This window comes from Lytechinus pictus, chromosome 2 (assembly GCF_037042905.1).
Source record: "Lytechinus pictus isolate F3 Inbred chromosome 2, Lp3.0, whole genome shotgun sequence".
Taxonomy (NCBI): domain Eukaryota; kingdom Metazoa; phylum Echinodermata; class Echinoidea; order Temnopleuroida; family Toxopneustidae; genus Lytechinus; species Lytechinus pictus.
Window position 1 is genome coordinate 13,483,434 of NC_087246.1, and position 144,179 is coordinate 13,627,612.

General features: G+C 36.2%; 8 protein-coding genes across 8 annotated transcripts; 4 read left to right on the forward strand and 4 right to left on the reverse strand.

Moving 5' to 3' along the window:
* Positions 1-8,306: 8,306 nt before the first annotated feature.
* LOC129284295 (G-protein coupled receptor GRL101-like) lies at positions 8,307-28,512 on the forward strand. The gene is made up of 11 exons (XM_054919717.2): positions 8,307-8,633; positions 10,077-10,124; positions 17,663-17,713; positions 18,160-18,211; positions 18,568-18,636; positions 19,966-20,040; positions 20,393-20,464; positions 21,074-21,145; positions 25,327-25,398; positions 25,969-26,040; positions 26,426-28,512. Exons 1-11 carry the CDS (start codon positions 8,336-8,338, stop codon positions 27,558-27,560), a joined length of 2,016 nt encoding a protein of 671 aa, XP_054775692.2. The 5' UTR covers positions 8,307-8,335; the 3' UTR covers positions 27,561-28,512.
* Positions 28,513-33,726: 5,214 nt separating this feature from the next.
* Positions 33,727-39,592, forward strand: LOC129275221 (E3 ubiquitin-protein ligase TRIM56-like). Its single transcript, XM_054912018.2, has one exon. The coding sequence runs from the start codon at positions 35,913-35,915 to the stop codon at positions 37,800-37,802; it is 1,890 nt and encodes a 629-aa protein (XP_054767993.2). The 5' UTR covers positions 33,727-35,912; the 3' UTR covers positions 37,803-39,592.
* Positions 39,593-45,436: 5,844 nt separating this feature from the next.
* LOC129275202 (E3 ubiquitin-protein ligase TRIM56-like) lies at positions 45,437-49,393 on the forward strand. The gene has a single exon (XM_064095765.1). The coding sequence runs from the start codon at positions 45,437-45,439 to the stop codon at positions 47,312-47,314; it is 1,878 nt and encodes a 625-aa protein (XP_063951835.1). The 3' UTR covers positions 47,315-49,393.
* Positions 49,394-52,848: 3,455 nt separating this feature from the next.
* LOC129284294 (G-protein coupled receptor GRL101-like) lies at positions 52,849-56,662 on the reverse strand. Its single transcript, XM_054919716.2, has 2 exons — positions 56,597-56,662; positions 52,849-54,945 (listed from the first exon to the last, which is right to left on the reverse strand). The coding sequence occupies exon 2, from the start codon at positions 54,894-54,896 to the stop codon at positions 53,787-53,789; it is 1,110 nt and encodes a 369-aa protein (XP_054775691.2). The 5' UTR covers positions 54,897-54,945; positions 56,597-56,662; the 3' UTR covers positions 52,849-53,786.
* Positions 56,663-88,648: 31,986 nt separating this feature from the next.
* Positions 88,649-102,025, reverse strand: LOC129284293 (G-protein coupled receptor GRL101-like). Its single transcript, XM_064095767.1, has 17 exons — positions 101,758-102,025; positions 101,017-101,064; positions 100,553-100,600; positions 100,244-100,304; positions 99,823-99,897; positions 98,417-98,488; positions 97,251-97,322; positions 97,059-97,130; positions 96,520-96,591; positions 95,287-95,352; positions 94,538-94,609; positions 93,723-93,791; positions 92,105-92,173; positions 91,423-91,494; positions 90,749-90,820; positions 90,389-90,460; positions 88,649-89,880 (listed from the first exon to the last, which is right to left on the reverse strand). The coding sequence occupies exons 1-17, from the start codon at positions 102,023-102,025 to the stop codon at positions 88,659-88,661; spliced, it is 2,502 nt and encodes an 833-aa protein (XP_063951837.1). The 3' UTR covers positions 88,649-88,658.
* Positions 102,026-104,295: 2,270 nt separating this feature from the next.
* Positions 104,296-105,684, reverse strand: LOC135155899 (lysyl oxidase homolog 2-like). The gene is made up of 3 exons (XM_064106270.1): positions 105,570-105,684; positions 105,088-105,417; positions 104,296-104,615 (listed from the first exon to the last, which is right to left on the reverse strand). Exons 1-3 carry the CDS (start codon positions 105,682-105,684, stop codon positions 104,296-104,298), a joined length of 765 nt encoding a protein of 254 aa, XP_063962340.1.
* Positions 105,685-110,430: 4,746 nt separating this feature from the next.
* LOC129271135 (uncharacterized) lies at positions 110,431-111,444 on the forward strand. The gene has a single exon (XM_054908498.2). The coding sequence runs from the start codon at positions 110,431-110,433 to the stop codon at positions 111,442-111,444; it is 1,014 nt and encodes a 337-aa protein (XP_054764473.2).
* A 10,301-nt stretch (positions 111,445-121,745) lies between these two features.
* LOC129284291 (G-protein coupled receptor GRL101-like) lies at positions 121,746-135,615 on the reverse strand. The gene is made up of 8 exons (XM_064106275.1): positions 135,348-135,615; positions 134,422-134,463; positions 133,852-133,884; positions 133,572-133,692; positions 124,549-124,620; positions 123,767-123,838; positions 123,243-123,314; positions 121,746-122,932 (listed from the first exon to the last, which is right to left on the reverse strand). The coding sequence occupies exons 1-8, from the start codon at positions 135,613-135,615 to the stop codon at positions 121,783-121,785; spliced, it is 1,830 nt and encodes a 609-aa protein (XP_063962345.1). The 3' UTR covers positions 121,746-121,782.
* Positions 135,616-144,179: the final 8,564 nt, after the last annotated feature.

Sequence of the window (144,179 nt, forward strand, 5' to 3'; positions counted from 1 at the left end):
AGTTCATTTTATTATGAAAAATATGTGTATCTAACTAAAGAATTAACGCCAGCGCGAAGCGCGAGCTGATGTTTTTTATATACTGACCAGGAATGGAAGCTAAAAATTTATGATATTCCAAACTGAAAACTGGACATTCTAAGCATTTTTATAGCCAGAAACAGCATGAATACCTTACTACATAATAACTAAGGCAAGCGCGAAGCGCGAAAAAATGGTTTCCTAACATAAAGTGTATTATGTTGTACTTCAGAAAGGTTATCTAATTTCAAAAAGGGCACATTTCATTTTTTTAAAAGGCATTGCATAATATCCTATTATTTTTGGATTACAACACCGTTTTTGTTACTAAAATAAATAAATTTCATTTTCAGAGAAAACGCACCTTATTCATTTTCGGACTATCGACCCTTATTTCGTTTTTGGACTAACAAACCTTCAGATTAAAGAACCTTTATTTCGTTTTCGGACTAACGAACCTTTGGATTAATTAACCTTATTTCGTTTTCAGACTAACGAACTTTCCGAGTAACGAACCTTATTTCGTTTTCGGATTAACGAACCTTTAGAATTACGAATGTAACCCAAGACAACACCAACATGCGTCATGCATGTCATGTGTATGAAGGTTATTGATCATAGAACAATTAACAGAAAATATTTTTAAAAACAATTCAAGTCATAGTAGCACTTTGATCAATATTGGCCCCAATTCTGAAATCAAACGTATTACATGTTATCTCAAGTTTACTGATTGGCCTGTTGCTATCATTTAATACACCAGCGATTTTCCAGACTCATCCTCTACTTTAATTTCTCCGTTTTTGCAGATGATTCTCCATGAAATGGATGCGGAAAAAGGTAATTGCTACGACACTTCTCGATCTGTTTTCCGTCTTTGATACGGTGAACCACAAAATTTTGTTCAACACTCTAATGTCTCTTGGTAAAGGGTAAAGCTATCGATTGGTTTACATCATACCTGTCATGTTACTCACAAGCTGTTTTGGTAAATGACTGTCCTTCTGATTTCCTACCGTTTACCCGCGGGGTTCCGCGGGGATACGCATCCTGTTCATAATTACCAAAAAGTGCTGAATATAAATATATTCTAGCTCGCGCTACGCGCTACCAAAATTTGATCAATAGCAGGCCCACATCAAATATTTTCAACGCTTTCTTTTCACATTGATTGTTTGTTTAGATACTCATCCAATTTAAAAAGGGTTCCTTTTTAAATTGTACAAAGAACATGAAGAATGTTCTGTTTGCAGGTCATTATCAAAAAAGGTTCAGCTTGCGCTTCGCGCTCGCACCATGCCATTCATATCGTCTTCGTGATAATCCTACATGTTTACAGAAATTGCTCAGAATTTTAGATTTTCAGGTCTGAATGCTTGAAATAACCCAAAATTTGAGCTTGCCCATTTGCGCTCGCATTATTGATTTGGGCTTCATTAAAAAAACTTATCCCCTAAAAAAACAAAAGGCCGATGAAGTTTGTCAGCAAATCTAGTTCTGTAATAGCATTAAACCTAATCAAACTAAAACGACCGCCCTTTTTTTTTTTATATACATATCGGATAAAGAAAATCTGCTCATAATTTATTGCCTCCGACATTACTGTAATTAATTTAAAGGGTCTGGCGCTCTGACAAAGTAAAATAATTATGAGATGCCTGCATGTTTCATTTATTAATCTATAAAAATGAGTAAAATGAAAATGCCTTCGATTGGTGATCAGGAATTCTTCCCCATTACTATGGGCACTATGAATTTACACAAGACACAAATCTGCTCATAGTTTATTGCCCCCGACATTACTGTAATTAATTTAAAGGGTCTGGCGCTCTGACAAAGTAAAATAATTATGAGATGCCTGCATGTTTCATTTATTAATCTATAAAAATGAGTAAAATGAAAATGCCTTCGATTGGTGATCAGGAATTCTTCCCCATTACTATGGGCACTATGAATTTACACAAGACATCCAAAAAATTACGTTTTTTGTAATTAGTAATATAGTAATGTAATATATTTTTTGTAATCAGTAATATTGAAACAGACTGACTAATACTTTGGAAGTTTTGTAACTTCCGTTTACCACAACGTGGCAACTCTATTTTCAACCCAACTTTCAAGTAAGATGTCCAAGCACTAGCGTACCTACGGGGGGGGGGGGGGGACAGAGGGGGCAGACTGCCCCCCCCTGACGAGTCACAACCCATGCAAGGGACATATCCCTGCCCCCTTGACGACCTTGACTTTTTTTTTTTTTTTGCTTGTCAAATTTTTTCTGGTACGAAATCCTTTATTTGTGGTTGAAGACTTTTTTTTTTGCTTGTCAAATTTTTGGGCGGATGAATTTGCCACCCCCTGTGGAAAATCATAGGTACGCCACTGTGTCCAAGTATAGGTCTCTATTTTTTTCTTATTCATTAACCGCTTTTATCATCAGCACTCGTAAAGAGACCTTGAAAAGATATCACTTAATACTTTATATGATTGGTAATGTAAGGCCATTTTCATAGAAAACAATTTAGTGCGCTCTTCCATTTTTTCATTTAAAAGGCCGGAACGGCAGTATATACGTGAGGCAGGCTTTTTTTTAAATCTTCAAATGAGATTGCTTACCGATACAATCATAGATCAAGGTTCTAAATAGTTTTCAGCGCTAAAAAAATCCTTAAAGGTGAGAAACAAAATTGCATTGTGTAGTGCGCCTTTTTGTAGGACAGTTCATTATGCTAGTGATTTTATTGCAATGTCTTGTAATGAAAAATGCAAAAGGTTTGTTGCTATCTAGTACCTTCATAGCCCCCCCCCCCTGTATTTCGTGCAAGCGACAAAGTCGACCATCCCGTGTTGGTCTTCAGCATGCCGAACGTATGCGAGTACTTTGCAGGGGCAATTTAATTGCTTATCAATATTTATTTGAAGTCATAATGGCACAAGGCGTTCAAGGCCTAATGTTTATCAATGAAGAATATTTCTTTTCTATCATGGTGACCATAATTTTTGTTTCGGGTGGAAAGCAGTAATGGAAATTAAAAAAAGGCAAGGCTGAAATGGGAGAAACATTCTGACTGAAATTACAAAGTATAACCTTGCTGGATACAATTAAATTGCTTAGTGTACTGTTGTCATGGCCAAGTATGATGTGGTAACTGTGAATCAGGTGATCAGTGTTTCGTATATCCATTTGCCTTTTCGAGGAATACATAATATACATGTGGTTATCTCATGATGTTCCATTTACGAAATAAGAAAGGCAAACACTCTCTTATGGATAGGCATGTTTGGCAGCCCTGATATTTCGATTAAAATCACGACGAATGATATGGATATTTATTATTCATGCAAGATTTGAGGCAGTTTAAACATGTTAAAAGAGGATACACACTCTAGACACGGAAATGTTCGAACTGGTTTGAAAAGGTTGAGGAGTGACAGCGTTTTCCACCTTTTTAAAGCTCGCTGTCAATCTCGCGACCCTTTTAAGGGACTATTTACCCTTTCCACTGCTTCATTTTTAGAATGTGAAATACATTGAATTGATTGCAATTAAGAGTCTATAGCAAACAAAAAATAACAGGGACGATTGAATGTATCTCTGTACATCAATAACTGCCCTTATTTTGAAACAACATAAAATTTAATTTGTAAGAAATATATAAATTTGCAATAAAAGTTAACAAATACCCGCAATTATATCTAGAGATGTAATGAAAGTGTACATCTTGCATGGGCTATCAACCTGGGGGTCTAAGATCATTGTTTCTGGTACGGATCTTGTCCCAATTGGAGATATCTCTGTAGCAATCATAGCCGCAGCCGTAATGATTTGCTTTGTTTTTTTTTTATTGCACCTGTGTCATGACTTGTATGTGAACAAATGGGCAAATTTGAACTGTAAAATAATAAATGAAGAATAAAATCGTGTCACGGGACTTGTCATTTTAGCCGTTTTTCGCAATTTTAGGAAGTTATATATCATTACGGGAATTTCCGTCTGAATAGAATTAAAATATCGTAAAGAGATGTGTTTCTTTTGATTGTTAATAGCTTTCGACCGCTAATCGTTCCCCATATCTCATGCCCCGGCATCAACTATTGATTGCTTTATATGTCGTTATAAAAGTCGCGATAGTTAACTACAGATAAAGCAATCACTAAGTAATGCCCGAGGTATGGTTCATTACATCATGGAACTATTAGCAGTCGTAACCTTTTAACAATTTTTAAACGCATTTTAATCTCTATCTTCCCATCTTCTTGCTTTTATGTAACCGTTTTGTTTATGTAATGAATTTGTACACCATGTGATCCATTTCAGTTCATCGCTAGCGAAGTCGTCCTATTAACAATGTTATTAAACTCAACTTGCTTGCAATATGAAGTACACGCCTGAAAAATAGAAATATGCATTCTTACACGATAACACACACCTGATTCCTATGTGCAATTGAAATTTCGTTCCAAAAACACCGACCTACAATGTAAACACAAAAATCTTACGACTTCAACAAATTAATGCTAATAAAGCCTGATATGTGAATGACTTCATCTGCCCCGATGCAATGAGTTTAGAGCTACTAGCTCTCCGATGATAGGGGAGGGGGGGGGGTGTCTTGAAAGAATCACCAAAATATTAGGTTGATATCGTGATAAACGTAAACATAATAACTAAAATGCAACATCAAATTAATATAAAAACAACTACAGGTGAACTAAAGAATGAAGTGAAATAGGATATAAAAACATTGTATAAAAACATTGAAAGTAAAACTAAAAAAAGGAAATGGAAAACATGTGATGCAATACAATAAGATGAAAATGAATTAAAAGTCACGAAATATAATAATAGTCGAAGAATTAAAAGAGAAATAGGGTGTGTCACCATCGCGATAGAGATTACAAAAGTTGCTTGTCCTACGATGGATCTATTATCAAATTCACATAATACATCCATGGTCATATCCAGTGGCGTAACTACGGTGCCCCCCACCTCAATCGGCTGGCAAAAAAAAGGGGAAAGGAGAAAAATAGGGAGGAAGAAAGAGAAACGTGTGGGGGAAGAAGAAATTATATTATATTTTATCATATTATACTATATTACATTACATGAGAATTTTTTTTAAATACTTTAGGAAGCATATTATTCTTAGTACCTATGTGTTTATCATTCCTGGTGCTCGCATTGTCTGCTTAATGAGATATATAACCCTGTTGTACTAAACATCCCGTTTTCAAGTCAATATATACCAAATATATTTTCTCGCACTTCGAATTAGTATTGTTTTGTGTAGCGACATAATATGTTTCTTTTTCATGACTAATTAAAGTTATTACCCCTTTTTAAGGTCTGAATATAAACAAATTTCCAGATCGTGCTTACGTTCGCCTTAGTAGATTGGTGAGATGTGTCTGCTTTTCATGAATTCCTAAAAACTGTTCCTAAAATGTCCCTTTTCTGGCCTGATCGCCTGAATATAAAAAAATTTCAGCTCGCGCTTCGCGCACGCAATATTTGATTAGTGAGATACGTATCATGTTCATGATTACAATGACTGCAAACAGTGCTTCATGTGTTTAGGTTTAATTCTAACATAATGTCTCTATTAGGTCAGTATACCTGGCAATTGAGCGCGCTTCGAGCGCCCACTAAGTGACTCAAAATTTTCGCTGGTGACCCACGGTACGCCACTGGTCATATCATTTAAAATTTAACGAATTCTTGCACTCACTGAACGTGTTATAATCATTCGAACCATATCTTTATACTGTAAATGTTGTAAAGTAGTACTTACTGTCAGAGATTACTAGTATTAGGCGCATATAGGAAAGAGAATCGTTAGAAGAATAAAGACTTTCTTTTGTTAAAGATAATTACAATGATTTTCACCAGTTCAAGGGGAAGTCTACCATGACTGAATATTTCAAATGAAACAGAATAATGAGAGAAACACTGTCGGATCAGTGATTATATATATTTGTTTGACGTCATTCGCAAAGTGCCACACTCTCCCATCTTTCTCTCTCTCTCTCATACCTTTTTTATTTCTATTTTTTTAACACGTGCATATACGTTGGTATCAATAATGCATTCATCATTTCTCAATTATCTAATGAAAGATGAAAGAGCAATGGAGAAAAAATGCCTTGTTCAAGGGCCGTGCCGTGAATTGAATCCCGGGCTTCTACACTGTAAAAAATGAAGTGCCAATTTAGCACTTACAGTGCATGTATATATAGTGACTGCACTACGAGTGCTGATTTTCTAGTTCAAATTTAAACTAGAAAATCAGCACTCGTAGTGCAGTCACTATACAAGCACTGTAAGTGCTAAATAAGCTTTTCATTTTTTACAGTGTATGGCGCCTTTGACCCCCCGGCCACGGCACCTCACACACACCCACACGCCAACACTTTAGAGTAATTGTAATAATAACCCACACTTTACACACTATACAGTGCGTCCCAGAAAAAACGAAACAGAGATTAAGCGATGATTTATCATCACAAATACAATAGACAAGTGACCTACCAATGTAAAGCTTAGAATCTCCTCTTTCATCTGATATTACTTAGATTATTCCTCATTCACGCATGAGTGAGCAAAAACAATTTGAAGAAAGGATACCAAAAACTCATTTGGCGGGGGGTATCTGAATTTCAAAAAGAAAATCACATGCCTAAAAAGTTCAATATCTGCTCTTTTATTTGATACCTTAATCACAAAAAATGGTCTACAAGTAAAACAGTCGGTATCCCTCTTCAAATTGTTTTTGCTCACTCTATTGTATTTGTGATTAAGTTATGATAAATCATCGATAAATCTCGGTTTCGTTTTTTGTGGGACGCACTGTACACTTAATTTTCCTATCTTCCCATTTCTCTCCATCTCGTCCACTGATCATTTCAGTTCAATGATTGATATACAGAATTCAGTGGTCTCGCACCCTCTCTCTCTCTCTTTCTCTCCCCCTCTTCCTTCATTCTCTATCATAGATCTACATACTGTATGCTTTCATAAACTTCTATGCCATGAATACCGCGCGAACTGTTCTCTAACAATAAACCTCGAAATTAAAGTAGGCCCATTTAATATAGGAATCAACGTTCAAACACATTGATACTATTCCTATCATGTACTGTATATTAGGTAATTGAGATTGACAGTTTATTGAAGTTATGGTACGCAATATTTGAAAGAGAAGCTCGTTACCTTGGATCATATTGATGGATTTGTTTCAAGCGTTGTTGACGCCTTTCCATAATTTTCTTATTTTTATTAAAACAAAGTGCGTCAGGTTTGACTGTCATTTCCATTAAAAAAACTAATAACTGTTGGGATTCGGAAAAATGATAACTGGAGACCGTTTCATAAAGCTGTTCGTAAGTTAAGAGCGACTTTCAGAACGACTGGTGATCCTTTCTTGTGGTTAGTGACGGTTCATCATTATGTTCATTAGTGATTATTCAGCGCGTAAGAAAGGTTCACCAGTCGTTCTTAAAGTCGCTCTTAACTTACGAACAGCTTTATGAAACACCCACCAGGTCATTAAAGGCTTCTCATCTGTCAGAGGATTATCAATATCAGTTCATTAAATTGCCTTTTATCACAAAATAACTAGGTCAGTGATCGTCAGTATAGAGAGTTGGTAAATGACGTGACATGATCATCGAGTAATATTATCTTATTACTAGAAGTGCCAGTCATCCATATCAGTGACTCTAAAATGTCAACAATTTAAGAAAAATCTATAAATTTTTGGATGATTCGTTGACAGGCAACGGCAAAAAATGCCTGCAAAATGCACTTGCCCTATATGGAAAATATATGTTTAGGTATATCAGGTTTTATCAGATTCAGTAAAATGACATATGAAAACAATTGTGTCATTATGTATATTTACTGTCCCGGAAGAAGCAAACACTTGTTTTCATCATAAAAGTCTTCAATTCTTTTACGAGAAGGGCAATTCAGAGGAGTCTAAAAACAAGATATGGTAAATGGTGGTGATGTTTTACCTGATTTCTAAGAAAGCATGAATGCTTGTAAGCAAGCAACCCGAGGACCGACCGCTTAGGGTCCTCTCCGACGGACCGATATTTCTCATTTCCTTCAGATCTTACATAACTTACTTGACACTGGTTATTTACCCTTCACCCTACATTTTAAACACTATATCATTGACTTTGCATTTCGTGTATTCATTTTTTTCATGTTTTCTTTATAAATCTAACTTAATTCCTGACATCTTGAGAACTTAATCACGGACGGTGTTTTCCTTGAACAGGTCTGAATGTGCGATTATCAACCGGCAACAATATGCGTGAAGGGATCGTAGAGGTTTGTGTAAACGGGACCCGTGGACACATTTGCGGTGCATCCTGGGAGAAAGCTGATGCTGATGTAGTCTGCTCAAGTCTTGGTTTTACCAGGGCGCGAAGAGCATTTAGCTTTTATAGAGACGCGCCGACTGAACCAGTCAGCGACGAGATGGTTCTTTATGACGTGACATGCACCGGAGATGAATCCACTTTGTTTGAATGCTCGTATGGAGTAAATCTCACAGGAGGTTGCCACTTGGGAGAAATAGCTGGAATCGAGTGTTTACAAGATAATGGTAATTCGAACTCAGTCATCTTCAATAAGAATTAAAAATTGATGCATTTGTATACAAATTTTCATGTAGCATTAAAATGCAAATGAAAAAATAAAAAAACCCAGAAAAACATATACGATCTAAGCGCATTGCCTATTTCTCAGACTTTGTGTGAGTAAAATTTATATTCATGAATGATGCATTTAATCATCGAACGAGGAGCCTTCCGCTATAAATGTTGAATAAATCAATCGATAAATCATCGTGGCAACATCAGTCTATTGTGGCTGTTTCCCATTTCTTTTTCTCCTTTCCCCTTCCATCATGTTCATAGAATACGATTTTAGCCATTGATGTCAAAGGCAAGTGTCCATAACAAATTTTATGTCGTATTAATAAACAAATGAAAATTGAAAAAAAAACAGAAAAACTTATACGATCTCAGTGCATTGCCTATTCATCAGACTTTCTTTGACTCAAATAAAACATTCCTGATTGATGCATTTAATCATCGAACGAGCCTTCCGCTATAAATGTTGAATAAATCAATCGATAAACTATCGTGGCAACATCAGTCTATCATGGCTGTTTTCCATTTCTTTTTCTCCTTTCCCCTTTCATCATGTTCATAGAATACGATTTTAGCCACTGATTGATGCATTTAATCATCGAACGAGGAGCCTTCCGCTATAAATGTTGATCAGTTGGTAAATTGCCAATTCGTCCACTGCCAACTCGTCCACTCACTACATGGTCCACCTTCATTTAGTTTAATGCCATTCCGTCCACAAACATTTAGGCTAACAACAATTTGGTCCAATAACCATTTGGACCAATCATCATTTCGTCTAATCATAAGTTGGTCTATTACCATTTCGTATCATAACCAGTTGGTCTAATACTCGTTTTATTTTCATTCATTTTGCCCAATTAACACTTAGTCCAATCAGACCAAATGGTATATGGACTAAATAGCTATTGGACCAACTAGTTATTATACGAAATGCTGAGTGTACGAAATGGCAATGAGACCATGTGGATATTGGACGAACTGTAGACAAGTTGTCAATTGGACGAATTGGCATTTGACCACATGAAAATAAACCGATTAGTTGATAAATGATCGTGGTAATAGCAGGCTTTGATGTTGTCAATGTCTGTTTCTCCTTTTTCCTATCATCATGTTCATGGAATACAGTTTTAGCCAATGATGGCAAAGGCAAGTGTCCATTAAGAGGTTATTAATTTAATCAAATGACTGACGACGGCAGTTATGAGACGATTATAGGTAAATAATTCGAATAATGAAAAAAAATTGATCGAGAAAATGAGCTACATGTATATTATTCCCTTAATGGCAAAATAACAACATTGAGGCAGTGGCTTGAGATATAAATAGTAATTTAGTTATCATTAAAGAAGTTAATTATAAATCTGATTTTCGTTTCACCTCTTTTTTTATAGGAGATGTGTGTATTCCTGGCTTGTGTCATGGGGACAAAGATATGGAAGGTAAGATTTACGTTTCTTCAAGTTTATATAGTGAGGTTTTATTTTCATTTTCCTTCATATTTCAAATCAGGTTTATTTTATTTTTATTTTTACTTTATTTTATTTCATTTCCAGGTACACATACTCATAACAATAGTCAAATTCATTACATTGAAAATAATCATCATACAACATCCAATATACAATATCAAATAAAAATAAACACTCAAGAAAACATCAGCGAATGCCTGGTGATTATCAAAAGAAATCAAGTTTCTGTTAAAAGACTCTCCTCATTAGCTGGTACTAAAAAAAGAACATTAACATTAAAATACAGTTCAACAAATAACAAATAAAAATGACATTTGAATACATAATTTGTTAATGCAGGTTTAGAAGGAAAGAAAGAAAGAAAGAAAGAAAAAAAAGAAGGAAGGAAGGAAAGAAGGAAGGAAGGAAAGAAAGAAAGAAAGAAGGAAGGAAGGAAGGAAGGAAGGAAGGAAGGAAGGAAGGAAGGAAGGAAGGAAGGAAGGAAGGAAAGAAAGAAAGAAAGAAAGAAAGAAAGAAAGAAAGAAAGAAAGAAAGAAAGAAAGAAAGAAAGAAAGAAAGAAAGAAAGAAAGAAAGAAAGAAAGAAAGAAAGAAAGAAAGAAAGAAAGAAAGAAAGAAAGAAAGAAAGAAAGAAAGAAAGAAAGAAAGAAAGAAAGAAAGAAAGAAAGAAAGAAAGAAAGAAAGAAAGAAAGAAAGAAAGAAAGAAAGAAAGAAAGAAAGAAAGAAAGAAAGAAAGAAAGAAAGAAAGAAAGAAAGAAAGAAAGAAAGAAAGAAAAGAAAAGAAAGAAAGAAAGAAAGAAAGAAAGAAAGAAAGAAAGAAAGAAAGAAAGAAAGAAAGAAAGAAAGACTTTTTTTTTGACTTTTCAAATGAAAACTTTATTTACAAATTATAATCACAAAAGTCAGGTATATAATAAAAGAATAGTTTGACATAAACATTCAAATGAGATCAGGTTGATTACAAGCACAGAGTTATAAAACCAAATGTTAAATGAGCCATGCAATGCTGCCCTCGTTAATTGTAAAAAGTAATCTATTCATACACCATTTACGTAAAAAGGCATCAATATTAGAACATAATTTGTAATAAGTAAATTCATAGAGTATTCTGTTTTTGAGACGATGTAACCAAATAATAAGTGGATCGGTGAAATTTGAGGTACGGTACATAAAATAAATGGTACTTTTTAAACTAATAATAAGAAAATTAGCAAGCCGGATAACCTTTCTGTCACGCCCTCTGGCATGCGGAATGAGTGCCCAGTATAGGTCAAAATTAAGTTTGAGAGAGGGGAGGAGATTGTTCAACAGTCTATGAAGAAGATTGAGAGAAGGTTGGATTCCTTTACATTCGATGAACAGATGTTGAATGGTTCCTAGTTCTCCGCACCATCCGCAAAAAGAAGAAATGTCTGTATTAAGATGATGGAGTATAGTGAGCGACGGTAAAATATTGTGAAGGAGTCTGTATTGAATATCAGCCTCTTTTTTAGGTGTTGGTAATTGATAGATAGATAGCCAGTTCACTTTTGTAGATGGATCGAGAAATCCAGTATCATGCCAATGTGAGCTTGATAAGATTGTCGTATTATCTAGTTCTTTCCTGTAGATTCTGTAGATAGCTTTAGAAGAAGCAATAAGTCCATTTTCGGAAGAAGCCAGAGTGAAGTTGATCGGAGTAACTGGAGCAGACAATAGATCAGAGTATTTGTGTTGACAGCCTGAGTCATTAAAATATGTAGGGAAAACTTTAGAGAGTGCAGTTCGAATGAGTAATGTTTCACGTTCGATGAGACGCGATGATGGTTGTCGAAGTCCTCTTGGAAAGTTCTTTTGAAGACAGCTACTCTCAATCCAAAGACCAGTTGAGTGGTTTATCAAATGGCGAACTAGTTTCACTCCGCATGCCATCAGGCGCGTCGGAAAAAAATTATCAACATCAATTGCATCAATAATATGAAAACTATTTAAGGGCATGTTAATTGCATGGCTGAAAGAGAGGGATTGTGTCACAATTCGAGCTCCAGATGTCAACCAAGCTCGCAGAACTTCACTATAGTAAACTGGAAGACTTGTGTAAAACTTAGGATCAATTCTTGTAAAGAACAATTGGTAATCAAATCCTAATTTACAATACTGTCTCAGAAAATGAGCCATAAAGTCGTTTACTGGATGAGAATTTAAGGAAAGAAACCGTTGAATAATCGAAAATCTGTAAGTTAGAACACGAGCTTGGAGACAAGCTAGCCCCAGCCCTCCTTCGTCAGGTTTTTCATACAACACTTCTTTCTTTAACCAGTGCCGCTTATTTGACCAGATAAAATTCACAATTAAATTCTGAAGTTCGTTTAATACATTTTCAGGAGGAGAAAGAACTGCAAGAACATGAAATATTTTTGATGCAGCGAGCTGGTTTGCAATCAATACCTTGCCTTTAAATGAGAGTGAGTTCGATAAACGAGACCACGAAATGAAAGTCTTATTAAGTCTTTCTTTACATTTAATCCAGTTTTGTTTAGAATAATTAAACGTGTTCCCTAAATGAACTCCTAAAAAGGGGAGACCTTCACTATTCCAAGAAAAGTTGAGGGGTTTATCATTCCGCCCTTTCCAACGGCCGACCCAAAGGCCTTGTGATTTTTTTGTATTTAAACATGCAGCAGAGGCCAGACTAAACATATTGTAAGTTTGTTCAACTAATTCAAAGCCAGCATCGGCTGTGACAAATATCGATACATCGTCTGCATATGCAGATACTACACAAGGTTTGTTAATAGCAGGGATATTTAATGCATGATTTGACACGTTCTCTCTTAGTGAGTTCAGGAGAGGCTCAATGGCGAGAGTATATAGCAACCCTGATAGAGGGCATCCCTGTCGTATTCCTTTCTCAAAGGGGAAAGGAGCTGTCAGGGATCCACACACTTTAATGAGGCTTTCAGCCCCTTCATACAAAATTCGTATATAGGATATAAAATGACTTCCAAAGCCCATGCGTTTCATAACATTGAATAAATAAACGTGATCTACATTATCAAATGCCTTTTTCTGGTCCAAGTTCAATACAGCCAAAGAAATATTATCAGTGTTTGCATAGAACAAAATATCTCTAATGAGATTAATGTTGTCATAAATAGAACGACCGGGGATACAATAACTTTGGTCTCTTCCAATAACATGATCAATGCATGATTTTAGCCTACTGGCAAGCAGCCTAGCAAAAATTTTATAGTCTGTGTTGAGGAGGGAGACGGGACGCCAATTTGAAATATCAGCGAGGTCTCCTTTTTTGGGGAGTAAAGTAATGACCGCCCTCCTAAAGGAGTATGGTAAAAATCCAGATTCAAGAGAGGAGGTAAGAACTTCGAGAAAATCATCTTTGAGCATGGGCCAAAAGACATGATAAAATTCAGAGGTAAGTCCATCGATACCAGGAGACTTATTTTTACCTAGCTGCTTGACAGCATTATCAAGTTCTTCTACGGATATTGGATTCTCAAGGTCCTTTGATAAGGACGGATCAAGCGTTTTGATATTTACAAGTAAACTATTGATGGCGCTTTTGTCAGTTGGCTTTCGAGTGTAAAGAGATTCATAAAAATCCCGAACATGATTTTTTATCTCAGAAGGGTTCTCCGAAATACGTCCCGAAGCGAGCCGAATGCGGGATATACTTTTTGATAAGGAATTCGTTTTTTCTAAGTTGAAGAAAAAATTGGAGCATGAGTCTGTTTCATTTGTGTATTTAAAGCGAGACCTCACAAGAGCTCCGCGTGCTTCATTTTTCAGTAACGAGTTTAATGCATTTCTATGCTCGTCGAGAGTATATTTATCTTGTGGGCTAGATTCTTTTGCGCTCTGAAGTTTATCAATCTCCTTGTTAATTTCTATGAGAGCTTGCCTTTTCCTTTGTACTATTTTTTTACTATACATTTGAGTAATTGATTTTATATGAACCTTTCCGAAATCCCACCAAGATGCAAGATTCGGGAAGTCATTTCTTTCTTTTTGCCAATCTGACCAAAAAAGACGAATAATATCAATGTAACTTTCGTCTTCCAAAAGGGTGTTATTGAAAATCCAATATGCACTTTTTCCTTTAGCCCGTATTGGGAATTTCAAAGTAAGAGAAACTGCAGAGTGGTCAGATAAGGAACAAGGTATAATTTCACACGTATGAATAGAAGAAACTAGACACGATGGTACATAAAATCGATCTAATCTAGACTTTGAAAAGCCATGTGCACTGGCTGGATTGTGCCGTTGCCAGGTAAATTTCTTTTCATTTGGATTTAGAAAACGCCATGCATCGCAAAGAGAAGATTTATTCAGAACATTTTGCAAAGCCGTAACAAGTTTAGGTCTGCGTTCTGTGAGCGTGCACAAACGATCAATGGCAGGATTTTCAGTGCAATTAAAATCACCCACAATCACAATATTATCTTCGCAACAGGTGGAGATATGACAATTAAGGGCATTAATAGCTTTAATTGCCATTTCATCAGATTGAGGAATGAGTGTGTTGTATACATGATAAATACAGTTATTATGGGAGAGCTTGTTATACAATATATAGCTATCAAAAACAATAAAAGTAGATAAAATATCGACTTGAGAATTATTGACCAAAGTTGTCACTCCTGACCCTCGAGTAATACCGGGTGAGCAAAAAGGTTTATGGGACCAGTTGCTCCAGCAAGGATTGCTATCTTTAAGGTGGTAAGTTTCCTGTAAAAATACAACGAGCGGGTTGCATGCAATTTGCTCAACATAAACTCGGAAGGAGGCGTTTTGAGTTTGGGAGGAGCATCCTCCGGTGTTGAGGGTCAGCATTGACAGTGCCATTATGGCTATAGCAACTTGAGCGTACGTAATGAATGGAGAGAAGGTAAAAAGGAATTAGCTCTCCAGAGTGCTGATCAATTTGTATATCCTCTGCTGCATGTTACGTTTTACTAGGGGGCTGTTTTTCAGGGGCTTTAATTGTTTAACTAGCCCTGGAATATTTGATGTATATTTCCGTGCAATCTGGGCAGGCTTTTTCCGCCCTTTCACGTTTGATAGAAATTTCACAATTTGGCCTTGGGAGAGGGGGCCTTGAGTCAATGGGAGTGCATCTTCCTTCGGGATATCTTCATCCGTTTGGGCATCTTCCCAAGTCATGGAGTCAGTGTCTGTAGATGAATCTCCAACTGTGGAGGATGGGGTAGGAGGGATATTGGGGGTTTGGGAGTCAAGGACTTGTGTTAGGGTTGGAGAGTCTACGGTTTCGGTTTGGGAGGAGGGAGCTTTCCTGGCCACTTTCCGAAGAGGAAAGGGGGCCTTCAGTGTAGTAAGAGTAGTATTGTTTTCGTTTGATTCGGGTGTTAGTTGCTTACGTTTTGAAACAACTTCAGAGAAAGTTCGGACAGGTGATGGGGGAGTTTTCCACACAGGCGAAGGGCACGCAGAAATAGATTTGGGGGGAGGGGACTTGGAGGACACGACTATGGGCGTGGTAGTTGAATTGCTGGACGGTTGAGCAGGTGATGTCAGAGGTATGTGCAGTGGGGAGGATTGAGGCTTCCTAATGCGCGAGGGGGTGGCTGAGGTTGAAAAGGGCCCACGATCACGAGGTGGTAAACTAGGGAAATCAAAGGAGGTGGGTACAGGTGGGGGCATTGTAGTTGCCGCCAAGGGGGGAGGTGATGGTGGCATGGGGTCCGAAACCGTAGTGAGAGGCGGGGAGGATCCGCGCTGGCGCACTCTCGTGTCATTTGAAACTGGGGCAGCGTTTGTCTTTGACTGATTAGTATTTGTGCTTGATTGAGGTTTCTTACAATTGCGGGAAATATGACCAAATTCACCACAGTTAAAACATCTAACTGACTCAGTTGAAATAAATACACGATAGTTCATACCTGAAAACACGAAATTAATGTTATCTGGAAGTGTTGTGTTAGGTTTCACTAACACTTGAACGTGCCTTCTAAAACTCATAATATGGTTTAGACGCTTGTCTTTAAATCCTAGAGGTATTGGTTTGCAGTCGGACACAACTTTGCAAAAAGGTGCTAGATTTTCAGTCAAGACAGAATTCGGTAGTTCTGGGTATACATTAGATAAAATGACTCGAGTAGTGGGCCGTACAAGGGGGGTTAGTTCAAGAAAGGCCCCCTCATACTCAAGGCCTTGTTGTACAGCATTGATAACAGCTTCTTTGGATTTTAGGTACACAGCTATGCGACCATTAGAGATGCGAGAGGCAGATATTACGTCATTAGCGGGTATCGTTGTAGTAAAGACATTGATATAAGATTGTATCGTTACATTTTCAATAGCTTGAAAGCTTACACCATTGTGACGGGTGACATTTTTAAAATGTCCTACATTGTTTAACAAAGGGCCAGCTGCACTTGTGGTACGCTGGCCCTGTACACTACGTTGGTTTGCTTGACTGGCCATGTACGAACCAGTCTAGAAACCTTACAAAAAATAACAGAAAATGTGTTTAAAAAACACTAAAATTGGTAAACTTGACGAAGGAGGATCGAGTCTATATTAATCTATAACCCAACACAATTTTAATGGTACAAAATCAAGGACCAAATGGTCATATAAATCAGTGAAAAACCAGAAAAACCGGAGCTCGAAAAAAAACACAACTACCTCACGAAAGAAAGAAAGAAAGAAAGAAAGATAGAAAAAAAGAATGAAAGAAAGAAAGAAAGAAAGAAAGAAAGAAAGAAAGAAAGAAAGAAAGAAAGAAAGAAAGAAAGAAAGAAAGAAAGAAAGAAAGAAAGAAAGAAAGAAAGAAAGAAAGAAAGAAAGAAAGAAAGAAAGAAAGAAAGAAAGAAAAGAAAAGAAAGAAAGAAAGAAAGAAAGAAAGAAAGAAAGAAAGAAAGAAAGAAAGAAAGAAAGAAAGAAAGAAAGAAAGAAAGAAAGAAAGAAAGAAAGAAAGAAAGAAAGAAAGAAAGAAAGAAAGAAAGAAAGAAAGAAAGAAAGAAAGAAAGAAAGAAAGAAAAGAAAGAAAGAAAGAAAGAAAGAAAGAAAGAAAGAAAGAAAGAAAAGGAGAGGAAGTTAAGGAGAAAACAAGAAGGAAAGAAAGAAAACAAAAGCTGGATAAAAGTGAAAAAGGAGAAATGGTGAAAGCAAAGTAAGAAGAGAGGTTGGGAGCTTGAATGGAAATAGAGAGAGATAGAATTAGTGTAGAGGGGGGGGGGTGGGGTGGCAGAATTACTGATATGCATTTTATTTTTCTTAAACGATTGATGGCTAGAATGAAGAAATTGCAATGTTTAAATTAAAAAAAAAGTTTAAAATGCCTTTTCAATTGGTGGCATGTTACATAAGAGCTCTCGAAGAGCATTAAGAATTATGTCGACATTTGGTTCCAGGCACAGGTCTCTCTCAGCCCTAGGAATCGTTTCCCAGAAGCGGGCAAAGCTATGAAAGCAAGTATATTTTAAAGCATTGCATCGTTTGATGATTAATATACTCTGAAACAATACATTTATTTTTTTTCCAGCAGATTTCAGATGCAACCCACTGACAGATGGATGCTTCGTTTTGCCTTGGAATGGTAAGATAGTAACCAACAAGACTATTAGTAGTTTTCACAAATAAATGATATTTTCTAAGAAGCATTGTTCTTAAATTATTGTGAGTTTTGATTTTTAGTTTTGTTGTCATTTTTTAAATCAAGAAAATAGGTATGATCTGTTCCTCTTATTCATCTTAAAAAATAATTCACGGTAATATATTTCTTAGGGAGCCATATCGTAATTTACCTCAGTAATTTTCCTTTTGGAGAGGATTAATAGGCATATTTATAATCAATATACAGTTTTTGTTCGCATATTTCATTCATGTTCAGAGAGAAGTTATTTTGCCATCATCAATTACAACTCTAATTGATTCAATCTCTCCCACTCTCACCCCTCTCTCTCTCTCTCTCCGTCTGTCTGTCTATGGCATTCTCTCTCTCTCTCTCTTACTATCTCCCTCTCTGTATATCCTCCTCATCAGGTCAGTTACACTGTTCTTTTTACGACTTTGGATTGTTCTCATTGGAGTGCATGTAAGTATGCAACATCCCCCGAGATTGGGTCAGGTTAGCTGACGTCATCACACGCCAGCAGTCATGGCAGTGGAGAATGTGCTTGCGGGCAACACCAGACCTTATAACTAAGAGTCTTCAATGGTTTATCTAGTCAATTCTTAAAGTAGAATATTAATCCCAACACTTTGAATTCATTTGAAAAAAAAGCACTTATTATTATCATAAATTTAATCGTTGTTATAATACTTAATTGCTTAAACATGTTAAAGCCAGCCTGAAGATTCAGTAAGGTTCAGTAATGCAATTTATGTAATCTCGTTCCTATATAGTATTTCATATTTCTAACTAAATGAAGGTTTTGATTTTTTTAACAGAAGCTGGGACGAACTAGGTTCTTCGCTTAGCTCTGAAGGAATAAAAGACGAAGAGCGTGCTGAGCTTCTGTAAGTATCTTTGCTCTGGGTTTCGTTGAGCAAATTAATTTCCAAGCAACGATTTTGATTTGCCAAAGATAAGTTCATAATCATGATAATGGCTTTATTTGCCACTGTAAAGGCCCGGTCACATCGCCAGAACTTTGCTGGAGCGTTCCTGGAGCGGTGAAAAAAAAAAGAATCATCACCGCTCGTTACCGTTCACCACCGTTTAACAAAAGTTGGCCCTCTTTAAGGCAACGCCGTAAACGCTAGGCTAACGCGGATGGTCCCTCCTATCGCTCCGAAATTTTTGAGCCGCACAAATATTGCGAGCGGTGAGGAGTGGGCAATTTTCCGCTCCAGCAAAGTTCACCACAGCTCTAACAACGCCCAGCCAAAGTTCGGCACCGCTATATGCAAGTTCGTGGACGCTTGGGTCCGCTTGGCCAAAGCAGTAATCGTGAACGCTGGACCACCGCTGCTTCGCCAGCTTTGCCTGGGCGGTGACTAAACGTTGCGCAAATTTTGCATGGTAGAGCGGTTGTAATAGTTTTTCGAGCGGCAAATGGATCGCTGGTACGGTGTCGGGCGTTGAAGCAGCGATCCATTGCGGTTATGAGCTTTCGTTACCGTTAAACCAACACTATAGCAACGCCGGCTTCAGCGGTGCACCGCTAAGGCAACGCCCGTGTTTTCGAAATAGACTATTAGAAAAAAAAACCCAGAAGATTTTACAGAAGAAAGAATAAAAACAGATTTCACAGAAAGAAATATCCAAATCATTCTGTAAATTGTTATACAGGAAAGATTTTTATTACAATAAATTTGTAAGGTTACATACACCAAATACCAATTTCTGTAATTTTGCACAAAAATGCTTGTAAGATTACACAGTGCAGTAAGGTTACAGGTGTTCTTGAGACTCTGCTACAAGAATCTTTTATTAAGTAGAAATTTTCTAACAATGTAGACTGAATGTACAAAAAGGATTTTCACACAAGCTTGATATAATTCATTTCAAATAAACATTTATTTTCTCCCATTTCACGATTTTCTAAATTTTTCGTAAACATAAATTCATACAAAATCATTTTGTCATGAAGAATGTTAATATGTATAAGTTATGTTTATAGAAGGTGTAATACAATAATACAGTAAACAACACAAAGAAAAGAAACTATATGGATTTAAGCTTGAATAGAAGTCTGATGGGCTCGATAAGTTAAACCGTGAAATAAGATTTGATAAGTATAATGTGTAATTATATTATGTATAATTCTATCCTACCTGCAGCAATCATTAATCGTTGGATTCTCAATGTCATTTTACCTCAATGTACTTTCTATCTAACTACAGTGTCTTCGATGGCGACGTTGTCCTCGTCTCAATTGATAGCAGAATTTTTAGAGGATTTGAAAACTTGCATTTTCTGTAAGTTCGGCGTTGTTTATTATTATCATTTAGGAAATATTTACTTAGACACGACACAAATCGAATTCTTCTCTGGGACAAATGCCCAGTGACATACTGGAACATTGCAAATATTACTTGGAAATAAAATGCAAAGAAATATAAAGAACTGTGAAAAATATGCTGTTTATTTTAACGTAAGTTTGACGTTTTTGGAAAATGCATATATGTGTTGATCATTGTGTATAGATGTTGATAAAAAGTAACTGTATTCTTGTTGTAATACGATGATAACTAAGATTTATGGCAGGGCTAACACATTTATGTCGATCGGAATATAAATCTGTGATTCAGATTATTCTTATTATTGCAGATATTTTGATAACAACAGCCTTACAGAAATCCAACCTGGAATGTTTGAAGGGTTGTCTTCTTTACGAATTTTGTAAGTTCATGAGTTTTTTTCTTTTCTTCACAGATGAACATAAAAAGGGTAAATCCTGGCCTTCATTTTTGGAATTACTGTTGTTGTTGTTGCAAACCTGTTGTAATAATTGGTTTTAACACGTTAGAACAACGTTTGAAACGTAAATCATTATCTTTCAAAGCGTTAGAGATAAAATCTTATTTTTCTAACTTCATATCTATCATCTAGCGAATTTTTCAAAAGAAAACTATGATCTCGTTCACACCTTCCTGAATTGATCCGCGAAATAAAATAACAACACATCCCTTCGTTCTGCAGATCGAACTCTCCTGTCCATCAAAGAAAATGTATTTTGATGAAAGGTCCTTAGCAATCTCCACCCTACATCTGTGTCATTATCGTGTAGTCTTCATCCTTTGTATCTCTGATATAAAATCATTATCTAATGGAAAATACATAATCAACTAAGTTCTTAACGTAAATCATTAATATCCTCATTGGAGATCAAACAAGGTGTATGAAGTTATATGAATGATACATGTTGTAGTTTGATGTATAATAAACGCCCCGCAATCAAATTATCTACATAGTAAATATGTTTCTGACTTTTAATCATATACTTTACAGAAATCTATCATCTAATGCTATCAATTACATACCGAATAGAGCATTTGATGGACTAGAAAGCCTGGTGATGTTGTAAGTATTAATTGTAAACAGCTGTATCAAGAGTTTGGTTGCAAAAAGGGTTAGATCCAGTTTGGACCATTCCAAGAAAAATCATGTTTTTTTAATTCTCCCATATTGCAATATTCCTATGAGAAACTAAATTGTCATGATGTACTACCCTGTCGTCTGAACCTAAAATTGGGTATAAAAGAAATATACCTGTCTTCAATTCTTTTAAATTGTGGATCTAACCTCTTTTGCAAGTAAACGGAAATGGATCCAATCCCTTTTGAAAAATGGGGATTTTTCTTTGCCCCTTTTATTCACGTTGTAATGGAATTTCCAATTTTATTTGGTATCATCAGAGCGACCAGAAATCTATAGGTTTTGAGGCAAAAAACAATAAAATTTTATGAAAAATGGATCTAACCTCTTTTGACAAATGAGCTCTTCAGAAGAGTTTGTTTGTAAAAGGGGTTAGATCCGCTCCAAGAAAATAATTTTTTTTAATTCTCCCATATTTCAATATTCTTATGCGAAGCTAAATTTTGATCATAACCTACCACATGAACATAAAATTGGGTATAAAAGAAATATACCTGTCTTCATATTTTTAAAGCATTCTTTCCCAAAAATCCCTTTGTGGATTTAACCCCTTTTGAAAACAAACTGAAATGGATCTAACCCTTTTTGGAAAAAAACGATTTTTCTTAGCTATTTTTGTTCAATTTTAATGGGAATTCAACTTTTCTTTGGTATCATCTTCATGATCGTATACAGTTACTAAAAGTCTATACATTGAAAAAAAAATCAAGTTTGATGAAAAATTGATCTATCCCCTTTTGCAATTAAGCTCTTCATATCAAGGTATAATTGAGGAAAAGTGGAATTGCTAATGGAACGGGGGAACAGACAGATTAAATAAGGGGGGGGGGGGTGCTGCCCATATAATCTATGAATGTAATTTTACTTTGATTTTCCATTCGATTTCTATATACCAAGGGAAACAAAGGAAACCCATTTTAGGTAGAATTCAAATCCATGGCGGTAGCCAGGTTAGATGGTAACAACTAGTGATAATATCTTGACTGTGTGATCCACTTCGCCTATGTTGACGTCAGTTTTATCCCTTTTAAATATTTGCTTCCTTAAACTGACTATCGAGGGGTTTGTGGAATTTGTGATATGAATTTTTGTTGGATTTTGACAATTTGTTTCGGTCAGACAGTCATAGTTTACCAACGCACTGCTCATTTTGACCAAAGTATTTTTAAGTAAAGGCACAAGTTAACGCTAAAATGCAATTTTGTTAGATCACAATTTCAAACAATCATATTCAAAGAGTTTACCGTTCTCATTTCGAAAATTCTTTTTTATTATCATTTAACATAACATAGAAATTACCAACAGAAATGCATATTTCGGCTCCAAACAGATACAGGTATTATTTTTAATTCAAAAAATATTCTTGAAGAAGAAAGGACCTTTTATGCTAATTTGTATTCATCTCAAGAGAACATTCTGAATAGGAATATATCAATGAAAAACTTAAATATACCAACTGTAAATGAGAGTGACATAAATATGTTGGGATCAATGATAACAGAGAAGGAGTGTTTTGATTCAATTATGTCTTTTGCAAATGACAAGTCACCAGGGAGTGACGGGTTGCCAATTGAGTTCTACAAGACTTTTTGGAATGAAATAAATCCTTTACTATGTTTAGTTTTTAATGAAAGTTTTGAAAAAAATGTATTAACTCATTCAATGAGGAGAAGTATTATTACACTGTTGCCTAAAAAAGGGAAAAATTTACTTTTACTGAAAAATTGGCGTCCAATCTCTTTATTAAATAGTGATTATAAGATTCTCGCAAAAATAATTTCTTTCCGAATAAAAAAAGTAATATCACCTCTCATAAATCATGATCGATGTGGTTTTCTCAAAGGACGTTATATTGGCGAAAATATAAGACTTTTTATTGATATTCAAAATTATTGCAAAAAGCACAATGTTGGCGGTCTTGCATTCTGTATTGACTTTGAAAAAGCGTTGGATACAGTAGAGTGGTCTTTTATATACAAAACTATAAGAAGGTTCGGTTTCAGTGAAAAATTTGTTCGTTGGGTTCAACTTCTTTATGTTGATATTAAAGGTTGTGTAATAAATAATGGCTATTCCTGAAATATTTTTGAAATACACCGCGGGGTAAGACAAGGTTGTCCGCTCTCGCCATATCTCTTTATTTTAGTTGTTGAAATTTTAGGTTGTTTAGTTCGAGAAAATCAAGAAATTCGTGGTTTAAAAATATATGATAATACTGAAATAAAGATAAGTCAATACGCAGACGACACAACCATTTACCTTGAACCCAACGAACAAAACTTAAGAAAATGCATATCTGTATTAAATACTTTTAAAGAAATGTCTGGATTGAAAGTCAATGTTTAAAAGTGTAATGTTATTCAACTTGTGAATTGAACGATGTATTTATGCCAAGACATTCCTTTTCAATGGCCCGTAGATTATTTTTCTTATTTAGGCATAAAAATCCCATTAAGCGATAAACATACTTTTTTTTTATTTAAACTTTATACCAAAATTGGATGAGATCAAATCTCTGTTAAACATTTGGAATGGTAGATCTCTTACATTGTATGGAAAGATAGTAGTAATAAAAACATTGGTCATTCCAAAACTAATATATCTTTTAAGCATTATTTAAGACCCACCACCGACCTTCTTTATCGAAATGCAACAGCAATTATTTAATTTTTTATGGAGTAAAAAAGGTGATAGGATTAAGCGTTCTCTTTTATACAATGACTACAAAGATGGTGGTCTAAAAATGTTACATTTGTCATGTTTTAATCAAGCACTTAAAGTATCATGGGTCAAAAGATTTTTAGATGATGATAACAATGGGAAATGGAAGTGTTTATTTTTAAGAATCTGTTCGTTTCATTGGTGAGAGCAAATTTACGATTTGGAATATTAGCAAAAGTCATATATTATTCAATCCATGTACCGAAACTTTTTGGAATGATGTATTGAGTTCATGGTCATATTACAGATACTATAATCCTGTTAAGTTTAAGGAAATACTGTCGCAACCTCTGTGGTTCAATTCACACATTCTATTTGATGGAAAACCTCTTTATATTCAAAGATGGTCAGAATCTTCTTTAAACACTATTTACGATTTTCTAACAGAAGATGGACTTTTTAAGTCTTTTGAAGTTATAGTTAAAAACTACGGTTACACATCCATCATGATGTATAAATCATTATTATCTGCCATACCAAATGAATGGAAAAGAGTTATTAGAAAAAAATACATAAAACAGAATACACCTTTTGAACCATACGACGATCGATTACGTAATTTCCTTAAACACAAAAAAGTTTCTAAACTATGTTATTCTCATTTTATAAATAATTATACTTTGGACGTGTCAGAGACAGATCAACGTTACAAATGGGAAAACGATCTTTCACTGCAATTATCAAATAATGAAATTTGGAATTCTCGTTTTACCCTGATATACAAATCGTCAATAGATAACAAACTAAGGAATTTCCAATTTAAATTTATACACAGAAAAGTGTCGACAAATCGTTATTTATATAAAATCGGAATTTTTTATCAAGACATATGTGATTTTTGTAATGAACAAAATCAAACATTGATGCATCTGTTTTTTGAATGCCAATTTGTTTCGAACTTTTGGAACGATTTGTGTACTTGGTTGACTTTAAAAAATATCCGTTCTTATAAGTTATCTAATTTAGAAATTTGTTTTGGAACATTGGAAAGAGAACATTTTTATTTGGTAAATACCATAATACTATACGGCAAATATTTCATTTTTTCATGCAAATATAGTAAAACAATTCCTCTTTTTAAATCGTTTCTATGTACTCTAACACAGTTAGAAAAAACAGAACGCTACATTTCTTTTAAACATAATCGTTCGGAGTTTCACAGAAAAAAGTGGAATATTATTACTATGAAAGAGTAAAGGGCATAGATCTATTTTTTGTTGTTTTGAATTAGATCTGTTGTATATTACTTTAACCTAGCATGGTGTCTATCTATATGAATGTAATAGAATCATGTATCTGTTTCTGAGATATTTTTGTTAAAATGTGAATTGCAAATAAAACTCATTAAAAAAAAAAAAAAAAAAAAACATATTTCTATTTTTCAGGGACTTGAGTTACAATCCCCTATTTCATATAGACGACAATTCACTTGGAAACTTGTGGAACCTTGAATATCTGTAAGTAGTACCTTTCATGATTTTCAATTGAAATAGAGTAAATACCTTTCCTAATAATTCTCGGATTGGTCTCTACATCTACTCCAAGACACATACATTTTATGCAATCAGACATCATTATGCTATTTAGATGGATATGTAAGAGAGAGAGAGAAAGAGAGAGCGAGAGAGAAAGAGAGAGGGGGGAGATCTCGGATGCAACAGTTCAATGTTGCCTGACATACACTACAGCATGTTAGCATACAATACCTACATTCACGATCATATCTTTTTTCAGTTGATTAGAGAGAATGGCATATAACGAGATGTAACACGAGGGTATTGGAGTGCACTGAGTTGCTTATAAGAACACTTGAGTCGTTTGAAGTGAGAATCAGATTTAAACGTAATTCATACTATTTCTCAAGGTCTTGCTAATATCCTGGCTGTGGCTTTGGTCTAACAATGTAATATAAAGACACTCTGAGCATACATTATGACCTTGTGACAGGGTTGAAACGTATTTGAAAATGTAGTTTGTGATTTTTTTAACTTGAAGTTCAGCCATGGTCACTCTTATTCCCTCTTCAGGTTTCTTATTGACATATACCTACCATCTTTGGAAGCAGGTATAGCGCATAACCTGTCTTCTCTGACAGCCGTGTAAGTTTATTTTTCTTTTACATATTTCTGTGATGAATAACAACAATGTGCGAAGAATTTGTTGACATTATCTATTAAAAATAATGAACCATAATCCTAGGTCTGTTCGACTATTGAGGATATGCAGACATTTTCAATGAACCAATAAATTTATTGTCGTGTGTAAATAAATGATTTTTTTCTGGATGGTGTTCATCCGGCTTACGATGACCGCTCTTAAGGGAGATAAAACAGATATTATGTAAATGTGTAACTTAAAGAACACACATGACGTCTCATTTTTTGCAACAAATCCTAATTTATAATGTGTTTTGCATGTATCATATTGCAGGAGATGCAGTATTTTGATAACAAAATATTTTGTTCGTTCATTTTCATCTGATAGATCCGCATCAGATAGTAGGATATGCTGTCTTGTATCGCGTGAGATGAACAATGTCAGCTGTGCCATGACAGCTCCCAAAAGTCCGTTGGACACGTGCGGTAGACTCTATCCAAACGTCGTGCTAAGAATCTTTGGCTGGATCATAGGTCTTACCGCTCTGGTTGGAAATATCACGGTACTCGCTCTAAGATTTCGTCTGAACCAGAAAATAACTGTCCAAACTCTACTGATTATTAATCTAGCTGTTGTTGACTGTCTCATGGGTGTTTACATGATTTTTGTAACATCAGCTGATGTTCATTTTGGTGATAATTACTTTCTAAGAGCACCATGGTGGCGGGATTCAATCGTCTGCAAAGTGGCTGGTTTCCTTGCCTTTCTGTCCAGTGAACTCTCTGTTCTAACATTAACCTTGATCACCCTTGACCGAATGATATGCATAGTCTATCCTTTTGGGAAACATCGGATGAGCATCAAGGTATCCGCGGTACTTCTAATCGTTATCTGGATATCCGTCTCATTAATTGGTATTGCGCCATTCCTCGTCAACTCCTCCGATATCTATGGTCTCTCCGACGTCTGTCTTGGATTGCCACTCCATGTTGATTCAGGGGAAACTGGCGTCTTACGATTTCTAAGAGAATCTGCCTGGTCTGAAGAATTCATTGTTGTCTACGATGTGATTAGTAGCGAAATTAGACCATCTTGGATATACTCCGTGGTAATCTTCATTGGTGTTAACATGGTGTTGTTCATATTGATGTTGGTCTCCTATATCGTAATGTTCGTTGAAGTTAAGCGATCCACTCGGTCGGTTGGAAACACTGCCGAGACCAGAGGGAGGGAAATTAAGGTCGCCAGAAAGATGGCGTTTATCGTAGGAACCGATTTTGCTTGCTGGATGCCCATAATAATCATGGGTATCCTTACTCAGACGGGGCTGGTGGTCTTGCCAAGTTCATTGTATGCATGGGTCGTTATATTTATTTTACCAATTAATTCCTCGATAAATCCATTGATCTATACCTTTATGAATATAAACGAAAAGAAGAGGAAACTTAAACAAAGTGCATCTAATACCACAGTTACAAACATTAGTAACTCGCATAACAGCGGAAAGGATACTTCTATTTAAAGCGTGGGTTAAAAAATAGAAATGTTATCACTGATTGACAGAAATCAAAGATATCAAGCTTTTGAGATCATCACATTAATGCTAACAGCCTTAATCTGTTAATGGGTGAAGAGCGAAGAGAGAAAATGTGATAATTATGGGAATAGGTAAGAATGAGTGAAAAATAAACATAAAGGCCCGTATTCTGAAGTCAGGTTTAACTTAGACCATGTTCTAAATCTGTGCTAAAATTATGGAGGGGGGGGGGAACTAAAAAAAATATGCTTATATTGTATATGTCTTTTAATTTGTTTCCCTTTGCGTTCAAAATGAAGAAAATATTTCAGTTCTCATTCTGTGACAGCTATAAATGATTTGAGTGTCATAGTTAATAAATAGAATATGACAGATTTGTGCACCAGTTGGCTCTCCATAGTTAAACTTTAAACCAAGGTTCAATTTAAACCCGAGTTCAGAATACGGGCCAAAGTGATTGGCGCTTCGGTTGTCTGTTGTGACCATCAGGCAAACTATATGGGTGATATATACGATCTCCCTACATCCAAATGCAAAAGTGGCACTGTCCCGAACTTTACATGCTGTGTTTCTTTACACCTTCATGTATCGCAAACATGGATCATCCCGGATCTCAATCCGTGATGTTCAGGGGTACAACGTCGTGATTCTCGTCATTCAATACGATCACAACTAGGTCCCATTGATCCCAACATGGATGGGTACGAGTCTGTACGAGGTCTACGTGGACTGGGAACGCCTGTAACACGGACCTAGCCGAAATAGTCCCCGGAATGAACACGAAGGGCCAGAATTAGCACGGATGTTACTGGATCATCCTTACACGGCCCTTTAAACTTGGATATCCCCAGAATTTTGACGGATGATGTAAACATCAGACCCTATACTCGTAATCTATATTAGAGTCTTTCCGTCCTATTTGCCCTTATATCTCTGTAAAAATATGAAATATAAAAGAAAGCTTAAATCAAAACTAGATGGGAGGTATATGCTATTTTAACCTTCAACCATCCATTCACGAATATCACATTAAAACTTAGTCATTCATGTAGTAAACAAACGCGAATTTCGAATCCGGATGGAATTTGTATTCGTATATTCGTGCGGACGTATCGGTGTCTACACGGATATACCTTCGGATGCATTCGGTGACTTTACGCGATGGTACATAGTGGCTATACTGCTTAGAGGCTCCACGTCCCACTAGCAGTACTTGCTATTTCTGTGGAGTCCTTTTACCAATGAAGTTTATATGACAATTTACCCTGTATCAATGTATTTTGACATTATTTGGTAATAAATTCAGTTCAGGATGATGCTGGGTAAGTCCCCTGCACATACATCCTGATGCCGAAGTGACTGTCTTGCACCGACAACAGTCGCATTTGAAAGAGAAGACGCCAGTTCATGCAAAAACATTCGCTGTGATTTGCTCATTTTCCCTAAGTATTTACGTAACTACTTAACATCATATATTTGAATTTATCCGATTGATTCAGTTGAAAGTCGCTTTAATCCGTTTGCCCCCTCCTTAACTTTGTTGCATCTCTGTATATAGGCCTATGCATAAAGCGATTCTTTCAAGGATCTATACTGATGGTAATACTGATCATGATACTGAAAATTATGTAATGATATATAAATCAAATAAAATCTAGTAAATATAGTATATAATACGCCTTCAGTCTAGTATCAGGGTACGGATGTACTGATCATCGTCATCACCATCACATCACAATCATCATCATCATCACATCATCATCATCGTCATCATCATCATCATCATCATCATCACAATCATCACAATCATCATCATCGTCATCACCATCATTCTCATCATCATTCTTTTTCCTATTATTAATGTTATCTTCAAAAGATCATATTATTGTCGCATCATTTATTGCCTCTTCGCTATGGCCCGTATTCTGATAGCAGGTTTAATTTAACCCTAGTCTAAAGTTAACCCTGGTTTAACTAAACCTCCTCTAAACATCACCACTGGTCTAAGTGTAGTTTAATTATTTTGGTATTCTGATAGCCGGGTTTAACTAAACCTGGGTTAAACCCGGGTTTAAAATTCTTTTTGGAAATAATAACCCTCTTTTAACCAAGACTAGCACTTTTTGGTAAATTACTGCTGCAGGGATGACTGCAACAAAGTTTTAAAAATGTCACTAAAGTTGTTTTTTCTTAAAAATTTGGATTTTATGGAAACTAATTCCAACTATTGTAGTGAAAGAAAAGCATTCATCATCCATATATGGTAAGAAATTTCCATTCACATTATCTTAATTTTTGTTAATTACTAAAACATTTCAACCCCAAACCGAGTGACCTGCACAGTTTTTTGTGTATCAGTCCCATTTATTGCTTTTCATGTTTGTCAATATCTAAATTGACTAGATTCCCCTCACCCACTCTAGACTAGAGTCTAGACTCTAGTCCTAGATCTAAAACAATAAGTTAAATGGTCGACATCTTTATTCTAACTTTAAGTAAGGGAAATTTTTTATAACTTTTGAGAGTAGTCTTGGGTCTAACATTAGGCTTATAGTTAGATCTAGCCTAGGCCAATTGTTTGGAGGAGAATTGAACATTGTTTTGACTTTTTTACTTTCCTGAACTGAAGCAAAACGTACCGTACTGTAGCCTAGGCCTAGTCTATTTAGTAATTTAGTGGAGCAACCGAGACTGAAGCTACATATTGGTCTAGCCTAAGCCTAATTACAACATTCAGGACTTAGGCTGGCTTAGCCTTGGAACAGGGATAGATATAGATTGCTTTTCTAACCTTAGTTAGATCTAGTGAAATAGATCTGATTTGTCTTACATAGACAAAAAGCTTTGAACAGTCTCTGCATTGGTTTTTCCGCTGATCTATACCGTATGACAGTCTACGTTGGCCTCTCTCACCAAGGCAATGTGATATGACAGTAAAATGTCAGAATTTTAAAAATAAATCCCGTTAGATCTGACTATCGCTGCATTGCTTGACAAGTAACTAGGCCTGGCAAAAGTTAGAATTAGTCATAGACATCTCTCTACTCCTGTTTTAGGTCCATATCTGTTTCTTTGAAGTTTTTTATTTAAACATTTTTGGGGACTCGTTTAGGTTTCCAGGTCCAGCACTAGAAAATAGGCCTAAACCTAGGCCAACGGCTCAGTCTTGACTAGACTAGGCCTGACCTAGATTTAAAAAGAATTTAGATCTAACGTTAGGCCTAACGTTAGTCTGTGCTATCTATTCATTCTAGATTCTATTTCTAGCCTAACCGGTAGCCCTAACGTTAATAGGATTGGCTGATCTAGTCTATTGTATGATCTAGAATCTCTAATGCTGGCCTAGGCTAGATCTAGACTAAATAACTTAGACTAAAAGTTAGACCCTATCTAGACCTAGAACTAGATATATCTAGGTCTACATGTAATAGGTCTAGACATTTGTAGACTCTCAACATGCTCAATGTAGATTCCTAAATCAAAAAATAATAAATGTAGGCTAGTCTACACTAGATCTAACGTTACTCATCTAATATGCCTTTACTAGGCTTTAAAGGAAGTAACGTTAGGCTAGAGCCTAGAGATCTAAATAATAAAGGGGTTCAGATTTTCACCTAATTTCTTTATAATATGTTGTTACCATGGCAACACGATTTCTGATACATACTTTATGTCTCGCACATCTTCAACTCAAGACTAATGTGTGTGCCAAATTTTATGAGCATTGGTTGAAAAAAGATGAATGAGTTCGAACTACAAAATTTTCACCTTAGTTTAGTTATTTGATATGTTGTTGCCATGGCAACAGAATTTCTGATACAGGCAAAAATATGTCTTAGACATCTTCACCTCAACATGAATGTATGTGCCAATTTTTTAAGAGAATCGACCAGTTGGAAACTGATACAGTAGTTCAAATCACTAGATTTTCATCTAACTTTGATATTTGATTTGTTACCATGGCAACATGATTTTTTTATTAAGTCATAAAATATATTTTGCACATCTTCACATCAAGACTTATGTTTGTGCCACATTTCATGAGAATTGGTTAAAAACTGAGGAAGTAGTTGGAACAGCAAGATTTTTAAATAGTTTTTGCCGTAATATTCCGTTACCATGGCAACACAATTTCCGACACATGCAAAAATGTGTATTGCAAATCTTCACCTCAAGACTTATGTATGTGCCAAATATCATGAGAAATGGTTTCAGAATTATATAGGCCTAGTAATTAAAACCACACGTTTTTAACCTAATTTTCGATATTTAATATGTTGTTACCATGGCAACGCAATTATATACTTTAGGCATAGAATATGTTTTGCACATCTTCACAATAAGACTAATGTATGTGCCAAATTTCATGAGAATTGGTTAAAAACTGAGGAAGTAGTTGGAACAGCAAGGTTTATACATAGTTTTTGCCATAATATACTGTTACCATGGCAACACAATTTCAAACACATGAAAAAATGTGTCTTGGACATCTTTACCTCAAAACCAATGTGTGAGCCAACTTTCTTGAGAATTGGCAGAAAACTGATGAAAGTATTTTAAACGGCAAAATTTTGGCCATGATATACTGTTACCATGGCAACACAATTTCCAAAAAAGGGGGAAAAAACTTCTCACACCTCATTACCTTGAGAACAATCTATGTTCCAAATTTCATGAAAATCGGTTAAAAACTGAGGAAGTAGCTTGTAATGCAATATAGGCATACATTCTAAAAAAATTGTCGGCCATGATTTGTTGGATTTAAACCAGGCTTAAACTACCCCCAGCGCGAGTTTAACTTTTTGAGGATTTATTACCACACTTAGACCAGGGCTAACTTAAACCTTGCTATCGGAATACGAAACTTAAACCTAGGTTTAAATATGGCAGTTTATTACCACACTTAGACCAGGGTTAACTTAAACCTTGCTATCGGAATACGAAACTTAAACCTAGGTTTAAATATGGCAGTTTATTACCACACTTAGACCAGGGTTAAGTTAAACCACGCTATCAGAATACGGGCCTATGTGTTTTATTTGGGAATAAATAGGAAGTACACTTTAACAAAAATTGTCTTGTGATTTTGTAATATTTTCTTAAATTCTTTATTGAACCCACTGGCGAAAATCCGTGTTGATGGGTGAGGGGATGACTGAAATATTTTGGCATTTTTTTGCAATCATGTTTTTAGATATGCAAGGAATTGTCATTGATATGTCCACAGTGGCGACCGTGGGTCACGGCATTGGGGGGGGGGGGGGGGCACCAGCAAAAATTTTGAATGACTGAGTGAGTGACCTAATAGAGACATTTTAAGGACAATGTTTACGGATATGTATCTCACTGATCAAATAATGCGAGCGAAATTTTTTTATATTCACACCTAAAAAGGGACATTATAATCAAATTTGTGTAATCATGATAGGTACCTGTCTCGCTTAACAATGCGAGCGCGAAGCGCGAGCTGAAAACTTAGATAATTCAGACCTGAAGTGGGGCATTCTAAGGTTTCTTTGTAGGAATTAACTAGGACCATACGTAATTCAATATCCAAATGATGCGAGCGCGAAGCGCGAGCTGAAAATGTTTGATATTCAGATCAGAAGAAGGGACATTTTAAGGACTGATTTTAGGAATTCATGAAGAACAGACATATCTCACCAATCCACTAATGCGAACGTAATCACGGACAGGAAATATTTCATATATACGAAGACCTTAACATGGGGCAATCACTTTTGAGTCATGAAAAAGAAGCATATGTCACTACATAAAACAATGATAACTCAAGTGCTAGGAAATATATTTGGTTTATATTGACTTGAAAACGGGATGTTTTAGTACAACAGGATTATATATCTCGTTAAACAGACAATGCGAGCACCAGGAACAATGAAGACGTAGGCCCTGGGCAAATTATGTTTCATAAAGTTATGATAAAAATGTTTCTTATGTAATGTAACTTAACATAGTTATAATATAATATAACATTCTAATGAATAATATTTTCTTCTTTCCCACTACGTTTCTCTTCCCTTTCCCCCTTTCCCCGTTTTTTTTTGGGGGGTCAGCCGATGGGGGGGGGGGGGGGATGTGCCCCCCATGTCCCCCGTAGTTTCGCCACTGTATGTCCATATGGAAAATACCCCTCCAATATTATTATATTTTTTACCCCATGATGGTTTAATGGTTTTATTAGAGATTACATTAAACAAATTTTTGACATTCCATCTTAATCCCTTCCCAAAGACCCCAACATTGATGAATTGGAAGAAACGGGGGTTTCTCTTCAATGTTATAATAAGGACATAAGTATTTCGTTTGGAAATGGTGAACTGGCTCTTTATTTGCATTTTATGATTCAATAATATTATTTTATTTGTTAAGCGGTATTTTTGGAGGAATTTTCACCAATAAAACAATTATCGCTTGTGATTTTTTTTTCATTTCTTTCGTAAAAAGTGGGGGGGGGGGGATGTTTGTACAGACCATCCCCCCCTCCTCGAAAAGTGTGGGGGGGGATATATCCCCCCTCCCCCCCCCCGGGATTTACGCCAATGATTGAACCTGAACAGTTTCAATCATACATAAACAGTTTTGTCTTGTACTGGTGTCATTATTTTCAAATCCACATCGCGAGGTTTTTCTGAAAGAATTTAAAAAATCAAATTACAAAAGGGACTTGAACTATGAGACTTTTTCCTGTTTAATGAATTGACCTGAAAAATAATCTAATGTATGGGAGAGAGGGGGAGAAAAGAGGGAATTTCCCGTGGTTTATTTTCAAATGAATGGGAGAGATAAGGAGAGGAAGAGATATAAAGAGAGAGAGAGAGAAACAAAAAGAAACAGATAGGGAGAGGGTGTGTGTGTGTGGGGAAGAGAAATCGGAGAGATTTCCGTCATTGAAACCCCATCCTAAATGTCCTACGATTTGTTTCTTCTATTGCTAAGTAACATCAAAAGTACAAACATAAGTATGCTGAATCGAAATGATCATAATCACGAACATGCATCAATTGGCCTATACTTATGTTGAATGGCTAAGCGATTATGATGTTTTCACACCATACTACGCTGACGCGAAGCCACGAGAGGTACATTTCATTGTCTGTAAATTCATTGTCACTGTCAGATCTCAAAAGAAAAGAAAAATCGTAAATCGTTGAACAATAGTTTAAGCAGTAAGATCTCTTGGAGGTATATGTTCACTTTTATACATTATTTCCCGAAGAGGTAAATGTATTCAGATAGCATAATCACGATCATTTATGCCATTGAGGGTAAAGAAATAACAACATCAACAATAATCATGATAATAATAATAAAATACAACTGAAATCACATAAACGGAGATGAGGGGGAGAGGGATGGGTGTGATCAATCTATAAACAAATTCGAATTGTCGCGGTACCAAAGGAGGATATGGGCTTAAACCCCACCTGTATGTGTAAACATGTACAAAAACATTAAAACTATTGTATTGCAATGTTATGCACGTTTGGCCTTCACAGCCATTTCTGCTCAGCTCACCTACTTTTCAAAGTCATTCCATAGCCCCTGAAATGAGAAAAACTTATCTATTTGGTAAAGGGTCGGAAAAACATGTAAAAATTTCAACATTAACAATGTCCTGATCATTTTCATCTGTTGCAAAAAAAATAACAAGTTGGATCATTGAAAAGGAAAACCTACTTCATATTTAACTCAAATTTGTAACCCCTTTTCAACTGCATAATATTTATTGGAACATCATCATATAAGAATGCCTTTAACATGTTTAATGTTTGATACCCCTCTTGGATAGTATATATAAATGAGTTCATAACCCCCACCTCCGTCGCACATCGGGATGTTTTGTTTACCTGTTGTTATGACGATGATATTTTTGTTTTCATTCTGAACTATTGATCACCCCTGGGGACCTAGGGAAGTGGTTCATGATATTGAATTGTGATGCTTCGATGCAAACAATCATGTGGATATAATGATGGCCCGTGACTCCTTCCAAACGTGAATCAACGTTCATTGTCGTCTATCATCCACGTTTGCAGCGTCTCATGTGAAGTTTTAACGGGGATGAATCAACTTTTTCACTTTGACTGTCGTAGTGTGCGATATGGACTTGTGTATCCGGTTAATTTTGTCTAAAACGTTTAGAACGTCATCGATGCTCATCGATGTACAGGGGTGTGATGGTTTGGCATTGGAAGTTTGAAGAGTTTAAAAATCCTTGATATGGGTGCATCTGTGACTACCTGTAAATAGTGATTTTGGTCTTATCTGTCTCACAGTGAACATTATTCAAAAGAGCTTTGTCTGAAAACAGCTAACATGGCCGAACAGGGCGAAGATCCTTTAAAGAGTTCACAGAACCTGATATGTCCACTATGCTTGGAAATGTTTAAAGATGCAACTCTTCTCACATGTGGACACACTTTTTGTCGCATTTGCCTCGAAAACTATGACGAGACCCAGAGAGAAGTTGCTGACATGGCTTGTCCTCTCTGCAGGGTGACAACTAAATTGGAAAAAGAACGCGTGGCAGGGCTCCCCGCTAATGTTACCGTCAATGGTCTGGTGGACGACTGCCGTTCTGCTGGTGAAGGCCATAAATCTCCTGATGATGTCACCAAGTGCACAGCCTGTGAATTTGGAAAGGATGCGGTTTCTTTCTGCATTGCTTGCAGTTATTACATGTGTGAGGGATGTGACGAGGGACACGGCAAGTTGATGACAACATTCTTCAGGGGTCACCAGGTAGTCTCACTGGATGATGTGAAAGAGAAGGATATCAGCATTGATGAGTTATCTAACAAATGTTCCATACACAAGCGAGATGACAAGGATTTGTTCTGCAAGGACTGCAAGGTCTTTATCTGTTACAAGTGTACGATCGTTAGTCATCGTGATCATGTCATCAAGAACCAACCCGACGTCGTGGATGAGCTTAAGAATACGGTAGATCGGCTGATCAAGCTGTCTGATTCAACCATTGCCTCACTCAAAGAAAATATTGGGTTCATTGAAGATAAGAAGACAGGAGTTCAAGAAACTACCAAGAAACTTCGGGCTGATGTGACGGAGGCAGTTCATGTTAAATCTATTCAGCTCCAAGAAAATGAGCGTATGCTTCTTGAACAAGTACATGCTCTGCAGGAGAGGTGTGATGGCGACATAGATACCTTAAAAGAGAATGCCGTTCACAGGATCCAAAATATCTCACGTTCACTAGCATTGGTTAAGGACGGCATCAAGACACGCCATCTTGAGATGGAGAGATTAACGGCACACTCTTTAGTGTGTGAGGAATTGGAAGCTAGTCTAGGCGAAGCCTCTGATGAAACGTCTGCAAAGGATATACTGGAGAGTGTGGAAGAGGTGAAATTTCTTCCTACCGATAACATGCATGAAGAAGTTGGCCAGTTCTCAATTCCGACATGCAGAATCATCAACAAAATTGAGTTTCCCAAACATATCCAAGGAATGGTAAAAATGAACATCAAAAGCGTCGTAATTGCTCAATATGGTGGACAGAGTGTCATTAAAATCAACTCCAATGGCGATAAACAGGACATGCAGAAGCTACCGTCCATGTTCTACTACGACATTGCTTTTCAGAGCAGGTCCAAGATGGTGGTATCTTCCAATTCCTATTATGAAATTCATGTGCATGCCAAGGATGGATCTCGTCTGGCGACGATAGAAGTACCACGAGGTGGTGATTACCCAAAGGTGAGCATCGGTCCCTCAGATGAGATCTTGGTTGCCAACAAATCAAGCCAGGTTTTCATTTACGAGTCTAGCGGACAAACCCTGACACATACCATACCGACTCCAAACTTACCAAAGCAAGCCTTTGCCACCATGTCAGGAGCAATTGTCACGAGTTCCTGTGATGCAAACCCCAGTGTGGTACAGCTGTATGACAAGGATGGTAACGCAGGTACATCTCTTCGAGCCCTTCAGGGGGAATACCTCTATCCTGCTGTAGATAGTAAGGACAGGATCTTTATTGCAAGAGTCAAGAAGGGCACTCTTCTGTTCACGCTCTATGAGCTAGAAGGTCTTGACCTGAGGAAAAGGGCACAATTTGAAGAACTGAAAATATCCCCGGGTAGCAACGCATGCTATTTGGTGTGCCTTTCTCGAGGTATGCTTGCTTTTGCCTGTGGTTGTTGGCTTTATTTTGTGAAAGTTCCCTATATATATTCTACATACTAATTGTACTTGCCATTGCACTTGCTAATTGCTTACTTGTAAGCATGTTGTTTAATTGTGTTCATGATTGTGACACCCAGAAAGTTTGTTGACATGGTTGATGATTTGCAAAAAGGAATTCTTTCCGCTTTTACTGAAAAAAATGAACAGTATTGTCGACTACAAAATGGCAATGGATCTTATACACTCTTTGTTATTGCCTGAGAAAATCAAATTTTTCTTCTTCATATTTTTGGTTTTCGCATTACATTCGTTTTATGAAATGTAAGTATTGTCAATATATGATATTATTATTGAACTATTAGAATCTCACTGTTATAATATGATTCCTGTAAAAAGTGGTAGAACTTCTGAGTAATATTTATTTATGGCAGCTATGCTTTTTGGTTTGTAATTGTTTTAAAAAGTGAATGTTTCAAGGCCAACATCATCCTCTTTAGGCATGTTAGGGGGATGCGAACTGACCATTACATTGTGTAGTTTCTCGTTGATTGTGTGATATAAATAGCAATACTTTAAAGTAATTATACATGTTGAGATAAATACATATAATGAAATTGGCCTTTTATTTCATTTCTATAAAGAAACTAAAATGATTTGAGAGGAACATACTTGCTTTGCTACTTGGTACATAAATTATTATATTACATGTACTGCGGTATGAATGTAGTAAATTAACCTGTTATCGTTCAATTGAGCCTAAATCTAAAGGTCAAGTCTACCCAGAAAAGTGTTAATTTGAATAAATAGAGAAAAATCAAACAAAAATAATGCTGAAATTTCGTCAAAATCGAATGTAAAATAAGAAAGTTATGACATTCTAAGGTTTCGATATTTTTACTAAACAGTTATATGCTCAACTAAGCAGCATGCAAATGAGAGAGTTGGTGATGTCCCCCACTCACTATTTCTCTTGATTTTATTGTTTGAATTATACAATATTTAATTTTTTTTTTACAGATTTGACGATAAGGACCAGCTTGACTAAACCAGAAAATGTTAAAACAATTGTAATATCCCATGCTCATGGAGGAAGAAAACTTTCTCACCTTCCAATGAGGAGAATACTAGAACATTTCATATTTCATATAGTGAAATGCAAAAGAAAAAGTGAGTGATGCCATCAGTCCCCTCATTTGCACGGGGATGTGCATATAACTGTTTTGTGAGATTAAGCAAAATTAAAGATGTCCGATTTCGATGAAATTTTCTGTGTTATGCTTGTTGGATTTTTCTCTTTTTGTTCTCTTTTCTCTTTTTGACCCCTTTGATCTGCATCTTTATTTATAATTTGTAATTTTCTGACAAGCAATCTAAGCAAAATTTAAACCAAAGACTTTAGTATTTGAACTTTGGAAAAAATCCAATAGTGTGGCTGCACGATATATAAATATTCTATTCATTTTCCTTTGCAAATTTAAATTTTCATATGCTGAAAATATTTCGGAACAAAATTGTCAGTACCTTATAATAAAGTTGTTCTTTTAATGGTTTGCATATTCGTAAATTTTGTTATTTCGTTCCCAGTTTTTATTTTCAACTGATATTATGAATGATCATTCGTGCGCAAATTATAAAACACATGTATAAAAATCGACAGATGGCTCTTTATCCTTGTTAGTACTTTTGAAATTCCCAATTTAATTTTACATAATTGTTGCTGTCACTGTTTCTGTTGTTATCTTAATAATCTAGAAATTTTCACAAATGTTGATGTGTTGCAGAATGCAGTTCTTGTCTGTTTCTATAATAAAAAGGAAATGAATTTTATTTTCGCAATGTCTTTACCATGCCAGAGTAAGTCATGTTATGCAGTGTCTATGCATTCGTTGTTAGGCATGTCTGAGGATATGAGAGTGGATTAGCAGAGAAAAGGAAAGAGAGAGGGGGATAGAGAGAGAGGGGTGGTAGGGATGGGGAGATTTTGAATAGACATGAAATGAGTTTGACGAATAGGAAAATTGTGTTTTACCGTATGGGTATTTCATGAGTATGAGCGTTTCACACACACCCCCACACGCACCCAAAAAGAAAGCTTTCTTAAAACCTGCAACTTACGAAACAACTTAACTGGTTATGTCTTATGAAAACAAAACAAAACACAACAAAAATGGCCCCAAAAAGACTCCGTATTGTTGCGTTTTTTAGACAACGTACTAAGTACGTCATCGATTCAATCACCCAAGAAAAAGAAACAAAAGAGAAATGGGAAAATGAAATGTTGATTGCGCGAAAATAACGAATGTATGGGGTTTAATAAAGCATGCCCTTGATAATCGGGATTTTCCCCCTTTCAAAACCTCCCACCAAGATTTTTCTATTGTTGTTTAACAATGTACTTTGAGATAGGATGAGATGTTAGAAATGAAAATGAATAGAGAGGGAGGTATTAAATAACATTTATCGATGGGGAAAGAGAGGGGGAAATGGGGGAACCATTGACAAGACACCGAAGAGAGAATAGGAAAGAGAGAGAGCAAGAGAGAAAGAGCGTGAGGGGAGCAGAAAGGGAAAGACGGGTGATGAAAAGAAACAGAAGAACAAGTATGGGACCGTGGGGTTGTTTGAGAAGCAAAGACAATAGCTGAATATACATCTCATATAATACAATTATTATCGTTATGACGATGGTCATTCTACTTGGCGTCCCCTGTGTCTTGGAGGCGAAAAGTGAAGTGAATCACTGCAAGGTATCATAAGGTTCATAAGGTAGTATTTTTCGTCCAAATAAATAAATAAATGAATGAATAAATGGAAATTTGCATTCTTACACGGTACTGAACATAAATATTAACATTAAAGGTCAAGTCCACCCCAGACATTTTTTGATTTGAATAAATAGAGAAAATCAAATTAGTATAACACTGAAAATTTCATCGAAATCGGATGTAGAATAAGGAAGTTATGACATATTAAAGTTGTGCTTATTTTTCACAAAACAGTGATATTGTACAACTCAGTGACATTCAAATGAGACAGACGACGATGATCCCTCACTCACTATTTCTTTTTTTTATTGTTTGAATTATACAATATTTCACTGAACTATAATAGTATCAAAGAATGCTAATTCCATTATGTTCAGAGAGGAATTAATCGTTCTTTCCCTTGACAATGAAGAGAAAATTAGAATATTTCATATTTGATATAATTAAATACAAAAGAAATAATGAGTGGATGACGTCATCAGTCTCCTCATTTCCATACCGACTAGGGTGTGCATATAACTGTTTTGTGAAATTAAGCAAAACTTTAAAATTTCATAACTTTCTTATTTTACATCCGATTTTGATGAAATTTCACAGTGTTATGCTTAGTGGATTTTTCTCTTTTTATTCAAATCAACTTTTTGTTGGCGGGAATTGTCCTTTGATAGAAAATGAACCCATTTACAGGTGTTCTCCTTTCTCCCAAGGGCTTTGGTGAATAGACAACAATGTAGTATGTTTATTTTCTGTCGAGAGTCCTTCTTAAATGTAACAACCAATTATGTTGAAAATTTCATTTATGTCAGAGAAGTGATAACTAGTTATAAAATGAATGTCACCAATATCAAGGATTTATCAACAACGCCCTCACAAGATCCCTTGGGGAAAAATAAGTCAGAGGTGGAAATTCCACAGAGCATGACCAACAAAACATGTGTAACAGGTATTGTATGCAATAATTACAGTTTATTTATGAAGATCCAACGGAATCAAATAATTATATCAAGTGCACATACTTTTAATCCGTCTGTTAATCAAAATTCAGCATCCACTTTTCACCGATAGTGGTACTTTTAAATTGCAAGTCAAATGTAAAACATTTCCTGCTTTCAAAAAAAAAAAAAATCATATTAAGCTTACAAAGAAAAATCCGGAATGTTATAATCTTGATAATTATTTGAAACGTTCTATTGATGATGTCGTTAATTTTATTTATCGTATATTGCTCCCCTGTATAATTGGTTTACATTTCTCCATACTTTTTAAATTTTGTATTATTATTTCAATACTCTTTTTTATCAAACGGGTACTCCAGGCTGAAAAAAGCATGGTTTGAATAGATAAAGAAAACAAAACACTGATGATTTGACCAAATTCGGACTTGGAATAACATATATATGAAATTTTAACGATTTGCATTATTTCGGGGAAACAGTTCTAAGCATGTCTTCATGGTTATTCAATAAGCAAACTGATAATGTCATATTCCCTTGTTTTTCTGTATTTTATTATATGAAATTACAATTTATTCAAATTTTGTCCTCCAAGGTTCAATTGGATTGAAAAATTATTTAATGCATAAGATATTCACTGCTGCAAACTTCTCTTATTTATAAAAGAGGCATATCATACACACATGTAAAAAATTGTGAAATAATTATGATCTTTAATGTAATACTAGAAGAAAAAGGAAAGTGGGGACATGCCATCATAAGCCCAACTAATGAATATTCATGACGTTGTGCATATACCTTTTTTTTTAAACAAAATATTGCTAAAGATAGAAAGTCATTAACTTCGTTATTTGTTATCATATTTAAAATTTTCAGCATTTTGTTCAGTGAATTTTACTCTATTTATTTAGACACAATTACTTTCAGCCCGGATTACCCCTTTAAATAAAAAAAAATCTGCTTATATTGTATATGTCTTTTAATTTGTTTCCCTTTGCTTTCAGAATGAAGAAAATATTTCAGTTTATCATTCTTTGACAGCTATAAATGATTGGAGCGTCATAAGAGTTAATGAATAGAATATGACAGAATTGTGCACCAGTTGGCTCTCCATAGTTAAACTTTAAACCAAGGTTCAATTTAAACCCGAGTTCAGAATACGGGCCAAAGTGATTGGCGCTTCAGTTGTCTGTTGTGACCATCAGGCAAACTATATGGGTGATATACACGATCTCCCTACATCCAAATGCAAAAGTGGCACTGTCCCGAACTTTACATGCTGTGTTTCTTTACACCTTCATGTATCGCAAACATGGATCATCCTGGATCTCAATCCGTGATGTTCAGGGGTACAACGTCGTGATTCTCGTCATTCAATACGATCACAACTAGGTCCCAACGATCCCAACATGGATGGGTACGAGTCTGTATGAGGTCTACGTGGATAGGAACGCCTGTAACACGGACCAAGCCGAAATAGTCCCCGGAATGAACACGAAGGGCGAGAATTAGCACGGATGTTACTGGATCATCCTTACACGGCCCTTTAAACTTGGATATCCCCATAATTTTGACGGATGATGTAAACATCAGACCCTATACTCGTAATCTATATTTGAGTCATTCCGTCCTATTTGCCCTTATATCTCTGTAAAAAAATATGAAATATAAAAGAAAGCTTAAATCAAAACTAGATGGGAGGTATATGCTATTTTAACCTTCAACCATCCATTCACGAATATCACATTAAAACTTAGTCATTCATGTAGTAAACAAACGCGAATTTCGAATCCGGATGGAATTTGTATTCGTATATTCGTGCGGACGTATCGGTGTCTACACGGATATACCTTTGGATGCATTCGGTGACCTTACACGATGGTACATGGTGGCTACTGCTTCTTCCGTGTACGTCTGGATTATTGAACTTATTCATCACTTTAATCTCATTTATGGGTTCAGAAATCTGAAATAGCCTTCCTGATGAAGTAAAACGGCTTAAATCTGTAAATTCCTTCCGCAGAGCACTTAAAAACATTTTCATACAAGAATATTCATGAGTTCCTCAATCATTTGTAAATATTGTACATATGTTTTAATTCATTTGTATGCAATTCTTGCTTTTACCCTATTGTGCTAGACCTATTCATTTGTTTGATACACTAGATATGTTATTTGCCGAAGAGCATGATTTGTTAACTTACTATTTAAACGTTATTTCATGCTATCAATTATGATTATGTATATTGTAGGATAGGGGCTCCACGTCCCACTAGCAGTATACTTGCTATTTCTTTTATTGAACCTGAACAGTATTAATCCCACATAAAAAATTGTCTTGTATTGGTGTCATTTCTAATCCACATCGCAAGGTTTTTCTGAAAGAATTTATAAAAACGAATTACAAAAAGGATTTGAACTATGAGACTTTTTCTTGTTTATTGAATTTACCTGAATAATAATGAAAAGAGGGAATTTCCCGTTGTTTATTTTCAAATGAGTGACAGAGATAGGGAGAGAAAGAGATATAAAGAGAGACAGAGAGAGAGATAAAAAGAAACAGATGGGGAGAGGGTGTGTCTGTGTGAGAGATTTCCGTCATTGAAACCCCATCCTACGTTTTGTTTCTTCTATTGCTAAGTAGCATCGAAAGTACAAACATAAGTATGCTGAATCGAAATGATCATGATCACGAACATGCATAAAGTGGGCTACTTTTGTTGAATGGCTAAACGATTATGATGTTTTCACCCCATACTAAGCTGACGCGAGCCACGAGAGGTACACCTCATTGTCTGTAAATTCATTGTCAGGTTAAGCAGTAAGATCTCTTGGAGGTATATGTTCACTTTTATACATTATTTCCCGGAGAGGTGAATGTATTCAGATGGCATAATCACAATTTTTTATGCCATCGAGTGTAAAGAAATAACAACAACAAAAATAATAATAACAATGATAACAAAATACAACTGAAATCACATAAACGGAGATAAGGGGGAGAGGGGTGGGTGTGACCAATCGATGAACAAATTCGAACGGTCGAGGTACCAAAGGAGGATAGGGGCTTCAGCCCCACCTGTATGTGTAAACATGTACAAAAACATTAAAACCACTGCATTGCAATGTTATGCACGTTTAGCCTTCACAGTCATTTCTGCTCAGCTCGTCTACTTTCAAACTCCATTGCCCCTGAAATGAATGAAATATATATCTATTTGGTAAAGGGTCGGAAAACATGTAAAAATTACAACAATAGATCAACAATGCCCTGATCATTTTCATCTGCTGCAAAAAAAACATACAAATGTAAATCGTTGAAAAGGAAAACCTACTTCATATTTAACTCAAATTTGTAACCCCTTTTCAACTGCATGATATTTATGGGAACATCATCATATAAGAATGCCTTTAACATGTTTAATGTTTGATACCCCTCTTGGATAGTATATATAAATGAGTTCATAACCCCCACCTCTGTCGCACATCGGGATATTTTGTTTACCTGTTGTTATGACGATGATATTTTTGCTTTCATACTGAAGTATTGATCACCCCTGGGGACCTAGGGAAGTGGTTCATGATATTGAATTGTGATGCTTCGATGCAAACAATCATGTGGATATAATGATGGCCCGTGACTCCTTCCAAACGTAAATCAACGTTCATTGTCGTCTCCATCATCCACGTTTGCAGCGTCTCATGTGAAGTTTTAACGGGGATGAATCAACTTTTTCACTTTGACTGTCGTAGTGTGCGATATGGACTTGTGTATCCGGTTAATTTTGTCTAAAACGTTTAGAACGTCATCGATGCTCATCGATGTACAGGGGTGTGATGGTTTGGTATTGGAAGTTTGAAGAGTTTAAAAATCCTTGATGTGGGTGCATCTGTGACTACCTGTAAATGGTGATTTTGGTCTTATCTGTCTCACAGTGAACATTATTCAAAAGAGCTTTGTCTGAAAACAGCTAACATGGCCGAACAGGGCGAAGATCCTTTAATGAGTTCACAGAACCTGACTTGTCCACTATGCTTGGAAATGTTTAAAGATGCAACTCTTCTCACATGTGGACACACTTTTTGTCGCATTTGCCTCGAAAACTATGACGAGACCCAGAGAGAAGTTGCTGACATGGCTTGTCCTCTCTGCAGGGTGACAACTAAATTGGAAAAAGAACGCGTGGCAGGGCTCCCCGCTAATGTTACCGTCAATGGTCTGGTGGACGACTGCCGTTCTGCTGGTGAAGGCCATAAATCTCCTGATGATGTCACCAAGTGCACAGCCTGTGAATTTGGAAAGGATGCGGTTTCTTTCTGCATTGCTTGCAGTTATTACATGTGTGAGGGATGTGACGAGGGACACGGCAAGTTGATGACAACATTCTTCAGGGGTCACCAGGTAGTCTCACTGGATGATGTGAAAGAGAAGGATATCAGCATTGATGAGTTATCTAACAAATGTTCCATACACAAGCGAGATGACAAGGATTTGTTCTGCAAGGACTGCAAGGTCTTTATCTGTTACAAGTGTACGATCGTTAGTCATCGTGATCATGTCATCAAGAACCAACCCGACGTCGTGGATGAGCTTAAGAATACGGTAGATCGGCTGATCAAGCTGTCTGATTCAACCATTGCCTCACTCAAGGAAAATATTGAGTTCATTGAAGATAAGAAGGAAGGAGTTCAAGAAACTACCAAGAAACTTCGGGCTGATGTCATGGAGGCAGTTCATGTTAAATCTATTCAGCTCCAAGAAAATGAGCATATGCTTCTTGAACAAGTAAATGCTCTGCAGGAGAGGTGTGATGGCGACATAGATACCTTAAAAGAGAATGCCGTTCACAGGATCCAAAATATCTCACGTTCACTAGCATTGGTTAAGGACGGCATCAAGACACGCCATCTTGAGATGGAGAGATTAACGGCACACTCTTTAGTGTGTGAGGAATTGGAAGCTATTCTTGGTGAAGCATTTGATGAAACGTCTGCAAAGGATATACTGGAGAGTGTGGAAGAGGTGAAATTTCTTCCTACCGATAACATGCATGAAGAAGTTGGCCAGTTCTCAACTCCGACATGCAGAATCATCAACAAATTTGAGTTTCCCAAACATATCCAAGGAATGGTCACGAAGAACATCAACAGCGTCGTAATTGCTCAATATGGTGGACAGAGTGTCATTAAAATCAACTCCAATGGCGATAAACAGGACATGCAGAAGCTACCGTCCATGTTCTACTACGACATTGCTTTTCAGAGCCGGTCCAAGATGGTGGTATCTTCCAATTCCTATTATGAAATTCATGTGCATGCCAAGGATGGATCTCGTCTGGCAACGATAGAAGTACCACGAGGTGGCGATTACCCAAAGGTGAGCATCGGTCCCTCAGATGAGATCTTGGTTGCCAACAAATCAAGCCAGGTTTTCATTTACGAGTCTAGCGGACAAACCCTGACACATACCATACCGACTCCAAACTTACCAAAGCAAGCCTTTGCTACCATGTCAGGAGCAATTGTCACGAGTTCTTGTGATGCAAACCCCAGTGTGGTACAGCTGTATGACAAGGATGGTAACGCAGGTACATCTCTTCGAGCCCTTCAAGGGGAATACCTCTATCCTGCTGTAGATAGTAAGGACAGGATCTTTATTGCAAGAGTCAAGAGGGGCACTATTCTGCTCACGCTCTATGAACTAGAAGGTCTTGACCTGAGGAAAAAGGCACAATTTGAAGAACTGAAAATATCCCCAGGTAGCAACGCATGCTATTTGGTGTGCCTTTCTCGAGGCATGCTTGCTTTTGCCTGTGGTTGTTGGCTTTATTTTGTGAAAGTTCCCTATATATAATATGCATACTAATAATTGCACTTGCCATTGCACTTGCTAATTGCTTACTTGTAAGCATGTTACTTCATCATGTTCATGAATGTGAAACCTAGAAAGTTAGTTGACATGGTTGATGATTTGCAAAAAGGAATTCTTTCCGCTTTTACTGAAGAAATGAACATTATTATCGACAATGTAATGGCAATGAATCTTATACACTCTTTATTGCCTAAGAAAGGAATTTTCTTCTTCATATTTTTGTTTTCGCATTACATTACATGTGTTATGAAATGTAAGTATTGTCAATATATGATATTATTAATGAACTATTAGAATCTCACTGTAATAGTATGATTTCTGTAAAACGTATAACTTCTGAGTAATATTTTATTTCTGGCACATATGCTTTTTGGTTTGTAAATTGTTTTAAAAAGTGAGTGTTTCAAGGCCAATATCATCCTCTTTAGGGGGATGCGAATTGACTAACATTGTATATGGTTTCTCATTGATTGTGTGATATAAAAAGCTACATTTTAAAGTAACTATACATGCTGAGATAAATATATACATTGAATGAAATTGGCCTATTATTTTATTTGTATAAAGAAACTAAAATGTTTATAGAGGAACATACTTGATTTGCGACTTGGTACATAAACTATTTTATTACATGTACTGCGGTATGAATGTAGTGAACTAACCTGTTATCATTCAATTGAGCATAATATCAAAGGTCAAGTCCACCCAGAAAAGTGTTGATATGAATTGAATAGAGAAAAATCAAATATGAATAATGCTGAAATTTTGATCACAACCGGATGTAAAATAAGAAAGTTATGGCATTTTTAAGTTTCACTATTTTTCCCCACAAAACAGTTATTATGCATAACTCGGCAGCAGGCAAATGAGAGAGTTGATGATGTACTTCACTCACTATTTCTTTTGTTTTGATTGTGTGAATTATACAATACTTCATTTTTCACAGATTTGACAATAAGTACCAACTACTAGACTGAACCATAAAATGTTAAAACAATTGTAATTCTCCATGTTCATGGAGGAAGAAAACTTGTTTCACCTTCCAATGAGGAGAAAATTAGAATATTTCATATTTCATATAATGAAATAAAGATGAAATAGTGAGTGAGTGATGTCATAAGTCCCCTCATTTGCATACTGACCAGGATGTGCATATAACTGTTTTGTGAGATTAAGCAAAACTTAAAGATGTCATAACTTTCCTATTTTACATCCGATTTTGATGAAATTTTCAATGTTATACTTGTTGGATTTTTCTCCTTTTGTTTAAATCAACTTTTTGTTAGGGTGGACTTGTCATTTAAAGACTACGCTGTTCAGAATGTTGCATTACGGGTTAGGAATCTGGCTAGCTTAGAGTAGTTGAGGAATTGAGGTGATGCTATTAAGGCTGCAGCTTCGTATTTGCTTCAAGCAAATTCTTGTCTCACCCAATGCGCGTGCAAAGTGCGAGTGATACTTTTCTTTTCCATCTTTTTCTTTGTTTCTCTTTTTTCATTTTTTTGTGTCGGGGGTGGGGGAGAAAGCCGCTTTGACCCCTTTGATCTGCATCCTTATTTCTACATATATATAATTTGTCATTTTCTGAGAAGCAATCTAAGAAAAATTTAAAGCAAAGACTTTTAATACCGGTATTTGTAATTTATGGAAACAATCCCATACTGTGGCTGGACTAATATATAAATTTTCTATTGATTTTCCTTTGTAAATTTAATTTTCTATATCCTGAAAATATTTCGGAATAAAATTGTATAGCTTGATAAGATTTTTCTTTTAATGGTTTGCATATTCGTAAATTTTGTTATTACGTTCACTGTTTTTGTTTTCAACTGATATTATGAATGATATTCATTCGTGCGTGAATTATAAAACACCCTATACGAATCGAACGATGGCTCTCTAATTTGTTAGTACTTTCTACAGTTCTAATTCAATTTTAGATAATTGTTGCTATCACTGCTTCTGTTGTTATCTTAATAATCTAGAAATCTTCACAAATTTGATGTGTTGCAGAGTGCGGTTCTTGTCTGTTTCTTGCAATTAAAAGGAAATTAATTGTATTCTCGCAATATCTTTACCATGGCAGAGTAAATCATTTTGTGCAGTGTCTGTGCATTCGTTGTAAGGCATATCTGATGATATTAGAGTGGATTGGCAGAGAGAAAGAAAGAGAGAGGTAGAGAGAGAGAGAGAGAGAGAGAGAGAGAGAGAGGGAGAGAGAGGGGGTAGGGATGGGGAGTTTTTGAAGAGGCATGAATTGAGTTTGAGAAATAGGAAAATGGTGTTTTACCGTATGGGTATTTCATGTGTATACGAGCGTTTCACACTCTCACACACACACATGCACCCAAAATTAAAGCTTTCTTAAAACCTGCGACGTCGAAACAACTTAAAGGAGAATGAAACTCTTGGAGCAAGTTAGCTTTTGTGAAAGCAGAAAAATCAAAGAATGAGATCAACAAAAGTTTGAGTAAAATAGGACTAGCAATAGAAGAGTTATGAGCATTTGAATGTCGAGATCACTAATGCTATGGAGATCCTCCTATTGGCAATGCGACCAAGATCTATGATGTCACAGATGAACAACTGTCCCCTTTTGGACACTGAAAATATACCCCAAAACATCTCTTTTTGTTCATTCTAATCATATGACAAACGATTCATCAATGATATAATGTTGTGAAACCTCTGTACTTGTCCTCTCATAAAGAGAACATCTGACCTTGTGATAGACTCTATAAAAGTGAGAATATAAGTGAAATAAGTACTAAAGTTATGAGGGAGTTGTACGTGTGTGACATCACAGATCTCGGTCGCATTGCCAATGGGAGGATCTACAAGGCATTAGTGATCTCAATATTCAAACGCTCATAACTTTCTTATTATTCGTTCAATCTTCCTCAAACTTTCAACAATATGTTTCTTTGTTTTTTCTCTTTGATATGGATTCAGCTGGTTTCAAGGGTTTCATTCTCCTTTAATGAATTAACTGGTCATGTCTTCTGAAAACAAAACAAAGCAAAAATGGCTCCAAAAAGACTCCGTATTGTTACGGTTTTTTGACAACGTGCTAAGTACGTCATCGCTCCAATTACCCAAGAAGAAACAAAAGAGAAAAGAGAAATCGGGAAAATAAAATATTGATCGTGCGAAATTAACAAAGCATGCCCTTGATAATCGGGATTTTCCCCCTTTCAAACCCCAAACCTCCCACCAAGATAATTCTACTGTTGTTTAACAATGTAAAGATGCTGATCAATTATATCTCCCAATATGCAGAACCACCCAGGGCCAGTTTTCAATTTCTTTCATGGGATCAAAAATTTGGAATTGTATACCAAATTATATAAAGGAAAGGAGATCAAGGAACACTTTCAGAAAGGAATGAATTGCTTACCTAAATACAACCAACCCTCTAATCTAATTCTGACAAGAGAATAGAAAATATTTCAATAGAATATAAGAGTATTCTAGATAAATCTCTAATTATATGTTATATATAACGTGGTGATTTTTCAAACAACATTTATAGTATCATTCACTGTTCATACATATTTCTTTTAAGTAAAAATACCAAAGATTTGAAGGAATCAGTCTCGACTAGCACTTGTGCTACCTTCTGGTTCCTTCTTAACAACAACATTCAACCATATACGTATCTTTTGGTTAGATTATCAATATTGGAAACTGTGACTGGGATCTTAAAAAATGTTAAAACATTTGTTTTTTTAGGTTTATACACGTACGTCACATTTAATGTATTCAGATTTATCGTTTGTATTCTCATTTTATCCTTTATAATGTTAGCAATTACATCTGTATACTAGAATAGTTACATTTGTGCTGTGATGTTAACACATTGTTATCGTTATTGTTGTTAAGTAAATAAATAAACTCAAACACTTTGACATAGGATGAGATGTTAGATATGGAAATGAATAGAGAGGGAGGTACTACATGAAATTTATCGATGGACCATGGAGCTATAAAACATTGTGTTTTATAGCTCCATGGATGGACTAACGAAATGTGCAGAGAGGGGAAATGGGGCAACCATTGACTAGAAACCGAAGAGAGAATAGGAAAGAGGACCGAAAGAGAGAAAGAGAGAGAGAGAGAGAGAGAGTGATAGAGAGAGAGAGAAGTGTGGTAGAAAAGAAAAATGGATTAGAGGAAATGGGGGAAAGATGTTATAGAGAGAGGGAGAGAGAAAGAAAGTGGGATAAGTAGAGAGAGATGAGGGGAAGCAGAAAGGGAAAAACGGGTGATGAAAAGAAACAAAAGAACAATGGGAACGTGGGCTGGTTTGAGAAGCAAAGACAATAGCTGAATATACATCTCATATAACGCAATTATTATTATTATTGTTGTTATGACCATGATCATTCTATTTGGCGTTCCCTGTGACTTGGAGGCGAAAAGCGAAGTGAATTATTGGTACTTCGTACAGGTATTGTGTGCAATAATCAGTTTATTTATGAAGATCCAACGGAATCAAATAATTATATCAAGCCCACATACTTTTAATCCGTCTGTTAATCAAAATTCAGCATCCACATAGTGGTACTTTTAAATTGCAAGTCGTTTTTAAAACTTTTCCTGCCTTCAAAAAATAAAATCATATTAAGCTTACAAAGAAAAAAAAATCCAAGATTAGTATAATCTTGATAATCATTTCAAACGTTCTACTGATGATGTCGTTAATTTCACTTTACCGTATATGCCGATCCCTGTATAATTGGTTTACATTTCTCCATGCTTTATAAATTTTGAAATATCATTTAAATACTTTTTTTATCAAAAGGATACTCCAGGCTGAAAAAAATATGGTTTGAACAGATAAAGAGAAGAAAACACTGATATTTTGATCAGAATCGGACTTGGAATAACAAAGATATGAAATTTTAACGATTTGCATCATTTCAGAGAAACAGTTCTATGCATGTCTTCATGAATATTCAATAAGCAAACTGATGTCATTCTCCCTTGTTCTTCTGTATTTTATTATATGAAAGTAAAATTTATTCAAATTTTGTCCTCCAAGAATTTAAAATATTGGACCGAAAACTGATTTAATGCATCAGATATTCACTGCTGCAAACTTCTTTTATTTATAAGAGAGGCATATCATACACACATGTAAAAAGAAGTGAAATAATTATGATTTCATGTAATAAAGAAGAAAAAGGAAAGTGGGGACATGCCATCATAAGCCCAACTAATGAATATTCATGACGTTGTGCATATAACATTTTTTAAACAAAATATTGCTAAAGATAGAAATTCATTAACTTTGTTATTTGTTATCATATTTCAATTTTCAGCATTTTGTTCAGTGATTTTTACTCTATTTATTTAGACACAATTGTTTTCAGCCCGGATCACCCCTTTGATTTTTTTTCTCGAAAAATTATTAATTGTACTATTCAGCTAATGCAGTTAGAAATCAAAGTTTAAAATAAATTACATTATTACATGGATGTAAACTGACATTTTGTACATGTTTTTTTTTCTTTCATCTCTTCTTATAATATTTTACAATCATTACTAAATATTAAAACTGTATTTGCATGTATTTGTATTTCGATGAAACGTATAGAGTCTGTTATCATAAGTTATATTAGTACTATTAATTTTTTCCTTTTTATTCCAGAGAACAAAAGGTATCTTTATTTCATAATTTGAACAAAAATAATGACAAATCAAATTATTTTACATAACTCTTACATTCTTTTACGAACATTATTTTTAAATGTTTTCTTCAAAACATACAATTTAACCTATTTTTATGAATGAAAGAGTACTAGTGATACCCACTTTTCATAAAATAATTCATAAACAGCTCCCATTTCTTGTGGAAACTTTCCAGGAAAATCCATCCAACTAACAATAACATAAAGATGAATATTAATTTTGATAGAGTTATGTAATCATGAAAGTTTATCATAAATCTAAACATATTTGCAGCTATTCTAAAGCTATGATATATTTTGTTCAATACATAAGTTTTATATTCTGTTCATAATGTGCATGTATATACAGACCTACTCTTTACAGCTGGAGTACTCTCGGTACGTGAAATAACGTGACCATTATATCAAAACCTTACCACATCACATACATTAATACAGACACATTCAGGCACATTATTTCTCTTCAAGGTTCAACAATAAAACTATTAGATGTCGTCCTTATTCAGATGATTAATAGGAGCCTATATGTGTATGATTTTCCGATATCCTGGAGCAAGTATTCATTCTTTAAAGGAATATCTATTAGCAACACTCTTGCGCCGCCCCCTTACTTACACCATCTCCTGACCTTATGCAGCATGTCAGTTGATTATCATTATTATTACTACTTCTATTATTCTTATCATTATCTATGTCAGTTGTCTTGCAAAAGCGCAGTATGGTTCATACTGATTATTAACGTTGTCGCACATACTTTTGTTTCAATTTTTATCCGGTTCATAAGCAGGATTATCGATTTCAGTGATGGTGGTTTTGAATTTTCTCAAATCGTTCTTCCGGTTCATTTGTTCAGCAGGCTTCTTTCTATTATCGATGTAGTTGATGAAGGTGTATAAGATGGGATTTATCGAAGAGTTGATTGGGATGATGAATATCACACTCCAAGCATAGAGGGATGTCGGTAGTACAACCAGACCGGATTGTGTGAGAATACCCATGATAATGATCGGCATCCAACAGGCGAAATCCGTTCCTACGATGAATGCCATTTTAACGGCTACTTTGTACTCCCTGTCGCGTAAAGCCACGTTTCCCACGGATCTGGACGAACGCTTCACTTGAATAAACATCATGACGTAGCAAATTGCGATAATAAGGAACAAAACCATGTTGACCCCGATGAACGTAACATTCGAGTATATCCATGATGGACGAGAGACGCTCTCAGTGACAACGTACTCCACGCGGAAATCAAGTGCTGTTGAGTCAAAGTCTAGCTCAGGGGCCTCTAATCTGCCTGTCTGAACTGATTCAGCATGCAATGGCAATCCAATACAGACATCAGACAAACCATAAAACCCACGCACATCTGAACCCACCAAAAGCGGTATGACAGCAAGAGCCAGCATGAGAGTCCACATCATTAAAATCAGAATTCTGGCCGATTTAAGAGACATGCGCCATTTTCCGAAAGGAAACATGATACTAATAAACCTGTCGACGGTCATAAGAGTCAACGTGAAGACGGAACACTCACTCGCTAGAAAAGCCAGAACGCTAGTAAATTTGCACAATTTTGACTCACGCCAAATGGGGGCACTCAGGAAATATTGGTTTCCAAAGTAAATATCAATTGAAGTGATGATGATCATGTACACACCCATCAGGCAGTCAGCAATGGCTAGGTTGGATATGAAAAGAGTCTGGACACGAGATTGTGTAGTTTCTCCATGCCGGACGATGAGGACAGCCATGTTCCCGATGAAAGAAGAAACCCCAATTATCCATCCAGCCAGTCGCATGGCGATATTTGGGTAGAGCCTACCACACGTGTCTAGGGGACCGGTAGGAGATGACCTTGCGCAAGTCATGTTGTCTCGATGATCAAGAAGACAGCACACTCTGTTATCAGAAGTAGATCTGAAGCAAAGAAGTATAAAACTCAGTGTTTCTGGCATTGCCTATCGATGGTAAAGATCAATTTGTTTCAATGGTTTCATATCTTCATTAGATCGTTAAATATCAAATAGGTGTCAGTCATGCTTACATAATAATAATAATAGTCTTTAATGATAATTTAAAACTGATTTGTAGCCAAAGGCTGAATTAAAAATGCCTGTACGATATAAATGATGTACATAGTAATTGATTGTATTGTAAATAAACCACAAAAAGTAGATTAAATCGAATCGGTACACGAGACAGGTTCAACTCCATTCAACCTTGCAAAAGAAACCAGAAAGCCAAAGATTTGGGATACGTGTGTCACGAACGTGACATAAGATTCATCAGGGAATATGGATTATAAATTTGACAGATTATGTCAACAGAAATAGAATGAATCAAAACAAAAAAGTAAAAAAAATCCCGCAACCAAGGGCACGGGTATTGAGTGAAAACTGCAATATAAGTATTTTATCATAACGGCATAAATGCAGGGTAGTGTAGTCAAACAGAATATTTGCAAAGTTGAATGGAGCACTGAACATCAAAACAGAGTACTAACATGAGGATTATTTAGTTATTTTTCGGTGTAATGCGTTTCAATTTAGAGCTAAAGGTTGATCAAAATTAGGTATTTAATACCATCTTTTTGACATGTTTGAAGTGAATTTTCTTTCGATACAGTTTCCCACTGTCCAATGTCTAGCTCTTTCATTTGCAAACAAGTGGAATGCCTCTGGCTGTCTCACCTGCATCACGCGATTCAATATAGCAGCAGTGCTGACTTTGAAAACTACTATAAAATAATAATTCACAAAAAACACCATTCATATAATGATACAATACTACGTTCATTGACCTTTGACCGTGATCATGTGACCTAAAACTCGTCAGTGAAACTTGATTACCCCTTTATCCACTTTTTATACAATATATAAAAACTTTGAAAGTTATGACAGCAATCTTATAATTACCTCTAAAATGGCCAAAGTTCATTGACCCTAAATGACCTTCTACCTTAGTCATGTGACGTGAAACTCAAGCAGGATATTTAGTAATACCTCATTAACGTTATGTCTAATTTTCATGAACCTGGGGAGCGTTTCATGAAAGGACTTGTCGGACGTTTTGTCCGACAAGTACTGTTTTATCCGACAGTTACTATGGTAACAGTGCCTCTTACCCAATCATAATCAAGGAAAGTTGTCAGACCTGACATCTTGTCGGACGAAAATATTGATAAAACGCTCCCCAGGTCTATATATTTTCTGAGTTATGATGACATTTCAAAAACTTAACCTTAGGTTAAGATTTTGATGTTGATTCCCCCAACATGGTCTAAGTTCATTGACCCTAAATGACCTTTGACCTTGGTCATGTGACCTGAAACTCAGGCAGGATATTTAGTAATACTTGATTAACTTTATGGCCAAGTTTCATGAACTAGGTTTATATACTTTCTAAGTTATGCTGTCATTTAAAAAACTTAACCTTCGGTTAAAATTTGGTGTTGACACCGCCGCCGCCGTCGGAAAAGCGACGCCTATAGTATCTCTATGCTATGCAGGTGAGACAAAAAACTATTAGGAAAAAGAAGAATTTCTAATTTTATTCGGGGAGTACTCACACCGACTGTAAAGAATGCAGGTCAGAAAACAAATCAGGGTCGATGTATGCCACCGTGACGTCAATAAGCATGCTGAAAGAAAAAACCTTGCGATTTTCACTCAATGCCAGAAATAAATCATGAAGTCTCTCTCGTCAGATGAAATCGACTGAAAGTTTTCTCCAGCTTAAAATCTATTAATCATGTTCCATAATATGCGGTATTCAACGGAATCGACACCCCCTTAAATATTACCATGACCATTGGTACTATAAGGAATGGGCTCTGAAAAAAGTCATCAATTATTGAACTGCATCAATATAACATGTCATTGAGTCTAAAAGATACAGCTACAAGCAAACATAAAAAGAAGTTGGGCTTACAATATTTGCAAACTTTCTAATTTCCTCAAAGCTCCTGAATCGATGCGAATCAGTGGATTGTTGCTGATATCCCTGGAAATAAACAAATCACTTACAAGAAATATGAATCGGTTTACAATATCAAGGTGAATAATAAATATTTGCATCATATACGGAATGAAAATGGCTGAGATCTCGTAAAAACAGTGCCCCACTCAAAGTCGTGTATGTCGTGTATTCGAGGCATTCGATACTTTTTTATTAAGGTGTGTTAAAAAGTACAAGAATTTTTATTCGTGGAAGAATATGAAAACTTATTGAAAGAAATCATGTTAAATTGCAGAGTGTGTAGGCATCTCTCCCTCTCTTATCATTTTCCTCACTCCATCCGTGTATTTTGCTCTCTTCCTCTCCATCTATTCTCTCTTACATAAGTATCATAACATTTGACTTTGGCAATCATGCTTTGTTCTATAACCCTCGGCTCGAAGCCTTCTCAATGACCACGTACGATTACCACTCCCATCTCATCTCATTTATTAATTTTGTCATCTGTCTATCTGAATTCCCCTCCCAGCTCCCTCTGTTTTCCCTGTCCAGACAATTATTTCCAGGTCCTTTTTACGTAGAATGTGATACATTTACATCTAATATCTCGTCAATCATTACCAGAACAAAGGTTTATTTGTGACTTAAAATTATGTTTAAATTCGTACTTGCACACGATTTTTAAAGGTCAAAATGTATTTTTTTGTTATTCTTCTTTTGTTTTATATTGATTTTTTTTCAATAAAAATGCTGTTGGGGTTCACTCAAACACGAAACATGCACACTGTGTAATCACAGTGAATCTTCCAAGCAGTCTGCCAAAAAAAAAAAAAACGTGTCAAACAATCTCTTGTATCATAATTTTTTTCTTTTATTCAACAATTTCAAATTTGAATTGTTCTTATAGATTAACTAATTTTGATTTTTTTTTTGCTTTTTAAAGACCAAATAACTATTAAAAAAATCATTACACAGAAACTTTTACGTCGACATAATTTAGTTTTGGGGTGGCTTGACAGTGCAGCATAATGAAATTTTAGAAAAGGAAAATTATTAAAACCCTTCGTTTATAAACTGCAAAGTCAACAGAATTTTGGCAAATTAAATCTTACAAGTAGACTAATGCTGGAAATTCTCGAAATGAACCGTTGGGCAAAACGCTAATACGATTTGTACCGAGAGACCTGAAAAGAGAATAATCAAAATATATAGATGCAGAATATAAAAGAATATAAGTGAAACAAAATTACCGCTCTTAACTAGCATTTCCTAACAGATAATTCGTTTTTCCTAACATGACCATGTTTCCGGCGAATATGGTGAATGCGTGATAGTAAAGTGGCAATATAAAAATCTTCTTATTTTTCGACGTATAATTCTGCTCAACGAACATATTGATGAGCATACAGAAATGAGATATGAAGAAAAGATTAGCTTTATAAATTGTAACTTCTTCAACGTAGCATGGATTACAGGTGCACGGCACAGCATCCAGTTCTGAAATGATTGAAGGTTAGTCTTACTCCGAGGAGGGCAACTTGGAGAAGTAATTTTAGATCAGATGATTTACCAATTCATTTTCGAAAAAATATAAATAATATCTTTGGACACACTCAGACGATAAACACTTACAGGTATTTACAAACTGGCAAGTTCTTGAAGGCATCTGGATGAATAACCTCTATCTTGTTTCGTGAGAGACTTCTGTTTGTAAAACAGGTATATCAAAGAGTTGTAAAAAATTTAAAATGCATTCGTCATCAATTGATACGATTGTTTATCTGCTAAAATAATAACGTGATATAAAGTATTTTACGGTACATTAATCATCTAAACCTTTGTATAAAGGATTATACATGAATGTAGATCTTTTGATAAATTATGAGCTAGTAAACCTGTAAACATACACATTTCATACTTACAGATTCAACTCTTCAAAAGAAAAAAAAAACAATATTTTTAGAAATTTCGTCATGGGCGTAGACAATCGGGGAGGGGGAGTAGGCCTATATGTATCCTTTAATTTTTCAGCTGGAGGAAGGTTGTGAACAGTTATTCCCCAGGTTAAAAAAACATTATTAAAAAAATGTAATGATATTCTGTATATAACATACAAGTATCGTTTATTCTTGTTATTTTTATCGTTGTTATTATTGAAATTATTACTAAAGTCATCATCATCATCATCACAAATAGAAAGTTTAGTTCCTTTGGCTCACTTACTTTCTTTGAGTATACTTTGACAAACAAAAAAGTGTGAGGGTACACATATACTTTGATACACACAGGCAGACGCACAAATCCTCACACACCCTTATAGAACGGGGGTTTAGGGAACATGCCCCAACAAAGTTAAAAGGTTAAAGAAACAAGATAAATGAGAAAAGAATAGGAACTGATAAAAAGGTTTGATTATGTATGCATATCAGTACATATACATATATATTTATATATTCACATTTATATACACCCCAACATACGCACAATCATGCTTAAGATATCATCCTGTTCGTAGGCTAATAAAGAATATGGAACCACCCCTCCCCCTACCCCACATGAAGACCTGCCAACTCCACTGACTGTAAATAGTTGACCTTCAGACAACAAAGTTATTAATAGGAGATAAATACATCTTATCGAAATATAATTGAAATGTAAACAAGTCGAGAACGTATTACTTACAATATTTCCAGGACTGGAAGATCCGTGAAAGAATTGTTCGTCAATACATTGATTTGGTTATCAACAAGCATTCTCCATAGAATAAACAAAAAGAAAAAAAAGCGTCATTAAGAAGGTATTATTATTTTAGTGTTAAAGTTCTGAAACCTTCATTGAAGCCAAGCACTAAGGCCAATGTGAAAATGATTTTGAAGTTATAAGTTATAATCTAATGCCATGTGCGCCCGGCAATATGAAGTTTTTTTTTTCTACATTTGGTTTTTCTAAATTAATAATTAAGTTATCACATAAGCAAGATCTCATTATAAAACAATCTCTTTTGTTTGATCAATTGGTATAATCACAAGCTGGAATCTACTAATGGTGACAAACAAAAGAAGATCAGTTTTCAAAGCACTTTATTTTACCCATGCACGATATTTCTCACGATATTTTACAAAAAATAAACGTTTACATTACACATTTAAACTTACATTAAACGTATTTTTTGAAGTCCGGCAAATGTATTCTCTGCTACGATCGTAATCAAGTTCTCGTGAAATATTCTGAAATAGTCAATAAATACGATATTTTATGAACTGATCAGTTTCACAATACTTCACAAAGTAACGCCTATTTTCTTTGGAAACGCATAGAATGACAATAGTCAGTTTTTATATAGCGCATATCACATAATGTAACTCTATCTCTCTCTATGCGATTGAAACGACTCTCTTCCTGTTACTGTCCTTATAATTTCCAGTAAACTTTTAGATACTATCCCATGAACAACGGGTGTCTGGAAAACGAAGACCGAAGACCGAAGACCGGGGACTCATATCACACTCGTGTGAAAGCGTTTGTAGTTCACGCCCGAAGTGTGTACAAAGCAGTGCAAAGTGTGTACAAAACACGTGCGCGGGTTAGAATGGACTTTGGACCTTGCCCCGACACATGTTCTCCCATTGACAATGCACGGGTCCCCGGTCTTCGATCTTCGTTTTCCAAACCCGTTGTTGGGTGTCTGGAAAACGAAGACCGAAGACCGGGGATCGCATTCGTTTAGCTAAGATACCACTTATAAATGTCATTATGAAGGCCTCTATTATTTAGCTCAAATTCAAGAATATTCTGATCTAGAATACATTAATGTCATTAATTGGCTGATAATGAAGTCATGTTAATTGCTTGTGTCAATAATTAGTATAGTTAGACCAGTTGAAGCGGGATAGGTCTCCCAGTTTACACCACTATTCCACTGAGACAAGTAACAAACTCCAGTAATCAATCAGACCAGTTTCAAATTTCCAGTTAAAGGTTAACTCTAGACCAGTAATTTCAGACCAGTTTAATTCTTAACTGGTCCAGTAAAGTGAACTCGACCAGTTAGACTAGTATGCCGTTTTTCCATTTTCCAGAATTACATTCTGTGAACTGGTTTTTCCTTCTTAATTGGCTGACATTAATTTGCAATTTTACTATACCATTGACATAACGCATGTCCCCGGTCTTCGGTCTTCGTTTTCCAAACCTGTTGTTGGGTGTCTGGAAAACGAAGACAGAAGACCGGGGATCGCGTCAATTCGTCTAGCTAAGATAGGCCTATAATATTCAGCACCAGTTCAAGAATATTCTGATCTTGGATACGTCATCAGCTATGATTGGCTGCGGATAAGTTATGGTTATTTGTGTGAATATCATTATCAGCTAGGGCATGATATTAAGGATAACGTACATATTTCACCCACGGAATTCAGCCATTGCAATTCTGAAAACTGTCATAAAACTGAAAACTTGCATACAATACACCTCATACTGCGCAATCACGTACAAGCAGACTCAACTCAACTGGCGTTTGCAACTATTTTACTACCATTGACATTACGCATGTCCCCGGTCTTCGGTCTTCGTTTTCCAAACCTGTTGTTGGGTGTCTGGAAAACGAAGACAGAAGACCGGGGATTGCGTATTCGTCTAGCTAAGATAGGCCTATAATATTCAGCACCAGTTCAAGAATATTCTGATCTTGGATACGTCATCAGCTATGATTGGCTGCGGATAAGTTATGGTTATTTCTGTGAATATCGTTATCAGCTAGGGGATGATTATAATAAGGATAGATAACAATTATAATGTACATATTTCACCCACGGAATTCAGCCATTGCAATTCTGAAAACTGTCATGAAACTGAAAACTTGCATACAATACACCCCATACTGCGCAATCACGTACAAGCAGACTCAACTCAACTGGCGTTTGCAACTATTTTACTACCATTGACATTACGCATGTCCCCGGTCTTCGGTCTTCGTTTTCCAAACCTGTTGTTGGGTGTCTGGAAAACGAAGACAGAAGACCGGGGATTGCGTATTCGTCTAGCTAAGATAGGCCTATAATATTCAGCTCCAGTTTAAGAATATTCTGATCTTGGATACGTCATCAGCTATGATTGGCTGCGGATAAGTTATGGTTATTTGTGTGAATATCGTTATCAGCTAGGGGATGATTATAATAAGGATAGATAACAATTATAATGTACATATTTCACCCACGGAATTCAGCCATTGCAATTCTGAAAACTGTCATGAAACTGAAAACTTGCATACAATACACCCCATACTGCGCAATCACGTACAAGCAGACTCAACTCAACTGGCGTTTGCAACTATTTTACTACCATTGACATTACGCATGTCCCCGGTCTTCGGTCTTCGTTTTCCAAACCTGTTGTTGGGTGTCTGGAAAACGAAGACAGAAGACCGGGGATTGCGTATTCGTCTCGCTAAGATAGGCCTATAATATTCAGCTCCAGTTTAAGAATATTCTGATCTTGGATACGTCATCAGCTATGATTGGCTGCGGATAAGTTATGGTTATTTGTGTGAATATCGTTATCAGCTAGGGCATGATTAATAAGGATAGATAACAATTATAATGTACATATTTCACCCACGGAATTCAGCCATTGCAATTCTGAAAACTGTCATAAAGCTGAAAACTTGCATACAATACACCCCATACTGCGCAATCACGTACAAGCAGACTCAACTCAACTGGCGTTTGCAACTATTTTACTACCATTGACATTACGCATGTCCCCGGTCTTCGGTCTTCGTTTTCCAAACCTGTTGTTGGGTGTCTGGAAAACGAAGACAGAAGACCGGGGATTGCGTATTCGTCTAGCTAAGATAGGCCTATAATATTCAGCTCCAGTTTAAGAATATTCTGATCTTGGATACGTCATCAGCTATGATTGGCTGCGGATAAGTTATGGTTATTTGTGTGAATATCGTTATCAGCTAGGGCATGATTAATAAGGATAGATAACAATTATAATGTACATATTTCACCCACGGAATTCAGCCATTGCAATTCTGAAAACTGTCATAAAGCTGAAAACTTGCATACAATACACCCCATACTGCGCAATCACGTACAAGCAGACTCAACTCAACTGGCGTTTGCAACTATTTTACTACCATTGACATTACGCATGTCCCCGGTCTTCGGTCTTCGTTTTCCAAACCTGTTGTTGGGTGTCTGGAAAACGAAGACAGAAGACCGGGGATTGCGTATTCGTCTAGCTAAGATAGGCCTATAATATTCAGCTCCAGTTTAAGAATATTCTGATCTTGGATACGTCATCAGCTATGATTGGCTGCGGATAAGTTATAGTTATTTGTGTGAATATCGTTATCAGCTAGGGCATGATATTAAGGATAACGTACATATTTCACCCACGGAATTCAGCCATTGCAATTCTGAAAACTGTCATAAAACTGAAAACTTGCATACAATACACCTCATACTGCGCAATCACGTACAAGCAGACTCAACTCAACTGGCGTTTGCAACTATTTTACTACCATTGACATTACGCATGTCCCCGGTCTTCGGTCTTCGTTTTCCAAACCTGTTGTTGGGTGTCTGGAAAACGAAGACAGAAGACCGGGGATTGCGTATTCGTCTAGCTAAGATAGGCCTATAATATTCAGCACCAGTTCAAGAATATTCTGATCTTGGATACGTCATCAGCTATGATTGGCTGCGGATAAGTTATGGTTATTTCTGTGAATATCGTTATCAGCTAGGGGATGATTATAATAAGGATAGATAACAATTATAATGTACATATTTCACCCACGGAATTCAGCCATTGCAATTCTGAAAACTGTCATGAAACTGAAAACTTGCATACAATACACCCCATACTGCGCAATCACGTACAAGCAGACTCAACTCAACTGGCGTTTGCAACTATTTTACTACCATTGACATTACGCATGTCCCCGGTCTTCGGTCTTCGTTTTCCAAACCTGTTGTTGGGTGTCTGGAAAACGAAGACAGAAGACCGGGGATTGCGTATTCGTCTAGCTAAGATAGGCCTATAATATTCAGCTCCAGTTTAAGAATATTCTGATCTTGGATACGTCATCAGCTATGATTGGCTGCGGATAAGTTATGGTTATTTGTGTGAATATCGTTATCAGCTAGGGGATGATTATAATAAGGATAGATAACAATTATAATGTACATATTTCACCCACGGAATTCAGCCATTGCAATTCTGAAAACTGTCATGAAACTGAAAACTTGCATACAATACACCCCATACTGCGCAATCACGTACAAGCAGACTCAACTCAACTGGCGTTTGCAACTATTTTACTACCATTGACATTACGCATGTCCCCGGTCTTCGGTCTTCGTTTTCCAAACCTGTTGTTGGGTGTCTGGAAAACGAAGACAGAAGACCGGGGATTGCGTATTCGTCTAGCTAAGATAGGCCTATAATATTCAGCTCCAGTTTAAGAATATTCTGATCTTGGATACGTCATCAGCTATGATTGGCTGCGGATAAGTTATGGTTATTTGTGTGAATATCGTTATCAGCTAGGGCATGATTAATAAGGATAGATAACAATTATAATGTACATATTTCACCCACGGAATTCAGCCATTGCAATTCTGAAAACTGTCATAAAGCTGAAAACTTGCATACAATACACCCCATACTGCGCAATCACGTACAAGCAGACTCAACTCAACTGGCGTTTGCAACTATTTTACTACCATTGACATTACGCATGTCCCCGGTCTTCGGTCTTCGTTTTCCAAACCTGTTGTTGGGTGTCTGGAAAACGAAGACAGAAGACCGGGGATTGCGTATTCGTCTAGCTAAGATAGGCCTATAATATTCAGCTCCAGTTTAAGAATATTCTGATCTTGGATACGTCATCAGCTATGATTGGCTGCGGATAAGTTATAGTTATTTGTGTGAATATCGTTATCAGCTAGGGCATGATTAATAAGGATAGATAACAATTATAACGTACATATTTCACCCACGGAATTCAGCCATTGCAATTCTGAAAACTGTCATGAAACTAAAAACTTGCATACAATACACCCCATACTGCGCAATCACGTAAGCAGACTCAACTCAACTGGCGTTTGCAACTATTTTACTGCCATTGACATTACGCATGTCCCCGGTCTTCGGTCTTCGTTTTCCAAACCTGTTGTTGGGTGTCTGGAAAACGAAGACAGAAGACCGGGGATTTCATTCGTCAAGCTTATTTCCACATATAGCGTGCTATGGACACGTTTCCGTGCAATTGTACTTTGTTTTCTTCATGCTGGCTGATAAACAGACCTTAAAACAACCGATATACGTGGATACAATATTCCATGAAATTGTCATATCGTTTTTAAAGAAAACAAATTTTCAAACTGAAAAAATGCATGCAATTAATAGATGCTTACATAGAATCAGGGGCGTAGCAGCGTTCGGTGGCCAGGGGAGGGGGGGGGGGGGGACGAGAGCCAGAAAATTCCCGGTCATTATCATCAGTGGCGTAATTAAGAAAAACGGGAAAAAGATAAAAGGGAGGGAGAAAGAAAGAAAGGGAAATGGGGAAGGAAATGGGAAAAGGAAAGGAGGAAAAGGAAAGGGAAAATTGAAAAGAAAACGAAGAAAAAAACATTTTTTGGAATGGAAAAGAAAGGAAAGCGGGAAAATATACGAAAGAAGAACATTTGAGAAAGAACACATCATTCCGAAATAGGCCTATGTAATGCAATAGCACGGTGGGAAATAATTTAAAAGATAACAAAATGGTATGAAGAGCGGGAAACGAAGGTAGAACGTAATTAATCAAAAGCTAAATTGGAAAAAAATACAAGGGAAAAAGGGACAAGAAAAAAATAATAACACGACCGGGCTGCCGATGATTGAAAAGAGCGGGAAGAAAGATGGTCTGCATACAACATTGTGTTATAAGCTTGCTATATTTTATGCAAATAAGCTACCGGGCCTTTGTCCCAGACCCCACGCAGTATGGGCTCTTCAGCATTTATAACCTTCAAATGGCTATATACCTACCCCCGTTCAACAATATTCAATCAATGGCATACAGGCGGGGGGGGGGGGTGTTCCACACCCAAGAGGGAAAAAAAGAAATTATAGAAGATAAAGTATAATGAAATGAATGGACAATGAAATGTGTTATTTGCTGAATATAATGGAAAATATATCACATAATTAGAATTTAATTTCAATAGGCAATTTTTTCCAGCTCGCTTTGCACGCTAGCGACTTTTTACAATTTTTTTCCCACGTTGGTATGCTTTGCCCTATAAATATTTGGTTCATTACGCAACTGGGTTGAATAAATGTGTTGTGTAAAAGCTATAGTCTATGTAGAATGCGATTTTATTAAAATAGCGGCAATCTGCGAGGTTTAAATGGCTTTGATATCAAGAAGTTTTCAGGGGGCTCCGCCCCGGACCCCAACCGCACATCACTGCGTATGGAAGTGTTGGGCCATGGGCCCAAAAAGTTGTACAAACAAAAACACAAAAAAAGCAGAGGAAAAGTGTAGGATATGATTTTATTTACTGAACATAATGTAAAAAAATAGCTCAAAGTTAGATTCTCATGAAAAGGTGATTTTTTTCTCGCTCGCTTCGCTCGGGACTTATATAAAACAGCTTTCTTTAGCACATGTGGTATACTCCACCCCTGTTTTTTTTTTTTTTTTTTTTTTTTTTTTACTCTTCACGTTACAGCCGCAAAGAATCCTGTTCACAGTGCGCGTACAGACGACAAAAAAGGAATCCAAAGAGAGAAGAGTGAAATATCATTCTCTGGACATCATGTCAAAATCTATCACAAAATTGGATTTTTGTATTAAAAAGGTCAAAATTTTTGCTCGCTCGCATTTTTTTAAAGATAAATTCTGTCCGATGCACAATATCTGGCCTTCTCAAAATAGTGTCGGCTCATTACGCCTGTTTATACCATATAATGTGACCAGGAAATATTTGGCTCTTGCCCGCCCCCCCCCCCGCCCCTGGCCACCGACCCCTGTTACGCCGCTGCATATCATGGTGTGAAGAGCGGTCTGTCCCCTGGATAGGAACATCGGCAGTGGTTGGGCGATATCTTGAAGTTCACTAATTTGTGTCCCCTTTAATATGATTGCGGCTAGTTGCGTACGTGAAATCAAAATAGGCTATTATATGTACGTCATACCCACACACCAGCCGAGTCTTTCTTACCGTTCTTTATTTTCAACCTCGGTATCCCGGTTGTGTTCCAGTGGCGTAGCTAGGATTTTTTCCTGGGGGGCACTGGGGGTCCTTGCTTTGAGCCGGGGCACCATTTTTATCCGGTGTGTACTTTTCACAAGGGCCCGAAATTATCTTCACTTATATTTTTCCCGATCAGTCAGTTCTTCGTTATATTCTTATAAAACAGCATAAACATGAAATAATCTCATAAGCATTATAAAAAGCGCGAGCGCGAAGCGCGAGCGATTTTTTTTATTTGTTACTTTCATGTAATATTCTGGGCAATGTTATGTGTGATCCCGATCAAGATTCGTATGTAACTAGATGGTTACTGCGAACGCCAAGCGCGAGCAGAAATTTTTATTAACTGTTCTAGCATTATCGAAAAGGGACCTGTTAAGTGCACTTATATAGGTACCCACGAAGATGGTATATATTTCAATAATGCAATTTTTTGACATTCCGACCTAAAAGAATGGTAATTCTAAGCACTTTTTGTATCAATAAATGGGATAGGTATGTAACGAAACAATGGATGCGAGCGCGAAGCGCGAGAGGAAAAAAAATGAGATTTTAGACCTAAAAGCGGGACACTATTCATATTTTGTAAATCATAAATAGGATATAGTTAATTGGGTATCATTAATTATGCTATCGTAAAGCGCGAGCAGACAATTATTTATATTCTGATGTGAAACTGGATAATTCAAGTAGATTTTAAATAAAGAACATGCATGCTATCGCGCATGTTTTAGATTTAGACCTAGAATCTGGGCATTCTGAATATATTTCTTTAATGGAACATTATGGAATACATGTAGACAATAGGAACTTGGCAAATCAAACAATGTGACCACGCAGAGTGAGCTTTAAAAAAAAATGGTGATATGTAGACAATAAAACGGACATTTTACAGAGCACTTAAATTTGTAAATGAAAAAAATATTGAAAGCTCGATGTCCGAGCTAATTATGTTTTGTATAATGACTTCAAAACTTGCTCCATATCAGCCTATTGAGCAAGATATGAATCTCATCGAACAGTCAATTCTGGCGCGAAGCGCAAGCAAAGATTTTTTATAGTAACATGAAAGAATTGTTTCTTTTTTGGCAAGTCTTCCCCTCACATTATTTCATTCATTCGTCTCCCTCCTCTTATTTTCCTCTTCTTTTTTTCTTCTGTCTTTCTTCTTCTTTTTCTTTTCTTCTTTCTCCCTTTTTGTTTTGCTCTACCAATTTTTTTCCAGGCGGGGCACCTGATGGGGGCACACCAAATCTCAGGGGGGGGGGGGCTCCCAGCCCCCCCCCCCCCCCCGTAGCTACGCCACTAGCTGTTGTGTTCTTAATTTCTTTCTTTCCCCCTCTTGTTTTTTCTGTTTTCTATTCCGATTTCATGTTAGCATTTTCGCATCCCGTTTATTTTGGCCTCTCTTCCTTCCCTTTCCCGCCTAAAATTTCCGTTCCACTTTGCCATCTCTTTATTTCTAACCCCTTTCTCACTTGTTTATTAGTAGGCCCTATTTCAGGATGATTAGATTTGTTTGATCATTCCAATTATTGGCCCTTTTCCTTTCTCCTTTCTTCCTTCTCTTTCTCATTGTTTGTCTCGCCCGCGCGCAGAGGTGAAGGCGAGACTAAGAGATCCAAATGTCGTCCGCCCGTCGATTCCCAAAGAGGGTAAGCCGATTCTGCGGTGCAAGATAGACCAAAAGCCAATTCTGCATCGGCTTTTGGTTCTGAACCAAAAGCCGATGCACGTGTAAACAGGGTAATTTTCTTCCAAACGCGTACTGTATTGTTGCTCTCGAAATGTACGCGTGGGAACGTCTCGGGTTTAACCGCAAAGTAGTATACAAGCGACGCACTTGTGTTTCATGTGCGCCGACCGTATAGAAAACATCGCATACCGGCAACAGCATTCTACAAAGGCACGCTTGCCACCTGTCTTAGGTCGATGACATTGCTTTCTATTACAATTAGGTTTATTTTATACGGAGCCTTTAAAGGGATGGTCCGGGCTGAAAGCATGTATAGCTTAATGAATAGAGTAAAATTCACTGAGCAAAATACCGAAAATTTCATCAAAATCGGATAACAAAGTTATTAAATTTTAAAATTTAGCAATATTTTGTGAATACAGTCGTCATGAATATTCATTAGGTTGGCTGATGATGTCACATCTCCACTTGTTCTTTTGTATTTTATTATATGAAATTAGGTTTATTCAAATGTTTTCATCCAAGAACAAAAAAGTAGAAAAATTGGATTGGCAACTGATTTAGTGCATTAAATATTTATTGCTGCAACTTATTTCATTAAGGGAGACATATTATTAGCACAAATATGAAATAATGTAAAAATTATGATTATATGTAATAACATAAGAAGACGGATAGTGGAGATGTGACATCATCAGCCCACCTAATGAATATTCATGACGACTGTTTTCACAAAATATTGCTAAATTTTAAACTTTAATAACTGTTTACTTGTTATCCGATTGATGAAATTTTCGGCACATTGCTCAGTGAATTCTACTCTATGTATTAAGATATAAATATTTTCAGCCAGGACCCTCCCTTTTACATGTTTTAATTGCCATCGACTTGGCGAGAAACTTAATTATGCCATGTCGACATAATGTCGACATGGCGAGATACGTTATCTCGCCATGTCGACATAATTAATATGTACATTATAATTGTTATCTATCCTTATTAATCATGCCCTAGCTGATAACGAAATTCACACAAATAACCATAACTTTTCGGCAGCCAATCATAGCTGATGACGTATCCAAGATCAGAATATTCTTGAACTGGTGCTGAATATTATAGGCCTATCTTAGCTAGACGAATACGCAATCCCCGGTCTTCTGTCTTCGTTTTCCAGACACCCAACAACAGGTTTGGAAAACGAAGACCGAAGACCGGGGACATGCGTAATGTCAATGGTAGTAAAATAGTTGCAAACGCCAGTTGAGTTGAGTCTGCCTGTACGTGATTGCGCAGTATGAGGTGTATTGTATGCAAGTTTTCAGTTTTATGACAGTTTTCGGAATTGCAATGGCTGAATTCCGTGTGTGAAATATGTACGTTATCCTTAATATCATGCCCTAGCTGATAACGATATTCACACAAATAACCATAACTTATCCACAGCCAATCATAGCTGATGACGTATCCAAGATCAGAATATTCTTGAACTGGTGCTGAATATTATAGGCCTATCTTAGCTAGACGAATACGCAATCCCCGGTCTTCTGTCTTCGTTTTCCAGACACCCAACAACAGGTTTGGAAAACGAAGACCGAAGACCGGGGACATGCGTAATGTCAATGGTAGTAAAATATAGTTGCACTGCAAACGCCAGTTGAGTTGAGTCTGCTTGTACGTGATTGCGCAGTATGAGGTGTATTGTATGCAAGTTTTCAGTTTTATGACAGTTTTCAGAATTGCAATGGCTGAATTCCGTGGGTGAAATATGTACATTATAATTGTTATCTATCATTATTAATCATGCCCTAGCTGATAACGATATTCACAGAAATAACCATAACTTATCCGCAGCCAATCATAGCTGATGACGTATCCAAGATCAGAATATTATTGAACTGGTGCTGAATATTATAGGCCTATCTTAGCTAGACGAATACGCAATCCCCGGTCTTCTGTCTTCGTTTTCCAGACACCCAACAACAGGTTTGGAAAACGAAGACCGAAGACCGGGGACATGCGTAATGTCAATGGTAGTAAAATAGTTGCAAACGCCAGTTGAGTTGAGTCTGCCTGTAAGTGATTGCGCAGTATGAGGTGTATTGTATGCAAGTTTTCAGTTTTATGACAGTTTTCGGAATTGCAATGGCTGAATTCCGTGTGTGAAATATGTACGTTATCCTTAATATCATGCCCTATAGCTGATAACGATATTCACACAAATAACCATAACTTATCCACAGCCAATCATAGCTGATGACGTATCCAAGATCAGAATATTCTTGAACTGGTGCTGAATATTATAGGCCTATCTTAGCTAGACGAATACGCAATCCCCGGTCTTCTGTCTTCGTTTTCCAGACACCCAACAACAGGTTTGGAAAACGAAGACCGGAGACCGGGGACATGCGTAATGTCAATGGTAGTAAAATATAGTTGCACTGCAAACGCCAGTTGAGTTGAGTCTGCTTGTACGTGATTGCGCAGTATGAGGTGTATTGTATGTAGGTTTTCAGTTTTATGACAGTTTTCAGAATTGCAATGGCTGAATTCCGTGGGTGAAATATGTACGTTATCCTTAATATCATGCCCTAGCTGATAATGATATTCACACAAATAACCATAACTTATCCGCAGCCAATCATAGCTGATGACGTATCCAAGATCAGAATATTCTTGAACTGGTGCTGAATATTATAGGCCTATCTTAGCTAGACGAATTGACGCGATCCCCGGTCTTCTGTCTTCGTTTTCCAGACACCCAACAACAGGTTTGGAAAACGAGGACCGGGGACATGCGTTATGTCAATGGTATAGTAAAATTGCAAATTAATGTCAGCCAATTAAGAAGGAAAAACTAGTTCACAGAATGTAATTCTGGAAAATGGAAAAACGGCATACTGGTCTAACTGGTCGAGTTCACTTTACTGGACCAGTTAAGAATTAAACTGGTCTGAAATTACTGGTCTAGAGTTAACCTTTAACTGGAAATTTGAAACTGGTCTGATTGATTACTGGAGTTTGTTACTTGTCTCAGTGGAATAGTGGTGTAAACTGGGAGACCTATATATCCCGCTTCAACTGGTCTAACTATACTAATTATTGACACAAGCAATTCACATGACTTCATTATCAGCCAATTAATGACATTAATGTATTCTAGATCAGAATATTCTTGAATTTGAGCTGAATAATAGAGGCCTTCATAATGACATTTATAAGTGGTATCTTAGCTAAACGAATGCGATCCCCGGTCTTCGGTCTTCGTTTTCCAGACACCCAACAACGGGTTTGTAAAACGAAGATCGAAGACCGGGGACCCGTGCATTGTCAATGGGAGAACATGTGTCGGGGCAAGGTCCAAAGTCCATTCTAACCCGCGCACGTGTTTTGTACACACTTTGCACTGCTTTGTACACACTTCGGGCGTGAACTACAAACGCTTTCACACGAGTGTGATATGAGTCCCCGGTCTTCGGTCTTCGGTCTTCGTTTTCCAGACACCCCATGAACAACAGGGAATGTTACAATCGATGTGGATGATGATAGACCAATCACTTAGTAAAGCAAAGTCCCATTCAGCGTCTTCATAAGATTATCGAATTAAATACATTAAAAAGACAGAGACGAAGTCACACCCGCATAAATAGGTTTATAAGTAACTTACAAGTTCTTCAAGTTCATCATTCCAGAAAGAAATTCACGCGGTAAAGACGTTATGTTAATCACAGAAAGATCGCTAACCCGTGTGGTAAATATGTCAAAAAATAAGAGAGAAAGAGAAACAGTGTAAATTGTCTTGTTTTCTTAGTAGGCCTATATCAAACAGTAAATTGATCAAATTGTTCCTCATTCAGAGGCAAGTCATTTAACTACAGGCCAGCTACATGCGGTGTACATGTACAGTTTTTTTAATAGAAAGTTGTCCAAGGTTAATCACAGAAGTACAGAATGGAGTATACTTAATAAATCGAAAGCATAATTGTTATCTTTACACAATAATAGAGCCATTCGCTTCAAATTTACACGTGTTTTTCCGCGTTCTTCTGAGGAAAAAATGAATGCATTCACTATGATAATAACTACCGATGCTTATTAGCCTACGATCAAGTAGTTCTTCACAAATAAATACTAACCTGCCGAAGTACAATGTTATTTCAAAAATAACTCTGAAAAACACATACATGATACATGACTATTCTAATGAAAGATCAAGCTGCTAACAGAAGAAAATTGAACCGTAAAACTTATTCTCACACCCAAAAGCGTGCATGCCATCCATCATTAACGATTTTTCCCCTTCATTTTGGATACTTACAGACTTCCGATTTTATTCTGGAAATGAAGAATTTGTTGCCTTGAAAAGTTTGAAAGTATGTGATGCTCGGGAGACCTTGTACATGTAAATAAAAGACAGCAATTCAGTTAAGAGTTTCAAAATTCACATTTGTTTCTGTTTCTTAAATCATGATTATCTATTTTCAGTATAGTAAGGTTGTAGTTTTTGAAGGAAGCTTGGAGAGTTTCTTGTTGATATTATCCGCATTCTCATCCTACGTTACTAGTTTCTCCTATATGGAGCTAGATTGCATACAATTTATCATATGAATGTTGTTAATATCATCATCATTGAATCCAGAAGAATCGATACTTTGTATAACCGAGTTTAAACGCTATAAAATCGTACATATACATATTTTGATACCTTTTCTAGATAATAAATGTACTAAATATTTTGTTGATATAAAGAAAATGAGACAAAATGGACAAAACGAATAATGCATGTGAAAATAGATATCAAAATTTTGTGTATAAGGGGTGTAAAGCACTCACAGACATTTTAATACATAGTGTTCTGGATGAATGTCTTCACAGCGGTCCTTTTCGTCGCAGATACAAGAGGCTGTATGAAAAATAAACATGTATAGACATGATAGATGTACCTATATTTAGGACGGCATTATGGCTGCGGAAGAAAGACTACATGACTATAAAAGTGGTCCTGAAATGACACTATGCTCATCTTCATTGAATAAAATTTAAAGTAAATCAACAAAACTGTCCTATTGTCGACTACGAGTGACATGCGCCTCGCTGTCTTTATTCATCTCAAATTAAAACAGCAAAATCAATCTTACAGCAAATCTGCCCGATCGATTTAAGACATAGGCCCACTTTTCCAAGCCATATACTTTGATATAACAGGGAATTCGTTATTGTAAGATAAAACGACTCTCCTTCCGTAGTAGTGACGTTTGTATTTACAATTGAATAATGGACAGTAATTTGGTACTTGATTCTAGGTTGAGGTTTGCTCATTCATCAGGTTGGCTGATGATGTCGCTTCCCCACTCTTCTATTATATTCTACAGTGCGTATAAAAAAAAGTTTACACTTTGAAAAAGCGCTGGGAATTAAAAAATATACAGCATGTGGGTAATTTTTTCACATATATTCTTGGGTTTGGGTCTCATCTAAACAATAAAAGTAAAAGTTTCGACAGATGGTTACACTTGAGTGAGCACTGTCCATTTTTGTAAAGCTTGCAGAAATCTGTTTGCGCAGAAATGCTCGTTTTCACGCTGTGTCAAGGGGAAAAGGCGAAATCAAACTTACCATGCGAAACATTTCTTATACATTTCCCTTGCACTTTTAGTTAATTGAAATAAAGCGGATACATTCAAGCATTTTGTAACAATTTTGCCACCCAAATTATAATTTTAACACTTAGTAAGCACAACCTTTACCCTTTTTGTGCTAGCTGGATCTAAGGACATAAATGAATTTAAACAAAAGTTTATATCAGACATCTCCAGCATTTTTTCACTAAGATTTTATCATTTAAAGTGGGTTTACATTTCATTTTTCATTTAATACTTGTTTTTCTACACTTTTCCCAAGCTTGTCAATGATGAAAATCAAACCTAAGCCATTTCATGTAAATCACAGCTCAATGTAAAGCAAATATCGTCACAATGGCATCGGTGTGTGGGGGAGTGGGGGTGGGCGCAATGCCACTCTTCGAAGTGTTTTGGGCAAGGAAACAAGTCAAAAAAGGTAAAAGATATCATCAAATCAATTTTACTTGCTAAATTCCACGTGTTCTTCATGAATAAGGTCTACTTTTATTCGCATAACTATTTCAAAGTTCTGCGCAAATCATTTTTCACTAACTTTTCAAAAGTAAGTGGTGCTCACTCGAGCGGAAATATTTTTCAACAGTTATATCGTCATGCTAAAATGGATCTGTACCAATGTTAAAATGTGGAAAAATATTCAGGATTTTACAAATGAATAATTTTACAGGATTTTTTCTAAGTGTAAACTTTTTTTTGATACGCACTGTACATCGATGCGTGACATGTCTCCCTTGTAAAAAATAAGTACACATTAAACATTTCGTATTTAATCAGTCAATCCAATTTTGTTATTTTTGATGGATAGAATTTGAATAGATACGATTTTATATGATACAGTATAAAAGAAAAGGTAAGAATATGACATCATCATTTTGTTCAGTGCATAATTATAAAGACATGCACAGCACCATCTCACCGAAATAATACAAAGCTTTAAAATGTCATAACTTTGTTATCCCATGTCCGATTTTGTTGAAACTCTCAGTGTTTTTTTGGTCTGTTTTGACTCTGTATGTTTACTTCAAGTAGAATAATTTCCAGCTTGCAGTACCCTTCTATAAACGACATAAACATTTGATAAGTCATATATGGATATTCTCATGATGTAATGATGGGAAAATACTTACTGGAAAATGTGTTTCTTGTCTTATCCAAACAATGCGTCTCGGCTATGTAATAACATGTGCTTTCTTTTTTGTAATGAAAGATATAGAAACGATATAAGTAGAGTAAACAGAATCTTTCCTCTTGAAAAACTTAAGAAACTTCAATATTTAGCATGTTCTTCAACCTGATTTAAATATTGCTTTGACATTCACAAGCGTGAAGACATACCACATAAATATGGCATCAAATTATTTGGGAGAAAATACTATTTCCAGCCATATATAATGATCATATTGTTCATGACATATTTTTTCCTTAAATGGGGGATTTTCGAGGTGTAATTTTTGTTTTACTCACATGGTAGTTATCTGAACATTTTCAATATTTAAAATCTAATCATTTTTTAAAAGAATATGTAGTTGCGTGATATTTATTTATTTTACTTCTATTAGGTGTACTCTTATATTAACTAACACGTTTAGAAAAATGTCATTTAATGAAGATGTATGACAAAAACAATAAAAACACATTTTATCTCACCATTATTTGCTCCGAATCGGCAGATGCCCAGGGCACACGTGCTATCTGTTGATATAGAAATATTCAGTTATATGAATTTTATCGTATTAGGTTGTAATCGATATGCAGTGTACAGATAACTTGAACTCTATGTGGGGACAATAAAGGTACAGAATTAAAGTTATTCCAATTTAATGAGCTAAAACCAATCCGAGTCAGTTTACCTGCACATTTTAAGATATGAGCTTGTTGTGGAACAATGTATTTGTCACGCCTAAAATAATTTCTGAAATATTAAAATAAATATAGTGGAATGGGACTAAGAAGAGTCAGATCCGAGGTACTTTTGTTTCTACACTACCTCCAGCAGTACTTAATGCTTCTTGATGCGTCTAAGACTGTGTGTATGAGTGTGTGAGGGTGTGTGTGAGTGTGTGTTGGGGGCTGGGGGCATGGCGGTCTGTGTAATGTCGGGGAAACGCTTCTTTACAGCATTGACTTTTGCTAGACATATACCTACCTCCAGAACATACCACTCTTGGGTCTCCTGTTCGGTTGCACCTAAGAGATCCGTCACCACCTCCCAACTCCGAGGTACTTTTGTTTCTACACTACCTCCAGCAGTACTTAATGCTTCTGGATGCGTCTACGACTGTGTGTATGAGTGTGTGGGAGTGTGTGTTGGGGGCTGGGGGCATGGCGGTCTGTGTAATGTCGGGGAAACGCTTCTTTACAGCATTGACTTTTGCTAGACATGTATATACCTATATACCTCCAGAACATACCACTCTTGGGTCTCCTGTTCGGTTGCACCTAAGAGATCCGTCACCACCTCCCAACTCCGAGGTACTTTTGTTTCTACACTACCTCCAGCAGTACTTAATGCTTCTGGATGCGTCTACGACTGTGTGTATGAGTGTGTGGGAGTGTGTGTTGGGGGCTGGGGGCATGGCGGTCTGTGTAATGTCGGGGAAACGCTTCTTTACAGCATTGACTTTTGCTAGACATATACCTACCTCCAGAACATACCACTCTTGGGTCTCCTGTTCGGTTGCACCTAAGAGATCCGTCACCTACTCCCGGACAGTCGAAAAAACTATCTTCAGTTCCAGTACAGTACACATTATCAAGTGTGACATCGTCATGTGTTTTATTTTCTATATTGGTTACGGTGATGCTTTGCGCATTCCCGTAACCAAGACTTTTGCAGAAAATGTCAGCGTTTTGCATATTCCACGTTTCACTGCAGACGGATCGCCATTGTTCGTAGTGGTAGTACAGTATCTTGCCTTCCATCATATTGCCTCCACCTACCAGACTTAAAGCTGCATCTGGAATGGATGGGGAAACGGAATCGTGATCTTTCACGGATAAATATGTTTTGTAGAAAATCAGAAATATATATCTCATGCTCTTATGGAGAATCTAGTCATACTCACTTAAAAAAAAAACCTTTAAAATGTCCTGCATTGTTTTAAACAGACCCCTATTACTAGAATTACCTTTCTCTTGTTTCTTCAGAAAAGGAACGATGGGAGCAATTCATGAATGAGCATTTTGGGTCATTTAAAGATGAGCTGCTACATACTTCGTTACACCGCTCGTGTCCAATTAAAATGTATAACTTGAAGTAAAATATCTCTAGACAGTATTAGAATAACCCATACATATCTTGGGAAATTGGCTTACGTCAAGTCGTAGGACCATGGACTTATATTTCAAGACGCGTCTTTCTTTGAAAACCAGGAATGCCCCATTGACAATGGAACTGCAATTGGTTGCAAATTCCAAGGTTGCTCATAGGGTGCGTTTTACGAAAGTATTTAATGGATGTTTTATAAGAGATATCATAAAAACATTTAGACAATGTTACTTCTGACAACCTTCCAGACGAGAAATGTCAATTAACTCCAGTAAAAAAAACACGATTTAATCCACTGGCTGTTCTTATGCTATTATCTTTTACAATTCTCGCTACCCCAAATAGCGATTTCGCCGAGATCCGGGAAAATCCCTGTAACGTGCATTGCATTATGGGATAGCTTTTTCGGTATTACAACTTCCTGTTCGGAAGTCCAATGCACTGTTTTGCCATTCAGATCAACAGTGCCGTCATGCACAACAACACAACGTCGCTTTCGCTCGGAAAGTTCGTGATCACAACCCTCTCTTTCACGATACAGTTTAACAGTTTTACAGCCTTTTCTGCTAAAGTCACTAATTCTGCCCGACGCTTTCCATTGCACGGTATTCATCTGTCAGTTAAGATTTTTTTAAGTTCCGAAACTGATTTTTATCCATTTTGTGGTCGACGAAAAATTGAACGAAATGAATGCTGTATATATTTAGCGTCTAGTTGAATACGATCGTGATGTCAGGCCGGTCGCTAAATGCAAAATTTTAAGATATTCATTATTTGTTTGATTTTTTTATAACCAAATAAAAACATGAATAAAAATTATTTTCACGTGAAATATATTTTTTATTTTTATTTATAATTCAAATGGAATAAAAACTGACCAAATGTAATAAAAAGTATTATACTCTGTACATATTATTACGCTGATTGGCATCGATTTCTGCGTGGTGGAAAACTCAGTATCGCGAACCACTGAACTAGAAATACGTATACGTATCTCTAGTTCAGTGTCGCGAACCTAGCACGAGCATGACTCTAAACCGGAAGTGGTGATGACGACCCGACGGAGTGAAAATTATCTCGTCTCGCGCATTATGAGATTTTTGTTCCTATTTGGGGTAGCGAGAATTGTTGGCGACCGTTAGTGACCGTATTGCTACAGTCGCACCATTGAAACAAACTCCAATCTGACCGATGGTAGAACGAAATAACGGTTTGGTGTCGGTTTCGCTGGTGCAATTGTTATCATATAACTCAACAAGCTTGCCAAGTAGACCTACATTAAATTAACATATTCTTGTATAAAATCTAACAATATTAGTTCTCAATTCAAGATTTAAGAAATATATTTCATTTCCATCAAAAAAATGTACATCAAATGCATATACATATAAAAAACAAATGAAGTACAGATCGATTATAAGATTACAATAGAGTAATTTTTGGATGAGAAAAGCTTGTTCAAAGTAATGTCAAAAGTGTATAGCAATTTGGGGATCCTAGCTCCAGATTTTAGTCACTGAATTGGCGTCACATTTCTCGTTTCAGGATTATATTACCGACAAATATTTAATAGCGGCAAATAGCATGTCTTGGGTGATACGACACCAATAAAGACGAAAACCCCAACCTATTTACTTAGATTTTAAGATAAATTTTAACTGACAGAATATAAGAGCCATGAAAAATAGCACATACCTTGCGATAAGCAACTAATACGAGTCTTATAGGAAAAACAGGCGTCAATTCCTGATCTGGCGAGGTGGCAATCAAAAATGTTAGTCTCGTCTCCTGTACACTGTGCCTTGATCAAGTATATATTGCCATATACTGGAATTGATTGAATATCGTAAGACACATCTCCAGCTCCAGTAAATCCCAAACTTCTGCAGATCACGTAAATGTTATAAGAATTCCATCGGTTCCCGCATGTAGGGATCCACCGAGACTGGTAGAAAACCTGGACCTGGCCTTCATGCTGACTTTCACCACCAACAAGACGTACTTTAAAGAAAAAGAAAATACACATGATGGGAAACACGTACATGTATTGCACCATTCATTGCAAAATTCAAGTTGATCTGAATTATATTTTCGTCTTTTAATTAATCAATTAATGATGTAGTTGTTGGATAATATTGGGGATAAGAATAATCAAAAATTCATGTACTTAGACAATTAATTCAATTTTCTGAAACCTTGTTTGAAATTTTGTATTATACGTTAGTATAATAGGCCTACATTTCCTCCATGAACCGACGAAACCTTCTTCTGTATTAGCTGCGCAGATTAGGCCTACTGCTGAAAGATGGGTCACGGAAAATATAAGGCCCCCTTAGTGCAAAAATATCAAGCTCTTAATTTAATAATCTCCCAGGGATACTTGCATGATTTGGAATAAAAGATGGAGCGGTTTACATTACCACCAACTAGTCACATCCTTACCTCCCACTGAACATCGTACTTCTGCCAAACGGGATGAATTGCACTTGTCTTCCCCTAAGGTTGAACCAAGACATTCGAATATACTGGATTCATTTCCTCTGCAATGTATATTAGTCAAGCAGCTGCCGCCCTTGCCCTCAATATCGGTGATCCCTACATCTAGACTTTTAACTGTTCCTAGTCCAAGCTCTCTACAAAGTACCTGTGCTTCAGCGATACCCCATTGATCGTTACAGATTGGCTTCCAACTTCCTCGATGGAAAACTTCAACCTTGCCCTCAGAAGGGTAGTAACCACCAATGAGACGAACTGAAATAAAGTCATTGAATTATGGCTTGTCAATCGTCACACTTATGTTTCACAGCAAATAGAAAGATAAAGCGCCAAATAATTAAAACAGTAGGCTATTTGATTTTCTAGGTTCCTCTTGGTTAAATTTCGTTTCAATCCATAAGAATAAAAATAAACATAAGTAAAAGCACTTTCTCGCAAGCAAAAGCAACAAACTGATGCTTGGAGACAAATGCCCCGAAAGTAAAAAAAAATGAACGATTTAAAAAATCATAATTAGCGTTTTAGTGTATTTAGCATATTTTCATTTCTATGTAATTTTTTTTAAATAGAAATTGTCGAATTTTACATCGCAAAGGAGACGAACATGCAAGCCGTATAGGTGCGAGATTTTCCTTTGTACGGACTGTTTCTTTTTAAAACCGTGAAGATGCTATATTATTGAAAGCTTTGAAAAGTGAATGCATACTGAAGAAATGCATCTTTTCACATACTCAATGTACATGAATAATTGTATTAATGAACACCATTGGCTACAAGAAGAATAAAAACCGACCGTAGATGTTGTTAGCGTCGCCGCGAATGTTATTGATGGGGCTGTTGTGACAAGACCAACGCTTAGAAGCATATTTGGAATTATATTATACTTTTTTTAGAGTCAGGTGCATGAATCAATCACAATGTTGGTAATGGTGAATGTCCATTCCAATTAGGTTCCGTGGTTCGACTGAGTGTTCAGCTGCAGGTAATATTCTATGCTTACCTTTGTAATTTGAGCAATGCACTATCGCTTTATTTAGAAATGAACAGGTTATAAAACCTTCATATCTGCTGTGATTGCATTCCAAAATATTGGACTCGTTCCCGAAGCAGTGTACATCCTTCAATCCATCCTGGTGATCCAGCCATATGACCTGGCTGGAACCCACTGTCCCGCTAAAGCCGAGACTCCTGCACACCACTTCTGTATTTTGGATGCTCCAATCATTTTGAACGCAAACGGTTTCCCAAGATCCGTTCACGAAGACGTTGACCATTCCTTCCATCGGAAATGTTGCATTGCTTTCTTGGTTTACCAGGCGTATTGTCCCTTCTGTCACAGGAAAATTGTTCAAAATGATTGAAATAGAGGAAAGAGAGAGAGGGGGAGAGAGGGGGGGAGGAGAGAGGGGGAGAGAGAGAGAGAGAGAGAGAGAGAAAGGGAGAGGGGAGAGAGTTTTATTTGAGAAGAAGAATATTGTTTAAGACGCTGAACCACGGACGACGCAGACATGTTTGGGGCGATGATGTATGACAAGAAAGAGAACATTGATATTATAGATGGTAGAGGAATCAGGATAGGAAAAATTGCATAGAAATAATGATTTAGCAACATTAAAATGAGAAGACAAGTAAACAGATATTAACTTTAATTTGTTTGCCTTCGTTCCATTATTTCAATGGTAGTGCAAACCAGTCTTATGCTCGAGGCCAATCTTGGCTTCGAGAACAATCGTATGGCCTTGGCCTTGTCATTTGCCTCGATCGAGCGTCTATCAGTCCTCGACCTTGGGTTCTGGTACTTGTACCAAGCTGGGAGGAGTCCAGGAAATATTTCAGAAATAAGAAGAGAGCAATAAGTCAATAGATATTTTTTTATGGAAACTCATTTGTAGTATTCTCAGTTCCAGCCTTCGTCTTGAGGGTAGAATGTGGTCCTGGCCTTGGTCTCGGGTAGTTAGTCCAAGGCATTGCCTCGTAAATTCAATTCAATTCAATTCAAAATGCAAAAGTTTTCATTTCAAACAAATTTATCAATAACAAGGTAAAACTAACTCAGTACTACGAACAAACGTCATATTCATATAGGCAATATCTGTATACGGATACCTAATATCGCAACACAGTGAAAGATAAAAAGGGGAAACACATGTGCAAAGTTTCGGTGTGTACATATTTCATCCACGTGGTAAGTATAAAAAACTGAAAACATAATCTCTTCGTCTGCTAATACAAAATACAGGGGTAATGTGACTACAAATATTATGATGTGAATAAGATAAGCAATTATGAAGTTTATCTACTAAATGTCGGAAATCTATGAAGAAAACTACCATCCCCTATTTTGATGATTCAAATTCATGCTTTTCTGAAAGTAAAGGGGATATTCATATTGTCTGTGGTTTAGAATAAGATTCATGGTATAAATGTAATGACTCACTGGAACAATGACAAATACTATCTACGGATTTAAAAAGAATGTCATATTTTAAACATTAAGAAATTAAACATGAAGCTATTTATGACTAAAGACCGCTTTGCAATCTCTCCAGAAGAATCCTATTATTTTTCATGAACCTGACGAAGATTTCGAGTTTATAAAAACCATTATTCTCTTTATGCAAATTCTTCTGTTCTCTCCTGTTTTTTCTGCTTTCAAATATATATATTTTGTTAAACAAAGTAAGTAATTTATATTTGACATTTAAAAAGGCATTTGTAAGCATACAAAAAGTCGTTCGTTCTGTCTCTTAAAATCAACTCTCAATAGAAACTCTTGTATTTTACTCACCAGAGATCAACGAGCTAACAACTGATGAGTTTGCAGGTTTCTGTCCAAAAATGATAAATGCAGTTATCACGCCGATTATTCTGAAGGATAAAATCGCCATATTTCAAAATGTTTTGATTATTGTACAGCCCTTAACCGAATGTACAACCTGAAACGTATCAATGGTAACATATCTCAGGTACCCTGGCATCTGGCTTGTATATACCTTCACCTTGTTAAACCTCGATAGAATGGTATCGGTTCAATTCATCATGTTACCGCATCTGCCTGTAGAATAACTCTTTTATTTATTATTTTGCAGCTTTTCCTACATCTAAAATGGTATTCGATGCCACCATCCGCATGACATGTAATAAACATTTCATGTCACCTTGTTCTCATTGATACAAATCGTGTTTCAGCTGCAATATCACGCTATATCTTAATTCATACGTTTAACCTAGATTAAACATCCTGACAATTTTGCTACTGGGGTTAGATTTCCCTAAGAGACTTCCCTCATGATGTTTTGAAATATTTTTCTTTTAGATCAGGTAACAGTATTTCCTTGTATGATAGTTATCTCAAGGTTTCAGTGCGAGAAAATTATACCAACAATATAACCTGAATTATATTGATTACTTACATAAATTTTGCAAGCGAAAAGGATGTGTAAGTTTGGTACAAAGAAATAAAGAGTGAGAGCAAAAAAAGACACAGATTGCGAGAGGGGGACAGATAGATAGAAAGGAAGGGATAGAGAGGGAGGGAGAGTGAAAGAGAGAGTGAGGGTATCTAGGACACGTAAACCGCCGTCGAAGGAGGACGGGATCTTGAAGGTGGAAATTTTAATGCAAAGTAAATAATTCTGCAATCTGTTATCAGTTCTCTATTTTCATATTTTGTCACGTACACACGTATTTCAGAGAGCTGAAGAAATCCAAAGAGGAATTCTATAAGTACAGCAAACAAGGCTGAAAGCTGTTATCTTGTCTACATATATAGTCATACTGTATACTATGTACACACCCTTTTAGCTGAAAGAAACTTAAGGAGGAAATTTATAAGTAAAGAAAATATAGGACTGGACGCTGGATGTTTTCCATATTTCCTTATTCTATATCTTTACATATCGAATTAGGTACTAAAGTATGTCCATCAAATACTTTTATAAAACGGAGCGGGTGAGTAATAGGATACGGTATAGGATACTGTTTAATTTCCTAGTCAGCAAAGGGGAATTAAAAAAAAGCGAAGTCCACACTAATGACAGTTTGATTTGGCGTAAAAAGATAGAAAACAAACAACCCATTATACAGGAAAGTTTATCGATATTACGCAAAGAGAATAGAAATTGATACAAAAAAATGTTAAAAGAAGCATGTGATAAAAAGTAATACAAAAAGCTTCGATTTTTTTTCTTTTTCAGGTTACGAATACAAGCATATAAAACAATTTGGACCGATAATTTTTAAAGCTCAAATTGATTAACCCATGACTTTTTTATTAATTTACCTTTTATTTGGCGCGGAGTTTAATTCAACAATTCACATTGTGAAAAATACAGGAGGGACTACAATATATTTTGGATATGAAGGCGGGGGCAATTAATATATTCAAGTGTATTTATTTATAGTGAGAAGCAGGACCCAGTGAATAAAGTCAGAAAATTAGCGACCCCTCTAATCCTCAGTTCTTTCGCTTTCTGGATTTCTTTTTCTTTTTCCCCCTTTCAATTCCTTATTTTTCATTTTCTTAAAATTTCATTCCTTTTCAAAATGTTATTTCATTTTGTTATTTATTGTTGGCCAGAAAAACCTAGAGGGTTCCGATGGGTCTGATTTGTCACACATCACTAAATTCCTTTTGTTAATTATCATAAGTATATAATGGAGGTAATGGAAATATGTTTCATATACAGTGCGTCCAAGAAAGAAGGAAACCGTGATTCAATGTATATTATTCCTATCATGATCATAAATTTGCTTCATAGACTGGAGTCTATGGCTATGAGAGAATTAAATGTTACAACATTTGGTGATAATTTTAATAGCTTTATCTCAAACTTCTCTCAGTCGTTTCATTCGTCGCTACATTTTACAGGGGGCGGCAGAATGTGTTTAAGGGGCAGGGAGCAGCAGAAAAGGGGTACATCAATTTTACATTTGAAGGGGAGAAAGCCATTTTCTTGTTTTTATTCCACCGCCCGGGCGGTGGAATAAAAACAAGAAAACGCCCCTTCTTCAACTCATCACTTCAAACATCTTTTTTACAAGTTAAAAAAAAAGAATTCCAAATATTCAATCCAACCATAAATCACACTCACTGCGCATTCACCGATAGCCCATTGTTTGCCGCTTTGTTGGAAATGCTCGTTTTTCAATGATTCGTCCATTTGGTAGAAATCAAGCATGTTTTCATGCAACTTTTCCAAGACAATGCGTCAATCATATTTTATGCACGACGTCTTATTTGAAAGATGAAAATTTGATATTAAAGTTTTGAACTTTGTTTCCTGAATACATTAACATAGCAGTAAAGCCAGAAAAATATACTCAAATTCGTAATATGCTCGTGCAAATAGAAATTTGCTAGCACCACTTTCAGTTGTTCTAACGCAGTCATGCGTGCAGTATGAACGTTTGGATGGGCTTATAATGAAAGATAGGAAGTGTATATTTTCATTGATTTACATCTCATGAAGCAAATTCATAATTATGATGGAAAAAAAATTATACTGAATTCCGGGTTCTTTTTTTCTGGGACGCACTGGATTTTTATTCATATTTTTTGATCACTTCATTACTGTTTATGATGTCCACTCTTGTTTGATTATTTTAGAGTTTAAAAATGTGAAATACATGAACCCTCTTAAGAACGTCCAATTAACATTCACTGACCGCGGTGCATCTTTCGACATTTCAAATGCACTTAACGAATTTGACAGTACCTTCACGAATTTCGTTTGGTATTCACATTATAAACTATACGCACTTACAATCATTAGGCAATTATTACAGGGTTGTAATCACTAAATTCGAACTTTCATGACTTCATTCGTCGTTATACACCCCTACTAGAAAAAAAAACAGTGTCACTCAGAGTGTGCAAACATCCGTAGCATTTACGAGTATAATCAGGTCCATAATATTCCAACGTAAAACAATCAGGTAAATATACAAAGAGTATAGGAAGTGTAAACCGACCGTTTACCAATGTAAGGCGCTGTTTTCACCCCAGGAATTGCTAAGTCACAGTCGCTGGTCGGTGGCAGGTCATCGGGGGGTAATCGAAGGTAGCCGGTGGGGTGAGCAATTTTTTGTAGTGTACAAACGCGCTGAAAGTTGTACATGCTAAATGCCGACTTTTATCAAGGGCCCCAGATGCATCTATGATCACCGAGCGATGTCCGGCCGATGTCGGTCACAGTGGCCATACATCGATCATAAACACTGTAAAAAAATATTGGGTAGAATTTAAACCAGTACGAGGGTAATTATGTGTCTAACCAATTACGGGCAGTATTTTACCCGATGCGGGAAGCACATTGTCCAGCAAGGTTAAAAAAAATAAGCAGCAATTACTTTAGAATGGGCAAATTTTTTATCACACTGGATAAATAAAAATGCCCAAAAGAAATGCCCAATGTTGGTTGGACACATTATTACCCTCATGGAGTATTTTTACCCTATATTTTTTAGTGTGCATCGATGCGTACCGGTCGGACATCAGCCGTTAGTGACTTATGTTCGGACAGACATCGGCGGCCGATGTCTGTCCCATATCTGCTCTCAAGGACTTGACCTCCGATGCTAGTGACACCGGTCGACCGCGGTCGATTCACGACCGAACAACTGACGATACTTATACGATTTGTCAAGGATGGGCGGGCGATTATAAAGATAAGTGGAGAAATCGGAAGATGTTAGCTCCCAGTTATCTTTGTCCGATCTCCCTCCGATGTTACCCGAGAGCCCCGGGCATCGTACAACACCACGGGTGTCCGGCCGGCAACCAGTCCAAAATGGCCCCCAAAACACATCGCAAGTATAATAACCCAATCGGACTGAAATGTTTTAACGATTTCACAAGGTATGAGAGACAGATAGTAAAAACAAAATTAATACGCACATGATATTTTAATTGTCAGATTTAATCACGGCGATTAGCTTTTGATCAAGTTTTCACAAATACAGGCTGAAAGTAGACAAAATCTAACATAATTTCACTTTTTTTGTCTCATTAAAGAGAAGGACATACTCAAGACATACACTTATTACGTTGAAATAGAAAGATTATCCTTACATTTTCTTCGCGTTTCACTTACTTTCTTAATTTGTCAAACTTCTGGAAACTTCAGTCTCCTTCATCGATGTTTCGTATAATGAGAATAGGTACATAACCGTCTTGTCGTTTCTTCAAACTCCAGTGTATAATGTTGGCCAACTATTCATCAGTCAGAATAACGTTCAATATCAGGGTGATATTACACAAACAGTAGTGTTGGTCTTTAGTAATTAGCATTATGATTAAGTTGATTATTATTATCATCATCATATTATTATTATCGTTAACGCAAGTTGTACTAAAAATATTATTCAAATCATTATCATTATCAGTAACATTTTATTACTATCATTGTCATTATTTATAACTAGTAATAAAATCATCATTATTATCGTTTTTTAATCATAATCATCAAATGTGGTTCGATTGTTGTTCTTAAATGTTTTGCATCACTGCACAATAACTATTCCAAAGTCCCCATCCCCTCACCAAGAAAAGGCATATATAAGATTAATGAAATCATACATGAAAATATGGTTCAAATATCAATACTGAAATAAGCAGGATAAGTAATCGGAAATTCCAGTTAAATGATGAATGCTAATTATACAAGCATATATTTACTACTTATTTACACCTATGAACAAACAGCTTTTGCTTTAGAGTGTCACTACGTCTGATGTAAAACCAAAACGCCGTTTCATTTTCGGCTAATATTAACGAAATTGAGACTTTGGCTATGTCATCGCCAAAATAAATTAGATTGTGTCTTTAAATTTGATACATTCTAAATACTAACATTAACAAACAAACCTAACGCTATACTTGTCCTTTGACTTCGATTTTATTCAGGATTTTTCATACGGATATATTGCTCAAAGTCAGCTAAGAAATCAAAGAAGCATGGTTGTCTTATTCCTAACGTATTGAACACACTTTATAAATATGTTCAAATGCATAGTCTCAATCTAGAGAAATTTATGAGACGTATCAGGTGAGCATTGGTATCGATCATTACTTATAAATGGAGGAAGGGACCTGTGCCTATATGTAGGAATTTGGCATATTGGAACTGAGATTTTCATGAATTTTGACATTTGCTCTAGTATTCCTATCTTGCGTTCAAGTACTTCTCTCACTTTATTTCGAATAATGTATTGTGAAACTATGAAATACTAAATGTGAAATGATGTTTAGAATGGTTTTAACGATCTAGACTCTCTCTTGTTACAGGTGACATATTTCCCCCAATAGGGACTTAGGCCTACATTACACTTCCCGCTACTGTCGTAATATTCTTGCTGTCGTTCATGTAATGTCCATCATTACTGAGCTGTGTCAGGGAAGTATTGCTAACAGTGGCGCCTGTGCGTTTTGTAGCGACAAGTCCTTCAGATTTTGACTTTGACTGCATGTTTTTCTTTGGCTTATTCTTGCCTTCCATGTAGTTAGCAAACGTGTATAAGATGGGATTAATGGAGGAGTTGATAGGGATGATGAATATCACACTCCAAGCATAGAGGGATGTCGGCAGTACAATCAAACCGGATTGTGTGAGGATACCCATGATAATAACCGGCATCCAACAGGCGAAATCGGTTCCTACGATCAGCGCCATTTTTCGTGCTACTTTGATTTCTCGGTTGCGGATTGTAGCATTACCGACACTCTGAGTTGATTTCCTCACCTCAATAAACATTATAATATAGCACATCAAAATAAAAAGAAATATAATCAAGTTGACACCTATGAATGTTATTATAGAGTAGATCCAGGATGGACGAGATGTGCTGTCGGTTACTATGTACTCGGCTGAGAATCGATTTTCGTGATTTTGTATGCTGGTTTCAATATGGAGTGACCCGGTCTGCTCTGATTCAGCATGTAGCGGCAACCCGATACAAACATCGGATAGTCCGTAAAATCCGGGGAGGTCAGCCGGTACTACAAGTGGGATCAAGCTCAAGACGCATACCAGGAGCCATAATATTGCTATAATTGCAGCTGCGGTTTTCAAAGTAAGTCTGTATTTACTGAATGGAAATTTAATGCATATAAGTCTATCACACGTCATTAGAGCCAAGGTAAAAACAGAACATTCACTCGATAGAAAAGCCAGGAAGCTGGATAATTTACACAGATGGGACCCACGCCAGATTGGAGCGCTTAAATAGTACATCTTACCGAAATAGAAATCAACGGAGGTGATTATGATCATGTAGATACCCATTATGCAATCAGCAAAGGCTAGATTCATGATAAAGAGAGTTTGAACACTTAGTTTTGTTTCTCGACGGAATCGAATAATTAAGACAACGACGTTGCCGACAAGAGAACAGAGTCCTATGGTCCAACCAGCGATTCGCAAAATGATGCTTGGAAAGAGTCTACCGCAGGTTTCCAGAGGACTTGTGGGGGTAGTCCTTGCGCAAGTCACGTTTTCCTTTTGATCAAGAAGACAACATAACCTGTTGTCAGAGGTGGACCTGAAAACAGATTACAAAAGTATGATTGAATAGAACGAAACGAATTGCAGTTCTTTAGATGGTGATGATGATGATAATGAAATACACATTTCTCAAGTCAGTTATGGTACACCTATATTCAGGCACAACTCGCCCGTTCATTGACTGATAATATCATAAACCCTGGGAATTCAAATCTGTTTAGAATTATTCCTGATGAGTATGAAAACACTAATCATGCTAATGGCTGTTTGATATTAACCTAGGAACGCAATGTCTACAATTGAAAAAAAAATGTATGGGCACATTTTCCCGATCTTCTGTCAGTTCTGCCTCTAACTATGTTGGCATATTGATTGGTTGTGACATGGTCCGAACCAAGATTTCAGAATATTAAGGAAGGGTATTGTTAAAAAGGCAATTAAATACTAGTATACCCCAAAATAAGTCCTCTTTTCTCTCCACAAAACCATTTTTATGTCTAAGGAAACAAAAGACACCGCTATTAATGATTATCCAATCTACTTACAAGACTTTCAATGAAGAGAGACCAGTAAGTACGCTCTCATGTATGAATTGCAGATCAACGTTCACGAGTAACCTGTCAAATAAAAAGCACATTTTTATCAATTTACATGTAACTCTATAGAACGTTTATTTGCGAAGACACAACAGTATCATATCCCAAAACATTTGCTGACTGGGTCGTGGTATATTCCTTCACTCTTTGGAACGCATCTTAAATATTTTTCAAGTAAATTACATGGTAAAACTCGTCATCCAGGAGTATTACATTAAGACTTGCATTTAATTGCCGTGTGGAATTGCTGATGATATGAATGTAGATCAAAGGTAAAACAATCTATCGAGAACCCGGTATTTTACTTACGTGTATTGCAAACTAATTGCATAATCAAATGCCATAGATTCGATGACTGCGATCGGGTTATTGCTAAAATCACTGAAGATGAGAAAAACAAACGGATTTACAGAATATTATATAGAGTTGTACGTATAAAACCAACTCCAACGAGGTATACTACGCTTGGTGGATTACACGATTAGGAGTGCAATTCCAGGGGAAGGGGGATATACAACGTGCCTCACACTTCTGGGGGATATCTAATTTTGACACATATTTTGATATTATGTGAAAGGATATTAAATTTTCACTAAGTAGAAACATGAAAAAAAAATGGGGGAAAATCATGCCCAGTGGTTACTTTTCAATCTACTAATGATAGCAATAACACATTCAGCAGCATTCTTAAAACAATAATTAAGTCAGTTCGAGATCTTTTTGCGAAAACACGTATTATGTCATTAAATACCGTTGGTTATGGTGTATAAACTAAGCAGTGTCTCTATGATATCACAGAATGCTATTTCGAACATACTATATCAAATCAATCATTAATTCAATCGTTATGATTCTTAATCGAATATACTGTATATCACTATGATAATGAGTACTTTAAGACCATCATCGCCATCATCAGTGTCACCAACAATACCTTCATATCTATAACGCTATATGATTATTATAGCAATCATATAACTTACAGAATTATCAAGTTTATTTGGTATTTCAGGTCTTCCTTGCCAATGTATTTGATGTCGTTAAACGAGAGGTTTCTGGAAGAAGGTAAAATATATAAAAATAGTTTTGAACAGACTGTAACGCTTTTGAAGAAAACACTGAGACTGGACTCTGTGGGGGCCATTCTCGGCGTGCAGAATGACATGTACACATAGACCTTTCCCATTTCGAAAAAGGAATATCATAGAAATACAAGACAAGAATTTTTAAACTATTGATGTGATCTTCGAAACTTTTCACTGATATACATGTTGTTACGAAACCTCCTGATATATTTTCACGGGTCAAAACGGTCGTAATAAATTGCTTTAAGATGTCAATGCTTTCTGTGTTGTTTTAGCGAACAATACCGAAGTTTCCTGCTTAACTATACTGACTTTCGTTGTGCTATACCATCAATTGCATTTCTTTAAGAAATTGATTATGTTTTCTCTATAATTACCTCTCACCCTTATAATAAATTCATACATGTTCTACAGTTCTAAACATATCACCGAAGACAATGCAGACACACAGACATAAAAACACATAGATACACATTTAAATGCAGTTTTGCAAAAGTAAACAATTTAGACAAAATAATAATAAAACTGGCTTGCTTTCCATATTATTTTGAAGAAAACCATAAGATATTCGTTGTCTTACAGTAATTGGAGTTCAGGCAATCCATTGAGCATTCCTTTGATTGTAACAAGTTGGTTGTGCTGCAGTTTTCTGCGTGGTAAATAAAATGACAAATATAGGCTTGTGTAATCTCATCGGGTTATCGCGCCGGGTCGGTCGTCAATCGCGAAATCAGACAATTCGAAAGCCCCCCCCCCTATATTTTCGAAAGGTCGGGCATAATTTACCCGACTTTCTCGAATGGTCGGATGAACTGGACCTGACGTTTCGAAAATTAGGGGCCCTTTTCTTGATTTCTTTTTCATAAGTGCGTGCCTAGTTACAAGAATGCATATAGAATTTCTATTTATTTCAGTGCAGGATAAAAGAGCAATTTTGATGCCGTGGCCGGGGATCGAACCGCGGACTTTCAAATGTCTAGTCAGGCGCCTTAAGGCCCCCTCACACCTAACTGAATTGCCTGAAATATGCCTTGCGATGGCTGGCGAAAGGCATTTTTTGAAAAATCGTTTTTAATGGTAACTGATAGTAAATCATATTTACCCTTTGTGCTTGGGTTCGTACACCTTCTGAACTAACAGCTGCGATTATTCAAATTCGCGCGGAAATTTTGAACATGTTTAAAATTTCCCGACGAATTGAAAAATCGTTGGTCATCTGTTTGAATTCGCATCTCTTATTTAGTCTGCGGTAATCGTTCGTTTATCGTTCGTGTGTTATTGTTGCGCATAGTCCCTCTTCGCGCTTTTGCCAAAGTGGACCGATCTCGAAAGAACCCATAACGAAGCAACACGATGACACAAACGTACAAGAACGCCCGATCTATTCCCACGTCTTCGTTTCTAATCGCACGCCATATCAAACCATTGCTCACTGTTCGTTTGTCTTATTGGGTTATAGCAACCCTTCGCTCGCCTTCGGCTGCAATTTACTCAAAGAGGTGAACCGAAAAATCGATATCCTTAGCATGTCATATTTATCCTTCGCTTACCGTTCGTTGATAAAATTTGACAATAGTTACTGATCGCATGATTTGAGGGAAATTTTATTTGAATTCGCGTGCATTTTCCCCATTCGTCACCCTTCGTCAGCCTACATTCGGTTAGGTGTGAGGGGGCTTTAAGACCACTCGGCCACGGCACGGAACGGCAATTTGTTGGGTATAAGCGATTCCCCGTCCTGACGCGATAACCCGATGTGATGGCACAAGAGCAAATATAAGAGGCTGAACATAAAATAGAGAAACTTGCTGAAAATTGGTCTTGTTCACTGAAGTGAAAAAGAATTGCCAAGAAATTTCTCCAATCGAGAAAATAGTGGCGAAATATAAATAATTAAGTGCATATAGACATATAAATTGATATTCAATACACACACACACATATAGAGAAAGAGAGGGGTATCGAGATAAATTTACTTAAATAAAATAAATTGAATGAATAAGATCCTAAAACAGATTGAAAATCACAAGGAGTGCATCGGTTTGCAGCCTCCCAAAGTGTATTTTATAAACTGCATGTATAGTTTTAATTGTAGAAAATGTTTCCCTATATGTCAGTACTAATCTGTATCAAATCAACTTATCATTATCATAAAATACAATAAATAGAAAAAAAATGAATCAGTTCCAAGATCTTACAATTGTTGAATGTGAAGGCCGTCAAATGATCCGTGGTCTATCTTGTGTATGCGGTTATGATCTATGTCTCTGGATTGTGTAAAGTAAATGATAAAGATTATAGTTCTTGGCGTTAGTTTTAAATGCGATAGAAACTGCCTCAAAGTCTGCGAAGGTTGTTTATAATGTGGGTGTTTGCAGTAAATTATCGAAATAGTCAAATGACAATAACCCATTAGACCTCAACCGTAATCATGGAAAGGAACAAGGTTTTCAGCTATCTACCTTGTTCCAGCTTTTCTTCCTTATAAATCGAATGTGAGTGAAATTTTAAGGGTAATAATTTTGAGTGTATGGAAAATATTTATACCATATTATCCCGAAACAAGAATAAGCAAGTTTTGTTTTCATCTTTGCGACTACAGCTTAATACGACCTTTAACCATTTGAAGTAATTAAAATGATATAAGTAGCTTCTATAGTTATATAGAAACAACTGTTCCGTGAAGTGCAGTATTTGTCCATGGCACTTTGCTTCCCCACAAGCTATAATCGATCGAGAGTTATTTAACTTTTCAATGTGAGTTATGTAGCTATATCATATTAAACTGACGGTAAAATATGTCTAATGTGCGCTTACTTTTTTAAGGAACTCAATCAAATACATGCTTGTGTGCACTAGTTGGCATAGGTGTATTTTGTTTTTCCCATAATATGTTGCTTAGATCTTGTTACGAAATGCCTGTTTATGCTTCAAGTCATCATCGACATCATCATCATTAAAGGAAAATACAAAAATTTATATCAACGAAGAAAAAAAAATGAATGAATCTTACAGTACATTAAGCTCGGTTAATCCCATTAAATTGCTACTATTCAGTTCGCGGAGATTATTGTTGTTGAGCCATCTGCAATTTGAAAGGAAAATCGGAGGAGGTTATAAGCCAAGAACTATATTAATTTGAACATATCTAGTTATGCAAATGACTATACAATCAAATCAGGGGCCGCGGAACGGTTTTCAAAGGGGGGGGGGCTGACCATGCAAAAAATCACAATCCTATGGTAATTTTTACGTTTTTGTACACGGTTTTGGAAAAAAGTGTGGGGGGGCTGAAGCCCCCCCCCCCCCGCTTCCGCAAATATGTAAAATCTATACCTTGCTGTGGAAAGAATGAACTCGAAGCAGGTGGTGAAAGGCACAATAATATTTTTATGTAGGCCTATCACCTATGTATGTGAGTCAAAATGCAAAATGCAGCAAAACGATACTCAAATTAGAGATGTGAATCAATAAAGCATCGATTTATCATCTAAAGCGTCTATTTGAAACACTCAATAGAAAATCAAAGCGCTACAGATTTATCATGTTTATGCATACATATTATACAAATGTTGCCTAGTATAATAGTTCAAACATATTTCCTTATTATATATGCGTGTGCAGAATTCTATGCTTGAATAATTAATGAATATATATCAATGTTCTAATTCTAATAATCCTCCTCAGACTTTCTTATTGGCAGGTATATTTGCAGTATCATACAAAGATCTACAACCGAATAACAAGTAAGAATTTACTCACAATCCATATAAGCTACCGAAGTATATTTCGTTTGTTAAACCTGTTACGTTGTTATAGTCGAGATACCTGTATAATAAAAATGTAACCAGAGATCAGATATTGAGTAACGTTTAATGATTCTTTACAAATGGAGAATTGAATAATACTTAAGTCGCGATATGTAAAGAGTCATTAAATATTGAAGTCGCGATATGTAAAGAGTCATTGAAAGTTACTCTTATATTTATATTGTAAACAAGACTTTACATGACGTCCGTGTAGCTGGTTATACTTTTATAAACCGCTGAACAAAATTCTATTGGTCAAAACCTACCAAAAGCGTAACGTTATTCTTACTGATAAGTTTCACTCGCCCTTTAGAAACATCCCTGTTTAAAGCCTTGAATGAAAGCCTATTACTATGACGCACAAATATTCACTGCTGAATGATACGTGCCGTATAAGCTAAAACAACAACAATATTTATTTACTTCGCTCTGGTGAACCCTACGTTCATGTTCGTGTATTAAGTCATAAATACATTTGCTATGACATTTAATTGTGGATGAAAGTATGAGCTGTGTAATAGTGTTCCTAGCATTGATTGCAGCAACAAATGCTATATCAGGCACCACAATCCTGTTTAAATGTGGATGTATGCTATTAATTTTTTTTTTTTTTATCTATGAAACATATATGGATACTGAAATAATAAAGTAAAAGCTGTAATCAGCACGTATCAATAGGAATGAATTTTAACTTGGATTGTATGGTTCGTTCAATTAGATCTTATTTTAAAAAAAAAATCAATTTTATGGTTGTTTTATGAAAATATTTATTAAGTTTATATTTAGGTAGAATTGGCCTTTTGGGCTACAAAGTTCACCTTTTTTCAGTTAAAAGAATGGGGTAATCTAAACATTACATACACACGTTGTATTACTTTGTCGTGTTTGTCATAAGGTTATGCCTTCATAAGGCAACGACCAATGAAATAAGATTATTTAATGGCAACGCTGATCTTTGGCTGTCTGCAAATCTCTCTGCGAGCAAATCAATATGAAAGAGGTATTAAGAAAGAATATCGGACAATCTTTAAGCAGAGATAAAATCCAGAGTCGGAATCTATTTCTGTCGGGTCTATGCCTGTATGGAAATCTGATAAAGTTGATATAGAAGTCGGATGACACGATATTTTCAGTAAAATTTGGGCGAACACGTTTATCGTAATTATAAATTAGTCATTGTACTCACAGATATTGCAGTGACGGTAAGACATGAAATGTTCCGCTTTGAACACGGGTGATCATGTTTCTTCCAATTGACCTGTCATTTGTGAATACCGTATACGTAGAATAAATTAAGAGTTTTATCTACACATTTTAACACATCCTTTTTCGTTCTTTTTTATTTCTGTCTCGCCCTCGGTCACATGCACACACCTCATACACATTCTCATTGTGTGTCCCAATGGGAACCCATTTATCTTTCACATCAAAGCAAAGCTGCATTATTTTCAAAATTTTGAATTTGATCCACTACCTATTAAAGCAAAGCTGCATTATTTTCAAAATTTTGAATTTGATCCACTAACCGGGCTCAATTTCAGACATTTTAAAAGTAAAAACAGGAGCGTAAACTCTCAAGTGACCAAACATGCAATCTGTGGTGTTTTTATTTTCTTTTAATTTCCATTAATTAGAAATAAAAATCTAGATTCATACCGCATGGAATAATAGAAATGAAAGGTAATGAGGACTGCACAAACGATGCAACAGGCTTTAAATACTTACAATGTTCTCAATCGAACAAGACCAGAAAAAACGGCTGAAGAAAGGGACTGGATACGATTTTCAGACAGGTCCCTGAAATTATATATATATATATATAAAAACGATATTGTTCAGAAATATGCTGTATGTTTGTTACATGTTTATTGTCATGGAAGATGCAAAGAAGTTATTTATTGGAAATACAATACTTACAAAAATGCAAGTTTCTGCAGACCATCGAATGTTCCATCTCCAATATACTCGATGACGTTTGCGCGTAGAATTCTGGTATAAAGGTACAATATTTAAATACATGTACATTATTTTTTTCTCTTAAAAAAATTGAAGTATTTCTATAAGTCTACCTTTCATATATACGATTTTTACTTTAGTCATTACCAATTTCTCGAATATCTTTACATGTACATCACAAAATAGCAAAAGTGTATCAAGGGGAAAAACTTGGTATTCTATTCTGGAAGTCTAATTTATTCGTTGACAGATATAGTTAAAATGAAAGTAATATACGGCAAACATACGGCGCTATTATTTTACATGTCAGTTATATCATACACGGAGTTCATAAAGTATAAGGACGAATGTTAATTATGGAAAACTATGTAAATCAGATATGGATATATTAAGTAAATGCGTAAAATAAATAACACATGCTTATATTCTGCAAATTCAACAAAAACACCTTAAATCAGTAGTGAAAAAACGAGACCTTGATCACAACACTAGAAATTAACTGGGCGCAGGTGTTTTAAAAAGCTAAAAGATTAAGTTATAAATGATAAAAATTAAATTAACAATAACAAATAAACAAATCGAATTACAGTTAAAGCAATTTAAATTCATAAGAGCACTAATCAATGATTTGAATTATGAATGGAATTTATCAAATCATTGCCGTTTCATGACTTGGAAATTTCATCAACAAGACTATGCTGAATTCATTTAAATATATTTCAAATACAAATGTATATTTGTTTAGAACAGAATCAACTCTCTGTTTAAATGATTTCCTTTTACAATCCTTTCATGTTTACCCCACTTGGAGCCAAGGTGTAGATCGTAATAACCGAAAGTCAAAGTTACTTTAGTTCTCATTAGTTCTCATCGTTTATACCTTCTAATTCTTAAGCATATTCCGATTGATATTGTACTTTAAATTTGACTATGTATTGTTACTTTGATTTTGTTGTGCTTTGTGAACGGAAAATGAATAAAATCTAAATCTAAATCTAAATGACCGAAAGGTATGATGACACCATGAAAAGCATCCTCTCTGTCTCTTTTACTTCAGACTTTGTAAAACAGTAGCAAAGAATAGCCATATAGCTTGAATGCGAGATTAGACCCCATTAAGTACTTACAGTTGCTCCAGGCTCACCATTCCTGAGAAGACTCGCTTTCCCAATGAAGAGATGTTTTGTCCCGTTCGAGAGCTGCGCGGAGATAACATATAGAAAACAGAAGTTATCGGAATGCTTTCAGCAATCGGGTGTTCTCACTGTGCGTGCGTGATGGTGTGTGTGTGGGTATGGGTGGGTAAGTGGGTGTGTGCGTGGGTGTACGTGAGCAGTTTATCAAAGTTATCATATTTTTTTTGCTATTCTTGATAGACATGCCTATGTCTTCATTTTAAAGGAAGCATTATGTTGCCCTTTTTTCATTCACATAAAATATAACACACGGCATAGAGATGGTTCAGGATATTTGTTTCGTTTCATTCATAGTGATATTAGCTAATAACTTTGCAAAAACTTCAGATAATGTCAAGATGAATTTATTATTATTATTATTGTTATCAATATTTTTATTATTATTATTATCAGTAGTAGTATTGTTATCATTATTATTATTATCATTGTTATTATTATCATCATCATTATTATTATTATTATTATTATAAGAGTTGAGTCATTTGATCTGTATATCATGTAACAGGTTACTCAATGGAGTTTGTAATAACATGATTTTGGGGATATATGCAACAACAAAATGCGTATGAGTGTGTGTGCTTGGGTGTGTATAGAGGTTTTATTACGTAATCGTACCCCATAAATGCATGGATCGTGACCATACCGATAATATTTATCTATCGACACCTACAATAGTAATGTATTCTCCTTGACGATAAATTGCCAATTCGTATATTGCCAACTAGTCCACTCATCACACTGTCTACCTCTATTTAGTCTAATGGCATTCCGTCCATCAACAATTCGTCTAACAACCATTTGGTCCAATAATCACTTCTTTTAATCACCAGTTCGTCTATGACGATTTGGTCTCATAACCATTTGGTCTACTAACAATTTTCTTTTCTTTCATTTCGCTCAATAACATTTAGTCAAATTAGACCAAATGGTATGGATTAAACATACTGGTAAATATACTGTATAAACACTTGTCAAATGCTTTAGTCCCAATTGAGAAGACATCTTATGTCGGTCACTGAAAGCTATTGGCATATTGTGCCAACGTGCGCACTCGGTAAATAGACAAAATGTGTAGGTTTTTTTCTTCGTTTTGATATCCAAGTTACATGTTTGTAAGACGGTAATTCGGTAATGACACAATTAAGTAATATGTATTTCATAATCAGTTGTGTATTTTGTTAGCAAAATTTGATTTTTCATTTGGATTTTTTGTAAGAAAAAACACTTTTCGAATGCAATAGCTTCAAAATTATATTGAATTAAATGATATGTTTTTATAATTTAAATATAATTTTGTTATCTACAGATACCACCTTTATCTTGCTGAGTTAACTCACACTACTCTTTCATCCTCTTGGCACTTCAGTATTTGTCCAAGGTTAGAACTAAATAATTGCAGCTCTGTTGAAGTCCTTGAGGAAATAAGAAATTGAATTGAAGAAGAAAATTACTGTACCCGATTATCACTTCAGGGAGGTATACTACGTTTATCATTATGATGAATAATTGAAAATTCGATCAATATATTTTAGATCATTACAATGGTACAAAATGAGACAAAATCACATATTTAAAGAGATCTCCCAGTGCAGCATTTGTTCCACCATTCAGAAGTTCAAAGTCAAAGTTGAGCCCTTTTTTAAATTAAAGTCTTAGAGTGAAGAAAGGGCTTTCTCTCATCTCTTCACCATGTTCATGATTGCGTTATACATGACGTAACCCTATTTCCCAAAATGAGCCTTGAAATTGAATACTTACATACATTTCAATGCCGCTGATGTATAAGAAGTTTCAGACAAATCATATTGAAAGCATTTTCCTAAAAAAATAAAAATAAAAAAAACCCGGTCATAATCGTTTAATTTGAAAAGGAAATATATGTATCTCTTCATTTTTCGTTATAATTAGATATGCCAACTGGGCAGCTTGCCTACAAGTGCGTATAAATTCTTTAATATATAATACAATGTCAAGGACCCTTTCCTCCCCCCATCATAAATAAAAAAGTGTGTTTAAATGTATAATTCGAAGTAAATTCGAATAAATAAAAAAATTTAATGGTCTTACCTGAAGCCGAGTCGTTTGCCTTTTGCATAAGTGAGTGACACTCACTTTCTTTGCGAATAAAATAAATTAAAAATGTTATTCTTTAGGACTTTTGTATTTGAATAAAATCTAGAAAAACATTTAGTATAATTTCCATTTGTAAAATATTTGTCGAATTAAGCCTATTTCAAGTTTTGGTAAATCCTTCCAAACTGTCAGCAACCTAATTCATTATAAGAGTTATAATGTCGATGATACAGAATACAAATGAATTTTGAGAATTTCCATGACAATTTATTCACTCGGGTGCCCAAATAAATCACCTTTGTTGCTTTCTGATATCCAATCACAAATTTTGTAAAATACTTAATCAAAAGAACCGTTTAGAGAAAACTAAGTTCACTGTGGGAGATAGATAGACAGATAGATAAATAGATAGATAGATGGATGGATTAATAGATAAAAAGTGGAATGTTTTTCCATACCTTGCAAATTCATTCCATAGGTACATAAAGCGGTAATGCAGATATTTCCTGCAATACAGAATAAGTATTTAAGAGTTTTGATTACTATCCATAGTGACGTATCGAGATCGATCTCAGTAAAGACACTGTTTAATATTTGTTTATATAAAGATGTTCACTATATGAAATTTACCCTCTTAAACAAGTGTTCAAAATTTAAAATTAACATGGATGTTTAAACTGTTAAACAACTACTATTGAATTCATAAAGTAAACTGCGTTGTGTAAAATTTTGAACAGCGTTTTCACTGCGTTGGTATAATAGTATCATGTTGTTTCCAACTTTAAAGGGCATAATAATCTAAGAATATATAAATATCACTTCATCATCATGTAAGTGTGCGCTAATAATAACCTAGTTTTTTTACTTGGTATTTTTGCTATTAGTTTTAAAGCTAGATCAAATATTTACCTGTTTTCATGGTTTCTACGTTGGGCAAACATTTGTAAGTCATGTATTTAAAAAAAAAAAAAAGGTTTCCATTCTTTCCCATTACTTTATGATTTGATCTAATACAACCATAATTATTTTTGTGACATCAGGTTGTCTTGTAATTCAGAAAAGAAAGAAAATGATGAAGGTTTAAAGTGTTCCATGATGATAATTTATATATCTCATTACAAATTTTCCTTGCGGCTGCTTCGCTCTCCACATTTTCTGTTGGGCAGAGTTATCCAGAGGCAAAAATAATTCATACATACCTCCTGAACAAACAATCCTTGCATCTTGAGAATGATTACATTTGTCTTCGTATGCTATTCCCACTCCAGGACAATCGAAGAATCTGGATTCATTCCCAGAGCAATTTACATAATCAAGAGTAACATCAATGTGACTGGCGTCAGAAATACCCCAAGAAGAAATTTCGATCGCATGTCCTTGTTCAAGACTTCTGCAGACAACATTACCGTCGTTCACGTCCCACGAATCCGCGGAAACTGACCGCTGTTTACCATTATAGTAGTACATGACTACACCGTCTAAGAAACTCCTACCATCAGCTAAATAGATTTCTTCGTCTATAGATTGAATGGAGACATACAGGAACAAAATTTTGACTTTCTGATTATGGCTCAATCAACCTTTCCAGGGCAATCAGTTTGTAAATATATATAAAATATAGACACATCAAGAAATTACAATTCGTTCACCCATAGACCCGACTGGTCTTGGCTGAATATAAAACATGATATAAAAGGAATATGGTGCGTTGACATCATATTAAAGCAGGAATTGCTTAAACACGAATCCCCCTTTCAATGTGTATTTATTCTGGTGGAGATCACCCCAGCAAAGAGAATAGATTGGTAACTTTTCTGTAATGAATTATCATGCCAGAATACAGATGATGTGCTGATCAATCTATATGTATAGCTTTCATGGGATGACAAAAGTCAAAGTGTAAAAATACAGGAACAAAATAAACATAAATACCTTCAGAGGAGCAAACAACCTCAGCTCCATCGAGATAACAATAGTCTGTTCGTCCAAGTCTTGCATTCGGACAGTCCAGTATATTGGTTTCCTTACCAGTGCAACGGGTATCTGACAGGTATATATTTCTTTCGCCAAAGCCGAAGGAAGAATCAGTAGGAACTTGCAGGGCGCCAGCGTAACCCAAACTTTTGCATATGACATGTCCATCATTAAGGGTCCAGTCTGTCATACAAACAGTGCCCCATGTTGATTTTGAAAACACTTCTATTCTTCCTTCACTCCTATTTCTGCCATCCATTAGACGAACTGCGATAAGAACAAGAAATATAACAAAATAATCCTTCTTGACTTCATAGAAGTCCTTCTTGACTTCATAGAAGTTGTAAAATGTCATATAAATTTTCGATTAAGACATATAAAACATTTTTATGAAGCTCTGTATTATTTTAGGGCTATTACCAACTGTATTTTTTTTTTATTGTTAATGACCTCTTTTCCTCTTGGTGACAAAATACATGTATAGATACAGGGTGTCAACCATCGCAGAGGGACCACACGACCACTTGTGAAAGCCCCTTTACGATTATCTATTAAATGACACTGTTGCTGTAACGATAGTGTATTCACAAAGAAAATAGAAATATATATATATATATATATATAAATATACATGTATATATATATATGGCTTACTCATCCACATATAACTATGATCAACTTTGTCGTGGAAAAAGTTATATTGATGAAATATTCCCTCAATAAAATTAATATGGAATATGTATTTAAATAGATTGTACTCTAGAATATCGGAATGATTTTATGATATACCTTTGTTTTAATAAATATACCAAAATACTGAAATAAACATATCACAAGTTCGATCGTGGTCTTGAGCTGGAACTCGGCTTTCAACTTTTATTTCGTGTCTTGGTCAGTTATATTCGGTTGTCAATCAAGTTCGAACTACTTTCATACACTTTATCGTTTTACCGCCACTTTTCTATTTTTATGTAATGCTCGAGGCGTAAATAGCAAACTGAAAGAAAATCCTAAGTTAAAGAATGAAAATATTTAAAGAAATACTAGACTGGACTTTTGTTTGAAGCCCATCTAAAACTTTGGTTAAAGTTTAATAATGTGAATTATCTCAACCCAGACAGAAATACACGGGAGGCGAATATGCAGTTTCCGTGGAGTTTAATCAATAATTGTTTCCGCAGAGCATCTTCCCAAATTTTCCAATCGTTGATTCTTAGTGAAAATTTGAATTATGATGTTATTACGTATCTAGCGCCCTCTCTCGATAATGTTTTTATTACTCTTTAACAACGGTCTCTTAGCACTTACAGTTATTAGATATCAAAGCGTTACGGGCAAACACGTCCTAAAATTTCAGCCTTTTCCATGCCTCAGAAATAGTCAAATTAAAAAAAAACAGATATCACATCTATAAGGGCAGTAGATCAAACATTTCAAAACAGATTACAATGTGAAATCGATAAATATGTCAAGTAAAACATATTTTTGTATTGTAACCTCTTCATCATAATTGACGTATATACTAGCATATGATATAGAAATGAGGTCGAATTAAATCACGCGCTTTAATGATTTAACATAACTTAAAAGGGCCTTAATAAAAAAAAAATTATTCTTATGTAATTCATTGCACACAAAACAAATCTAGCATTTCGCGTGGATGAAAAATTGTGTACATTTACATTTTTTTTAATTTTTACACTCAAAACGATATGATAATAACACATAACCGATTTGTTACATTCTGGAAGTTACACTTTAAATTAAAACTCACCTCCACTAGAACATTGTACTCTCGCTCTTCGAGTAGAGTTACACTTGCCAATGCTGAAAGTAGATCCAGGACACGCCAATAAACTGGATTCACTTCCATTGCACCTCACGTCACTTAAAATGTAATCTTCTCTCTCCCTTGTAGAGATATGACTTTCGTCAATGGCTAAAGCTCTACCAAGTCCAAGTTCTCTGCAAAGTACATGTCCATCGTCTAGATCCCATTGGTCACTGCAAACCAGCCTCCAAGATCCGAGGTAGAACACCTCTACCCTTCCCTCGCCCAGAAAGTTGGAATCCGTCAGGCGAACTGCAAAATAAAAATCCATGATTAGGCCATATAATTTACCGGGAACCAAATAAATACGAATTGTGTTTATATTGGAAAGTAAGATTTGTGGAAGAATGGTTATATCCTTATCATACCCCCCCAAAAAATCGTTTTGGACAATGGATCGAACAACCCAATATAACATAGAGGAAATACATAAATATATATTAGTAAACAAAACATCTCCATGAACGGAGTAGCCGTTGGCTAGTGTGAGATTGTGACGATATTAGAGGGTAAATTTCGGAGGAAAGATCCGTCTGGCAACGATAATTTGTCCATTATAGTAGCCCTTGATCAATTGGTAAACAAGAAATGTGCTTTCATCTTTATTACATCTTAAAATGATAGATAAAATTCATCAACGCCATCTTGATCAAGCATTAGCAAGTAAAATGTTTTCCATGTGCATTCCATGTACATGATGTAAACATTATAATACAATACTCACTTGTGTAATTCGTACAAACTACCGAGGCTTTCAAATATTTATTACACACTCCAAATAGATCGACACGACTATTCGGACAATCTAACAACCTAGTCTCATTCCCGACACATCGCACATCATAGAGAAGAATACCGGGATGCTTTTTGTAGATGTAGTTATCATTAAAAACTGCACCGCTGAACCCAAGTTCTGAACACGTAACTTCAGCATCAGCGAGACCCCAGCTAGGTTCTTCGCAAATGCCTCCCCAAGTTCCATTTATATTGACCAGAACGAATCCTTCAGACGATTGGTCGTTGCCGTATTTGTCAACAAGACGGACATTCTTATCTGTCGGAATAAAATATAGAAAACATAAAAGGGAGCTCAAATAAGCGTTGAAAAGGCATGCCTAAATGTTATATACAAAATAAACCTATCGTATTTCTTTTACATCGGATAGAAGACGACAAATAAAATTGAAAGTCATATTAGGAACTTACCAACTGATTGACCAACATTTTTCATGTTAGACAAAGAAAATTTTATTCTTTCTCCTAAAAGACATATCATAAATGCACCGTAAATAAATGCAAGTGAAATTTTACGAAGAGGCATGGTCAATTTTGCCGTCTTAAACAGTCAAAAATCAAAGGAATAAAATCTTTTCCATATGAAATATTTTCTACTGCACCTCGAGTTGAACGTATTTATACCCTTTGAAGCCTTCCAAACCAAAATTAAGTAATCCCTTGTATGACATATTTGACGTAAGCACATCAAGGAACGCTATAATGGAAGCCAATAAAGATGTTTACTTTACGATTTCAAAGTTGTAGTAAAGTGTATTCTGGATAATGGTTGAAAAGTCAGGAGCCGCGAAGAAGTCCAAAGGATACGGTGATGTCTGTCCCAAAGCTTGTATGAGTTTTTATTAGATCATGTAGATTGTGTGAATTAAGATTGATAGGCACTTGATATACGGAGGTGTTTGAAGTACTGAAGAAGGAAATGGTTGCCGTTATTGTCAGTCATATCTGTACCCTAAATCTAAATAAAAAAAAACAAGATGACAGAAACAGATTGGGGAAAGGACACCCACATTGCTTAGGCCTCTTATCCGAGGTTGCCCAAAATGTTTCCCAAAATTCCCACACATATCCTACAATCAACATAAATACTCCCACACACACCAACACATTAATCTTGCATAACACTTTCATGCCTCGATGTGTTTAAATGAGTAGGCTACCGAAAGGAACGAAGATAAAGAAAGTTCTCCTAATCTATATTATCAGAATCGAAATTAAAACAGAGATCCGTGATGCAGTTGATCTCAAATTATTTCCCCATTTCTGTTTGATTGAGACAGTTTCATTCAGAGAACAGAATTGTAACATATAATGCAATTATTATTAATGTAGTACCATGTTATATTCTCTAAATGCATTCTCGAAAAATTGTGAATAAGGAACACTTTCATCTTAAAAAGAAGGAAATTTTCACAATTTGTTTTTATAAAAATCATATCATAACAAATTTGTCATCAAACGGTGACTAATTTGACACTACTAAAATGTATTCTTTTTTATAGCACACGCAATCACCTAATCTCTACACACTATGAAATATTATACAAAACAAAACAAACACTGGTGCAATGCAATATCACACAGTCCTCAAATTGATCAAATGATATTTGAATAAAAACAGGAAAAGAAAAATAAGATGACACTTTGATTACCCAAATCCCTGTTAAAAGGTAGATTTGTAGCATTATTATACGAAAATGAGCCATCACAGCAGTGATTTCTTTATGGTAAGTACTTGACATTACGATTAAAAGCATGGGATATTTCAAAAGACAGGGTAATGAGTGACTGGCACCTTAATAATTGAACAATTAAACTCTCTCGCTATGCTATCACAGACAAAGCACATCGGCTGCAATATGAGACCAAAAGAGATAGAGAAACTAAAAACAGGACCGTGCTTAATTGTGACGGAAGAAAATTTACCCAACATTAACCCATATCGCCGAGTCAAGATCGTGACAGATCGGAACGAAATCACGTGTACTAGGAAAATGATTAGTACCGTTTTGTCAAGCCAAGGTTCTTTTTTCTACACAAAGCACACACGCTTCAAGATATGGTAGACTTTCTGATGCGAGCTTATCAAGTAAAACTTTATATATAAAAAAAGCCTGACTCTCAGTAACTTTGATTTCCGACATGTTGCTTGAACTCTTACTCTTTACTCAAAAAGTTAGAACATAACTTAATGTAAACCATGTAAATAGACATTGAATGCATGGGCACAGGGGAGTTGAAAAAGGGATAAGCAAAAATGATGGGTGCATATTTAGAGAAAAGGTACTTCAAGTCACTGGTAAGAAAAGAAAAAAAAGGCAAAACATACCGATAGGGAGAGAGAAAGAGAGGGGGTAGTGGAAATTTGACAAGAAAATGTGAAACGGCTCTTATCATAATGTGCTATAGATAAGAATTCGCCATTTTTTGTTTAATTCTAAGATTGCAGTGCAAAACCAAAGGTGATGATGATGATGCACAGCATTTGTATTGCGCCATATATCTGTCAAAGACATTCAAAGGCGCAATTTGAGGAGCCAGCCAATCTGCGTCGCCAAGAAGGGCGCGCACACAGAACTGTGACCCGCAGGTCTCTCCTCCCGATAACTGGTTGTGGAATGCAGGTGGACCACTACACCGGGGTTTCCCCTACTCTTATTCGAATAGTGCAGTGGGTTCTTAACGTTCAAAGGTGGTGATTCTCCTCTACACGGGACCTTTATTAACGTCCTATCCGAGGGACGGAGTGTTTTCCACTGTAACATAGCCTGCATCTATGAAACAGGGGAGAGACGTTTACACACAACGCACTGGCTTCAGTCATCCGCCCGGGGTGGACTCGAACCCACGATCTTTGGTTCGACGGGCAGACGCTCTACAGACTGAGCCAACTTCGCTCTTTCAAAGGTAATGATAAATGCTACAATTTTCTTCAATTTCTTCTTTAGAAGGTCCTTATTCATTCCCTGTGTTTCGAAATGTGTTTTTAAAGAAATGATTATCTTTCTGTCTACATGCTTTGTTATATGGGAATTGTATGGTATGTTTTGTACATTTACCATTCATGTATTTTGACGTATTTTTTTCTATTTTGTCTGAAGGAAGAAGAAAAAAACCCAATACAATAAGCAAGTCGATCAATCATTATTACCTGATGTGTTTCTCTCAATATGAAGTATGGAGTAAGAAATTAAAAGTGTTTTAATTCGAGAAAGGAACCATTGTAAAACTACTAATTATAATAAAAAATATTACATTCTGGGTAAAGAATCAAGTTTAGCTGACTTACTTTACGATTAAAGTATTTTCCTTTTCAATACATAGATGTCATTACGTTTGTTATCCATAGAATTTGGTTAAAGCAAGCCTGAACTAGGTTTAACTCAATCAATAAACTCTGTGTGTTTTCATATTATAATGTCCAATATTTACTCTCTTGTCTCCATTTGATAAAGAGATGCCGTCTTGCAATTTAACCATCTACATCAGTCAGAATGATGTACATTAAATACAACTTACTGTTGTTTTTTAAACCATGGAAGAGCAGTAGAACGGAAGAACTAATTCTGATTCCATAATGATTTTGTTTGGAAAGTAAAATGTTGAGATTAAGCATATCGAATACCTTACTCAGTTCACAGAATATTCTAATTACTTGCTCTTTGTTTTCTATGTCATTTTGAATTGTTCATACATTTGATTTTAATTCAAGTCAGTAGGGTGTTTTTCCTGAACCACATTGATTCGAATGAAGAATCACGTAGTTTTCGATGAATATTTTTTTTCGATGCTTGACTTTGATAGATGCCAAATATTAGCTTGTCTTTATTAATAATAACATCTTTAAATTATACATTTATTTCTGATCACACAGTATGCAATTACTTCTTTAAAAATGATTACGATTAAGTTATATACTGTAATGTAGTGATTGTATAAATCACTACATACATATAGCCTAGACGTCATAAATGTAAAATACCCCTTCTAAGAACCATCCCTTTTTATGTCCATACCCCCTTCTCAGAACCCCTATTCATTTATTTAATCCACGCCAATAAAAACCCCTATTGTTAATAGTTCAAGCAACCCCTAATCATAGAACAAACAACTGCCTTCCCCTTCCCAATGATCAAACCCCCCTTTTGTCCTATACCCAAACACTTGGATTATGATTTATGTAGAAGCTTGAATATATATTGAGTGTACATCCAAGGGTGGAGGTTAGATAAGTTAAGATCATCACAGAGTTAAGATCTACATCGACGTACGTTGTGATACGCTTTTCAACTCTACATGTAATATTGCTGAAGACTGATTATTAATAAAGTTTCTTGATTGAATTTTACATCGATTGTTCCTGTCTGGTCATTGATGCTCCCAACTAAGATATGAACGATCCCAACACAACATGGTGGAGAACCCGGCTTTTTATTCACTAGTGCTATAGAAGACTGACACTTATTTACCCTTGGAGTAGGTGTCGAAAGCCTGTAGAGTGGTGCGTCAGAAGACTTATCATATCACATATATGTTCATCAAAATCTTCAACAACAACAACAACAAAAGTTAATAATGAAATAGGAGGAAAACTTTGGACCAGGGTCAGCGACGATCGACAACATTTACTCAGCTCACTAGATGACGAAAATTAGGAACCTCCTAGCCTACAGTGACAGTGATCTCCAGCCAAACTGTACACAACCAAAAACAGAAATGACGCTGCATGCCAGAGACGGATAAGACACAGACGACGGATGACTGGAGAGACGACGGATGACTGAAGGGACCTCGACAGCTGTGATGACTTCGGAAGACGACAGCCATATGTGTGACACAGCAACTGGATCAACGGACAGACCATTGAGAACTGAAGGACTTTGATGCTCGACTACCTTTTCCTTGGATCGATGTGGATGTTATTCGGCCATATGACTTTTAATAACTTTTTTTTATGAGACCAATCTAATAATTTCATTCTGATGTCCTTCTACATTTGCTTGGTTACTTTGGTAAGTGAAACACTTTTCATTGTTCCGACCCATGAGTGAGAGCGAGAGATGATATTTATATAGAATTCCTTTGTATCTATGGTTTATCTATTGATTTCGACAATTACATGGTACTGTTAGATTTAATACCTTGTCCTAAAATTTAATTTCGTTTTGGTATAAAACAGTGTAGGAGTAGATTCCCCCTCTTAAAGTTCTGGATAAATATTAAGCTGAACATTGCCTACCAATTACTGAACAGTAATAATTTGACCATTAATATGACCACCACAACATCGACATCGAATATGCCACGACATACACTACGACAGACGGACTTTCTTCCATCCCGGTTTTCTGGCGATCGGCTAGATAGGGACGACTCGACTGCACATTTTCTGACATTTGATGATTACCTGGACGCACACAATATAGACTCAACTGACCCCGCCCAATTTCAGACAATACTCCGATCTTTCCGTCGCACATTGCAGGGACAGGCTAGACTATGGATAGACGGACTGACTTTTAATTCATATGACGACTTAAAAGACGGGTTTGTAAGGAGGTTTAGCCCAGCTAAGTCTTCATACAGCCATGTTAGGGACTTTAACACAATGACGATGACTGATGGGGAGAGCGCAGAGGCGTATCTCCAGCGACTTCGACAGACTGCGTCTTACATCAATTATGGCGAGGCACAGATTAAACACAGATTGCTTGATTCTCTGCCTAATGAATGCCGCGCTACAATATTGATGTCTGCCTCAGCCTCTGACATAACTTCTGACGAAATAGCAGCTAAGGCGCAGCTATTTCTTGACTTAAGAAAGGACTCGACTCCACAGACAAAAGAGCTGACCTTCTCTGCCCAAGCAGAAATTGATCTTCTCAGAGAGGAGATAAATTCAATGAAAATAACCGACACCCCCAATAATGACAGAGACCGTGGGAGAGCTCCTAATCGACGATCTCCGACACCACGACGAAACAACCTTAATAGGAGTAGCGACCGTAGTTTTTCCCAACGACGACAAGACCGAAGTCGTGATCGGTATCGTGACTATCAGTATCATGATACTAGACGCGGTAAGAGCCCATACCGCCATAACCGTGACTTTACTGACCGTCGACCCAGACTGACATGTGACTATTGTCGCATTCCAGGACATGTCTGGCGGGAATGTCGACGACGACTTAGGGACATGGAGACACAGCCACGACGTGACTATGGACAGCGACAACAATACTACGGACAACGGACGGGCTACGGCCAACAGCAACAGGATTTTTAAGACGGGAAGGAGTCAACAGCGCTCGTTATCTTCCTTCCCGATCTAAAAATCAGACCAGGCCTGACATTGACTTAACATCGACTCATTTAGGAACCGAAGATGTAGAACTTAAGTTGACAGATAGAAACTTTGTGAAAGGTCGCTTACCAAATGGCAAGAATGTGTTCATTTTGTTCGATAGTGGAGCAACCAAGACCATAATCTCCGCTAATTATGTTCAATCATCTTCCTACCTTTCTAATCTCCCTAAACAGAAAGTAAGACCAGTTAGGTTTAAAATCGGAAACGGTCAATTCCTAACGGCATTTTCTGCTATCAAACTACATGTATTCATTCAAGGTCATAAGTTTGAAATCTCTGCTTTGGTAGTAGACAATCTTGTGGGAGTAGACATGATACTGGGCAACAATTCCCTTTCTGATTTAGACGGTACTCTCCATTTTAGGAATCATGTATTCAAGATTAAATCTAAGAAGGTCTCATTTGCCCCCACTAGCAAAATGACCATTGACCCTGGCACTTCTAAATTTGTGACAATACATGGCAAAGCCCCATCCCACTTGCGCAATTCTGATGTCATATTGACAGCAAACAGTTACTTAGGCAGGCATTGTCCATCTACAATGATAGTCAAGTTGGTTAAGGGACAAACACAGCTACTTGTAACTAATTCAACAGACAAGCCAGTCCATTTGGCAAAGGGTAGACCAATTGCATTTTTAGACACTAGCGATCTTATAAATGTGACCCATGATTTGCCAGTCAATGACATTAACATGACTTTAAACTCTATGGACAATTTGAATGTGACACAGACAAATTCCAAAACAGAGGCAGTTAGAATTAATAACTTGGAGAGATACCCCCACCTTGACTCCGATGATCCCATTGTTGACATGACAGAAGAGGAGATAATAAAGAAACACATTGACCTGACTGGAAGCATTCTGTCTCAAGATGAAAGGCAGGAAATAGTTCGCGTTTTGATGGATAATAGAGATGCATTTTCTCTCTATGGCGAACTATCTAGTTGTCCAAATTTTGAGGTAGATATTGAACTGACTAACAACGAACCATTTTTCATACGACCTTACTTTGCAACTGAAACTGACAAGACTAAGATAGAGTATGAGCTAAGCAAACTTGTCAAATTGGGAATTTTGGAAGTAGGACATCAGTCATATACTTCACCTGTGCTCCTTCTTTCTAAGAAAAACACCACTGACAAAAGGGTTGTGACAGACTTTCGCTATCTCAATTCAAGAATCAAGCGAATAAATCACCCATTCCCGCTACTTTCTGAAACACTCAAACGCATTGGCAATGCTAATACAAGAGTTCTTAGTGTGATTGATTTGAAGTCAGCTTTTCATTGTATTCCCTTATCTAAATCAGCTCAAAAATACACAGGCATCGCCTCATATCATGGTGGTAAACATTACTTTTATAAGCGATTAGCTCAAGGCTTGAATGTTTCCCCTGCTATCTTTCAGGCAAAGATTGATGATATTTTGGGGTCGATCCCCAATTCTCGACAATTTTGCATAGCCCACCATGACGATATTATACTATTTAGCCGTGACAAGACTACCCACCGGTCACATTTAGTAGATGTATTGAAGGCCCTCTCTGACAATGGACTAAAAGTTAGCCCAAAGAAGTGCAAACTTTTCCGCACTGATGTTGATTATATGGGACATAGAATTACCATTAATGAGGCAGGAGAGGCATGTTTCCAGCCCCTACGTGATAGGTGCGCTGCCATTCATACCATGCCCAGACCAAAGACTCCAAGACAAGTTAGGAGACTAGTGGGAGCAGTTAACTATGTTGCAGGATTTTTCCCCAATATACAATCTATTCTCAAACCACTACATCAACTGACAAGGAAGAAAAACAAGTTTCTTTGGACTGACCAACACGAGACTGCCTTCAATAAAGTAAAAGAGCTCATGACCAACCCCCCTATCTTACACATGCCCCAAAGTACAGGACGATTCTCTTTATACAGTGACACTTCTCGGACTGCTACTGGCTCATACTTAACTCAACTTATCAATGGTAAGGAACGAATCATTGGTTATTACTCAAAAGTACTACCAAGCGCATGTGAAAGGTATAGTGTGACAGAGCTAGAACTATTTGGTTTGTTGATCAATATTTCTGCCTTTAAGCATTTGCTTAAGGGATGTGAATTTAATGCTTTTGTCGATCACAGCTCAATTGTTCAGATTTTGAAATCAAAAGAAGCACCATGCACAACACGGTTGCAGAAGTTGATTTTGAAATTGTCAGAATACTCATTTCAAATAGGATACAGAAAGGGCACTGACATTGTTTTGGCAGATTTTCTTTCTCGGGCCCCATCTGGGGACCACGATGAGATTGACAGGGTTGTCCCTATTTCCTACTGCCTGTTTGATGAGAGTGATTTAGTTCAAGTGGACACTCTCCACCCAGTTCAGTCCTGTGATAGGAGGGTAACACGAGCTTATGCTAAGAAAATGGGAATAGATATTCCCGAGATTTTCCCTAACAAAGCTCAGAGTCCCATTAACACAGACACACGCGTGGGTCCGCCCACAACACCAGATAACCCAATGCCTCCTACCAGACCTACCAACCAACCCCAACGACTAACCAATCACAGGCCAGCACCTGCCACATCCACCAGACAGGAGCCAATATTTGACGGCCTAGACAGTACAAGTTCACATTCTAGGCATTTACCCCCCTTTTCCAACACTACACATGAGCCTAGACTAGTTGACAGGCACAATGAGACTAAGACAAACAATAACGACCACTATAGAGATGTACCTCCTAATCTTTACACCCCACCTAAGCCACTAACCAGAAAGGTAGAAAACATAATAGCTGGACATATCCCTAAACAACAGGAGCTAGATAGGATTACTGATATCATCAAACGAAAGATAATTAGAGATTACAACCTTCCCATTGACTTAAGAGAGCTTAAAACAGAACAGCAGTCATCACCATTCTTCAAGCCTGTGTATGATTTCTTAGCCCATGATATTCTGCCCAGTGACAAGAAGGCAGCAAAGGCTATTAAGTTGAAGGCAGAAGAATATATCCTTTGTGATGGTGTTCTTTTTAGGTTATTCTTTATTAAGGATGATGACTTCAGACTGCAACTTGCTATACCTGAAACTTTGACTGACACTATTATATCTCAATACCATGACAACCTACTCAGTAATCACCAAGGGACCCAACGTACATATTTGACAATAAGACGCAACTTCTTTATGCCAAATATGTTTGAACGAATTAACAACTACGTTAAAGCATGCCTGCGTTGCCAACAATTCCGTGGCAAGCCTGACAAGACTAGACCATTTCATACTAGGGTACCGGACTCTTACAGACCATTTGACCGCATTAGTCTCGACTTTAAGACTATGCCGACTTCTGGGACTGGATTTAGACATCTGATGGTGATATGCGATGAAATATCTCGCTTTGTTATTTGTGCGCCTCTGAAATCTCTTGATGCAGAGACGATATGTGAGGCATTGATCCAGAAAGTGGTTTGCATTTTTGGACCACCATCATGTCTAGTGACTGACGCAGCATCCTCACTGACTAGCAAACTACTGACGACCTTATGTTCAGCTTTGAACATTGACCAGAAGGTAATTAGTGTAGAGAATCATGGGAGTCTGCACGTAGAACGGCACATTCGCACCCTTTCGAATTTCCTCAAGGTCAACCTGAATCAGTTTGGCACCGATTGGGTTCGATACATTTCTACTACATCGTATGCCTACAATTCATTTTCTTCCCCACACCTCGGTGACCACAGTCCATATCAGCTTGTTTTTGGTAGGGAGCCCCCAAATTTAACTGCTTTGTCTTTCAATCCTATGTCTGGTCTATCACGGTCATACAGCGAATATATTGACCATTTGAAAAAGAAATTTGACCATATCTCGAAGACAATGCTCTCTTTACAGAGAAAGCAGCAAGATAAACAAAATGCAGAAATTGGAAACAAACTGGGGAAATCACCCATTTACTCCAGAGGACAATTAGTCTATTTGTATAAACCTACCTCATCTTCTTTGACTGCAAACTCTAAAAAGATTGCAGCTGAATGGGTTGGGCCATTAGTTGTTCATGATGTGTTAGATCGAACACATTACCTTTTGGCTACATTAAAGGGAGAAGTCTTGCGAGATGTGTTTAATTTCAATAGATTAAAACCTTGCTTCATGAAAGCATCTGATGAGAGGAAACATATTACACACATACAAAAGTTGAAGGAAGCTTTAGGGAAGAAAACAACTGCTCAAGAACAAGGGAAACAAAACACTGAAAAACCATCAGTGAACTTCATCAATGAGAATGATGAGAAACTTCCAGAGTTCAATGCTGAGCAAGTTATGTGTACCCAGCTATCAGGCCCAATCAATGATTCAGATTACTTGCATGCAATAGCGGACAACAATGGGATAGCTGCCCCCAGACCCTTGACAAAGACCGACCTGGAAAGACAGTTTGAAATGCTTATGAATGCCCCCATTGATAAGAACATGACTCTTCATAGAGGACGTTTTAAGAATGGACATTTACAATTCCTGACCTCATTTGACCAAAGCTCTAATAACACCACCAAACAAGTAAGATTTTGGTGGAATGTCGATTTGTATAGAGGCACGGACGATTTAATTAATGACATATTGACTAATAGACAAATACCAATAACAGGGTCCCCAGCAAGATTTTACAAGTCTCTGTATGTGTAAGCTTTAATCTCTTTACAATAGTGTATACCCTCTTGTAATTTTATAGATATATTGTACCTTTGTTATTCCTGGAAGAGTTTACTTCCTAGATAATGTTATAACTCATAATGGTTTGAATAAGACCCGTATATATCTGCAAGCAATTAGTAGTCAAAATCTTGATGAAGGTACGTTTTATTGTTGTGTCGAATTGAACACATGTTAAAATGCATTTGTTCATGAACATAAAGTTATATATCAAAGTTCATCAATATGATGACATAACAAGTTTGAATATACTCTTGTTAAGTGGTACTGAACAGGTTTGAATTTACTTGTTAAACTTTTTTTTCATTTAATATGATTATAAAAGGAAATTCATGACAGGTTAGGTTGTTAGTGACTCGAGTTTCTATGTTAATGCTTCATATGCAGTATAATTAGGCCCATTTAAGCCCCGGATTTAAGCATAGACACACTTTCAATACCTAGAGCGCACCTGTTTTTCTTATATATAATCATGTTGGAATATCACATTTGTATCTTTGATTTCGTTTATCATCAGAGTATGATGAGAATTTATCCATTAATGGTCGATAGCAGTAAAAAGATAGACACACTGACAAACTTAGCTTATATATTGTTAATAAAATATTACATATACAGTTCAGTGGTATTTATACCTTTAACCTTAACTGATACCAGATTTGTTTAACTTATATTATGAAAAGAGTTGTTATCCATTGCTGAATTGCCTTGGCTAGTAATAAGAATATTTGAAACATATAATACATTATTGTTATTGATACTTGAATTGTTATTCTAGTTTTTACAATTCTCTTCATTTTTACTTTGTTTTTTAAGTGCATAAGTCTGCACAAGTTATGATTATTTTGTTTAGTTTAAGTACATAATGTGCACTGGTTTCTGAACAAAAATTGCAATTTATGTTTTTAATTTTGACTAGGGTTAGCATTACGTCAAATTTTATCATTACCACGATTATGGAATGGTTTCTGCTAATCATTTAATATGAATTTACTGTATATATGTATATAGGTTTGAAGTATTTGTTTGGGAGAGAGAATGAGCGAAAGAGGACACGGAACAATGATCAAATGTTTCACATATCGTTTTCTTTTCTATATTTTTTGTATTTACTTTATAATGTATATATTTTCTTTTCTATTTCTCTATATTGACTTTATAATGTATATAGTTCATTAACCCCAGGGTATCTATTCCTCTGATTTTGCTTTCTTTGATTTTTTTTCCACATGGAGGGGAGCCTCAATTTTCCAAAGAAAGGGGATGTAATGTAGTGATTGTATAAATCACTACATACATATAGCCTAGACGTCATAAATGTAAAATACCCCTTCTAAGAACCATCCCTTTTTATGTCCATACCCCCTTCTCAGAACCCCTATTCATTTATTTAATCCACGCCAATAAAAACCCCTATTGTTAATAGTTCAAGCAACCCCTAATCATAGAACAAACAACTGCCTTCCCCTTCCCAATAATCAAACCCCCCTTTTGTCCTATACCCAAACACTTGGATTATGATTTATGTAGAAGCTTGAATATATATTGAGTGTACATCCAAGGGTGGAGGTTAGATAAGTTAAGATCATCACAGAGTTAAGATCTACATCGACGTACGTTGTGATACGCTTTTCAACTCTACATGTAATATTGCTGAAGACTGATTATTAATAAAGTTTCTTGATTGAATTTTACATCGATTGTTCCTGTCTGGTCATTGATGCTCCCAACTAAGATATGAACGATCCCAACACAACAATACAGTGCGTCCCACAAAAAGGATACCCGTTTCCTGAGACAGATATCACAATTGTTAAATATGTTTTTACTACAGTTTTGATATCTATAATAAGAGTAAATTCTGAACTTTAATATTTTGATTTGATATGAGACCAACATCCTGGCAAATCGTTCGCACATGGCAGATTAAAAACAATAAATGCTAAGGCATGTCAGAAATGATTTGCCCAGAAACTCACGTGTGAATCTGAATCCACTCTCATTTCATGGATCAGTGAGAGATACTTAAAAAAGAATTACAAAATAAATGCTAATGAGCCAATCGTCGAATAAGCACGGTCGCCGATCACGAACCAATCTTGTTCAATTTTTCTGCTCAACCTGATTCCGACATTAAACGTTCAAACTCGTCTTGCTCCTAAATGCGTGAAGTGTGTTTTTCTTACATTAGGTATAAAAATATAAAACAATAATTGAATGGTATCATGATGTAAATGAATTTTCCTTTGAAGAAAAAAGACATAGGAATCCCAGTTGCTTTTTTCTGGGACGCACTGTGTGTGTGTGTGTATATAATATATATATATATATATATATATATATATATATATATATATATATATATATATATATATATATATATATGTGTGTGTGTGTGTGTGTGTGTGTATTGTGACGGCCTCGAATCCAACTTTAAGCTGACACGGTTTTCTTGTCAGGATGCCACCGTGCATGACCGTCAGTTGCGTTCGTTTGGTCAATATATGACCGTTGCTGATGGTTTATGGAAAAGACTGGTTAAAAACCATCACCAACCGTCGACTCTTGCCTGGTTTCTCTAGTCAGATCATCCGTCAACTGCAGTCGATCACCTTTCATGTCTCACTTCAGTCAATCAAACATCCGTCGACCTTCCATTCACCAACATTCGTTCCATACACTAATCACTTTCCCTTTTGTATAACACTCCAAATAACGTAGTCCAAAGTGTAGGATCAAGTTTGATCTTTACTTTTAATTTCTCAAAGATTATTCAGTGCACATAACATAATGAGACCCATAAAGCCTTAAAGCTTAAGGAAAAGCCTTAAATCACTATCCTATGCATTTACTAAAGCTTCGATAAAACAGTTACTAAAATGGCTAGAATTGCTACAATAACTCTCGCTGAAGTCCCTTTTTCAGGTGCGGTGTCTCCTATGGTAGTGAGTGATTGTTCATTAGCTGTACCCCCTGCGGTTGCACTACTTGTTACTTCGTCTGCTGGACTGTTGCCTGGTGGCTCTCCAGGTACCTCGTCATTGGGCGGAATGTCTCCTGAGGAGCTTTCTAAAGTGTGATCGTCTGTCAAGGCGTCATCTGCAGCCTTGCTTAATTCAGTCTGGTGAATCTCCAGGCACATCCCCATTGGGCACGACGTCTCCTGTGAAACTTGCAGTATCATGGTCAGTTGTCAACGTGTCATATTCTTGTCCCTCAGATGCCTCTTCACCTGCTGGTGTCTGGCCCGGTGGGTCTCCAAGCACCTCGCCATCAGGCAGGATGTCTGCTGGGGAATCGGTTGCGTCGTGATCATGCATGCTGACACCACCTGGTGACCTTCTTCCTGATTTTTATCAGCTGAACTCTCCGAGGGCAAGTCTCCTCCAGCGGGTCTGGATTCCCAAGTCGGGAGCCCAACACCTTGATAGGGTTTCAGCGTATCAATGTGTACTTCCAATGGTTTAGACCTCCGTGACTGTTGAATCTGATAGGCATCTGATAGGTGGGTAACCACCTTAGGGCCAAGCCATCTTGGTTGCAGTTTGGGGCAGCGACCCTTTTTTCTGGTATTCTTTCGTAACCATACAAATTGTCAAATAGCATAAGGAGCTGTATAAGCACCTTCCTGTCACATATTATTTTAAGACTAAATTCTCAACCATAATTCAAGGATAGATTGCTTGAACAATAGCCATAATTTCATGTATTTCAACATATGATTATCGGCGGATAAGCTAATGTTTGGATGGTATTTAACATTTATAGTTATTCTTCAGAGAAGTTGTTTCCAAGACTAAAAATACAAGGGTCATTAGATGTAAAATTAATAAGGTTAGGGACGTTGTATCCGTTCCTGACAGGGTCGTCGCTAAAGGGGGGGGGGGGGTGCGACACCCCACTACTCTCTGTATATCTTCAATAAATTTGCGCTGCTGTCGAGAAAAAATAAGAAAAAGGGGCGAGAGAAAAAAAAAGAAGAGAGAAAGAGGAAAGAAAAAGGGAAAGAAGAAAAAGAGAAAAACCAAAGAAAGAAAGAAAGAAAGAAAAAAAGAAAGAAAGAAAGAAATGAGACAAAGAGGAAAACAAAATGAAAATATAAGGAAAACAAAAGAAAGGAGAATAATCAGAATGAGAAGGGGACAGGGTAGAGGTTTTTTTATTAGGTAGGCCTAAGCAAAGAAGCGGAGTCTGTGATGTTGGAAAATTATTGTCTGTTGGACTGATGCCTGTCGGGAAAATGACAAACCGTCGGGTCACGAAAGACTGTTCTATCTCCCCCCCCCCTCCTCATAAAAAAAATTGTTCTTGCTCGGTCAATATTTTTGTCGATAAATGTCAAATATGTCAAATTTTATTCTGTTACCTTTAAATCGTATTTCTTTCCGCAATGCGAACGTGGGGAGTTCTCTGTACCGATAGTGATTATAATATAAAAAGTTGTCAGTTTCTCTACCGACAGTGACAAGAATGTCTCAAAAGAATTTCAGCTTGTGCTTCGCGCTCGCATCATATAATTTCGTGAGATCCTACCTATAATTTTCCTTTATATTGGACAGTTCTTAATATTTCCCTTTCTGGTAAAAAAAATTCACATCGCGCTTGTATTGTGTTTATTAAGACACACCTCTTTAGTTAGAACAACCCCCCCCCCCAAAAAAAAAAAACCCACTAAAACGTTTCTAAGGAGAATGAGGAACTCTAGCATGACACATGGTCTCCTGACGTCTGTAATTGGTACCGATTATTTGTCGGTAATCAGAGCCTCCACCCCCCCCCCTGGAAAAGTCCTACCGACGCCCGCGTGGTGAAAACTATTCAGTGTTATATGTCAGTACTGCAAATAAGGACTTTATAAACCTAAATTCCTATGCAGCATTTTAATCATGGCAATGGAAATGCAATGTCCGCAACCGCTTACACTTAGAAATTATAGATATTACACTCACTTCACGTGGGGTGAAAATAATAATAAAAAAAAATCATAATCCGGCAGGAATTAATTCCTCATAAAGCTGTGCCCACCGGAATCGGTAGACTAGCTTAGCCGGGGTAACATAGGAGCGCCTTGAGCACCTTCCAAGGTGGATATGTGAGCTATATTAATCCTATAACATTATTTGTTTATTCATTCAATTACTTTATTAATGATCATTTACACGACTTATCTACTTTCTCCAGTATTAAAAATACTTTCTTTAGTCATTTGCAATTCATAACGGCATGCTATTGGAAAAAAAGTGTTTCTCCCTCGGGTAACATTTTTCATGGGATTGCCAAAAATAAAATGATTTCTTTTCATTAAAGAATGAATAGGATGATGTATACCATGATTTAGTTTTTAAAATACTAAAATGATATTAATGATATTGTGCAGTTGTAACAACTAAAAGACAAATGTTCAGTGGTCTAAATGTTGAATCTTGATTTTAATGATTAATTCTGAAATATATTAAAGTTTTGATAATTGAGCCTATATGATGGAATAATTAGTGACTCCTTTCTGGTATTTATGACATGTCCATTATAGATAACCATTTTATTGATAAACATTAATTTCGGTCAATGAGGTGTCATTTACACTCGCATTTTTTGTTGTTCTACCATCCCCTTTAGAATTGGTTTTCACTTGCTGTGTTTTTTTCTTGTTCTCGATATAATTCACGAAAGTGTACAGAATTGGATTGATTGAAGAGTTGATTGGGATGATGAATATCACACTCCAAGCATAGAGGGATGTCGGTAGTACAACCAGACCGGATTGTGTGAGGATACCCATGATAATGATTGGCATCCAACAGGCAAAATCCGTTCCTACGATGAATGCCATTTTTCTAGCAACTTTGATTTCTCGATTACGCAAAGCAGCGTTTGCTACTGACTGGGTTGATCTCATTACCTGTATAAACATCATGATATAGCATACCAATATAACCATGAACAGAAACATGTTCACACCGATGAATGTTATAATGGCGTAAAGCCAGGATGGACGCACTGTGCGCTCTTCAACTACATACTCGATCTGAAATTTATCATTTCCTCTCTCATCTATATACTCAAGCCTTCCAATCTCTTCAGACTCGGCGTGTAGTGGCAACCCAACACAAACATCAGATAGTCCATAAAACCCAGGTAAATCAGCAGGAACTAAATTCGGTATGATGCTAAGAATGCACATGACCAACCACAGGAAGATCATGGCAGTACCTGCTGACTTAACGGTCAAACGATATACACTGAATGGAAATAAGATACAGATGAATCGATCAACTGTCATTATTGCTAGTGTAAACACGGAGCATTCGCTTGATAGAAAGGCGAGGAAACTCGAAAATTTGCACAAATACGATTGACGCCAAAGTGGTGCACTCAAGAAGTAGAGGTTGCCGAAATAGATGTCTACCGATGTGATGATAATCATGTAGATACCCATGAGGCAATCTGCTACGGCCAAGTTCATGATTAACAGTGTTTGGACTGTGAGTTGTTCCTGACGAGCGCGTAGAATCAATGCTGTCAGGTTTCCGACCAGGGAGGTTAGACCAATGATCCAGCCGGCAATTCTTAAGACGACGCTCGGATAAAGCCTTCCACAGGTCTCAAGAGGACTCGTTGGAGACGTCCTGGCACATGTTACGTTCTCCCTTTCATCAAGGAGACAACATAGCCTGTTATCGGATGTTGATCTGAAGTACAAGAGGGCATATGCGATTTCGTATTAGATATATAAAATCAGAACTGTCTGTGTCTTACTTATCGCTATTCCCGAAAGAACTAACAATCACCAATCACTTTAAAGATCTAATTTGGAGATGCGAAACATGCTGGTCAAGGAGCAAAAATCATCTAACTTGCAGCATGCACACTTTTCTGCAAGAAGTTATCAAGGCAATTCGCCTTCTCAGTTCTCTATCCACATTTATATAGCGCACCCCCCCCCCCAACACACACACATTTCGATTATGGTACAGTGCGAACAGCCGAGTTAATACTTACATAGCCTTCAAAGAAGTTAATCCGGTAAGAACGTTCCTTTTGATCGAATGTAGTTGTAAATCCACCATGAAACTGTTTTGAATTAAGAACATTTAAATACTTAGTCATAATAAATCAAATACCTATAAAAAAAAAGATAACATAATTTTAGTCTAGCTACATAACATTGATTATCGCATCTTTGAATATAATACTTCCAAACATGCTAAATGTTAACTTTTTCTTTCTGATAATCGAGAATGAAATTTCGTCGGGGTAAATATCTACAGTCCATCTGCATGTGGGTATAGCGAATTGATTCGGATCGAGGTTCTTGAGGTTCAGGTTTCATTAACATGATTGACGTCTTCCGGGTGGAAATGTTAAAGGTTTGTCCCCATACATCCTAATACACACACACCCTTGCCCTCACTAGCATACACGTTTAAGGCAGTTTAGGTTAGTTTAATGAAAATAAATATTTCACAAAACAAATTACAAAATGGGGTAGTTAACCGTAAATTAAGAAAGCTCTATCTACTTACATAAACTCAAGATGAGCAGTGTTCAAGAATACACCAGGATCAATCTGAACTATTGGATTGTTGCTTATATCACTGTGAAAGAAGTAATTCAATACATCGTCAAAATACTATACAGTTGCATTTAGTTTTGTGATGTAACTGCGAATTTATATGAATGTAATTCGTCAAACGCTTAATTGAAACCAATCGCATTTTATGATTAATTTCATTTGTGTAGTAATGACCATAAGAGTTTGGTGCTATTACCACCGATGGGCAAATCCATGGTAACTGACATTACCAAGATAGATACCTTATAATGCTGATAGTATGATTTATATATTCCTTCGATTTTATAATTACCCATAGATAAATGAGGGAACAAAACTGCTTTTCTTTGTCACATAGGTGAAGACATGTTAACTTACGTGACACTTAAATTCAACGACGTTAATTTTGTATATTTACATTAGTCTTATTGAATTCATAAAAACCATTCAACGACGAAAAGATCTGAAAAATTGTCAAATACAATAAAAAGATGCCTCTAAAGCACATCTCTCTGATTATGGCCCCATACATGCTAATTTATGTTTGTTTATTTCATATTTTGTATGAAGATCGAATTGCATTTTTAAGCCTTAGAATTTGCTTTGCAAAATAGATATACTTCGTATAAGCTTCATATTATAGTTGGATTTACAAGGGTAGAGTGACACTTCGATTTGCAAAAAAAAAGATAAGCATTTTAAGTGTTTAAATAAAACTGAATTATGAAGACAAACAATATTTTTTTAACTCACAGAAAGTAGAGAGTACTTAGATCCCGGAAGTCTTCTTTAGCTAGGTGTCTTATGTCATTGCTTGAAATGTTTCTAGAAGAAATGATGAGATAAGCAATAATTTGATAAAATCAAAGACGCATTTCACATGCAGGTGACCGCTCGTCAAGCGAAAAAACAACAACTGAATTTTCTTCACTTGTTAATAATGTAATAATGATGGTGATAGTGCTAGTAGTACAAAACCCTTCGTAATTGAGTAATTACAGTTTTGCAGAAGATTTATACATATATGTGTGAACGTCACCCTTCAATATGATAATCATGAGGAATAAGGTCTATATAATTATCCAACTGCTCAAAAATAAGCAAGCTGCAACCCAACGCGGTCTCGCTGTAATCTGCCCCAGAGCATCCTCTTGTCATCAAGCTTAATCACTAAGTATATGGCTAGCTTAAATATACGAAGCTATACATAATATAGTATTTTCTCTTTTTCAAATCTCACAAGTTTTCCAATTCATCCAATCCGTCCAATATTCCATCTAATGAAACGAGGTTGTTGACCTGAAGCCACCTGTATGCAAACGAGAGGACAGAAAAAGAATATATATATATTGATCATAATTGTTCTAAACTGCAGATATAACTCTCATTCTTCTTTAATTATTCATTAATATGGCAAATTTCATACTTTCAAAATACATTCATTCCATTATTATTATTTTTTGTATACCAATACGTTATTCATAAAACAATACCATAAACTGCCAATCATAAAGATGTAATATTCAAAGCCGTGCGAAACGCATGATACCTACAACCAGGCATCAAGAGATGGCGCTAAATCCCTGAACCATGTCATTGTAGAGGTTTCACGAGCGTAAAACATTTCCCATAGGCATGATAGGCATGGTGTGTTAAAGTGGCACTTAAATCATAAAAAATAAGGATGTAATTGGAGGGTCGAATGTGTACTACCAGTGGATAGGATATATATCTGTCATTCCATATCTGGCCAGAAATGGGTACCTCGATTGGCCCATTTTAAATATTCCGCATTTATGAAGACATCTCCTGACAGGATCAAGTTCATCACCTGAAACAGTAAAATAGCCCCAATTCTTCAGCCAGTCAATTTTTTTTAATTTGACAAAATGAGGTTCAGTAGTTACCCTTCCTAGAATAAGTGTTAGATCGCCAGTCATACATGTCATATATACACTTTTGTCAAGCGACTATATCAAATTAAAACAATTGAGGATGGGTTGACTCGAATGAATATCTTTCTCCTTGATAACAGGATTGCAACATGGCGTCTGATTAGCCCCCATAATACTTACAATTGATAGAGGCCCATTCCGTAGAGTGATCTATTCTCGATTAGACGTATCCGATTGTCCATAATGTGTCTATATCGAATGAAAACATTTGATTACCCTACATAACCCCCAAAGTACTGTTCATGGATAAATATAAAATAACAATTATACTTCAACACTCACCGACATGCACTGGTACTCAAACCCATACATGAATAAAAACACTATTCTCCTAAAATACATTTATATTGAAAATGAACGAGAAAACTCTTGAGATAATTCCGTTGAAGCTATGAATAATCAAAACAATGATAATTTTTCGTCAACATAATCAGACGTTTCCTCTTAATCAATTGTTTTAGAAACGAAGATTAGGATTGTACCATGGGTATCGATTTGTGTTGTGAATCTATTGTTCAAGGGATGATCTGTAGTTTCATCCTCCCTCTTGAATACTATGACATCACGGATTGACATCAGTGGATTGTTTTATACTCCTCTCATAGCCTCATCTTTCAAAGTCATTATCTTGCCAAATCATGTCAAGGAACGTTTTTATCCGATTCGATGGTACGGCATAATAATTAGCTGGACCTTATATATATATAATATAGGTAGATATGGTACAAATATGCAGTTCTATTACTTCCTTAGCATTATACAGTTTTATGAAAGTTGGAATATTGGGTATTAGACAGTAAGGAATGAGGATACATTATCAAAATACTTCATTCTGAGTGAAGAATCTGGGGGTGTTTCGTGAAAAATTAAGTGTGACTAGTAATACTAAATAGTCGGTATGAAAGGCATCACCGCATTGGTCAAATCATGCATATAAATTAATTAGATTACGCATGACTCGAAGTCATACCTGACTCTTTGTAAAACACCCCCTGTTAGGACTTTCAGACTCGAGCTACAATTCTATTCAATGTGGATGTGGTATGATGACTTATAGATTTTAGGTAAATCAAACTTACAAGAGATTGATAGTGCCATCGAATACGTCTTCTGTTATCGTCGTAATATTGTTGTCGTTCAGATAACTGATAAGGGAAAAAATCTTAGAAATGAGCAAACCTATATGTAAGAACTACCCTAAACCTTACTTGCCTATCACAAAATCCATTTTGTATCATGGCCTAGTACTTTGGAATTTATTGCCGGTTAATTTGAAAATATCTTGTAAATTCATTTTTTTCAAACGAAACTTTAGAAATATCTTAAATGATAATTAAGCATGTATGTATTAAATACATCATTTTTTTTAAAATATCATTTGAATCATACCACTTGTGTCTGTTTGTCTTTGTAATGCTTTCTAATTATTGTTAAATATATTTCGGAACTTCTGATATTGTCAATAATATTTATTTTTTAAGGTAATTCAGGTCGGCCGTATTATAAAGAAATACTCTCCCTCTTGGCTGCTTCCTTCTCAATGTCTTTGATGTTATATGTATTCTTTGTTCCTCATGTAGTTTATGTTCATTTAATGCAGGGAGACATAAACTTAAATTGAATTGAATTGAAATAATGAGCTCGACATTTCCCCGCCAACATTGACTAATACAAAACAGAAGCTATAATCAGGGAATTGTTATATTTACAGCCATGCAAAAAACTACTCCACATGTTTACTACATTCATTTAAGAGCGTAGGAAAATTGATCAATTGAAATTATTATAAGATTATTGGATTAAAACAGACTACTCAGCAAATTCACATGTCATTTATGTATTCAATAATGCGATTTCTTTTAATCATTTGAAATTTTATTTAAAAAATACTAACATGTTTTTCAAAGATGGTAATCCATGGAACGCTCCGTTATGAATCTCTTCAATTTTGTTGTATTCCAGGCTCCTGTAAGATAAACAATATCATAGCCTGTTCACTTTTTTTACACACTCATAGATACTCATTTAATTCAATCGGCAACAAATAAAAAAAATCAATCTTAAATTATATAAAACAAATGTACACAATATAATGATAAGATGTTTTATAGACAAAATACATAGATGGACTCATTTCTAAAACGAACCTCTCACCCACAAATTTCTGAAGGTGAATCTCTGTTCCACACAAATTATCGAAAGGAACGGAAGCGAGCGAACATGGTGAAGAATTATCATTGAACATAAAAAATGCATAATTTCCATTAAGGAGAATTAAAAAAAATCAAAAAGAGGATTATAGTGAGCATGGATCCATTTTAAGTTGCACATATCTTGCTTTCATATCTCTAAAGATATTCTTGTATCTAGTATTGATAAATACGATCATGCCGACACCCTTTTAGGCCATAGGCTTAGATCTCTAGATCAAATTCTTAAACACCTTAAATTGCCATTGATGACAAGGCATGGAATTCTGTGCTTATTTTGCCAATTTCTCAGCATTTTTACGCATTTTCTTTCAAAGCTATTTGGCAAATATAACATACAAACACTTTGTAATTTTTGTAATCCCTATTCAATATGGTGGGACTTTTTTTCAAAGCTATCTTTAGCAGTATCATTTAACAGTAATGTTTATCAACCTACGGGTAGAATTCTATGCAAAAATAAAATCGATTTGTTTGTTTATGGATGAGTGAGCACGCCTCAAAGGGGGAAAAGGGGCATTTTTAATGTCACAGATTCATATTGAGGGGTTATAAAGTGAATAATGGGGGCAAATTCGGTTTCAAATGTGACTTAATTGGTGTTGCTTTTATCATCAATCACTTTTATCACCACACACTTTCCGAACTTTTTACACTGTCATGGTTGAGTGAGCACACTCGAATTCTTAGGAATTAATAATCTTTTCACTGCATACATGTATTCTTTTTCTAACAGTTTCTCAGGATCAGTTGAATTTATGGACAAATCAGTGGTGGATCCAGAATTTGAAAGTGGGGAGGTGCCGAGAAATTGGGGGAGGGGAGCCACTAACATTTTCCACTTTTAACATGTTTGAACAAGTTACAGAGGATACTACCATAAACCCCTATGAGAGGATACGTCACCAAAAAATGTGCTCACTCAACCATGAACACACGTTATCAAAATTTTGTGTGGAGTGGCTAAATTATGGATAGTAAAACAACATTAACACCATAAAATTCATCAAAAAACAACCTTTGCCCAACTTTGTATTTACACAATATGAAAAACGACTCTTGTGACTTTAAAAAATTGTCATTTTAAATTCAATCTTTGATTACTCATGCATGACCGAACTGATCAATCTCATTTTCCCCCAGAAGTTGCTTAATGAGTGTAAAAAACCACCTACGAAATATTATATCTCAAAATTATTCTGTTCAAAAGTTACAGCATTTTGATTTAGGGGGGACTTACTTTTTTTTGTTGTGTATAGATATAGACCTAAGCCTAAGGCTAAGGCCTAGAAGGGTACCGGCAATTTGAGTGTGCTGATTCATTCATGGCATGCATCATACAACTTGAACGGCCCAAAACGACCACACGCATGCTTACTCTTATTCCGAAGACGCAAGTCATGAATATTCATATTGGGGTCCGGGAAAAATAATTTCGCGACCGAGGGATCTCCGGAAAACACATACTCAATGAATATTTGTTTGATTGGTCAAATGGGTGGGGAATTCATTTGTGTATGTGTAAGACAATTATCCATGAAAACCAAATAAATTTAGTAAAGTCATGATGTTAGTGAATTCAGGGAATAGTAAAGTTATATTAAAATGTCAAGGCTAAAGTATGGGTTCTATTGTCGGTTTATGTAAATTAAATTTTGGGATACGTGCCCACATTTATATAAATAATATTGCATTAAATTATGTGTTTGTATTATGTTATGATGATGTTCATTATGTTTGCACGGAATTCAAATCTTTCATAATAATTCATCGTCTTCCGTATTAGACTAACTTATACTTACATGGTAGTGAGCATTGGCAAGTTTGCAAAAATCCCGGCAGAGATCACAGTGATTTTATTGAATGATAAATCGCTGTGAGAAAAAAAAATCACGAAGATTTATTACCAAGATTCTAGATGATTTTGATGATTCAAATCTGCTAAATCAAATTTTCAGTTTCAAATTTTTTTAAGCTGTCATAAAGATTAAGATTCTGAAAATCAAGATGCAAAATCTGTATTTGCTATCTAAACGAAGAAAACTGAACCATATTAAATCAACATATGCAATCTTTAACAGCTTTAACATGTACTTCACACTCGGTTCTAGCTAAAGACCTCATTCAGTTTTAAATACTTTTACACTCATAATGAATAGCCTCGCACAATGTAAGCATATATGAAACGTGTGGTATCAGTAAATACGTGGTAGTGCATGATATACGAGCATAAACTGACCAATACAGTGTGTTTTACGTCTATTCTTCTGTGATTTTATAAGTACAATGGTAATTCTGACTTAATATTTTAGGAAACAAACTCCAAGATGTAGACTGGATGCATATGCTCTGTGTTTATACACACACTGACTGGCTCCCATTTACACACACATACACACTCACACCCCGACACACACATACATATATGATAAAAATAATAAACTCAAAATGAAATAAAAACTCCGTAACGAATTTCACGTGCTCCCCCTCTCTTTCTCTAATTAGGCTGGTTTACTCTTGCCTGCTCCTCTCCTTTTCTTCGCCCTTCTTCTTCCTATTATTATTTTTCCTCTTAATTCTTCATCTTCCATCTCTCTCTCTCTCTGACCTCACCTCTTTCACTCTGTTTTGCCCTCTTTGCTTTTCTATTACCCCCCCTTATGCTTTTCTTTCTCCACTTCTTTTGCCTTCTTGCCTCCTCTCTGTCCCCCCCCCTCTCTCTCTCACTCCCTTTCTTCTTATTTTTCCTTGTTACTTAACAAGCACCCCTCTGTCTGGTGCTTCCAAATCCAAGGCGCTACCTATTAAGAGAGCTGGTACGCGCTATACTGTTTTTATCATGACGCATTTTCAAATCTTGATAATCATCAAATAAATCAACTTTTAACAACAATATCAACTTTTTCTACATATACATATATATATTGGGAAGAGAGAGAGAGGAGGAGGAGGGAATCATTGCCCAAAACGATTTTTTTTTTTAATCTTACATAAATTCCAGATTGTCTAGTCCTTCAAAAATACCGTCCGGAACACTTTCAATCATGTTTGAATCGAGAAATCTATGAAATTAAAGGAAGATAATTAAAAAAATGATAGCCAGGGCTTAGTGTCATTAAAAAACTGATATCGTTAAATAACATATAAGAAATTTGTATGTGAATGTGAACTGAAATATCATAAAAATTAGTGAAATTACTCAAATGCATAAAAAATCAGTACATCTGCGAGGTTCACATCTTCTTTAGATTTCAAATCCCATCTTCGTCATTTCTCCTTACCTCGTATACGTTCTAGTGAAATTGATCCTTGCTGGTGTTTTCACATAGTGGACTGTCTGAAAATGTATTTCACATAGTTAAAAATGTGCAATTGTAACAATGTGAAGGTAATTTCACAATGTTGGCCCATCTACACCATTATATAAAAGGTGCGAATAGAAACTCTCTTGTTCCGTATTTTGAAGCCTTGAGAAAAGGGAATCTAAAAAAAAGTTCCAAAGTGGCCGTATAAAGGTTTCAAATACAGGACAAGCACTGAACCCCATGAACCATTTTTGCTAAGAATGTAAAATGTGATTGTTCATGGTGTGGTCACATATTTAATTCTGTAAATACGAGATTCACAGAGTAGGGGGTTTTAACAGTGTGGAGGTGATCTCACATTGTGTTACACAATAATGGAACACTGATCTTGAAAATGGACATATTAAACTTCCACCCTGTACTTTTGATATACCTGCATCACCCTGTACTTTTGATATACCTGCAAAACACAAGAAACATCCTTGATTACAGAGAATTTTAATATAACTCACAAATATTTTAGGGACTTCAATTCTGAGAAAACTTCTTGAGCCAATAAAGTAATGTTGCTTGAACTAAGACGGCTGCATAATGAAAAGGGGTAAGAATATGCATTATACAAAGAGGCAATGATGCACTAACGTATCAATTCAAGTAAATAATAAAACACCGTTTAGATTTATGATGTGTTTCGAATATTCGGTTTCTTACTTCAGGTCGCTATACAGTATAACTTATCAAATACCAGTATTTATAATCTATATGTGCTGTCAATGACAGTTAACAATTGCAGATGTTTCATATCTTGCCAACAATGCAGCAGATCTTAGTAATCGCTTCCGTAGGAAGGATTTTACAGTGACTTATAAAGTAGCTACCGGTTAATCCATCGTATGTGTTAGCACACTCATACCAGAGGCGTCGATCATGGGGGGCAGGAGGGGCAACCGCCCCACCAATGAAAATATTGGGGGGGGCAAACATATCATTTTGCCCCCCCCCCCAATAATTCCGCATGTGCAAAAAATAAAATAAGATTGTAATGTTACACAGAAATCAGCAAGCGAGATTGAGATACACAACTCGTTCTTCATCTAAAATCGTGCTCAAAATGTCCGGTTTTCAGATTAGAATATTAAAAAATTTCAGCTCGCGCTTCGCGCTCGCATCATTTCTGTAGCAAAAATCCATACTTTTCATGATTGAAAAGGTGAATAGAATGTCCCGTTTTCAGTTCTATACCTCGAAAGAACTCCCACTTCGATTTGCAATAATCTTTTGTTGGATATATTTATTGTTTTTTTTAAGATCAAAATATCAAAATTTTCAGCTCGCGCTTTGCGCTCGCATCTATCATTTTTTAATTTTTTTAAAATTTAATTTGTTGGTGAGATGTGTGTGTGTGTGTGTATATATATATATATATATATATATATAATCTATATATATATATACATATAGGCATATGTGTGTGTGTGTGTTTGAGTCTGTTTGTTTTGTGTGATCGAGCGCCTTTGGAAAGTTGAGTCATGATTTTGCCCCCCCAATCTGAAAAATGGATCGACGCCCCTGACTCATACATTACAGTCCCACGAACTCCGGCACGAACTTCTTGTTTCCCGAAGGACATCAGCGTCTAGAAATTAAACAATACCTGTGTCATACAACTTACACTGTTCTAAGTTCTCTCTGACAATCAAGGATTTGTCCAAAGGAAGAATTTGATGACTGGTCTTCTAAATGTGAGCTTTTTATGTAAAGAAGAACAATTCGTTACTAAATTAGTATTGTCAGTTCTGCTAAGTATGGAATATCATATCTTGTGTTATCGAGAATATTATTTTTAAGAAGTTTTAAGAGCACTTTAAATATCAGGTATATGCTTTAATTTTGTACATTATGTAATAAATGAGTTCTTGAATGTTGGATCATAATAAATTATTCACAATAACATATATTCCACATGTTCACATAGCAACCATCATGACCATTGATCATTTTTACATTACATGATAAATATTCTAAAATATTTGGTACGATGAATTACAAACGAAACAGTGAGTGCGAGACATCATCTGCTCCCCCATTTCCTTACTACCTGCGTAACTTTTTCGGCGAAATTTACCAAAACTTAAATAAATTTTCAGGTATAGGCTTCTTGTTTTTAACTTCTCATTAAAATTGAATCGACCTTTTAGTCCACTGTAGGTCTGTCGCAAACATAGCAAAGAAAGGGTTTAATGTTATCATTATCATGACATGGATAAATTTATACAAAACAATCATTGACTAAATATCATACTTACAGACAACGTAAAATAAATGGTCCACCTCCACCGTTCCTGTGTTCATACTGATAGCAGTGACCTATATGTAAAGTAAAGTTAATTATTCGCTCTTGACTAGGACTGATGTTCATCGACAATGACAGTGATCACTCTCAAATAGTTTTATGATCTGTTGGTATCAAGGACTTTAATGACAGCACATTCTTTTCTATCTACGTTATTGATAAATGAATTCTAATCAATGTACTGGTTATCATATTAACGTAAGGAGCACAAGCAACGCAGTATTTATCCTTACCTGATATTGGTTCAAGATATCGGCATCCGTATCCTTGAATAAAAAAAAACAGAAGTTAAAACAATATTGTATAATCATACAATTTTTATCCAAGTTTGAACTAGTAACCAACATCAAGCATCAAACTTTGATATGTCTCATATAAGAATTAATTTGTATCAGATATAAAATTCATAACATAATTCCCAAGGATACCAATAATTTTTTTGATTACATGCTTAGTACTTATATTTTGTGCCTGTACATATTATTTGTTACTGTATCATATCTTGTTCATTACTTGCCTAATATTTTCATTATTAATATTATTTGTTGTTATTTTATTAACAGGGCCACATGGAAGACCACCAAATTGGTGATATGTGCCACCATGTATAAATATTAGAAATGAATAAAATGAATAAATAAAAAATACATTTTTTCAATAAGCATTCTTTTTGCTCAAAGATAGGCAACTCAAAATTGAGATTATACTTTTACATATAGTTAAGGTATCTAAGTATGACCCACATTACGGTGTTCAACTTCTTAGACATGAAAACTAAATACAAACAATCAATGGCTCCATACCCTGGATTTGATGGTGGCACAAGCCGGCCACGCAAACGTCTCCTGCAATGAAAATACCAATGAAAATATAATGTCAGTACATTGCACTCTTTAAAAAACAACAACTAATTATAAATCAAATCACCAAAGTTGCGAACGACAAATGACGGTTAAGGATATGCACGTCTATGAATAGAAAACACCATCTTTGGCTTACAGCGAGGAATGTGAGAAGCTGCGACTGCAGAATGAAATAAAACATTAAGGGATGATCACACCTCACCGGTTTGGATGGCGATTCAGTGACGGTTCGATATTTCCCCGTGCTTCATCAAAGACTGTGCTATAACACTGTACATAAACCCTGGTTATCCGTCACGCAACCGTCATAAACAAGGAGAATCGTGGGGAATCGCTCACATTTTTCGTGGTATTGGCCGATCCTGACGATGTAAATACGGTAAAAACACAGAGCTGGTGGAGTTAACACGGATGCATCACGGCCCCATGACTACTTGACTGCGGTTGATGCGGAGAAGAGTGTGGAAGCTGCAGCTGGAATCCGCCGCCTTTCGGGGTGATTGGTGTTTCGACCGCCAAATCTGCGATAATGTCGTGTTGGAAATTTGTTGGGAACCTATAGCATTTAAGTATTTTTTGCCATCTTTGGGACATTTTTTCACAAAGGTTTCAGAGCAGCCATAAATCCCATCTAAACCGGTTAGTGATCGCCCTCTCCTACAGAAGGACCATAAAGATAAGCGACAGTAAGGATGACACAACGATCATAATAATTATTTTTGGGCCTACCACGTGTTGAGGATCATGGTCTTACACAAAACGGCGCCGAAAGGACAGAAGATTAACATTTTGGCAACGAACTGGCTAGCGTCACAAAGTGGCGCTGTAACACATTATACAATGGCAAGCATAATTGCGATACGTACCTCCGGAACACATGACTCGAGAAGCTTCGGACACATTGCATTCATTTTCAGATCCGATACCTACGCCAGGGCAATCGAACAGTCTGGATTCATTTCCCGTGCATTCTACACGGTCGAGTGTAACACCGTCATGACTGCCATCAGGAATATGGTATACGGGAACGTGAAGTGCTCTTCCTAATTCCAGACTTCTGCAGACAACATCAGCGTTATTTCTATCCAAGAAGCTTACACAGACTGATCTATGCTGACCGTTATAGTAGTACATGACAACACCGTCCAGAGAGCTGCTTCCGTCTGTGAGATATATGATCTCGTCTATGACGCAGGAAACAAAGGCACATGGTAAATAAAATATCTGTGCTGAATAGAAAATACATGTAATTTACCAGAATCGTCACTTTAATACATTAATTGTCGAATCATACCGTAACTGAGCATGGACCAGTCTCGGCCACGGAGGATTATCTATTGTTACTGGCCCAGTAACAATGCTGAGACAATGCTCAGCACCCCCAGTAACAATAGAATAATCTTCCGTGGACAGGTCCGTGTAAAAAAAACTGAGGCTTAATTGTGTATCAAGATCATAAATCCTTTTCCATGTAAGAATACTTTCCGTGGATTTTCTATACTTTTCACGGAACCAAGGCTTTACCACTCAGTTAAAAATATAATTGGTAAAAGCTGAAAAATATTGATAAACTCAAAGCAAAGTTAAGGCATATACTGTATACATTTGGCTTTCATGAGACGGGTATTATAGATTGTTGACCAAGAATTGTATAAAGAGAACTTGGATAAGCGTAAACATGGTTAAAAAAATATAGGTTTGGACCAAACTTTGCACGCTGTCATTAACATTCTTCGGCCTAAGGTTCGGGTATTGTTGGCCTGAAAATGTGAGATTTTAAGGCAAAGGATTATGAATTATTCAGTGCTATACACAGTGGCGCAACTTCAGGGGCACCTGCCCCCCCCCCCCCCAAAGAAAAAAGGGGGAAGGAAAAAGGAGGGAGAAAGAAAGATAAACGTAGTGAAAGAAATAACAATATTTTTTTTCATAATTTCATGAAACATAATTTGCTTAGGGCCTATGTTTACATCACCCCTGGTGCTCGCATTGTTTGTTTAATGAGATAAATAATCACTTTCAAGAAAGAATAAATGGCACTAGACCATCCCGTTTTCAAGTCAATATAGAACTTTCCTCGCACTTTTAGTTTTTATTTTATTGAATGGCACAAGCTTCTTTTCATGACTACTTAGAGGGATTGCCACCTTTTAAAGGTCTAAATAAAAAAAGCACTTTCAGTCCGCACTTCCAGTTCGCATTAGTGGATTAATGACATATACATGTTCTTCATTAATTTCTAAAAACAAATAATACTCTTGTCTAGTTTTGATATCACGAATTTCAGCTCGACCTTCGCGCTCGCATCAGAGGGAAGCCCTTTGAAAGACAAAAAAAATGCAAGGTCTTACAGCAGTCTTCAAGATCACTGAAATTTGTCATCTCTGTGGAGTGGCTCAGAAAGACTCCTCAAAGTACTCTGAAAGACTTATTGATTACTGGACTTAGACAAGTCTTATATAAATCTTTCAGAGATATTTTATGTAACAAGTGATCTATCAGAATTCTTTTCATGGACTCTCCCTGGTCTTTCAATGATCTTTCAATGATCTCTCATGAGACAGTGATCTCCAGAAAAATCTTGAGAGACTGTCGAAAGTTCATGGAAAGACTAGTAAGGACTTTGAAAGTTCATAGAAAGACAGCTGAAAGACTGCCAGCAGCTGAAAGACCACCAAATGACAATTTTCCTGAAAGACCCTTCAGGAATCGTGAAAGAATTCGGAGATCTTTGAAAGTTGATTGAAAGACCTTTGAAACGTTAAGCAAGTTTCATGGTCTTATAGCAGTCTTTCAGAAGTCTTGCTCTCTGTGGAATGGGGGTTTAAGTGAGATATGTATGGTCTTAATGAATTCCTACAAGCAAACCTTAGATTGCCCCTCTTCAGATCTGATTATCAAAAAATTTCAGCTCGCGCTTCGCACTCGCAATATTTCATTAGTTCGATACGTATTACATTCATCATTACAAAAAGTGCTTCATGTATTGAGGTGTAATTCTAACACAAAAAACAGCTCTCGCTAGGCGCTTACACTAGTTGATTATGGTGAGATATGTATGACTTTCATGAATTCCTTAAAAAAATATAGCTCTTAAAATGTCCCTTTGTGGGATCAATATTTACCAAAATTTTAGCTGGCGTTTCGTACTCGTATAATCATTTTAGTAAGCTATGTACGTAGCATGATTACAAGAATTGGATTATAATGAGTTACGCAGCTTTTTCTTTATTAAAAAAGTGCTTAAATTATCCAGTTTCATATCAGAATATCCACAATTTTTTTTGGCTAGCGCTTCGAGCTCGCATTATTCATGTAGGAAGATACCCATTCTTTTCATTATAACAAAATATGAATAGAGTGTATCATTTTTAGGTCAGAATATTAAACATTTTCCGCTCGTGATCGTGTTCTTTGATTAGTGGCACATTCTTTATGTTTTAGGACATTGAGGTTATTGAGCGCATCATAGTCATCATCTCAAAAGATCACCCACCAACCAATAAAATAACTGTCTTTACCTAATCACGTGCAATTGTATATATTAATTATTCTTATTAAATAATTTACTACCATTTAGTTATTTACCATGTGTTGAGCACTGAACGCCGGCACCATCGTTAAAATAGCAGGAGTCGAACGTTTCATATTTTGAACCTGGACAATCGAATATGTTGTTCTCCCTTCCCGTGCATTGTGCATCAAGCAAATGTATGATATTTATTCCATATCCAAATTCAGGTATATCGAATGCCTTTAAAGCACCTGCAAATCCTAAACTTTTACAAATGACGTGTGCGTTATTAAGGGTCCAATCACGGCCACATGTTGTTCCCCAAGATGACCGTGCAAAGACTTCCACTCTTCCTTCACTGATATTTCTACCGCCAACAAGACGAACTGTAGTGGAATGAAAAATGTAAACGATTCACATCTTCTGGTTTATCAGTGTAGACTATTCTTATCTTATTGAACATGGCAAGGTACATTGCATAATTGGTTCTTTTTTCAATAGTGATGAAGACCGTTACCAAGTCAAAATGACGAACAGAAATGAAAATATATTAATGGGAGTACATGCAATACGAAGTTACGAACACATCCCCGACTGTAACCCAAAAGTCCCACAACGCACGCGCGCACACACACACACACGGGCACTTTTGTTTAAACAACACGTGCAGACGTTGATATCAATAATGTTTCATGCATTTTCATTTATACTTATGGATATCATAAAAGAATACTGTAACAATGTACGCCTTTTCGAAGGTGCCGTAACCGGGAATATATATATCGCTGCACATCCATCTCCGATCCTGTTTTGGTTTTGCACAATTGATTTAAAATTATGAATATCACTGAAGTTTCTTAATCATACAAAAGGAAGCGCTTTATATTGAGCAAAATTTCACATTTTTTTCTTCAAAAATAAGTCACAGAAGTATCCGTGCTTCGCATGCATGGGAAAGGAAAAGTCCCTCTTCTAGCTTTTATCATCCCTTAAGCCTTTCACATTTTGAGCTATATTTTTCTTCCTATTATCTAAGAAATATCAAATTTAGAGCAGGTTAAAGTTTCAGAGAATATACAATTCAGAACTTGCCATTCGCGGGAAGAGATCCCTGCATGTATTAGCTTTTTACAGTCTGTTTTGCGAGTTACAGAAATTCAATGTGGCTAAATATTTTACAATCAAATCTGATGTGACTAAGGTAGGTATTTTATATCACTTTCGTTCAAATTCTTTTAAATAAAACGTCTTAGCTTTCGCGCTTCGCGCGGTAAGAGGATATTTTGAATTCCTAAATCTTTTCCCATTTTGTAGGCGCTCATCTTTTCTTTTGAAAACAGGTTTTGTTTTTAATCACAGCAAGTCAATTGAATTCGTGTTGATAAGGGTATTATAGGGACGCAAGAGACGCCTTATTTTAATTGTAATTTGATGAGATATCTAAAATTCGCAGTCCGCGCGGGAGGGGGAAACTCCCCCTCCCTGCACCCTACCCCCTAGGGAGCGCGCTTCGCGCGCTCTCTAAGTGTTGGCACGCTTCGCGTGCACTTACCGCCCCCTCCAAAATTAAATCCTGGCTACGCGGTTGATTGATTCATGTAACCTTCCCCGGCTTATGCTTTATCTTACATGACAGAGTGAAGTGCATCACACATTGGTGATTTAATTTCATTTATTTTTTCCACGTTGCACAGCATGATGGATGTTGCTTCCAGAAAAAAAACCGGTGAAGTGTGTTACGAACACACATGAAATGGGATGATACATTCAGCCACAATTTCAAGTAATTAGGGAGTTTTCGCAATTATAACGCAGAAAATCTTTAGTCGAAGCCCTTCATTGAAAAAAAAAAACCGTTGTCGAAAATCGGTGAATCAAAACAGCAGTGTCGACCAGGACTCTGGGCAAACGACATATTTGCAATTTTCGTCCAGTCCGAATCTTCGGATCTGCTGTCCCGATCCAACTTTCGACAAAAACATATTAGCTGTCCATTCTTATTTGACTTGCATTTTCAAAGGACATGATACATTGTAGAAAGAGTCTGCATAGTTATTGCGAAAATTCCATCTTGATGCAAGTACCAATACAACACAATTGCAACTTACTGCCATTAGAACACCGGACCATTGCAAATTGGGTCGAATTGCACGGTTGCGGATTATACCACGGACATTCTAGTATACTCGATTCATTTCCTCTGCAATGAATACCATCTATGATATATTCCTCGGCCAGTCTCTTGATATTGCTAGCATCATTCGGATGTTGGTCAGTATCGAGAGCCCGACCTATACCTAGGTATTTACAGACGACACGTCCGTCGTTGATGTCCCAGTGGTCATTGCAAACTGGTATCCATGAGTCATTATAAAACACCTCTACTACACCAGCCCAAGGGTATTGGCCACCAGTCAGACGAACTATAAAGTGTAATTGAAACAACATTGATTTAATGGTAGCACGTAAAGTGGCAATGGGGTATAATTTTGATTACATATAGGGATTCCATTAATAATTTTTCTCCAATTACAGTGGATACGGAACTGATGTTGCAGACCGCCCGCCTTTTTATGTCGCAATGTTTTTTTTTTTAATGGACATGTGATTCAGAGGTTTTATGTCAGTCGAACCGACATACATAGGCGTATATGCCAATAAGGCAGATTACCACTTTTAAGTATTTAATTCCGTGACATAGGATAAACGTATTTTAGTATTTTGAATGGTTTATTAATGATACAGCTCTTTTTGCTGACAATGTAGTACGTAACATTTCCTGATTAGGTAAACAAAACTTATTTGACTACTCAAAAATTTATTGAAACAATATTCACTTTTACCGCTTGATCCCTGATAGTTCCCACAGAGCATGCTAAGAGGGTCTCAATGAAAATGTCGAGAAAAATAACTTTCATGGCCCCCTAGTTCCTATCATTCAAAGAAAATTTGGTAATATCAGGAGCTTACTTGTAAAATTTGTGCATGATGCTGACGCCTTGTATGGAATTCGGCACTCTTTCGGTGCGTTGGTACGGCTGTAGTTGCACTCTGCGAACGAGGACTCGTAGCCCAAGCATCCCATGTCAAACAAAACATTAGATGAAGCTGGTTTATAATCGTCAACGTTGGTCGTGTGAAATGAGCCGCTGAATCCCAGACATCTGCAAGCTACATCTGCATCACGCCTATCCCAATTTGAGAAACAGATATCTCCCCATGACCCGTTCAGAAACACCTGTACTATTCCTGAAGAAGGCAACACATTCTCATAGCGATCGACAAGACGCACTGCCCATTCTGTAAGGAAAGTATATAACAATGATAATTGTAATGATATTACTCAAGCTTATTATGGTATTATGGTATTATGGTATTATGTCTTGTTCTTCCTACCCACCAAATTTATTAGTCATAGCAATATCTAGTCTTATTTTACAGTTTCCTACTTATTTCTTTATCAGGTGTCTCATGAAAAATAGACAAACCTGACAATCGAGCTGTCATCCAGTTCCCGCAGCTGGAAGTCATGAGACCAGCTGAGACTTGGCACTCTTTGTGGGTAACCCATCCAATTTCTTGGAACGATTTGTGACTATAGGATAAGAATGGGGTTCATCACTATCAGCATGAGACCAAGGAACATTAAAACAATGGAAGCATCCCGTGTCATCAATCTCAAAGAAGGCAAACTGTCAATTTTTTCATTAGACACTGTGATACAGGAACCTGCAATATCAGATTAGATCAGATTGCTTAGATATTGCTATGACCAAGAAATCTGGTGGGTAGGATTAAGAAATGTGAATGGATGAAATTTGGTCTTTATGTCTTAATTCGTTCTACATGACATGTTCTATGATGTTAGGCTCAAAACCTTTCAGTCGGCTATCGTACAATCAAACTAAAAGTAATTCGCTTTAAGTTTGTATTATCATGATAATAGCTAAACATTATTTTCTTCTGCATAGAATTGCTTTTCATTTCATTCTGTTCCTCTCGTCTGTATAATATACCATAAGACATTCTCGTAATAAGGTCTCATTAAATAGAAATATAATAAATAAAAAAAAATCACAGTATAAAAAATAGCACGTTGTTTAACCCGGGGTTTAACCCTGTCACGATAACAACAACAAGTTGTTTAATTTGAAAATGTTTTAAACTTTAACTAGTTTACAAAGTTTAAACAGTTGCTTAAAAGGTAGTTGTTAGAGTGACGGGCCCTATGTTTTAAACAGCGTTCTTTGCGTCAGATGTCACCCCTAAACGGAACAATAAACTCACCATCGGCGACATTTCGATGAGGCAAGAAGAGAGACGCATGTTTTCCACATGTTAAGAATATTAATATGTAAACCAAATGACACCAACAAATTACATTTGATTTGTAGGAATCCATTCATAGCGTTCATTTAGACCTGATGTCTTGATGTAGGATCTTCACTAGCGGAATTTCAATATGATGTTTAAAAGAAATTTACTATGTGCATGCATATAAACGCTTTTCTTACAACAACCAACTTTCATAAAACGATGATGGTTGATGCAACAATGAGTGCGATCCAAGAAAAGGTTCGCTTGTGAATTGACATTGATTAAATTAAATAATACTGTTCAACTGCGCGTTCGCGCCGAAATATGGCACGCACATTTTTACCACATGCCTAAAACCTCCCCCTCTCTCTCTCAATGTTTTCTTCGATAACAATCTACGACGTTATTAACTCATTCTACAATATGGCATTCTGACCGCAAAGTTCCCTTCAGATTGAACTTTTTAAAGTAACTTTTTTTTTAAATCCAAAACTCATCTACGCTTGTCGATATTAGGTTACGTTAATGTATTCAACTGAAAAGATGTGATGGTAATAGATTCACGTACAAGTAAAGTTGTAGGCATCCACAAATTTTCTTCAACTAAATTCAGAATCATTTATTTGGTTCTCTGAAGAAAAAAAACACTGGAAAGACAAATGAGATAGAAATTGGGAGCAAAAGGAAGAGTAATTTAAAATTATGGCAGACTTTTTTTTTTGTTAGAGATATCTCTTCTTCTCGAGATGGAAATGTAAACAAATAATATACAGAAGGACAACTTTCATCCCATCACATCCCGTCCTTGTATATTCTTGTCATACCTGTATAGTTTGGTGTCGCAATATTTGCAATCGCTGAAATTGATCGCGTGATGCTTCAAGAATTCTTTATGCTCCGACTAGCGAAATGAATAAACAAAAAGTTGGAAGATAAAACGTACCAAAGGGGGAAAGTGGTACTCAAGAGGAAACGCGTGCCAAATTGATCTTAGAGACAGTGGATGCAAAATATGTTTGACGTATCTTTAACTGGCCCAGTTCGTGAGGAAGTAAAGGGAAGCAGTATTTTTAATCAGATCTCCCATTTACCGCTTGAACCTAAACTAACATTGAGCCCATTTGCTGTTCTCTTGTTTTGGTCTGGAGAACAAGAAGTACATGATGTAATGTAAAAACAAATTTAACTAGAAACGAAAAAAACCTTTCAGATTTTGCACTCATCTATCTATCCACCGAATATATATTCATATATACATTATAATATAAAGAGAGGGGGAGAGATGGAGGGAGGAGAGAGAGAAAGACCATGCATGCCGTAAAAAATGTAATTTTAAGGATATGGCATAGTTTCGGATTTTGCACTTATCTATCTATCCACCGAATATCTACCCATATATAAATATATATATATATATATATATATATATATATATATATATATATATATATATATAAAGAGAGAGGGGGCAGAGGGGTAGAGATGAAGAGAGAGGGGGATAGGGGAGAGATGGAGAGAGAGAGAGAGAGAGAGAGAAAGACCATGCATGCCGTAAAAAGTATAATTTTAAGGATATGGCGTACTCTAATTTACTACTCTATTTGGCCACATGGAAAATGATCTGGCCATTCGAATCTGACGTAAGCAATTGCAATTATTATAGATCGAGCAGTTGAGCAATTGATTTTGATTTTAATCCTCCGTAAAGTTACTGTCTTTAAACCTAGTATTCATCTACAGTATTATATGATGATTCCGTTCGGCGACAATCAAGCACCACATTTTCAGTCTTCTACATGCTATTTGATTTTCCCAAAGTCAATGACTCACATTCCTTAATATCTGAAACTAATCTAATCAGATTTGA

What these genes read in the sequence shown, in the direction of transcription:
- LOC129284295 (XM_054919717.2), top strand. Translation starts at nt 8,336, where the DNA reads ATGCGTGAAGGGATCGTAGAGGTTTGTGTAAACGGGACCCGTGGACAC. An exon ending in CGAGTGTTTACAAGATAATG is followed by an intron (nt 8,634 to 10,076) that starts GTAATTCGAACT and finishes CTTTTTTTATAG; the next exon opens with GAGATGTGTGTATTCCTGGC. An exon ending in TTTGAAAACTTGCATTTTCT is followed by an intron (nt 20,041 to 20,392) that starts GTAAGTTCGGCG and finishes TTATTATTGCAG; the next exon opens with ATATTTTGATAACAACAGCC.
- LOC129275221 (XM_054912018.2), top strand. Translation starts at nt 35,913, where the DNA reads ATGGCCGAACAGGGCGAAGATCCTTTAAAGAGTTCACAGAACCTGATA.
- LOC129275202 (XM_064095765.1), top strand. Translation starts at nt 45,437, where the DNA reads ATGGCCGAACAGGGCGAAGATCCTTTAATGAGTTCACAGAACCTGACT.
- LOC129284294 (XM_054919716.2), bottom strand. Translation starts at nt 54,896, where the DNA reads ATGACTTGCGCAAGGTCATCTCCTACCGGTCCCCTAGACACGTGTGGT.
- LOC129284293 (XM_064095767.1), bottom strand. Translation starts at nt 102,025, where the DNA reads ATGTACTACTATAATGGTAAACAGCGGTCAGTTTCCGCGGATTCGTGG. An exon ending in CAAGAGGATGAAAGAGTAGT is followed by an intron (nt 98,489 to 99,822) that starts GTGAGTTAACTC and finishes ATCTCCGCGCAG; the next exon opens with CTCTCGAACGGGACAAAACA. An exon ending in CTCTCTTCATTGAAAGTCTT is followed by an intron (nt 89,881 to 90,388) that starts GTAAGTAGATTG and finishes ATCTGTTTTCAG; the next exon opens with GTCCACCTCTGACAACAGGT.
- LOC135155899 (XM_064106270.1), bottom strand. Translation starts at nt 105,684, where the DNA reads ATGCCTCTTCGTAAAATTTCACTTGCATTTATTTACGGTGCATTTATG. An exon ending in AAATGTTGGTCAATCAGTTG is followed by an intron (nt 105,418 to 105,569) that starts GTAAGTTCCTAA and finishes TTATTCCGACAG; the next exon opens with ATAAGAATGTCCGTCTTGTT. An exon ending in AGTTTGTACGAATTACACAA is followed by an intron (nt 104,616 to 105,087) that starts GTGAGTATTGTA and finishes TTTATTTTGCAG; the next exon opens with TTCGCCTGACGGATTCCAAC.
- LOC129271135 (XM_054908498.2), top strand. Translation starts at nt 110,431, where the DNA reads ATGACCACCACAACATCGACATCGAATATGCCACGACATACACTACGA.
- LOC129284291 (XM_064106275.1), bottom strand. Translation starts at nt 135,615, where the DNA reads ATGTACTACTATAACGGTCAGCATAGATCAGTCTGTGTAAGCTTCTTG. An exon ending in CCATTTATTTTACGTTGTCT is followed by an intron (nt 124,621 to 133,571) that starts GTAAGTATGATA and finishes CATTTCTTCTAG; the next exon opens with AAACATTTCAAGCAATGACA. An exon ending in CTAAGTACTCTCTACTTTCT is followed by an intron (nt 123,839 to 124,548) that starts GTGAGTTAAAAA and finishes CTTCTTTCACAG; the next exon opens with TGATATAAGCAACAATCCAA.